The sequence below is a fragment of the Malania oleifera genome, chromosome 8 (genome assembly GCF_029873635.1).
Source record: "Malania oleifera isolate guangnan ecotype guangnan chromosome 8, ASM2987363v1, whole genome shotgun sequence".
NCBI classification, from domain to species: domain Eukaryota; kingdom Viridiplantae; phylum Streptophyta; class Magnoliopsida; order Santalales; family Ximeniaceae; genus Malania; species Malania oleifera.
Genome location: NC_080424.1, coordinates 832,740 through 976,918, shown reverse-complemented (window position 1 = coordinate 976,918; position 144,179 = coordinate 832,740). Strand labels below are relative to the sequence as shown.

Below are 144,179 nucleotides of genomic sequence, written 5' to 3'. Positions count from 1 at the left end.
AAATAGTAAGCGTTCGTCGACGAGGTTGCATTTTGGGCTTGTCGACGAGGGTGAGCTTCGTCAATGAGAAGATGCCAAGAGGCTATTTTTCTCAGCTCTAAATTTCGTCGATGAGGAATAGTATTCGTCGACGAATTTCCTTCTTGATCTCGTTCACGAAGTGATGTGGCTCTTCGACGAAGGCCAGTGTATAAATAGGCCTAAACCTCATTTTTTTTAGCCAGAAATTGAGCGAAAATTCCTCTCTCTCTCTCTCTCTCTCTCTCTCTCTCTCTCTCTCTCTCTCTCTCTCCTCACTTCGTCCTTCTTACCTTCTCTGTAACACCCCAACCTGGGTCTGCCAGGGAGCACTGCGTCTCTCCTCCTCCACCTGGACTAAACAACAAGCGGCGGATCTTATCGGACTAATGACTGACCCCACAAACCAACACGTGTCCTTTTCAGTGTGTTTTGTCCTCACTCACACACTTCCTGAGAAAACTTCTTAGGAGGTCACCCATCCCAAGATTGCTCCAAGCCAAACACGCTTAACTATGAAGTTTTTATGGGAAAGCTCCCGAAAAGAAAGGTGCACCTTGTTGATATGGGTAGTAACATCTAATCTTTTAAGTCTTTCATCTATGGGGTATCACATTCTCCCCCACTTATAGAACACAACGTCCTCGTTGCGAACCCACATTTCCAAACACAGGCGATGTGAATCTCATCACACTTCCGGTTGGGTGTTGGCTCTGATATCATTTGTAACGCCCCAACCCGGGTCTGCCAGGGAGCACTGCGTCTCTCCTCCTCCACCTAGACGAGACAACAGGGCGGCGGGCCTTATCGGACTAATGACTGGCCCCACATACCAACACGTGTCTTTTTCAGTGTATTTTTTCTTCACTTACACACTTCCTGATAAAACTTCCTAGGAAGTCACCCATCCCAATTGCTCCAAGGCAAGCACGCTTAACCGTGGAGTTCTTATGGGACGTGTTCCTAAAAAGAAAGGTGCACCTTGTTGATATGGGTAGTAACATCCAATGTGATACCCCATGGATGAAAGACTTAAAAGATTATATGTTACTACCCATATCAACAACGTGCACTTTTCTTTTCGGGAGCTTTCCCACAAGAACTTCATATTTAAGCGTGCTTGACTTGGAGCAATCTTGGGATGGGTGACCTCTTGGAAGTTTTCTCAGGAAGTGTATAAGTGAGGACAAAACACACTGAAAAGGACACTTGTTGATCTGTGGGGCCAGTCATTAGTCCGATAAGGCCCACCCCTTGTTGTCTGGTCCAGGTAGAGGAGGAGAGACGTAGTGCTCCCTGACAGACCCAGGTTGGGGAGTTACAAATGGTATCAGAGCCAACACCCAGCCGAAAGTGTGATGAGAATAACATCGCCTGGGTTTGGAAATGTGGGTTCGCAACGAGGACGTTGCGTTCTATAAGTGGGGGAGAATGTGATACCCCATGGATGAAAAGATTTAAAAAGATTAGATGTTACTACCCATATCAACAAGGTGCATCTTTCTTTTCAGGAGCCCTTCCCATAAGAACTCCACGGTTAAGCGTGCTTACCTTGGAGCAATATTAGGATGGGTGACCTCCTGGGAAGTTTTCTCAGGAAGTGTGTGAGTGAGGACAAAACACACTGAAAAGGACACACGTTGGTTTGTGGGGCTAGTCATTAGTCCGATAAGGTCCGCCCCCCTATTGTATTGTCCAGGTGGAGGAGGAGAGACATAGTGCTCCCTGGTAGACCCGGGTTGGGGCGTTGCATTCTCTCTAAGATCTCGGGCCGGATTCTCGCCTGTTCGACGATCTGAAGCCACCACGACGCTCTTGGGAAAGTTCTTTGCAAACCTACCGGAGTAGATCGTCGGTGGAGCTACTTTGGAATTCATCCCTGGTTTAAGGTAATACTTTTTATTCAAAATTTGGTCTTCCCATAGTTATAGGAGATGTTATTCACAGAAAAATACTGAAATTTTGCTCTGAAAAATGTTGATTTCAGGGTGTTGAACGGAAAACCCTGCGAGTGCAGGACAAGGATATTTTGGGGGTTTCTTTTAGGAATCAGGTAAGGGAATAAACTAAAACAGTCATTTTCCATGCAAATTATTATTATTTATAAGCAAATTAATTTTCAGGAAGCATGTATTATATATATATATATAGTAGATTGGTAAAAATGCATATTTAGGAAAATACTGTTATTATGTTGAAATGTATATATATTATGAAATGCCAGAAAATATGATTTTAGAATAGAATGTATGGTTTTATTTAGCATTGTGTGACATGAATATTATTTTACATGAAAAGTATTATGTTATGATAATTTTACGAATAAGGTATGTTTTCAGATATTATGAAATAATGTAGCACATTATGATTTCAAAATACATGATAAATGAATTATTTATTTAGAATGATAAGTATAAAATGTTTGGTGCAAGGCCGTGATTGATAGCCGGCGCAAGGCCGTGTATTATGTATGATTTCGGCGCAAGGTCATATTTATGAATGTTCGGCGCAAGGCCGCAGATATGAAAGAATTCGGTGCAAGGTTGTATGTACATATGTATGTATGTATGTTATTACAGAAAATGTTATCAATCTACTTATGTTAGACAAGTATATTATCATATATTATATGTTATCAAAACCCAAATGATAGTTCAATTTAGTTTCAGGAGCACGGTACCATAGCTATACAGATCAGATTATTATGTTCAGACTTATGCTAACCGCCCCTACAAGTAGAGGGGGTGGCAGATGGATAGTCTATGTGGCTTTCAGTGTAGAGTTGTAGACGTCCACTTGTTAGTCCGAACTAGGGTGTGGCGGGCCCATCGTACTTACAGATATTTTTGACTCGATAGTGGTCGGCCAGCTATTGTCGAGTCCCGCCTTCGGGCTGCACAACCCATCATGGGGGTTAATACATGTCATCAGCTAGCTATTCATCCTGCGTAAATTTTTAGTATTATTAGTTATACCAGACAGTTCATGGACAGTACGATTTATTAAAAATATGAAAGTATATGATTATGCAGTTATTAAATGATTAATGTTTTCTAGTATGCAAAATGTATTGTATATCTATATTAGCATTAAATATACATGTTACCATACAGTTGTATTTAGTTTATTTTCCCTTACTGAGAGGTGTCTCACCCCAGTTTAAATAATTTTCAGGAAACCCAGAAAGACCGGTGGAGTGAGGCCGCCGTCGAGTTAGTTGTACTACCCCGCTAGGAGGGTAAGTTTGAGCTAGGATCAGGAGATTTTGATGTGGGATCCTAGAGATATTTTTATATATTTTGGGGATTGTGTTTGAGTACAGTATTATTGTGAATTATAGTTAACTCTGGCATTATGTATTTCATGGTTTGATGGATGTGATTTATATTTACTGCTGCTTAGGTTTCCGCTGTGTATGTCAGGTGTACCCCATTACCCGCGAGTTCGGGTTCACTTTGTTGATTATGTTTAATTATATAGTAAAGTAAGCAGGTCGTTACACTATCGATCTCTTCCCATCTGGAAGCTTCACCAAATCCTAAGTTTGATTCTTATGTGGTGATTCTATCTCCTCAATCATCGCTCTCATCCACCTATCTTTCTCCTGGGCATGCACTGCCTCTTAAAATGTAGTTGGATCATTGCAACAAGTAAGAAAAGCATAGGATACTAACTCTTCAAATCCATACCTTGATGGAGGCCTGATAGTGCATCTGGATCTCCGTATAGGAATATCGTTGACTTGCTGGTTTCCCGAGCTAGAGCTCCTTGCAACCATAGGACCATGATCGTTTCTATTGCCTTGAGCTTCCAACTCCACCTGCACAACATGTTCATCATTGCCCCAGCTTTCTGGCTCCTATTTCTATTCATTAAACTTTGGAGTACGCTTCACCATAACCTTCTCTTCAAAGACTACATCCCTATCAATCACCACTTTGTTTGCCACTGGGTCTCATAGCTTGTACCCCTTTACACCTTCTAGATATCTCAAAAAGAGGCAATGATGAGACTTTGGGTCAAGCTTAGACCTCTCCTTACTAGACACGTGGACATAGGTTGGACACCCGAATGCCTTCAATCCGAAGTAGTCTACTGCATTTCCCATCCATATCTCTTCTGCCACTCTACCCTCTAATGATGCCCTTGGTGATTGGTTTATCAAAAAACAAGTCATCCTCATTGCCTCGGCCCATAATTTCTTTAGTAGCCCTACATTTAATCTAAGACACTGAGCCCTTTCATAAAGAGTCCGATTCATTTGTTCTGCCATACCATTTTACTGAGGTGTCCGGCAAACTGTAAAATTTCTCTTGATGCCCTGCTCCGCACAAAACTCCATAAACCGAGAATCAACGTACTCAATCCCATTATCCGACCTTAGGTATTTGATTCTCCTCCCTGTCAGGTTTTCCACTTCAACCTTCCAAATCTTAAACTTGGCAAACATACTTGATTTGTGATGTATGAAGTAAACCCAAACCTTCCGTGAGTAATCATCAATGAAACTCACATAATACTCATTTCTACCCTTTGATGCAACTATAACAGGGTCTCAAACATCTGAATGCACATAGTTAAGAATACCTTTCATCTTGTGAGTAGCTGATCTGAACTTTGCCTTGTTTTGTTTTCCAAGAACACAAATCCTATAAAATTCCAACTGATATGATTTCAAACCTTTAAAAAGTTTCCTCTTATGTAATTCTTTCATGTAGTGTTCCCCCATATGTCCAAGGCCCATATGCCACAAGACAGTCTCATCTGATTCAACATCCACGACTGTAACTCCACCTAAAATGGTAGTTCCCTGCAACGTGTAAATATTCTCATCCAGTTTCTGCCCTTTCATTAAAGTCAGATTGCCTTTTCATACTATCAAGACTCCACCTTTGGACGTGTAATTGAAGCCATTACAATCTAAAGTGTTAAGAGATATCAAACTCTTTCTCAACTCAGGTATATGTCTTACATTACACAACGTTCTTACAGCACCATCAAACATTTTTATCTTTACATTCCCTATGTCAACGATCTTGCAAGAAGCGTCATTACCCATAAGAACTGATCTAGAATTCACTAACCTATAAGTGTTGAACCACTCCTTGTTCGGAGTCATGTGATAAGAATATGCCGAGTCAAGTATCCAATAGTCTGTTAGATTATCTGACCCCGCTAAAACTAATAGAACATCACCATCTGCTGAATCTTCTTCTTGAACAACATTCACAGATTTTGAAATCCCTCCATGCTTTTCAGCATTTCCCTTCTTCCAATCTAGACACTTCGGTTTCACATGCCCCTTTTTACCGCATTTATAACATTGGATTTCCTTCTTCTTCTAGGATTGATTTCGGGATTTCTGACGAGACCCATTCTTAGACTTTCCTTTGTCTCACTTATTACTAACCTTTACCATAAGTCTTTCTCCTTCATCACATATCTTCAACTTTTGATGAAAATTTAACAAGGCATTTGTTACCACTTCTAGATTAAGAGTTTATTTTTCCCACCTAAGAGTGGTCACAATATTTTCATAGGTATGAGTCAAGGGCAAAGAGTTTAACAAGATCAAAGTTTTGTCATTCTCATCAAACTTAACATCAACTTTTTTCAAATCACTAATAATTTGATTGAAAGCATTGATGTATTGATCTAGATTTGATCCTTCCACCATATTAAGTCAATATAAATGCTGCTTAAGAAAAAATTTGTTATTGAGGGATTTAGACATGTACCGGTTTTCTAACTTTCGCCAGATTGCCGCTAGAGAATCTTCCTCCATCACCCGATAGAGAACTTTGTTGGCCAAACACAAGTGTATTGTAGATGCAGCCTTTGCTTTCAAATCTACCCATGTTGCCTCATCCATTTCTTCCAGTTGAGTATCAAGTAAAGTCTTAGCCATTCCTTGCTGCACAAGAATGTCCTTTACTCTCCTCTACCATAAACCAAAATTCCCGGTTCCATCAAATTTGACAACGTCAAATCTTACAGAATACAATCTCGATGCCATGATAACAATCTCTCTGATTCCAATTTGTTGTGATATGGATCAAATAACAAAGACGCACAGCAGAATAAATATAATAAGTAAATAATACAAGTAGATCAAAAAACAACAACATGATTTACATGGTTCGACAAAGTCAACATCTACGAAAGCAATGACATACAAATTTCACTATGAAAATCATAATGTACACAATACACTTCTCAAAATAATCACTCTCTCTCTCAATACATGCCCATAATGACATATAAAAAAGTCTCTCGAAGGTTTCCCTCTATTTACCCAAACAACCAACGTTCAAATTCAAAATTCAGAAAAACTGCTCGCAACCTAAAACCTCTCGTCGACGAGAACGGAATTCATCGATGAGACAAAGAACACAATTCGTCAACGAGAACAGACTTTCGTCGACGAGTCCAGAACTCTGAAATTTTCTTGCTCTCGATATTTTCTCTTCGACGATCTTAGGACGTTCGTCGACGAGTCTTTGCTGTCTTCTCATCGATGAACACAGTGTACTTGTTGACGAACTCCTACTGTGTTGCCCTTTCATGTTTTTCTTTTTTCTTTCTTTGCTTAAGAAAATCAAAGTATAAAAGCCACAATCAACAAGAATTAATCTAAATTTCACTTACACAAAATGTGATATACTAAAGTCAAGACCTTGTTTGTATCGACCAGAAAGACTAACATTGTACCATGGCATGCATTGAAAGTTTAATTAATATAAATCAATTTGATTCCATATTACTATGGAAAATGAACTTAGCCTACACTTCTTAACTAATTAAAATTTATTTCACATAAATATATAAGAGTTAACTTCATAAACATTCAAACCTTCAAACGTCACTAAAAGCCTCTTAAATATTTCTCTCTTCCATATATAATTTCAGTGTATAATTTCAGAAATAAGAGGTGATTGCTTATCAATCATTGATTCAAATATCAAAAATGAACTTTCCATTAATTTTTCCATCAAAACAAATACAATTTACTAATTTACTTTCCAACAATTTTTTTTTTTATAACCTGAGGACTCTAGTTATTATCGCACAACTTTAGATACTATGGTGTGACACCAAATCTGGAGGAGTGAAAGTCGTCTGCCTTTTGACACACTCCTGGTAATTCACCAACATAATACCTCAAGGGGGAATCGAATCCATGACTTTGAGATCACCAAAGTCACAAATCACTATTACTATTTACTTTCCAATTGTTAGAAAAGAATTAAATTGAAATGGGATGAAAAAGAAAATAGAAAAAAGAATCCATAAAAATTAATATAAAGAAAATTTTGGATGTTTTGTGAACAGGGGAGGAATCGCATATACCACAATTGATCTCGAGTCATAATTACAACATATAAATTTTCTATTTTCGTCGGATTGATGCTGCATAAGAGGTCCAAAAGGGATCGATGGTGGCTGAAGTTTTCACATTAATATAAAAAAAATATTATATTGTGGATCAAATTAAATTTTTAAGGGAAACAGACCTGCGGCTTCTGCCATGGATGCATGCATGTGCGTGGAGGTGGGGGAGTGTGGTTGGAATTAATTCACCCGCGCAGCCGCCACCCCAGTCAAATGAAGGCCCTCCACCTTACTTATTATGATACTTCTTAGTCTTTCTGAATACTATTGTTTAGAATTATCTATATATATATATATATATATATATATATATATATGTAACTAACTTTTTAAATTTTTAAATATTTCTTTAGAAACAATTTTGTCTTTCTTTTAAAACTCTTCGAACTAGAAAATGCTTTTTTTAAAAAAAAAAAATTTAATTGTTTTTTTCAAGTTCTTTAAATCTCTTGAAATTTAACAAAAAGATAATGACGTTCGCTGAGGTTTCAACCATTTCAAAGACCTTTTCCGAGGTTTCAAAAATCTCAAAAACCTTCCCTAAGTTTGTCAAAAAGATATAAACCTTCCCTTATATTTTGTAAAATGATAAATTGTTTTAGGGGAGATCTATATCTTTTTTACAATTCTTAGATAAGATTTGTGGTATTTTTGAAACTTCAGAGAAGGTTTGTGTCATTTTTTACAAATCTCAAGAGGATCCTTGAGATTTTTGGATCCTCAGGGGAAGTCTCTGTCTTTTTGCCAAACTTTAGAGGAGGTGAGTATGTTTTGCCTATTATAATAATCCAAAACAATAGAATAATACTTAATCAATGCAAGTTAAAAGCATATTATAAGCACAATTGATGCAGTATGTGGCACACATCGAGTGGAACACATGAACGTATAGAGAAAGCAAACTGAAGAATACTAGGCAACTGGCTTGAAGAAAATCGTCGACAATTTTCCATAGGTACATTGATGATTTCTTCCATAAGCCAACTAAGAGAGTTTGCCTAAAGAAAACAGTTGATAATTTTGTTCGGCATCAGTTTGAAATTTATTGTTTTATTCGCTAAGATACTAATGGGTTGGTTGCTCTCGCGGTACGATACAGGGGTATTTGAGGAATTTTTCTAATACCTCTACATGACTAGGGTTAGTATAAATACATATGATGTAACCCTACTTTTGATGAGATAGTGAAATTTAGCGCAACTCACTCCTGTGGATGTAGGCATTCAGCAGTTAAATCTGTGTGTTTTTCTTACTTTCTTTATCTCTATGCCTTCCGTATTATTCATTATAATAGTCGCACAATTCTTAACAATTGGTATCAGAGCACAAGTCACGATGTCTGGGATTTCTTATGCGAAGTTCGACATGGTCAAGTTCAAATAAATCTAGAAATTTCATATTATGGCAGATGAGGGTCAAGGGTTTGTTAGTGTAGTAGGGCATGGTGAAAGCGTTGTACGGAAAGCAGTTGGAAGGCATGGACGACAAAAAAAATGGAAGAAACTGGAAGTGAAGGCTGTGGCAACTATCAGACTTTGTCTGGCTTATGATGTGATACATCATGTCATGGATGAGGAATCACCAGCAGCAGTGTAACGACCTGCTTAATAAACTGATTTTTTTTTTTATATTATGATAATCTACATGCTCTGATACCATACTGGGAGTAAACCCAATCAATAACCTAAGCAGCGAGAAACATAAATCACATAGACATAACCATATGAAAATATATACACAATACAAAAACCAATACCACACAATACCAGAGTACTACATGTTTTCCAAAATATATACATACATCTGTTCCCAAAATACCCTTAATTAGTTAGGGTATACAAAAATACTCTCAAAATGTACTCACTCTCCACTGGTAGGGCAGTACAGAAGCCCCTCTATCTGTGAACCTAGTCTGCTCGCCTACCTGGATCACCTGAAAAATGTTTCAACACTGGGATGAGCCAACACTTAGTAAGAAGAATTATGCTATTATTAGTGTGTGACAAATGAGCTACTATATCATGAAAATCTATTTCCAAATAAACATGTATAACTGAGTATATGAATAAAGTACAAGTGATAAAATACGCCCCCCTTTCCATGTTGCTTAACATGACAATATCGTAGGTTACTAATTAAAATACTTCTATTATACATAGGTATATTTCCTGTTTCTGTAAATTTGTACATACGTAATAATAACTAAAAATGTTCCCTGTGGCTATCTGTTGTGCGGCCCATAAGCAGGATTTACCCTAACTGGCCAACTAGGAATCAATCACTATACTTCATCGGTCGATCTGCCCACCTCAACCCATATCTAGATGGGGAGTCTATCCTCTTCAAGGGCCTAGGTGATCGACCTTACCACGTATTATCTAAATAGGTGGTTGCACTCATAAAGTAACACAATATCTGTAGTAACGGTACCGTGCTCTGTAGCTGCAAGTCCAACAGGGTCTGATACTATATAATATATTTCTATATACAATTATCTGAATTACCATGATTCTGAAATAATTGTAATAACCACGATGTTGCATAACTATACTATAATTCATACGTCGTAATTTTGAGAATTGTATAATCATAACGCTAAAACTGCATAATCATAATACTGAAACTACATAATCATAATACTGATATTCGTGTAAGCATGGTACTGAGATTCGTAAAATCATAGTACTGAAATATCGTAAAATCAGAATACTGAAGTATCGTAGGATATATATATATATATATATATATATTCGTACTATATTCATATTCAAAAGCTACACGATACTATTATACATAATTTTCATCATTTAATAACTTGTATAATATTTAAAAAAATACCTAGCATAGCATATCTCCCTTACCTAACTACTAGAAAGCCCATATGGGATACTAGTCTAACACCCGCAGGGCCTCCTACACAACACCCTGAAACCAACATATGTCAGAACATAATATCAGTATTTCATCGCCTACATCATTTCTTATAACTACCATAAGACCAAAAATTGGCTAAAAGGTCCTACCCTGAATTTGGGATGAAACCCAACTCAATCCCACCAACGATCCGTCCTAGCAAACTTGAAGAGAATTTCGCCAAAAACGTCGTGGTGGCTTTAGATCGTCAATCTGGCATCTGGTGGGGTCGGAAATGAAGAGAGAAGTGAGAGGATACGTAGGAGAGAGAGAGCGGCGTGAGAAATGAATAAAAATCCGATTTTTAGCTATTTATAGGGCCAAATTCGTCGACGAGACACGTCACTTTGTCGATGAATCCTTCAGTAAATTTGTTGACGAAGCCCTGTATTCATAGACGAAATTCAGAGCAGCCTGATCCGTCTCTCGGTATTTTCTCGTCGATGAAACTCTGTATTCGTCGACGAATTTTCTTCTACACTCATCAACGAACCCTTTTATTCGTCGATGAGTCCTGGCAATTTCATAAAATTAAATTTTATCCCCAAAATGCAATTCCTTCTGTTTCTGTATCTATTTTCTTCCCTCTTATTATTATTAAAATGCTATTATTATTATTCGGGTCACTACAGGCAGTTTGGTTGAAACTGGAAAGTTGGTATATGTCCAAGTCGTTGACAAACAAACTTTATCTTTAGTAGAAACGGTATGGTCTTAAGATGTCATAGGGCTCAGATCTGAACTAGTACATCAATATGTTCAACCAAATCATCAGTGATTTGAAGCAAGTGATGTGAAATTTGAAGACAAAGACAAGGCGTTGATGTTACTGAATTCCCTACCTGCTTCTCCTACGTACGAAAATTTGTTTACAACTCTGATGTGGGGAAATGAAACTCTCGAATTGGAGGAGATCACAGGTGCTCTATTAGGTTTTCATTAGAGAAAGAAAGCCAGCGATGAGAATTTACAAGGTGCAGGGTTTGTGGTGAGGGGTAGATAGGAACAGGGGAGAAACAAGTCCCGAAGCGGATTGAGTAACAAAAAATATTGGTCTAAATCCAGAAAGTGGAAGGACATGCAGTGTTATAAGTGCAGGAAAAAGGGACACATAAAATGAGATTGTCTAGAGAAAAAGAGGGGGAATATAGAGAATAAAGAGGGTCCATCAAAGTCTGCGAATGTAGTGGAAGAAGAAGACTCAGAGAACGGAGACAGGGATATGTTTTCTGTTTCATCCAGTTCAGATCATCTCATAGATTATTGGATTCTGGATTCGGTATGCTCTTATCACATGATACCAAATAAAGATTGGTTTGACACTTACAGGTTAGTAAATTATGGTTATGTTTTGATAGGTAACGATGCATCATGCAAAGTTATTGGAATAGGGAATATTAGAAATAAAATGTTTGATGGCATTGTTAGAATGTTGTGTGATGTTAGACATATACCAGATTCAAGGAAAAATTTGATTTCATTGGGCACTTTATATTGTAATGGGTTTCATTACAAGTCTATAAGTGGAGTGATGAAGGTGAGTAAAGGTGTCTTAATAGTGATGAAGGGGCAGCAATTAGCAGGGAATATTTATACATTGCTAGGTACCACAGATGTAGGTGGAGTTGCAGCTACAGGGTCTGAGTCACATAGTATAGTCTTGTGGCATATGCAGTTAGGTCATATAGATGAGTGTGGGATGATGGAGTTTCATAAGATAAATCTTATAAATTGTGTCAAAACATGCAAGCTTAATTTTTGCAGGTATGTTCTTGGGAAACATATTTGGGTGCAGTTCAAGACAGTCACACACAAGACAAAGGGAATTTTTAACTATGTTCATATAGATTTTTGGGGGCCAGTAAGGGTAGCATCACGGGGAGGACATATGTATTTCGTGAGTTTTATTGATGACTACTCACGAAAGGTTTGGGTGTACTTCATGCGACACAAGTCAGAAACGTTTGCTGAGTTCAAGTTATGGAAAACTGAAGTAGAAAATCAGACAGTGAGGAAGATCAAATGCCTCAGGTCCAACAATGGTATTGAGTACACAAATTCAAAGTTCACGGAGTCATGTGAGCAGCATGGGATTAAGTGACACTTCACAGTATGCAAGACACCACAACAGAATGGTGTAGCATAAAGGATGAACAGAATAATAACTGAAAGAGTTCGGTGTATTAGTTGAATGCAGGGTCTGCGAAAAACTTCTAGGTAGAAGTAGTGAATACGACATGTTTCCTGATTAATAGGTTACCTAGTGCAACACTAAATGGGAAAGTAGAAGAGGAGGTGTGGAGAGGCATCGCAGTAGACTACTCTAGTTTGAGAGTATTTGGATGTCCAGAATACATGCATGTTTCTAGTGAGGAGAGATCAAAGTTTGATGCAAAGTTAAGACAGTGTATCTTTCTAGGGTATCAGAAAGGGGTGAAAGGCTTCAAGCTTTGGGATTTGAAGGCAAACAAGGTGGTGATTAGTAGAGATGTGGTTTTTCATGAGAAAGTTATGTTGCAGCATACATAGGAAGAAGAGAAACAAGTGCTAGAAAATTGCATCAACATTGAGCATGTGGTGCAGTTGGAGCTAGAGACCCATGGTAAAGAGGACAATGTTCAGAATGCAGGGAGTTCTAGCTCATGAGATCAACATCACAGTATAGCTATAGACGGGCCCAAACGCACTATCAAGCCACCCACTAGGTATGGTTTTGAAGATTTGATTTCTATGCACTCATTACTAGTAGTGGGGATCCTACTACTTTTCAAAAGGCAGTGCATAGCCAAGAGAAGAGTAGATGGATGGATGCTATGGTGGAGGAGATAGAGTCTCTGTAGAAGAACTAGACATGGGAGTTGCTGGAGCTTCTAGAGGGGAAGAGAGTGATAGGATGCAAATAAGTATATAAGAAGAAAGAAGCAGTATCAGAAAAAAAGGGAGAAAAATTCAAGGCTTGTCTAGTAGCAAAGGGTTACTTACAAAGGAAAGGGGTTGACTATGATGAGATCTTCTCTCCTATAGTTAGACACACTTCCATTAGGGTAGTGTTGGGTTTGATAGCGCATTTTGATATACATATGGAGCAGATGGATGTAAAGACAACTTTTTTCATGGTGATTTAGAGGAGCTGATTTACATGGCACAGCCAGAAGGGCTCAGTCAACCTGGTTAGAAACACATGGTCTAGAAATTGAGGAAATCACTTTACAGGCTGAAGCAGTCTCTGAGGTAGTGGTACAAGTGATTTGACTCCTACATGATCTGGATTGGTTATAGGAGCTATGAGTATGATTGTTGTGTTTATGTAAAGAGCCTTGATAATGATTCATTTATTTTTATGTTACTTTATGCGGATGATATGTTGATTGTTGTGAAAAGTATGAGTGAGGTTAACAAGTTGAAAACTTTGTTGAGCAAAGAATTTGACATGAAGGATTTGGGTGCGACCAAAAAGATTCTTGGGATGGAGATTCATAGGGACAGAGCTTCTAGGAGATTATGGTTATCTTAACGTAGCTATGTTGAGAGGGTGTTGGAGAGGTTCAACATGGATAATGCAAAACCAGTAAGTACACCTTTGGCGAATCATTTTGGATTATCTACCACCCAATGCCCGAAGACAGATGATGAAGTTCAAAATATGTCAAAGGTTCCATATGCTAGTGAAGTGGGGTGCTTGATGTATGTTATGGTTTGTACTAGACCGTATTTGGCACAAGATGTCAGTATGGTGAGCAAGTTTTTATCAAATTCGAGACGAAAATATTGGGATGTAGTCAAGTGAATTTTCAAATACTTGAGGGGTACTACAAATTATGTCATCATGTTTGATCCTTTAGTTGTGGGATATATGGATGCAGACTATGTAGGGGACTTGGATGACATGATGTTTACCACAGGTTAGTATTCACTCTTGTTAGGGGGGGGGGGGGGCTATTTGTTGGAGGTCCATGGTTCAGTCTCTAGTTGCAATATCTACCATTGAGTATATGGAAGTGGTGGGGGCCTATTTGTTGGAGGTCCATGGTTCAGTCTCTAGTTGCAATATCTACCATTGAGTATATGACAGTGGCTGAGGCTGCCATGGAAGCTTTGTGGCTTACAGGGTTGATCAAAGAGTTAGGTATTCAACAATGTGGAGTTCAACTGAATTGTGATAGTCATAGTGCTATTTATTTGGTAACGAACCATGTGTATCATGCAAGGATCAAGCACATAGATGTGAGGTTTCGTAGGATCATGAAATTGGTTTCTTCTTGTAAACTATTGCTTGAGAAAGTTCAAACTTCTGAGAATGTAGCAAACATGTTGACAAAGCCTATTACCACAGATAAGTTCAAGCACTGTTTGGACTTTATTAACGTCTCCAGATGCTAGACAAGAGGCGTTCTAACCTATTTGTCCCAAGTGGAGTTCTGAGTTATATTTTCTTTTTCTCCTAAAGGTTGTATATTCGTTAAGGTGGAGATTGTTGTAATATGTGACTCATATCAAGTGGAACACATGTATAGAGAAAGCGGGTAGAAGAAAACTAGGGAGTTGGCTTGAAGAAAACCGTCGACGGTTTTCTATAGGTACTTCAATGGTTTTTTTCAGGAGCCAACTAGGGAGCTGACCTAAAGAAAACCAAACTGTTGATGGTTTTGTTCAATATCAGTTTGAAAGTTATTATTTTATTGGCTGGGATGACTAATGGGTTGGGGGTACGGGGGCAATGCCCCCGCGGTACGGTATAGGGGTATTTGAGAAAATTTTCTAATATTTATGTACAATTAGGGTTAGTATAAATACATATGATGTAACCCTAATTTTGATGAGATAGTGAAATTCAGCCGCCACTCGCTTTTGTAGATGTAGGCATTCTGCTGAACTTCGTTAAATCCATGTGTGTGTGTGTGTGTGTGTTTTTTTTTTTTTTACTTTCTTTATCTCTGTATTTTTCATATTATTCATCATAATTGTCGTACGTTTATCAATAATAATTACGAAGAATGATGCATGTTTCGTTAAGTATAATTTTTTTTTTTCAAAAAAAAAAAGGACCGAAGTATGCATCACAAACAACACTATGTATTCTTAACTTGGCATGACATAAAAAATCATAATGTCACATAAATATCAAAGGGACGTCGTTTTAACGTATAGACAAAGAACATGTTAAAGATCTCAATTGCTGCAATAATTTTTTATACATAATAATATTATATTAATCTATCCTAATATTTTTTAGCATATTTGATTGCGAAAAAAAATTTTATTTTTATTTTTTATGGTTATTTTTAGTAATGACAACATTTTCAGATTATATATTTTCTAAATTCTTGTATAATTAAAATTTCTTAATTAGCAACTCATATTTAAAATTTTCATCACAAAATCAGATTTGGTTGACAATGTAACCATATATGGTATATTGATTCGATCATCTCCCAAACATCGATGATTTTAAATATAAAATAAATAGAGTCTCTCAAGGTATACTATCTTAGTTATAATTGGTATGTGCATATATACTAATAGAGATCCTGTGTTATGCAAAGGGTATGATTTCAAATTTCGATTTAAATAGAAATAGTAAAAATATAAAATATCAATTTTATATATTAAATCACAAAATTTGACCATATTATAGGATATAGGTTATAAAATCTTAAATGTTGAGCTATTTTTTCAAAATTAATTTTTAAAATTTGAAAATACTCTATAAATCTATAATTTAATAAATTGATTAATAATTTGAAGATAATTATGTAAAACTATTAATACTTTAAAATTGTATGATAATTTTTTAATTTAATTTTGTAGCAATATTGTTAAATTGACTGAAATTTTCTACAATTGTTAATTTCTTTTTTGTAATTGCTTTTATAAGTTTAGGTTATGATACTTATTGGATTTTTTATGTATTATGAAAGCAAAATTATTCATAGTTTTATTTTAGAACTACTCCATATAAAAGAATGAATATTTTAAAATCACATTATAATTAAATTTGTAGTTTGGTTTATCTAATATCTAATTATAATTAATTAAAATCGATGAATGTATTACTAATATATATTGATTTTAATAAGGAGTGAAAAAATATGAATAGTTTGTGCATGCCCTAATTATAAATATAAAAGTTTCTCTCCTATGCCCTATATATTAATAGGACTCCAAAAATCAATACATATTAGTAGTAAAATGTATATATTTTGATTACTTACGATTAGATATAGAGAAAACAAATTACAAAATACGCAAAATAGTAGTCCTATTATTTTATTCGAATAAGAAGTATTGAAAATAATAGAACATCCACAAAACAACTAATTAAATTAGAACATAATTAAATGGATCCAAATCCAAACAATTTTAAGGCTTAATTAACTATAACATGAGGTTGCAATGTGGATATATACATCGAGTATTAATTTGATGTCTTTGTTGTTAGAATAATTTAATCATTAAGTGTTTGAAAATTCTTTGAGTAGGGAAAACTAATTAATTACTTGTTTGTCACAAAGGAAAAGTTATAGAAAATATAATTTTAAAATTTGAAACCACCAATAAATTATAATTTAATAAGTTGATAGATTTTTTAAAACTGACTGATAATTAAAATTATTAGTATTTTGAAAATATAATATAAAATTGTAATTTAACTTTTGTGTTCAGCCAATGATGTTTAAATTAAAATTTTCTAAAACTATTAGTACTTGTTCTAGTCGATATTTACCATCATCATTTTATATTATCATATTGCTTATGGGAGTATTCACTATATTCATAAATAATAGTTAAATTTAGTAAATATTTAATCATGATTGAATTAAATTTATTTAATTAATAAGAGTAATTGAAGAAGAATTAAATGCATATAATGTTTGCGAATTTAAAAACTTAATTTGTGATTTATGAAACCTTAGCTATATCTATATGTATGTGACTTTCCTGTAACATGCAGTATTAACTTAACCACACATAGGGGAAGCTCATATATAATAATAGTAACGAAAATAGGTTAGTTGTCTCCATTCTCCCCTCAAACATATTGACCTCATGCAACTTCCATCTGGTCAATTAGGTATGATATGGAGGGGCTCTTACGGCGACAGAGAAAGCGACTTGGTTGACTCCACTTTTGTGTGATATCATTGAAATTGAGGGTTCAAGGGTGGGTGCATGCATATACATATAAAAAGTATATATTTGCTTAATTGAAACTTCGTACTAACCTTCCATAGTTTCGCTATCAGAATTGCAGCGGCTAGCTATTGCATTCATCCGTCGGCATGAAAAATGTGGAGACTGCGACACTTCAATATTAGTAATCCATCCATCCATCCATCCATCCTAGTGTTGGATGTGGCATGCCCAAGACAAGAATGTGCAGGGAAAATATACACACACATATATATATATATATATATGGACAAATAAAGTGTCATAAACATGTTACGTATCCTTCGATATCTAGATTTATATTTATATTAAAGTGAATAAATGATGTATATTGACCTAATTCTCTTAGTTGGTGGATAAAAAGGGACAATCGCCATTGCAATTGGTGAAGAAATAACAAAGTAAAATTATAAGTGTTAAAACTTGATATACATTATTAGCTCATAACCTAAAAGTTTAAACTTTTAAGTAAAGTGAAAATCTACTATGGCATCAGAGCTGATTATTAGGAAGTCTTGAGTTCTAGTCTTGTTGCCTGCGCTTACTGTGGTATTTAAAAAAAAATTATTCTGTTCTCTACCGCTTATAAAAAATGAAACCACTTATAAAGGAGCGTTTGTTGCAACATCTTTCAGCATTCCTGAAAATGTAATGCTCATGACATGTCACTTGCATGTTAATTTGTTTGGGCATGGTTAAAGTCCTATATGGCAAGCATCTTCACATTCCTCAAAATGAAATATTTTCACAAAATATAGACATCTCATCCCATCCTCTTTCATGTGTAGGTTTCATGAAAATTCTACTCTTTTGACCTAATTGTTGTTGTCATTTTGGAGAGTTAGACTATAATGCCCTTTGTATAAAACTCGAATTTGCACAGCGAAAGTCTAACACAACAATCAGTAAAGAACAAATACAGAATACAACCACAACAATCAAATGAAAAATAAGAACGACACAAGGAAATATGGGATTTGGCAATGCCTATATCCACGAGAGCAAATTATAGAGAAATATTACTATCGTGTGTCAAAGACACTTCCAATGTTATAAATACATCAAAATAAACATATATGTAAACACCACGAAGGCTTTCCCTCCAAACGCCCAACTAACTTAATATTCAATAAGCTCAGCAAGTTAGAGAGAGAAGCTCTCACCTCACTCTAGGGAGAGGCGCTTGCGGCTTGTGTGTGTGTGTCTTGGATCGTGATTGAGTCTTGGATTTGGTTGTGATTTCTGGATCGTGTGCTAACTGAAGGTTTCTGAGGGTATAAGCTGCTTCTATACAGATTGTGAAGGATTTTCGAGTGTTGGGGATTCAGGTTTGGGTTCCCACCCGATGTGATTTTGAATTGTTGGAACTTCTGGCAGAAATGGCTGGTTGTTCAAAATCATGGGTTCACATTGCTATGAAAAACAAAGAAGGGAGGAAAGAGATGATAGTAGATGCCCTGAAATTTATTGAAACCAAAGGTGGCTGCAGGGCTTAGTGGGAATCAAAGAAAGACTCGAAAATTATGGCGGAATATGAAAGGTTGGAGGAAGAAGCTGAGAAAAGGCTCCAGGAGTTGTGTGGGTCTCTTCCACCTACATCTCTCCTTGATATGCTTCAGAGCAGTAAAGAAATGCATGCATGCCCTCAGGGGGGCAGGAAACTCCTATTTTGTCTACTGGAAAGGCTCACTGCACTCCGATGGTGTTGAATGAGCGGATTATGGAGTCGCTGGGATTGGTGAGTAGTGAACAATCTGCGGAGAAAAACATGGATGATAATATTCCTAGAAAGAAAGAGCTTTGGGCTGATTTGGAGGAGTTGGAATCTGATAATGAAGCTATGAATGTCCCTATTGATCTAGAAATTGAGAAGGAGGAGGAAAATAATGAAATGAAGGGTCAGAAGGAGAGAATGATAGTTAGGAACAATAAAAGGGTCCCTTGGTCTGATCTTTTTGCGAATAATAGGAACCCTGGCTATTGTACTGCTATTCCAAATTTCCATTCTGATGGGGGAGGGGGTAGAGTAGAGATATCTGATCTTACAAAACCAGAAGACTCGTATGGAAAATGCTTGGTTGGTTATTTTGTTGGGAAAATTCTGTTGGGGTTTTACCGATCAATCAATTGATGAATAAGATGAGTAAACAAGCACACACACAAAATTGACACCGGAGTTACGTGGTTCGGCCAAATTCCGACCTACGTCCACGGGAGCGAGGGATTATTATTTACTGGGAAAATAAACAGAGAGGAGGAGGAGGATTCCCTCAGCACTCACTCAACTCTCTCTTATCTCTTACTGCACTGCACTCTGCACACTCTGCACTCTGATTTACAACACCACACACACATGTATATATACACACAAGCGGGAGCAAAAATTCAACAACGGGCGGCCGGAAATGTCAACATTTCCGGCAGAGCAGGTGGAGCTGGAAATGTTGACGGAGCAGGGCAGCCAGCGCCGTAGATGTTGAAGGAGAGCAGCAGCCTTCTGTTGACTGGGTATGGATCCATCAATTCTCCCCCTCCATACCCATAGGAGGAGAATAATATGTTAATCTTCAATTGACATCCATCCCAGCTATATCCCTACATAGCTGGAGCTTCTCATAGGTTACTCCCTTTGTTAACATATCTGCCGGATTTTCTTTAGTATGAATTTTGACTAACTTCAACAGTTGTTGTTCCATCACTTCGGATATCCAGTGATAGCGAATGTCAATGTGTTTTGTTCGGGAATGGTACATTGAATTCTTGCTCAAGTCCAGTGCACTCTGACTATCACAATGTACCTTGTATTCTTCCTGTTTGACACCTAACTCTTGAAGAAACCGCTTTAACCACAACATCTCCTTCCCAGCTTCCGCTGCGGCAATATATTCTGCTTCTGTTGTGGATAGGGCAACACACTTTTGCAATTTTGACTGCCATGATACAGCTCCCCCTGCAAAGGTGAACAAAAAACCTGATGTGGACTTTCTTCCATCAAGATCACCAGCCATGTCTGCATCAGTGTAACCCTCCAAGATTGGTTCAGCTTCCCCGAAACATAAGCACAATCCCGATGTACCTTTCAAGTACTTGAGAACCCATTTCACAGCTTCCCAATGGTCTTTCCCTGGATTGGAAAGAAACCTGCTCACAACACCTACAGCGTGGGCAATGTCTGGTCTCGTACATACCATTGCGTACATCAAGCTTCCAACTGCTGATGAGTATGGGACTATTGACATTTCTTCCCTTGATGAGTGAGACAACTTCTTGCTTAGCTTGAAATGATTAGCCAGTGGAGTACTTACTGGCTTGGCACTTTCCATGTTGAACTTTTTGATTACCCGTTCAATATACTTCTCCTGTGATAACCATAACTTTCTGGCTTTCCTGTCGCGACTGATCCTGATGCCTAGGATCTGCTGAGCTGGGCCTAAGTCCTTCATTTCAAAAGACTTAGACAACTCCATCTTTAACTTGTTGATCTTGCTTGTATCCTGACCAATGATCAACATGTCATCAACATAGAGTAATAGCATGACAAGACAACCATCCGGAAATATCTGAACATATGCACACTGATCTGCTGCAGTCCTCTTGTATCCGTGACTCACCATGAAAGAGTCAAATTTTCTATACCACTGTCTCGGTGCTTGCTTAAGACCGTAGAGACTTTTCTTCAACCTGCAGACTAGATGTTCTTTCCCTGGAACTTCAAATCCTTCTGGTTGCTCCATGTAGATGTCTTCTTCCAAGTCTCCATGTAAGAAGGCTGTCTTTACATCCATTTGTTCAAGCTCTAGATTCATCTTGGCTACTAATCCGAGTATGACTCGAATTGTTGTCATTTTCACTACTAGCGAAAATATCTCGTCAAAGTCAATACCTTTCTTCTGTTCGAAACCTTTGACGACCAATCTGGCTTTATGCGTCACAATTTTTCCACTGCCATCTTTCTTAAGCTTGAACACCCATTTGTTCCTTAGTGCTCTCTTCCCTTTGGGAAGTCTTACCAGCTCATACGTTTGATTCTTGTGTAAAGAATTCACCTCTGCTTTCATAGCTTCTATCCATTTGGCTTTGTCGGTATGAGACTGGACCTCTTGGAAACTTTCTGGCTCCCCCTCATCAGTGAGTAAAAGATATTCTGATTCTGGATATCTTCTCGACGGAATCAGAATACGACCTCTTTCAGATCTTCTGGGCTCAGCTTCTTCTGGAGGAGGATATACCTCATCATCTGACTGATGTGATGATTCTGCAATTTCTGGTGAAGGGGGTTGTTGCTCCCCCTGCTCAACACCTTCTACATCTGTTTCCAAAGGATCATCCTGCAATTCTCCATGGTTTGTGGGAGAATATGATGGTGTAGGATCTGTTACAATGACTGGAGCATTGGAACTAGGCTGGTTAGACTTTGTTTGTGGTTCAAAGTCCTCAAACACCTGGTTTTCATGGAAAACCACATCTCTCGATCTGATGACCTGCTTCCTCTCTGGATCCCATAATCTGTAGCCGAATTCACCATCTCCATAGCCAATAAAGATACATGGAATGGACTTCGCGTCGAGCTTTTGCCTCTGCTCATTAGATATATATGCAAAAGCTTTGCACCCAAACACTCTTAGATGAGTGTAAGAAACTTTTCTTCTGGTCCATTCTTTCTCTGGGATTCCAAAGTTAAGTGGTGCTGACGGTGATCTGTTAATAAGGTAACATGCGGCACGAATAGCTTCCCCCCAGAATGGCTTAGGTAATTTAGCCATACTAAGCATGCTTCTAACTCTCTCCATAATGGTCCGATTCATTCTCTCAGCTACACCATTATGTTGTGGGGTACGTGGGATCGTCTTTTCATGCCTAATACCACGTTCAGTACAGTATGCTCTGAACTCGTTGGAAGTATATTCGCCTCCATTGTCTGTCCGGAGGCACTTCAATTTCTTCCCTGTTTGCCTTTCCACCATAGCATGAAATTCCTTGAAATATTTAAAAACCTGGTCCTTTGTTTTCAGAAAATATACCCACACTTTCCTTGAAGCGTCATCAATAAAGGTAACAAAATACCTGTTGCCGCCAATTGATTCTACTTCAATGGGTCCGCATACATCAGAATGTACCAAACTCAATGGCTTTGACCTTCTCTTCATAGAGGAACTAAATGAAACTCTATGCTGTTTCCCAAATAAGCAGTGATCACATGGGTTTAAGGCAATACCTTTTGTGATTTTTATAAATGCCTTCTTCGCCAGTGTAAGGAGCCCTTTTTCTCCCACGTGTCCGAGTCTCTTGTGCCATAGATTTGGTGATGCTTCATCTTCCACTGTATTGATGGCATCAGTACAAATCTTCACCTGCGTTTTGTACAATGTGCAGCAAATGCGTCCTCGTGCTATTGTCAAATTACCTTTTGATAATTTCCAAGCACCTTTCCCAAAGTAGCTTTCGTAGCCCTGTTTATCAAGGGCTGCCCCAGAAATAAGGTTTAGCCGAAGGTCTGGGACATGTCGCACATCCTTTAGTGTTATGGTGCAACCAACATTGGTCACAATCTGCACATCTCCGATTCCCACGATCTGAGAAGAACTAGTGTTCCCCATCTTTACTGTACCAAAATCTCCAGATTTATACATCGTGAAGAATTCTTTGTGGGGAGTGGCATGGTAGGAGGCTGCTGTGTCTACCACCCATTCAGTGTCGTGGTTCCCAATATGATAGCATGCATCTTCATCAATTGAGAAAACTGATATATCTTGAGTTAAGGTGACCGAGTTCTCACCTTCTTCCTTCTTTTGTTGCTGGCGGCTTTGACCATGATCCCGTCGAAATTTTCGACAATCTTTCTTCATATGGCCTTCAATGCCACAATAGTAGCAAGAGATTTTCCCTCTTTGCCAATTTTTACCATCATTGAATCTGCTGCGATCCTGGGATCTTCCTCTAGATTTGCTTCTACCTCTGCCTCTACCTCGACTTCTGGTACTGGTACTTTCTTGAGGTCGGCCTCTGGTTTTAGTAACAAAGGCTTGTGACTGATCTGCACCTGTTTCTTTTCTCCTGGCCTCTTCGTTGAATAAGGCATCTTTTACCATCGCCATGGTAAGTTTGCCGTCAGGAGCTGAATTGCTGAGAGTAATGACCAATGTCTCCCAACTGTCTGGTAAGGAGCTAAGAAGCAGCAATGCTTCTGCTTCATCGCCAAGATCCATCTTCACAGATGAAAGCTGATTTACTAGGTTTTGGAACTCACTAGTATGCTCAGCTATAGAGGTCCCGCTTTTTAACTTCAGATTAACAAGCCGTCTCATTAACATGGCTTTGTTGCGAGCGGTCTTGGCCTGGTACATGTTTTCCAGCTTCTCCCAAAGACTATAAGCATCAGTCTCTTGTGCGACGTGATGATATACCTTGTGGTCAATCCATTGTCTGATTTGACCAATGGTCTTCCTATTCATTCTTCTCCAATCGTCATCTTTGATGGAATCTGGTTTCATACCTTTATAATCCAAAGGGTCTGCCAAATCCTTACAATTAAGGAGATCCTCCATCCGAGACCTCCACAGAGTGTAATTGGAGGCTGTGAGCTTGATCATAGTACCCGAGTCTGACTCCTCCATTGATTTTAAGCACTAACTTGCTTGTAGAGAAAAATTGGGGCAGAATCTTAAGAAACCGAATGTACGGTTGGGTCCGAAACGGTCGAAAACCCTGGAAATGGTTTAAGTTGTTCGAAAAACGGACCTGAAATGACCTTGAAAGGCCTGGTCAAACTTTGGTCAAAATTGGTCAACGCGGTCAACTATGCTGACGTGGCAGCGATGACGTGTCAGCTGACGCGGCGCTGACTCAGCTGCTGACATGGTGTTGACTGGGCTGCTGACTGGGCGCGGGTCCCGGATGACGTGGCTGCTGACGTGGTCGGCGACGTGGCGCTGACGCGTCAGGCTGACTAGACGCTGACGCGGCGCGGGTCCCGGCGACGTGGCGTCATCTTCAACCGTCCGCCGTCCGGCCGTGCTCTCACCGGCGCGTGGAGGGGCGTGGATTGGTCTGCCGAGGTATCGCCGGCGCGTGGAGGCGCGTGAGACCACTCCCGAGCTTCTGCCGGCGCGTGGAAGCGCGTGTGGGCGCGTGGAAACGTCCCCTGGACGTTGGAGGCGCGTGTAGGCGCGTGCGGCCTACTCTGATGCTCTTTGGAGCTCTGGTTGACACTGTTGGCTTCGTCTTGATGAGAGGAGTTCGGTGGTAGCCTCAAAATTAAATTTTGAGCTACTGGACAGAGGCTCAAAAACTGGGAATTTTCTCCGATCTGGAATTCTACTCCAACAATACGCTCTGATACCACTTTGTTGGGGTTTTACCGATCAATCAATTGATGAATAAGATGAGTAAACAAGCACACACACAAAATTGACACCGGAGTTACGTGGTTCGGCCAAATTCCGGCCTACGTCCACGGGAGCGAGGGATTATTATTTACTGGGAAAATAAACAGAGAGGAGGAGGAGGATTCCCTCAGCACTCACTCAACTCTCTCTTATCTCTTACTGCACTGCACTCTGCACACTCTGCACTCTGATTTACAACACCACACACACATGTATATATACACACAAGCGGGAGCAAAAATTCAACAACGGGCGGCCGGAAATGTCAACATTTCCGGCAGAGCAGGTGGAGCTGGAAATGTTGACGGAGCAGGGCAGCCGGCGCCGTAGATGTTGAAGGAGAGCAGCAGCCTTCTGTTGACTGAGTATGGATCCATCAAATTCCTAGAAGGGCAGAGATTAATGCTGTGGTTAACTCTTGGAAATCTAAGGTCACTTACATTAGGCACGAAGATGGCTGGGTGATTTTTCAAATTCTTGATTGAGGATGAACTTGATGCTGTTCTGCAGAAGGCTCCCTATGCCATTCGTGGCTGTACTCTATTTATGAAGAAGATGCCTAAGTAGTTCCAATTTGGATTTGAGCACAGGACAATTTTACCAGTGTGGGTGGAGTTGAAGAATCTCCCTTTAGAGATGTGGAACACCATGGCCCTGGGGAAGATTTGCTTTGAACTAGGAAGGCCGTTATGTGCTGATAAGCTTACTATTATGAAGGCCAGAATCTCCTATGCTCGTGAGCTAGTAGAGATGGATGTCGCAAAAGAGATAAAAAAATCAGTTAAGGTTCTCCTTCCGGATGATGAAGTAATGGATTAGGAGGTTGTATACGAAAATTTGCCATGGTTCTGCACCTTCTGTAATCATATTGGCCATACTGTCAACTTTTGTAGCCTCAGAAAAGGAAAAGTTGTTGATTCTAAAGTTGGAGAAATTCAGAGATCTGCTGCAGTGCCTATTGAGATAATGGGTAATGTGAAAGAGAAAAATCTGGTGATTGGTGAAATGGCAAAAGACAATGTTGATTTATCTGATCAAAGGTGGTCTTCTGGAGTTGCTGAGGATCCTATTTGTCACTTCCATGAGCCCTCCAACTGCAGGCCTATGGGGTTAATGAAGTCTATGCATTCTGTTCAACAAAGTAACAAGGTGTGTGATCTATTCCCAGAAACAGCGTATGAATGTCTTCACAACAATCTGGGTGTGGCTGATGGTTTGGAATTAAAGATGAAGAAGATGGATAATAGTAAATCCAATGGAAAGAAACAGGAGTGTATTAAGAATATCCTATGTGGTGTAGAGAAAAAATAATGAGGCAGTGGTTGGTCATTCCCAAGAGTACCCAAAAATGATGAATGGGGGATTAACGGATATTTCTATTTGAATTCCTGATCCTTGTCAAGAAATGTCCCAGCAGATTGTTGGTACCCTAAAAGCTGTAAGGTGTGGCAAGGGTGATCTATCCTGTCAAGTCAGTAAAGGTGGGAATGAGGGATTAAGTAATGGAAAGTCCAAGAAATCTAGAAAAAAAAGGAGGTGGTCAGACACAAACAATCAAGAAAGGAGGGCCAGGTCCCTCTCAAGCCAAATGAAGGTTGCCATATGGAATATCAGGGGTCTAAATAGGCCCCTGAAGCAAAATGGGATCGAGAATCTCATCAGAATAAATAAAATCGATATGATGGGAATTTTGGAAACAAAGATGTCAAAGCAAAAACTGGAGATAATGATGGAAAAGAAGTTTAGTAAATGGGAACAAGTTAACAACTTTGAGAGACATCATGATGGAAGAATTGTTGTTTTGTGGAACCCCTCCCAGGTGGACTTGTAGGTTCACCATATGAGTGCTCAGGTTGTTCACTGTTAGGTGAAGTGTAGGGTAACAGCAAATGAGTTGTTAATTAGCTTCGTATATGGCCTTAACTCCCTTGTGGGGAGAAGAGTGCTGTGGGAAGATATCATACAAACAAGCAACTCGGATCCTGGAGCTTGGTTACTTTTAGGGGATTTCAATAGTGTGATGAGCAATGATGAAAAATGAAATGGAGTGCCTGTTTCAGAATATGAAGTGAAAGATATAAGTGATTGCTTTAATGTTGTAGGGTTATCAGATGCTAACTCCTCGGGTTGCCACCTTACATGGACAAATGGCTCTGTATGGTGTAAGCTTGATAGAGTTATGATTAACCAAGACTAGTTCCTTACAAACTAGATGGTGCATGCTAATTTCCAATTTCCAGGTAGTATCTCTGACCACTCTGTTGCTCTAGTTTCTCTGTTCTCTGAATAGGAGTTGGGCAGACCTCCTTTTAAATTTTTCAATATGTGGGCCATGCACCCTGAATTTCAGGACAAGGTTAGGGTATGCTGGCTGAAGGAATTTGAGGGGAGTAGTTAGTTCTGCCTCACTAGAAAATTACAGTCCCTTAAGAAGCCTTTATGTGCGCTTAATGCCTTGCACTTCTCCCATATATCATCTCGTGCATAGAAAGCTTGTGATGACCTCTTGGAGGCCCAAGAGATGTTACATGAAGCCCCTGACTGTGAAGAATTGAAAAATGAGCTGAGAACCAAAAGGGACAAAGCAGAGAAATTGGGGGAGGCTAATAGATTATTCCTTTCACAGATGGCTAAGAGCAAATATTTAAAATCCAGTGACAGAGGTTCCTCCTTCTTTCATGCATTATTGAAAAGAAACAAAAGCAGGAATCACATCACGTCTATTATAAAACATAATGGAGAAAGAACTAAATCCTATGATGAGGTGGCAAATGAGTTTGTTTCCTACTTTTATCAATTGCTGGGTACTGAAAATGAATGTACAAGAATTGATATACAGGTAATCAAAAGAGGTCCGGTTCTTAGCAATTCCAGAAAAAACAATATGATCTTGGCCCTTTCTGATGAGGAAATTAAAGAGGCTTTGTTTGGGATTGGTGAGGATAAATCTCCAGGGTCTGATGGGTTCTTATCGGAGTTCTTCATTAAGGCTTGGAACATTGTAGGGCCTGATTTTGCTAATGCTGTCAGGGAATTTTTACTGAATGGAAGACTTTTGAAGCAGTTAAACCACACTTGCATTGCCTTGATCCCTAAACTCAACCATGCGAATTCTGTAAGTGATTTCAGACCTATCTCTTGCTGCAATGTCATCTATAAGGTTATCTCGAATTCTGTAAGTGATGTCATCTATAATAGTGGGTGCACCACTATTACTTTAAGGAAAAAGAGATCTGGGATGTCTCTCCAAACAAAGGAGATTCATTCCTCTTCAAGAAGATAATGGAGTTGAAAAACCAAATTGTGCTGAAAGCTGGGAGCATTGATCGAGCTATTGATTTGATGAACAAATGGGGAAATAATGCAAAAAAAATCTATGAGTTTTGGAGGGAAAAAAACCATAGAGTTCCATGGGTGAAAGGGGTGTGATTCTATGGGAGCTTACCAAACATGCCTTTTGTCTTTGGTTTGGAGTAAAGGAAACTACCTACTTGTGATAGACTTCCAGTGGAAGGAATTGAGCAGAGTTGTGTGTTTTGTAAGGAAGAGTTAGAAACATAGGATCACTTGTTCTTCAAATGTAAATTTTTGGAAGAAGTGTGGAGAGAAATAAGGCGATCTATGTCTACCATTAAGGCTGCCACCAAATGGATCCATAAAGAAGTGAAAGGTAATGGTATCCATGCGGCAGGAAAAAGAATTGCTCTTACTACAACGGTGTACTTTATATGACACTTTAGGAATAGATATAGATTTGAAAATCAGCTAATCTCCCCTATAGATTTAGTAATTGTGATAAAAAAATATGTCTATAGGGCTGTTTTTGATAAATTTGATATGTATCTTGTATGATTTGCTTGGAGTGTTGTGCTTGGTTTGATTTTGGTAGCTACAAAGGATTGGCCATGATTGGTCTCCGGGTATGCCTGAGTTATGATGTATTTTGTTTGGCCTGGGAATGCCTAGTGTATTTGTAAGTATTCTTTTGATCAATATATTTTACCCCATTTTGATAAAAAAAAAAAAAAAAAACTTAATATTTACATTCAAAATTCAAAAATCTACGATGGGTTCCTGAGCCAAACCGTTGACAGTTTGAGATACCGAGAGCAAACCGTCTCAGCAACATTTAGTCAGTCGTCAACGATTCCTTTAATGGAAAGATACCAAACATTTTGAGAATTCAGCCAAACCATTGAGGATAAGAGCAAACCATCGACTGTTTCTCCTAGCAAGCCAATTTTACTATGTTTTTATCCTTATGTATGTCATCCATTCAAAGATATGACCACAAAACACAATAATATCCACCTTGGCGAATATGTGTTCCTTAGAAGAAACCGAAAACATAACTCGTTGTTCCACCTTGACCTTCGAACATTAGGTTGGGTCTGTCTCCTTTCTAGCACTTGGAGACATGAAGCAAGTCCTAGCAATGCTTGAATTTTTCAATAGTAACCGGCTTTGTTAAGATGTTCGCTGTGATGTGTGAACTTTCTCGAGTAAGTGTTCACCTGAAGAGATCAACTCGCGAACCCTGTGGAACCTTACATCACTATGCTTGGTTCTAGCACGGTACACTTGATTCTTTGCCAAATAGATGACACTTTGACTATCACAACGTAACACAACTCCACCTTGTTGTATACCCAACTCCTTGACTAGACTGATAAGCCATAAGGCTTCTTTTGCAATTTCGGCAACTGCCATATATTCAAACTCAGTTGTGGAGAATGCCACGAAGGATTGTACCATGGACCTCCAATAGATGGGTCCTCCTACAAGGGTGAATACATAATATGTTGTAGACCTTCTGTCATCCATGTCCCTTGTATAATCAGCATCAACAAAGCTCACAACTGATGGACTACTCTGTTGCTTGCCGAACATAATGCCATAACTAGAAGTACCCTGTAAGTATATGAAAATCCATTTGACGGCTTCCCAATGTTGTCTAATCGGCTTAGAGAGAATGTTGTGTTTTGTGGCTCATATGTTTAAGTGGATGACATACACAAGGAAGAAAAGCATAGTAAGATCATCATGCTGCAGGAAACCATCGACGATTTGCTCAAACTGTTGACGGTTTGTGTGACGCCCCAATTTTCGTACAATTTTTTTATAATAATAAATAATTTACACGTCATCGAAAACATCCACAAATCAGCCACGTCAACAACCCTACTACCATTTATTACAACCTAATAACGGAAGACAGTATATTTATATCATCTAAAATACAATACCCAGAGTATCTACATACACATATATACATCATCATCACAAACTCAAAACAACCCAACTCTAGGGAAATTACACATCCCCTAATCCAAAAACTCACCCTGTGTGTCAGGGTCCCAGCTCCCTATGATCACGGAGCTCTATCATCTAGTCTATCCCTGTTGCTTGAAAAATTTAGATAATTTGGGTGAGACACATCTCAGTAAGAGAGAATAAATTATTTACAGTCTGTGGCCATATGAGTTCAGTTATAACATGCTTTATTTTTTTCAAAACAACATTTCATCTGAGAAAATACACTGATATTCACATTCTCATAATCATATAGATATACAACACAAGCTTTTATAAGATTTAAAATCATTTCTCAAGTTTATTCATTTCCAACACACATAATTACCTGCGAAGTTCCTAAGAACAGGGAAGATTGCCCGCCCATACAGGTAGCTTCCTTCTATCCTGACACGTTATGCTGCCAGGAATGACCACATCTGATACCTATCAGGGCACTCACCTTACTCAGTAAACCCTCAGGCGGAGAGTTTCACTTCACCTCAATTCTTTATTTTATAAAACACACTTTTTCATTTTTCATAATCATTTCCCATTTTAACTCATTACATATCTATGTATACATAAATTCACATTTATGTACTTTACATAATACATTAGATCACATAATTCCAATTCTCAACACATTCACGATTTCCATGCTGAGCATACCTCCCCAACGGTATCAGTAGGAATCTCACAACACAATTTCCATACTGAGCATACCTCCCCAACGACATTAGTAGGAACTTCACAACACAATTTCCATACTGAGCATACCTTCCCAACGACATCAGTAGGAACTTCACACACACACACAATATCCCTACTGAGCATACCTCCCCAATGACATCAGTAGGAACTTCACACACACACACACAGTCTCCATACTGAGCATACCTCCCCAACGACATCAGTAGGAACTTCACACACACACACACAGTCTCCATAGTGAGCATACCTCCCCAACGACATCAGTAGGAATTTCACACACGCACACACACACACAGTCTCCATAGTGAGCATACCTCCCCAACGACATCAGTAGGAAAGGAATACCACCCACCTGCAACTATTATGCGGTATTGGCATATCATCAACCATATTTCAGTATATCTCAATTCAATTTAATATAAATATTCTCATCATTTTCTGTGCACATTTCATCATCTCATAATAATATATATCATATTTCACATATTTCCACATTTCCCAAAATACTCATATCAGTAATTTGTACAAACTCATTTTTCATACAAATAATTTCTACTCACATATAAATATCACATCAATCATTCTCATTTTAATATTTTCTCAGAAAATACACATCATTATATTTCACATTTTTCAACACATGTCATGTGCCACACAATTTTCATCTAATACTCATAATATGTTAATTTCACACTGCAAAACATTACAATTTAATATTACTCAAATGCCACACAATTTATCTAATATTTATATCATAATAATTTTTAGGCAAAATACCATATGTTCATTTTCACATATTTATTCACACAGTAATTCTAAAAATACTGTTATAATTTATTCTCCTTACCTAACTTACTGAGAGTCTCGTTAGGACCCAAATCCTACGCCCTTGGCGCCCAAAATTCAAATCCTGCAATTTGCATTTTTCCTATATTAATTAACCTATTTCCTCAAAATAATACCCATCTAACCTTCCCTAAGCTCCATATACTTCAAATTAACATTTAAATTAATATTTAACACCCTCACTTAATTTTTTGAATTTTGCCTGCAGGTCCCAAAATTACACCCGCGGCGCTCACCCGGCCCTAAATTCCAAAAATTCTACTTCAACTCCAAATGCTCAACATTTTAGTATTTCTAAATTATTCATAATTAATTAAAAATAAGCCTCTTAATAACCCTTGTACCCCAAATTTGGGGTTTTGCCCACGACGACCCCACGAGAATTTCGTCCCGCTAGACTTGTAGAGAATCATCCCTAGATTCTCGTGGTGGTGTCCATTCATCAATCAGACTTATAATTTGCAAGAAATTAAAGAAAAAAGGAAATTGGTTTACCCCAGGAGATACGTCTATGTCGTTTTTACAACCGATCCGCTTCGATAGAAATGACAGCAGCGGAGAATGAAGCTCAACGGTATCTTCTGATTTTCGATCGAGCGAAAATCCGTCATGAAACTGAGGAGAAAGGGAGAGAAAACGAGAGGAGTGAGAGAGTACAGTGGGGGGGGGGGGGCTGCTCTGCATAGAGAAATCCTCTCTCGATCTCTCTCTTTCTTTTCCTTTTTGAAATCCTCCTTAGCTTTTAGGAGGATTGATAATAATAATAATAATAAAATAATAATAATAATAATAATAATAATAATAATAATATAATATTTTATTAATAAAAATAAAAATAAATTTTAATTATTTTTTAATTTTTTTTCCTTTTCTTTTTTTTATAAAAATCCGATTAATTAATTATTTTTTATTTTTTTTTTGGAATCACTCCACTAATCTTCTATATCCTTTTTTGGGGTTATTACATTCTTCTCTCCTTATACAAATTTCATTCTCGAAATTTGCTAGTCATCACATTTTCATTATTAAAGAGAAACACCCCAATTTTATTAATTACCCTCACTTATGGCGGAAGAATACCGTCGTTACAAAGAGGGTTATGGGAGATTACAAACTTGACTTGCTCAACTCTAAGCTCCACTGAATAAGTGTGGATATCTCTGGTGCATCTGATCCTCTAGTTCTCAGGAAACCTCCTCAATAGCATGATTGTGCCACAAAACTTTCACCAGTGGAATCTTCTTCGTGCGTAGCTCCTGTTCCTTCTAGTCAAGAATCTACACTGGCCCCTTGCAGACTCTTCCAAAAATGAGATGTGAACCGTGGGTCTCTGTCTGAAACTATGGACACTGGGACGCCATAAAGTCTAACTATCTCCTAGATATATAACTCAGCTAATCTGTCCAGGGAGTAACTAACTCTGATCGAAAAAAAGTGGGCAGTCTTTGTTAGTCGATCCACCACTACCCAGATAACGTCCTATCTATGCAATGCCGGCGACAATCCTATGACGAAATCCATCGCTATATGCTACCATTTCCACTCAGGATTGTGGAGTGGCTGCAATGTAACCGACTTTGTTAAGATGTTTGCTGTTATGTGTGAACTTTCTTGAGTAAGTGTTCACCTGAAGAGATCAACTCACGAACCTTGTGGAACCTTACATCAATATGCTTGGTTCTAGCATGGTACACTTGATTCTTTGTCAAATAAATGACACTCTGACTATCACAACGTAACACAACTCCACCTTTTTATATACCCAGCTCCTTGACTAGACCGATAAGCCATAAGGCTTCTTTTGCAACTTTGGCAACTGTCATATATTCAAACTCAGTTGTGGAGAATGCCACCAAGGATTGTACCATGGACCTCCAACAGATGGGTCCTCCTACAAAGGTGAATACATAACATGTTGTAGACCTTCTGTCATCCATATCCCTTGTATAATCAGCATCAACAAAGCTCACAATTGATGGACTACTCTGTTACTTGCCGAACATGATGCCATAACTAGAAGTACCCCGTAAATATATGAAAATCCATTTGACGACTTCCCATTGTTGTCTAATCGGCTTAAAAAGAATGTTGTGTTTTGTGGCTCATATGTTTGAGTGGATGACATACACAAGGAAGAAAAGCATAGTAAGATCATCTTGCTAGAGGAAACCGAAAAGCATAGTAAGATCATCATGCTGGAGGAAACCGTCGACAGTTTGCTCAAACTGTTGACGGTTTGGCTAGAACCCAGAATGGCATGCTCTCAGTATCTTTCTATAGGAGGAATCGTCGACGGTTGTTTGAATGTTGCTGAGACGGTTTGCTTTTGGTATCTCAAACTATCGACGGTTTAGCTCGGGAACCCAGTACAAATTTTTAAAATTTGAATGTGAACATTAAGTTGGTTGGGTGCTTGGATGGAATGCCTCCATAGTGTTTATATACACACCAATTTGGGTTTATTTGCATTATAAGAAAAGTACTATAAGTGTCTTTGACACAAGATAGTAAAAGTTCTTTGCTGATTGCTCCCATGTGTTGATAATTCCACTTGTGAGTTTGTCCCACATTGAAAAATTAAGCGGATGATAAGTGCTTATATACAAGGTTGGGCCCAAGACCCAATAAACTTAAACTTTTGGGTCAAGTTGGTGCTCACCTGTGTATCAAGCCCACCCATTGACTCCTTCAGTGCTAATAAGTGGTACTAGAGCCGACGATTTGTAATTGTGGGCAAGCGATATCGTAAAAGTTGAGACATGAAGCTAATTTTCCTGACGTGCTAACAGTTGGAGGACCAAGCGTGTGACCACCAATAAGGGTCATCTAGGCTTGGAAGATGGATCTAAATAGGGTCAAGACGTGGGAGGTAGGATTGGTTTGGAGGCACGTGGAATGCAATTCGAGATACGTAAGGCGTGGTGGTAAGGCCCACTTGAGCAACTATTGGAGAATTGGGTTTACTCAGACAAAGGAGACATTTTCCGTTCAAGGGCGAGCAGTTGGAACTCACAAGTGAGGGGGGAGATTGTTGAGAATTTCACTTGTGAGTTTGTCTCATACTAGAAAAATTGAGGGAATGATGGGTGCTTATATACAAGGTTGCACCAAAAACCTAATAGGCTTAAGCTTTGGGGTCAAGTTGGTGCTCACCTATGTATCAAGCCCACCCATAGACTCCTCCGGTGCTAATATCATGGATGTAGGTATTGCCGAACTACGTAATTCCTTGTATTGTTCTTGTTTTCATTTGATTGTTGTGATTGTGTTCTATATATTTTTTCTTTACTGATTGTCTTGTTAGACTTCTATTATGCAAATTCGTGTGTTTTATACAACAAATTGGTATAAAAGTTTTGTTGTTATGGAATTGGTTACTTCGTCTGCGGAATTTTACGTTGTCAAATTTGATGGAACCAATAACTTCGATTTATGGCATAAAAGGGTGAAGGATTTGTGTAGAGACTCGAAAAAATAGAAGTAATAAAAATAATAAAGAAAAGGGAAAAAGTGGTTTGGTGTAGACCAGACTGTCGAGGGTTTTGTGGAGTTTAGGAAAATCATCGACGGTTTTGAGTTACCGAAGGTCAGTAAAGGTAAAAACGATAAAAATGGGTTGGTAAAAAACCAAACCGTCGACGGTTTCTGTAAAGACCTGAAGAATTATAGTAATTAAATAATAAGAGAAAAGAGAGAAAAGGAAAATTTCAAGAGGGACTCAACAGGGTCTCATCGATGAACGTAGAGCGCTTGTCAACGAGAAGCCTTCTTGGGCTCGTCGACATGGACTCGTGTCTCATCGATGAGAACTTACCGAGAGGGGTTTAGTAAGGCATGAAGCTTGTCAACGAGAATTACAAGTTCGTCGACGAATTCCCTTCATGGACTCGTCGACGAGGTGACGTGTCTCGTGGACGAATCCGCATTTTATAAATATGCTTAACTAGGATTTTAGCGAGATTTTTCATGCAACAATCATCTCTCTCTCTCTCTCTCTCTCTCTCTCTTTCTCTAAAATCGTCTCCTCTACCTTCTCTCTAGATTTTTGGCTTCGTTCTTCGCCGGTTCGACGATCGGAAGCCGTCACGTTAGTTCTGGGAAGATTCTTTTCAAGTTTACTGGAGTAGATTGTTGGTTAGGCCAACTTGGGCACCATCCCAAAACCAAGGTAAGTTGATTATTTGGGTATTTTTAGTATTACCAAGTTTATTTGAGCCTAGATTTTGTATGGTATGAGGATATACTGGAGTTTTATGAAGTAACAATGGGGTGTTGTATTTTTAGGATTAGGGTATTTTTGGGACCCTGCAGGTGTGGGTTGAGGACACCAGCGGGTATCTTTTTAGGAGCTTAGGGTGTTGAAAATTATGAATGCCGCATGCGTGAGATTATTAAATAATATCTAGAACTAGATAGTCAGGTAAGAGGAATATATGTTATGCCAACTTTATTAGACATTTTACCAGTATAACATAGTATTTGATCAGAGCATGAAAATTATACAGCTTACGGAATATATTTATATGAAATTTTATTTAGTTGTGTGGAATGAGAATTACTTAAATATTATTCATTATTCAAACAGAGTACATAATTATGCTTATATATAGTTTTTACAGAAATATGTTATACAATTTTACAGAAACATGATTATATAGCCTACAGAGTTATGAAACATAACTTATACAATTTTATATACAAAACTATGGCTATACAGAATTATATAGAAATACATTTTGACAAGTGGATGGAAAGGGGTCATGGACTAGGTGGCTACACATGCAATCTTCGTGACTGTGTGGGAGCCTCGGCGAGAGTACATCATACCCAGAGTAGCGAAAGACGGTCCGATGCGTCTGGATGACCCACACTTTACTTGGTATAGGTCCATCACACGCCGCTTCGTCGACGGGACAACTGCTGTATATTTGAGCCTTGTAAGAAGACTTTAACCCACACTTCCTTTTGTTGTGTGTACATTACAATCTACATGGGTTAACCAATTTTTTTTTTCGTATCATGCATACTGACATACTATATGAGGCAGATCAGATCTCGCTAGATCCCGCTATCCACCGATTGATGAGTGCTACATTGGACCTTGTCCATGAGGACGACCGACGGATACCAACTGCTTGAGCTGATGTACCTGCACAAGGAGGTTGACCAGCTCCGGTACAAGGAGGACGACATGCCTCCTCTAGTTGTCCAGTGAGTCTCATCTCCTAGCCATCGGTTGTACAGGCGGAGTACGTGTTTGGTCTGTTAGCACCATATGCGCCTTCCAGTGCAGCTGATATTGCGGGACCGTCCAATAGATAGGCAGACGCCCCATCTGACTCTGCTTTCACCCGATCAATGTCATTTTTATTAGACGACATTTTCGGTGGGGAGGAGGTAGATGCACTCGCTATGCCGCCTCGTTCTCGTCTAGAGACATCATATTAGTTCTCTCCGCGTGCGCTTGGCATGGATGATAATTACGTAGTACCTCTTAGCGGATATGATCCACATACAAAACGACCACGGGACAGGACACCTGATGTAGATGACTAGCAGGGAGAGGGCAGACGCAGACGGTAGCCACCACAAACCCGGAGACGACCTCGCTATGGCATTGAGTAGTATAGTATTATTTTCATTTCATTTGTATATCATTGATTATTTTCCTTTCATTTGTATAACATTGATTATTTTCATTTCATTTGTATAATATCGTTGTATTATTTATGTATAATTGGGAATGTTTATTCATTTTCCCCAACATGTATATGTGAATAAAAGTTGTGCAATTATCATCGTTGTCCTAAAATAAAAATTTGCACTTCATTTTTTGAAAATCCAAATTATGCTGGTGTTGGATACCTAATTCTATAAATACTCTTTGAATGCATGTTGGAGTAAATTTTTTTATGCATGACCCTAATTAAAAACTCTACAACAATGATTGTATATGATTATCATCATGCATGATAACAATTGAGTTTGAAAATCTTGTCTGTTTTAAAAAAAATAAATAAATTTTTAACGATTAGAAATAAACAAAGTACATAAATGAGCAAGAAGTTAATGAAAAGTTTTCTTGTTCATACAAGTGTTTTAAAATCTAGTGAAGGAGTGACTCAAGCAAAGAGTAATTTATATACTTGTACTAATGATTAAGAAACATATTTGGGTTCCTTTTTTACAAATACTATCTAAATGAACGTAGTCAATTTTTATATTTTTTTACAAAACCATTGCTCGAACAATATTCATTTGGAACTATGGAAATATAACATAAATGAATCGTGTGTTGCACCTATTATTAAATATTTTTTCTTATTTTAATGATGATATCAACAATGATCATGGAAATGCGTAGATTTTCATAAATTTTGAACAAATGGTCAATTTATGCTATATAATCAAATAAATAAATTCTATTACAGTACATTTTAAATAAAGTGCATTTAAGGACTCCCAAAAAAATAATAAGTCAGCTATTTATTTATTTTTATTGGGTATAAAAGTATGCATTTTTAATTTATATATATATATATATATACGCGTAGCAAATCTCGCAGCACCAAGCTGCGAGATTTCATTGAGCAAGTGTTCGACGCGTGGTAAATTTCGCAATACCAAGTTGTGAGATTTGTTTAAATCTAGGAAGTTGTGAGATTTGATTGATGAGGGATTTTAGGTTTTTGACGCATTAGATTGGGGAAGTTTTTCTCAAATAGAGTATTATTTAATATTTTATTTTAAATTAATAATAAAACAGAAAAAAACTCTTGAGATGAGAGATTCACATGGATGCTTGCGTGGGAAGTTAGTTCTCCTCTGCCATTCACTGCATCGCTTGAGGGCTCACGCGCAAGGCACGCGTGAAGACAAGCTGCATCTTCATCTTCCTCGACAGCCTTCTCCACGTCACAGCACCTATTGCTTGTCCGCAACACCTTCTCCACGTCGTACCACATCGTAGCCTTCTCGATGGCTTCCAGTTCTAGTGCTATAATTTTAAAATTTCATCTCTGTTAAATGGTTAACCCCTGTTTTTTTGTTTTCCTGGATCCATTGTCGAGCGTTGCCTCGCCGATAACCACCTCAGCCGGGAGGCACTATAAAAAAACTGGCTTTTAGTGACGAAAGTATTAGTGATGGTTTTAAAACTGTTACTAATAGTGTTGTATTAGTGACGGTTTTTAAAATTATCACTAATACTTTCGTCACTACAAACAGCACGGGAAACAATTTTTGCGCAAAATTTTTTTCAAGAAAATATTAGCGATGATTTTAGGGTATTAATGACGGATTAAATTCGTCACTAAAAGTCACTTATTAGTGACGATTAAGTAACCGTCACTACTAGTATTTATGAATAAATAAAAATAATTTAGTTAACAATGTTAGTGACGGATTGGGAGATTCGTCACTAATAATAGGGTATCAGTGACGGTTTTAAAACCGTCACTAATAATATTTTTATTTAAAAAATATAAAGATAATTTAGTTAAGGGTATTAGTGATGGTTTTGAAACCGTCACTAATAGCGTTTTTATTTAAAAAATATAAAAAATAATTTAGTTAAGGGTATTAGTGACGGTTTTGAAACCGTCACTAATAGTATTTTAATTTAAAAAATATAAAAATAATTTAGTTAAGGGTAGTAGTGACGGAATAGGAAATTCGTCACTAATAATAGAGTATTAGTGACGGTTTCAAAACCGTCACTAATAGTGTTTTTATTTAAAAAATATGAAAATAATTTAATTAAAGGTATTAGTGACGGTTTTAAAACCGTCACTAATAGTGTTTTTATTTAAAAAATATAAAAATAATTTAGTTAAGAATATTAGTGATAGTTTGAAACCGTCACTAATCATGTTTTAATCTTAAAAATATAAAAATAATTTAGTTAAGGATATTAATGACGGATTAGGAGATTCGTCACTAATAATAGAGTATTAGTGACGATTTCAAAACCGTCACTAATAGAGTTTTTATTTAAAAAATATGAAAATAATTTAGTTAAGGGTATTAGTAACGATTTTGAAATCATCACTAATAATGTTTTTATTTAAAAAATATAAAAGTAATTTAGTTAAAGTTATTAGTGATGATTTTAAAATCGTCACTAATAGTTTTTTAATTTAAAAAATATAAAAATAATTTAATCAAAGATATTAATAACGGATTGGAAGGATGGTCGTCACTAGTAATTGAGTATTAGCAATGATTTTAAAACCATTACTAATACTTTGCCAAAAGTTAAATTCATCTCCGCGCGCACGCCCTCCTTTCCCAATCTCCCTTTTACCCTCCTTTCCCTCCCCTCTTCTTTTGCTGTCCGATGCTACTGATCGCAGTTCTCGCCATTGGACAATCGGAAGCGAGGTAGATCCGGCCATTGGAGCACGACTTGACATACCAGAACGAGCCGTCCACCAGCCAAGAGTCACCGGAGGTGGCGTCATTCTTCGACGGCAACTTCTCCTCTTCGCCGTCGTCGAGCGTACCATTGCCGGAGGCGAAGAACATTAGTGATCTAGCCTGGTGGGGAGGCGCCGCCAACAACCGGGTATATCTATCTGGTGCAACTGCGGATGTATTTCTGTGGAGGAACAAGAAGATTTCAGGAGGAGTGCTGGGCGTGGCTACTGTGATTTGGGTTTTGTTTGAATTGCTTGAATACCACCTTCTGACTCTGATTTGCCATTGCTTGATACTTTCTCATGCTTTGTTGTTCTTGTAGTCCAATGCTACTACCTTTATCAACAAGTAAGTTGTCATTGACATGGTTGCCCAAGTTGTCTACTTCAATGTTATATTTTTAAGTTGCTTCTCACCTTACTTGGTTCCACCTTAGGTCTCCCCCGCACATTCCTGAAGTTTATATTCCAGAGGGTCCAGTCCTTCAGTTTGCCAATGCACTAAGGATTGAAATCAATCAAGCTTTTGCTTGTTTACGGGACATTGCATCAGGAAAAGATCTGAAGAAATTTCTTGTTGTATGTTGAGTGCTTCGTTTCACTTTGAATTTAACGTCAGTGTTTTTTTTTTCACTTTGCTGTGCTTTTTTTTTTTCTTGTTGTTTTTGGAGTTTTGTGCGCATTGTTTTTGCCACGTTTTGCTGTGCTATATTTTGTTTTTCTGATAAATCATTTAGTCTTTGCAATTACTCAAACCCAGTTACTAAATTTAGTATGTTTTACATGTCCAAGATATACTTTTGTCTTGCATATTTATTATATTCATGTTATATTCCATCAATTTTTTTTAAGGTTTAAGGAGCTAATAAATTCTTGCTGGCATTCTGTTCTATATCAGTCGGAAATTTTGGGCAAATGTTATTTTGAAAAATTCCTTTTATTGACAATTTTTATCCATTAGGTTTCCTCATTTATTTTTTATTTTATTTTGTTTATAAAGTAAATAAATTTAGTTGAATTAAGTGCTTTAAGAATTGAGTGTTCTAGATTATGTTGTTGGTGTAGGTACTACAGCAGTAGCTGCTCCTGTGTTTATAAATACATTCTTTTTTTTTTTTTTTTTTGAATATCGCCGGGTGTCCACAACCGTCAACGACGTCCGTTTTACGGTCCGCCGCACCGGTCATTACTAATCCCACGCCTCGTGGATCCGGCCTCACATCACCACGAGGAAGGTAAACCAGGAGCCCAGGGGAGGAATCGAACCCGGGTGGCGCAAAGGCTGACCTCGTGAGAGGCACACCCGGTTATTCTCCTGTGTTTGCTTGTCTGCATCTTTCTGTTCAGGCTATACTATAATGCAGATTATTCATAAACACGATTTACTCCAAAAGAGTAACTTTAATTTTTTTGTTTATAGTTTTGATCTTGTGTTTATTGTCCAAATATTTTGCACAGAAGAGAAAGTTATCTGACATGTTAGGATCTCAATGGAGTAAAGAAGAAATTAAGCATTTCTATGAAGCTTACAAGAAGTACGGAAGAGAGTGGAAGAAGGTAACTAGCCATTCTTTCCCACTGTGCGCTTTTAAATAGCATTAGAACTACGGCCCTTCCAATTTCAAATGAGGTTTTAAATTTATTTCCTTTGTAAATGTCAAAACACTACTGGAGGAATTAATTTGTAGCTTCGTAGCCCCTTCCAGACCTCAATGAAAAGGAAAAGAATATGAGAGTTGACAAAACAATTCCCCCTAGAAGCAAACTGTATCTCTGTTCTATCTTCCCCATTCTAAGGATCTTTTTTCTACTTTGTAGCCTTCATTTTAATTTTTTTTTGGATAGCAAAAGAAAATTTTCTGAGAAGAGATGCAAACAAAGGAGGACAAGACATCCTCAAAACTAAGTAAAAAAGGCAGCTTTTTCAGAAAGTCTTTTCCCTCATAATGGAACACTTTAGATTCTCCAACTCTAAACTCTTTTTCTTCTTACTCTTGCCCCAATCCAATGTTATTTCCTGACATTTGGTAGCTGTCAAACTCAATACCTTCTTATCCAAAAGCTCTTGCACTTCATTATCCTCATCATTCATCTCCACTTTAGGTGAAATGTGTTGGGAAAATAAACCCCCCCCCCCCCCCTTCCCCTTGGCAAATGCACTTTATTGCTTCCTTAGCACCTGATCACTAGCAAAATTTAAACTAATATCTTCATTACTAAATAGTGGAACTCCAAACTCCTGAGAATTGGGTTCATGTAAACATGTGATTTGCAATGTCCATATTGAGCACAAATTTAAATAAGGTGTCGTCGCTATCATTGTTACTGTATTTGCAACACATTGCCCTTTTTTGGCTCCTTCCCAAAAAACTGAAAATGTTCGTTTGAAAGAATCCTTAGAAGAAATATGGTGCATTATATCTTCAACCCTTTGCATCCCTAGATTAAAAGAATAGAGAAAATTAATACTAGGTACATGATATGATATCCAGTTTTATTCTCACGATGGGTTCGGTCTGTTTGTTTCATCTCAGCATTAAGGTGTCAAAAAAATTAAAAATAAAGTATGCAAATACTTTAAATGAAAGGAAAAAACACTCTCTCTGTGATACATGAACTCTAAACTCAACATTTTTTCAGAAAAAAAAAGAAGGTAAAATCTGAAATATTATTGGTTGTTTCACCATTTTTGTCACATTATTTATTTTTCTGATTGACATTATTAGTATTTGATTTATGCTTCATTTTATGTTTACTTTCTTCTTTCTCAAAAGAAATGGTTTGTGTTTGACTCTGAAAAAAATTCAGAAACAGGATTCAACTTGTTTAAGTAAGGTCATATCAATTGTTTTTTTGATTGGTCACATTAGTTGTTGATTTATGATGCATTTGTTTTTATTTCCTCCTTTCTAGAAAGGAAATGTTTTGAGTTCTCTCTGAAAAGAAATTCTGAAGTTGGGTTCAACTTATTTAAGATTCAAGTTGAACTTTGGAATAATATTGTTCGCACAAATATGTAGTCTATTTAGTCCATTTAAAACTGAAGGATTTATAGTGTTGAGAAGGAATAAGTAAGAATTTAACTTAAATTATCACATTTCAGTGTTATTGAGCGTTTTGCTTGAAAGTAGCTTTTATTGCTATTTCTAACATAATTTTTTTTGTTTGAGGGTTTAATACAAAATTTTGTTTTGACACTCCATATGTTCAATTCGTCATTGCTGTCAGGCCCCTGGCAGGCAGCAGCTCCGCTCCCCTATTCCAACTTTTTTGTTGATTCTGAGGAGAGGCGCATTGATCGTTATAACTGTTTTTACTTGTGCATAGTATTACTATCAACCCTACCTCTAATAACTTATGTGTGTGTGAGTGTGTGTGTGTGCGCGCGTATAAATATATATTTTCGACAATTCTTCTTATTCTTCTAGGATGTGAACCTTAAAGGCAAATGGAAGAAAATAATAAAGCATAATTAGAGCAAACAAAAACTGGTAGATAATTTTAGGTTGTTGCATGTCTTATAATCTAAATGACATCTATATGATACAAAAATATTATGAATTGCATGCTTTTGTGACTTGCAGGTTTGGGAAATGTTCTATTTATAGACAACATGTGCCGAAATTTTGTTGACTTTTTTCCAAAATAATCAGTCATATACCATATGCTTATATGGTTATAGTGTGCTGAATGTTAAAACATTTTTGAAAGAATGAGTGAACTTCAAATGAACTTTGAACTTATCTCTAAATTTACTTTTACATATGTTAAGTGAAAATTCTATCAATCATCGACTCATTTGCATTATTTGATTATTATAGTTGTTTTAGAGTCCTATGGAAGTCATGTAAACCATAAACATCACATTCTATTTTTGCATGAACATGTTACATTATTTAATGCTTATTATATGAAACTCTTGTGCACTTGTAAAATTTATTATTGCTGCCAAAATTTTTCAAAAAGCGTATACTAATTTTTTTAACTTTCTTAATTTATAGGGTTTGCAACCTTCACAACTTTAGCACGATGCCATGCACTACAGATGCAGCTTTTGACTTTTTTTGTTATCTGAATAGTTGAAATTTTTGTATTTGAATTTGAATTTAAATTTAAATTTAAATTTAAATTTGTATAATGTATTTGTATTTAAATTTAATTTTGTATAATATATTTGTAGTTGAATTTAAATTTGTATAATATATTTGTATTATACTTTAAATTTGAATTTGAAGTAGAATTTTGAATAATTTATGAATTTTTTAGCAATTATGGTTTAATGTTACGTATACGAAAATGTAATTACAGATTTTTACAAGAATTAATAATTAAAAAAAATTAATTTAAAATTATTAGTGACAATTTTAAAATCGTCACTACTAATTGTCCAATTTAAGTATTAGTGAAGGTTTCAAAACCGTCACTAATAATTACCTTTTTTAAAGAGTTTTAGTGAAAGTTTTCAAACTGTCACTATGGTATTAGTGAAGGTTTTTAAACTGTCACTATGGTATTAGTGAAGGTTTTCAAACCGTCACTAATAATATAGTATTAGTAACAGTTTTATAGTATTAGTGACGATTTGAAAATCGTCACTAATAGTTGCCTGTGAGTAACAGTGACGATTTTCAAACCGTCACTAATAATAGAGTATTAGTGACGAATTTAAAACCGTCACTAATATTATGGCTTTAGTGATGATTTTTGATCGAGCCGAGGTAAAATTTATAGTGACGGGCTTAAGTTTTTTAGTGACGGTTTTAATCTGTCTCTAGTATTAGTGATGGTTTGAAAAATTCGTCACTAATAAGCATTAGTAACGGCAGATATAGCGACTAATTTCAAAACCGTCACTAAAAACCTTATTTTTTTGTAGCGAGGGATGCCAGATTTTTAGAGAAATTGCTGTGCAGCTTGTGAAATCCTGGGTTTTTGAGAATATGTCTATGTGTTTCCACTTCTATATCCACCCTGTAGCAGATATCAGATATCAGATATCCAGATCAGTTATGAATATGAACTTAGGGACTTCTCTCACTCCTTTGATTTTGATTCTAATGTCTTCTCCCAACCAGTCCAAATTATTAAAACCAACTAATTTTCCCCTGCAAATTAGAGCAAGTGCCTTAAGAATGGCTCGACTGCACAAATGATGGGGAACGTAAAGCCAGTTGCATTGCCTCTAGTCCGTGGGTTTATGTCGCAGTGCTACGGGATTCCATCTACTGAGTGTTAACCATTCTGAATTCTGAACTCCATGCAGCTTCCGTCATCTCCTTGCTTCCAAAGACGAAAAGAACCTGATCAAATTCCAATCTTCTAACTTCAAAATTCCCCTTAATATTCCAAATACTTCTACGTTGATTTCTGATATCACTAATGTCTCCGGGAACTCGTCAAAGTTTCCGATGAGGCAGCCACTTAGAAAATTAATTCTCTCCTCTATTCTTTTCTTATCTGCCTCAAGAAGACTCCGGTGTCTATGAAGGAGATTTTACATTCTCCTTCCGTAGGAAAATTACTCCCTAACAAAGCTTGTTTGTAAGACTTATCCGACACCGCGACCTTTGAAAATCCTGTGTTCTATGATGCTTGGGAGAAACTACTGTGTGGTGCTGCAAGTCCCTCATCTTGAACCTTCTAATCTCATTCCTCAATCTACTGCATGCAACCATTTGATGGTCCATTTTAAGGTTGATGAAGAACTCCCCTTTGTTGAGAAATTCTTCTTTGAGCCTTACAGAGGGATAGCCGTATTTCCTGAGGAAATAACGCCGGTACGCTCTATTTTTCCATTTTCCTTGTGCTATCTCCTTTCCTTTGTCTCCTTCTCTAGCTATTTCTTCCAAACTATTGAGTTGCCAGGGTATCACTTGAATATGGATAAGTATAAATCTTTCAAACTCTCTGCCTTTAGCTGTGATGACTAGAAAATCATCCCCAGATCTGTTGCATGGTCTCATTTCTATCGAACAGTTCCCAAACTGCAGCCCTCTCCTGCAACCATCTATTTGATCCACTCCTTTCTCTCTAACGTTTTGGTAACTGTTTTTCTTTTAAATTCTCTTCGGAGGTGATGTCTTAATGGACAGTTGAGATGGAGGTTATGATGGTGGCAGCAGGTGGTCGGAGATGATGGTGTTTTTGGAGGTGTGAGATGGTGGCTTAGTGATGGTCGGAGGTGATAGTGGTTATGGTGGTGGTGGCAGATAGTCGGAGGTGATGATTGTTATGGTGGTCGAAGGTGGTGATGGCTTAACAATGGTCGGAGGTGATGGTGGTTATGGTGGTGGTGGCAGATGGTCGAATATGCAAATGATTATGGTGGTGGTGGAAAGTAGTCGGAGGTGATGGTGTTTATGGTGGTGGTGGCAAGTGGTCGAAGATGCAGGTGATTATGGTGGTGGTGGCAGGTAGTCGAAGGTGACTGGGAAAGAAATTCATTATCTATGTGGGCATCTCAACCCAATCTTATCTATCCTATAAGCCTGTCTAAATTTCATTTTTGTTTGCAAGGAGGTAAAAAACTTATTGGGCAATTATAATAAACGTGCACAACCCTCTCCCTTTGTTTGGGTTAATTAGATAGGAGTGTTGCAATGTCCTTCCTACTTGATCTCACCTGCCTAAGCTCTCTTCTAACTAGCACGGTGTCTTATTTTGTAGCATGACATATATATTAAAGGTAACAATTGGATTGCAGGCAAAATTAAACCTCCAAAAATTAATAGAACAATGTTTAGTATCTTTCTTTCGAATTTTTTTTTTGGTTATATATAATATGTGAAATTTTCATTTCATTCTCGTGTACAAAACAAATCATAGACTAGGAGGGAGTAAGAATGAAAATGATTAAATTGAGATTTGTAATATTCCACCTAGCTGCTATCTCCATTCCAACATATGCATCCAAATGTGGCCTAAGCTACACAATTAGCTACTTGGGCTAACATTCTAATTCATTAATATATATCCCTCAATGCACATGAATGAATGTAGGTCTAAGTTCGATGCAAGCAGTATTCATGCATGCATTCCCGCTCGCCAAAAAAATCAGAACGACATTTTTTGTGTTCTTTAATCACATATACAAGCCCTGTTTTTCTTTTGATAGCCATGGTTGTGTTGAGTGCAAGAGAGAGGGGAAAAAAAATCAAATATATATATAAAAAAAAATTTCAAAATGACATCTTTGGTGATTTTCATAGTTTTAATTCCTAATCAAAGCTAAACACACACATATATGCATGTTTTATCGTTAAATTGTTTTCAACACACACACACACACATATATATTAACCTTTAAAACAAAGGATCACAGTTTGAACTCTTTCCAGGAAAACCGGGCAATAAACTAGCAGGATCATGATGATCAAAGCATTAGAATGATACGAAAAATAGTCTCTAATTTTACTTAAGCATAGCAGTAAGTAGTGCAGCCATTCTCAAACCAACATGGATTGGAGAATGCTCTAGCTAGGCATCAATATCCCCAGTTACAATCCAAGCCATAGTCTTAATACATAGAGAGTATATCAATGTTTCAAAGTAAAAGTTGGAGAGAGAGAGAGAGAGAGAGAGAGAGAGAGAGAGAAGAGAAGAGAAGAGGAGAGAAAGAGAGAGATCAATGAAGATGAGGATGACCTAAGTCCTAACCATGGTTGAGGAGTTAAGAGAAGAACCCAAGAGACCCAAAATATCTCCCTAGGGTTCAGATGCATTGGAGCTCCACAGCCATTAATGGAGCTCCCAAGATGGTGAAATATGCTAAGAAGTTACATGCAGAAAAGAGAAAAAAAAAAAAGAAAAAAAAAACACTATCCCTCCCTACCCTATGTGTAATGAGACTTAGCCAAAACTCCTGCAGTTGAGACATAATTAACGAATGTACAGGGAAAAAAAAAATACAAACAAAGAACAAAAGGGGTTAGTGTGATTGTCTCTCCCCTTACCCTAAGGGAAGCAGTTGGTTGATTAGACAGAAAATGTGAGATAGGTTAAAAAGTAAAGTTGGTAATGATTTAAAGGGACATTACTTCTCATCCTAGATTTAAAACCTTAATAAAAACTAGAACTCATGTTACCCCAAAAAGAAAACCACTAGGGCATCCCATGCCCTTGATTTCCTAAAACTGAACTGCCTCTAGATTTAAAGGCATGCAATTAATTACCTAAAGTTGGAGGGATTAGCAGTACAAAGACAAGTATTCAAGGTGAGGGGACTTGCTAATTGTGTTGTTTGAATTTATACATTGTTTGCAAGTCGTGTTATGGGAATTTTCTTGCTTACAATTAGCCTTTTTCTAGGCTAAAAGCAAATGTTTTTTTTTTCTTCTCCTTTAGCCTTTCCTGGGCTAAGGTGAACTGTTCCCAACTTAGCTAATGACAAATAGCTTTAAGTTGGTGATGATCATTAGATGATGAGATGATACAGATGATGCATGCTTTGGCTCTCTTGAAGGAACCCTTTTTTCCCAAGAGATGCATTAATTAATAATGCAATGGGGAGAATATATGCATGGATGGTTCTCCACACAGTTGGGAGTGGAGATCATTTGAGCCCCTATGGGGGGCCACCATGCCCAAACGCATGCCAAGCATGTGCTTGGGCTTATGTGTTAGAGAGAGAGAGAGAGAGAGAGAGAAGAAAGAGAGAGAGACAGAACCATGGTTAGGCCAAAGGGTGTTCAGACTTGATGAGAGGGATTGCTGATGATGAGAGAGTGGATGGTGGGCAGCTTACGATGATGAATCTTCTAACGATGAGGTATCGGAGCATGAATGGCCATGGTCACGCCTGTGGCACGGCAAAACACACTGTCAAAGATATTAGTACATCTGACCCAGATTAGATTTCAACATATAAAAATCGCATCGATGAAAAAAAAAATAAAACAGACTTTAAGTATTGGAAGTTAGGCAGAGTCATTTATCCAATATGGGTGATTGCCGCCACTATATACCATGGAAAATTCTCGACTATATTTATCAGATATAGATAAGTTCTACATATTTGAAATTTTTATGTTTGTTTAAAATTTTTTAGAAAACTAAGTTTATATTTTGAACTACCAAAGAGAGAACCCTATGCACTTATGAAAAGAGTAATAGGAAAAAAGTATATATTTAGAAATAAAATTACAAAAACTGACTATATAGTCAAACGTGGGATGGTTGTTTTCTGCTTGATCACAAAATATTTTAAGAGAGATGCATATATCATGTAGTGTTGAAATTGAGTTGTCGAACATGCAAACAACAACTGAGGATGTATGATTAAGAGATATATAAGATGATTTAAAAATTTTCATAGCAAAAAAAAAAAAAAAAACAAATTGTGTTTACTTTTTTCAAAAATTTGTAGTGAAATAATTATTATAATTATTGTATATTATATGCCTGTTTGTTGCAAAATGAAAGCATTAAAATATTTTTCTCAAAACTTATTTATTTGTTTATGATTACTCAAGTGTTTTGGCTAAATTGATGTTGTTATAATGTTTATACCTGGAGATTTGTCTGATAAAGTTAACTAATTAGCTAAGAGAAATATGTGTAGGAAAACGTACAATACAATCTCTCTTCAATTAGTGTCCATTTTCTATTTTCTATTTTCTATAATACATATATAAATATTAATTGAAATATAAATTGATGATGTTATAATGATTATACCATTTTTTTTACTATATAACTTTATAGTTCTAGTAACTCTTTCTTTAGTATCTAATCTTAAATATCTTAAGATATTTTTATTCTAGGTCGATTTAAATCTCGGTTTAAAAAAAAATTAGTATTAGTTGATCATGCTTTATCCAACAATTCATATATGATGGAGTTGAGAATAATGATAAAGACAAAAAGAGAAATAAAAAAATAAATATTATTTGATCATATGAAAAAATTAAATGTATATAAATGTGGACAAATACCTGATTGCAAGGGAGGAGTTGGAGCAAGAGACATAGGAGCATGAGCATAGTGTTGGGGGTATGCCCCGCCAGTAGTTGAATTAATGGCGGTGGAGTACTGAAAGAGGTGGTGGTGGTGATGGTGGTGAGGGTAGTGGACTCCGTAGCTCTGCCCGCTGGCGGCAGTGTAGCTGCCCGCTCCGGCGCTGCCCTCCCCAAACTGTATATACGGGTAGAAGGCGGCAGCTGTTGCACCGCTCATCATCCCCCCGGCTCCGCCGGCCCCGTACACGGGATATTGGGCGTTAGATCCTCCATATACACTGTAGTAGCTCTGGACAAAGACAAATACACAAACGATATTAACCCCAAAGACGTCGTCAATTAATTAATTTTTCACTTTTAACATTCCTCCCCCCGCCCTCCCCCTCTTTTTCAATTAATTAATCATCGTTTATGAAATATTTAAAAAGTACAATTATTCTCTTACATTAAATGTTACTGATTTAAGCTTCCATTTTTAATATTTGAATAAGGACTAAAAAAAATATTCATATAAGGGCATATTATTATTATTATTATTATTATTATTATTATTATTATTATAAATAAATAAAAATTATTATTTTATGCAATTTTAAAAATTTCAAATAATAATTTTAGATTCAAAGAATGAAAATTTCATTAGTGGGAGGAAAGTTTTTTTTAAAAAAATTATTTTTTTATATGACAACTTTTAAAGTTCAAATCAACCAAATACTTTACATAAAAGAAGAAATCAACTTCATAAATAAAACTAAAACAATACATTAAGATTAACAAATGGTAAGAGGGTTGATCATAGAAGATATCAAATCTAAGGACAAGATTTTTCAATCTTTGGAATTCCATAAATTAACCTCATGTTGGGGGACCATAAATTCAAATTTTAGACTTGAACTTATTCAAATTTAAAGAAAAAATAATATTAAATTTTATTTAGATTTAAACAAATTTAAATCATGAAATATAAATTTTATGCTCCTCGCATAAGCATATGCTCCCAAATATATAAGATCTCTCTTGAGATTTAGCAAAAATACATCAACATTCAATTTCAAAAAATTTTGACAAAAAAGATAAATCAAGTAAAGGGTATGAGTGATCAAAAATTAAATGTCCAAAAGTTTGACAATTTATAAATTTGAAAAAAAAAGTTCACTTCTTTTTATCAAATTACAAGCAAAAACTTGTGAGACTTTAAAAAATTTAGGAAGGTCATGATTGTTTTGCCCTTTATAAAAGGATAAATAATCAGTAAAACATCCTGTCGTATTTCTTAAACATCCACATATATTTTAAAACTTTTTACTAGCATGTATTTGATGACCCCAAATACGCTCATTCAATTACATGGTCAATGTTCCATGGAGACATAATCATCTCTATGGAGGTCTGACGATTGAATCCAGAGAGAGGCAAAAAAGATCATAGGATGGAGATGAACTACCCTATAGACACGTAGCGCATTAATAAATATTTCAAGCGGCATCTTGAATTTTTCTGCTGCTGTCGTGTGCAATTGCTAATTTTTCAAGGGTCTCGATTAGTTTAAATAATTTGAAGCATATAAATTGTAATAGAATTTTATTGTAAAAACTAATTTTCATTATTTATTTCAAGTTTTTATTGAATCGTACAAAATTATTCACTAACATTTATTTATTTATTTTTTATTCTTTCACAATGTTCTCATTGACGTAATAAAACTAAAAAATAAGGTAATTTTTTTTAAAAACCTAGAGTTACAAAATAAAATATAGATTTCATAATTAAACAAGTCATTCATATCCCAATTGCTTATGGTAGGAAAAAAAAAAAACTCTTAAAATCCATTAATAATTAAAAATATACCATTCTTGAGATCCACAATTTTTTATAGCTATGGGAAAAAAAGTTTTTTTAAAAAAAAGAACAGAAAGAAAATCCATCATTTAAAATTTTTACATTTTACTTATAAATTGACTTATCACAAAAAGAATAACGGATTTAAAATTTGATGACAATTACATATGCATCTATTAAGTTTAGTTTGATCCCTTTGTAACTTTCTTTATTAAAAAAACAGTTTAAAAAGGAAACGATAAAAACGAATTTATTAATATTATTTTAAAAATGTTTGACCATTAATGAAAAAGGAGCCAGTAAAAAGAAAAAAATTATTTTGACCATTTAATAAAAAAATTATAAGGTGCCTAAAATTATTTAAAATGACTAAAATGGATAAATCCTTTTAAAAAATATAATTAATGCTTTAATAGTTTTGTAATATTTGAAAAAAATTAAAAATAACAATGAAGTAGAAACTCTGTTTTGGAGAAAAAGAAATTAAATTTTAGTTTTTTCAGAAAGTTGAAGTCTGTAAATTTTTAAAAGTTCTTTAAAAATATTAAAAGCTAGAAAAACTGATTACTGAACACGTTAAATCCAACTTTTCCCTTTGAAAGGAGAAGTTGGGGCCAGTAAAAAAATTCACCCTACTTCCATTTTCACCCAAAATTCTTATTTTGGACAAAAAATGAGCGTCTTTAATTCACGCGCAACTCAGTGGCTGAGATGCTTCGTGTGCCTTGATGACCTTTAACAGGTTAGATTAATTTTTGTGATAAACTTCAATTATGTTGGGTTGAACTTTAAATTTAGATTGGGGCAGATTTAGATAAATTTTAATATAATTTTATATTATATTTAATTTAAATTTAAATTAAGGTAAGACTAGTGCATTTCTTTTTGGCTACTTTTGAATCAAATGAAATTAAATTGAGGTTACTTTTGTCAGAAATTAGAAAATATTGTTAAAAGGCGTTAACTAAATAATGAGTAATATTATTTAAGGGCCAATTAATTTCAGTCAATAATTAATTATTACTTTTGTCAAGAAGTTAGTTCTAAATCATGTGGCCAACCACATGAATCATAAAGAATAAAAATTAATCATTATCAACTTTTTTTTTTTTTACTAAGGGCAATTTGGGTATTTTATTGAAAAAGAATGCCTTGTACGTGATCCAACAGGCCTTCAAAAATAAGTCTAAAAGAAGGTAAAAGGTCCTTGTCTCTTTTAAAGTTTTGCTTTGTGAAGGAATCCTAAGTTGATGAATTGTAGTGCAAAAAAAGCAACAAAATAAAATAAAAAGGAGGAATTTGTACAAACCGCAGGGTAGGCACTGTAGTCTGGCGAGTATGGGGAGTACCTGAAATTTGAATCAAGACAATGAGGACAAAGCAATATTAGACGTGTATGGTTGAAGCTTTTGGTGTGCGTACAGATAAATATATTAAATTAAAAAAGTTTTAGTTAATTTTTTCCCATCTATAAAGAAACTATATAATAATTAATTAAAGCAAAGTTTAAGCTCTTACTCTCCCAAATCCCTAGTACCACTCATGAGGCTTGAGTTTCCTATTACTAAAGAAATTTGATTTTAATCACCGATGATTTCCCATGCAGAATCATTTCATTTTGCATATTAATTAATCTTATATAAGAGCTAGATGAGCAACGCTTTATTCATTAGTTTTTCAACTTTGTATATATAAGGACTGAAAATTATTAAAAAGAATTTTTTAGCTCTTTCATACAAATGTTAAAAAAAAATTAAAAAAAATAATATAATAATTTTATAATTATTATTTTAAAAATTAAAAAAAAAAATCACTTTGGAAGAGGTCGTATTAGGTGTGTTGTTTCGCTATATATATATATATATATATATATATATATATATATACACACACATTTTGAAAGCCTATTAAGTTTTTTTCTTTAATTTTAATCTATGTACGTGTTACAACTTGGTTCTACGTACTCATTGGATTTCAAAGTTTCAAACTCCCACCAACTCCGATAATATAATATATTATATACATGGTGGAATTTGTTTCCTTGAATGAATGAGCATACATATGTGTTAAGCTTTAACACTAGTGATCTTACAAGGTAATAATGCCTTATCTTGAAAGTTGAAACACAATCAAATTTCGAAAACTAGAAGGAAAAAAAATTACATGAGCTGTAGAAAATGGAAAATCAGAGTGTGCAGCAGGAATTAAAACGCATCGATAAGCCTCATATCAATTAAGGATGTTAACTAGAAATGATTGATAAGTTAATAGTGACTCGCATGGATATTTCAATTTAATTTGTATAAAGTGTGTGTGAGAGAGAAAGAGAGATCTGACTCACGCATGCATGAATGGGTGTGGGTAATAAAACTAAATGGGAAACATGGATGCGTGGGAAGCACGTTGAGGATCACGTGATGAAGGGAGCAGGAGTGACGGGTGGGTTAGTGTGGATTTATCTTCATGCTCTTGCAATATTAATATTGTACCGTTAAAAAGGGCAAAAAGAAAGCATGTTCTCATAAACAGATAAAGGTAATCAGGGTCTGTTTGAATGCATGTGCAAGAGAGAGAGAGAGAGAGAGAGAGAGAGATAGAGATGCATGTGGTGGGAAGTGATTGAATGGAAGGGCGTCCATGGTAGTTTAATTTGGAGGGTGGTGAGGCTGTGCATGAGTTGGCAATACACATGCAGCTTCCCATATACATGTGTGTGTACAGATATATACTTTAAAAACAAAAAAGAAGAAGGAAGAAGAAGATAATATATGTATATAAATGCAAAATGTATAATTACTGTTATATATACCCGTAGAGGTTGTAAGGTATCCCTTGCTGGATGGCATAATGAGGGAAGGTTGCAGCTGCTGCTGCTGAAGGAAAAGCAGCTCCCACTGCTCCTTGAAACCCAGCTGTCGTCTGAAAAGATCCCCCCATTACCCTAAAGTTCCTTGCCCCTCCTCCTCCTCCTCCTACGATTACATTTGTATCAATATTTATTCCACACATTAATTCATATATGTATGCATACATATCTCCCATATATATATATATATATGTATATATATATATATTAACAATTAAATTAATCATATGTACCATATGTACACGTTTGAAATTTTTTCAATAAAATTTCCTTAATAATTCCTTCTAAAAACCGAGAGAGGGAGAGAGAGTCTAGCTAGTTGACATACATGCATGAACTACACTTGTAGCTAGCCAGCTTAATTAACTTTGTGATGGTGGATTGCTCAGAAAATAATTAAACGTGTATGCATGTCCATTTGTTCTCTGTATTTTTCAAATATATATATATATATATATATATATTTGTTAATATATTAATTAATTACAGTGTGGGAAAACATTATGGCCCACGACCACTACAAAAGAAGAGGCATTTCCTACAGGGAGGAAAGAATTGGTTTCATGCTTTTGGAAAAGCCAGCCTAGCTAGCTAGCTTGTATCCATTTTTACATCCTTATTTGGACTACTCATGTACATGATTAATCCAAACACACCACATGTACCCATATACACTTTCCAGTTTCCATTATTGGCTGAATATTCGGGCTGTATTTGAATGGGAATATATCCAGGGAATGTAATGTGAATATATAATGGCATTCACACAATTTCATTCATTCATATATATTTAAGATCAGTCAGGAATATCCAAAAAATTATTACCCTGGATCGATGATACATTGAATATTACTGACATTAACACGAAATTAAGCATCATCGCTACAGTGACATATATGTAGAAAACATGAAAGAAGATTTCAATAAAACTCCCCCAGATCTAGCTATATAGGTAGCTGAATTGATTGATTGATTGATAGTGATGTCAGTTAATCGGTAGTTGATACCGATACCTTTATTAAGATCTAACTAATCGATATATGATGTATATACAATAAATCATTAGATGAAATGAAGTTACGACAAGATGAAAGGATTAATTAATTGACGCAGAAAGATCGAAAGAGTACCGCATGAATTTAAATGTCTGTGTGTGTGTGTGTGTGTGTATGATTGTGTGAGATAAATATACCGTATGATATGTGTGTGTGTGTGTGTGTGTGTGCGTGTATACACAAATATGTATATATACCGGCATGTTTAGGGGTAGAAGGTTTAGATCTTTGACTTTGAGCACCCAGCGAAGCAAGATTGCAGTTCGCCCTCCTCCCATCGATCACCGGCGCTGCATCCACGCAAGCTCTCATCGCCGCTTCCGGTTCACGAAATGTCACCTATATGCATATATTTACAATTTTTTTCCCGAAAAAAAAGAAAAATGACAATCAAACAAATAAAAAAAGACACATTAGGTAGCTAGTAGATCTTAATTTCAATACATGCTTCAATTTCAATACATGCTTCAACATCGATCGTATTTCTGATGAATTTTACATATGATAATAATAATTAAGATTCAAACAACAAGTACTCACAAATCCATAGCCTTTGGATCTGCCTGTGGACTTGTCGGTGATGACGACGGCCTCCAATATGTCTCCAAACTGCTCAAAGTACTTCTTCATAGTCTCTTTCTGCGTCTCCCACGCCAAACCCCCTACAAACACCTTCGTGTACGTCGTATCCCCAAATTGTCCTCCACCTCCACCTCCACCTCCACTTCCTCCTATATTTCCCCCCGGAGCCGCAGCCGCCGGAGTGGTCCCCGCCGCCGCCGCCGCCGTCACCGTCGTCATCATCTTGATCTCAATATACAACTATACTCACTTCGCGCACTAAATTAATCAAATATATACCTACGAATACGATCGATCTCTCAAGATATGTATATATCTAGCTACTTAGGTCGTAATATCTCTTTCTCCTCCTCCTCCTCCTCCAAATCAAGTGAAGTGATCAGCAGAAATTAGCCAGTACTCCTAGAAACAGATCGATCTTACAGAATCGAAGAAGACGAGTCGAGAAAACACACAGATCACTGAGATTTTGCAGATTTAGTGGTGAAACTGGTGATACGATCAGAAGATTAGGTCAGAGATGAGGAGGAAGGATGAAGGAGGGAAAAAAAGAAGAATGGGAGGGAAGAGAAAGCAAAAGGCTCTACTGTGAAGAAGGAAAAAAAAAATAGAAGGAGAGAAGAGGAAAGACTCTCTCATAATACGGACATGAATTATATAGCCGCAGAAGCGCCCACCACCACACTCTCTCCCCTTGGGCGTGTACTTCACCCTCCTTTGGCAGGCTGTGATTCCGTCCCGTCACAGATCCACGGCGTGCGGTGAGAGTGGGACTGGTGGGGGGCTTCGTATTATTATGTCCCTCACAGCTGTACCTTGATTTTTATTTTTTGCATTTTTAAAGGGGGCAGCCCTCACAAATGCGGCCGAGATTTTTTGTTATTTACGGAACCTGCCATTGAGCAGGTCAACGGTCAACCATCCTAGTGGGGATATACTAAAGGAGGGGGATGTGTGTTAATTACAAATGCCTGTGATTAACTAGGCAAGTATACTAAAGAGAGAGAGGGACGAATCAAAATCACAGTTCTCTCCTACATTACATTATGTGTCTTCAACTACATGGCATGGTTGTCACCCCAACAATTTACCTTCACTCCATATTTTAAATTTATTTTCCTTAAAACAAACAATTATGTAACTTTTTTAATATAAAAATTCTAAAGAGTATGGATTAAGACTTACTTACATTTTGTATCTTTTTTAAATGATAATTGGGGACTATATATTCGATATGATTAATTTTTTCTTTTTTTATATCTTATAATTCTATTTTTTGTTGTTCTAAGTTGAATAACTGGTTCGCATTTTAAAATTTTGTTTAAATCATTAGGAGTTAATCAAAGTTTATTCGGCTTTTATATCTTTTACAAATGCTCTAAAAGCGTAAATTTAGGATACATATTTAAACTAATCAATATAGTGTATAGGTCAAAAAGAAAATATAGCAATTCAATTAATTAACTTTTAAAAAATGTATAAATTTAATTTTATACTTTGTTTAATCAAACTTTCATTTATTTATTTAGTTAACACAAATCCTAGTAATATACATTGCATATTCAATATTCATGTCATGTTCTTAACTCCTAATAATATATATATATATATCATGTGATTTGAGTCAATTGAGAAAAATGTACCATGCTAGTATGTGGCTTATTCAACCAAGAGCCATATCTATTTACCACATTTTTTTGGGGGGGCGGGGGGAGCCAAAAACAAAATTAAAGTATGAAAAACGAAGACAAACATTACATGTTGGATCAGTAGTTTTGAAATTATTAACTTTAAAACTATAAGTGAAGAGAACAATGACATGTGTAGCACTGAATCAATACCGTGCTATATGAAATAAAAAGATTTTTTTTATTTGGTAGGAAGGTAAGAAATTAGTTTCATATATTGTCAATGAGGAAATATAATAGTGCATGTTGAAGTATTCCATCTTATATTGAGAATATGGAATTAAAAAGGAAAAAAGAAAGACTTAAAGCATAAAGAAAGAGAGAAGAGAAGAGTTAGTTAGCAGAGACTTGTTAAAGAATTAGTTAGAAGAGTTAGTTATTAGTTTACTTTGTTATTTTGATGTATTATAAATAGATCTCAAGTCTGATTGTAATTTCATTCATTCAATCACAATTCAGCATTGTTGTTTGCCATCTCTGTCTTTGTTTTCTCCACTAAATTCAAATTCTCAACATGGTATCAGAGCAATTGCACAAGAAGTAGCAGCAGCAGTAGCATCTTCCTAAATTCTTGAAAATGAGTTCTGGAAATTCTCTTGTCAACCCTTCAGATGACTCATCGAGTCCATAGTATCTACATCCAAGTGACAATTCTGGTACTTTGCTAGTATCAGAAATCTTCAATGGAGAGAATTATCTTGCATGGAGTCGATCGATAATCATTGCATTGACAGTCAAGAACAAGGTACAATTCATAAATGGTTTGATTGCTTCTCCTCTTTCTGATCAATTTGTCAAACACACAGCATGGTTAAAGGCAAATAATCTGGTTCTTTCTTGGTTAATGAATTCTATTTCAAAAGAAATAAGAAATAGCTTTTTATTTGTGGTTTCTACTGTTGATCTTTGGAACGAACTCAAAGCTAAATATCTCATAAGTGATGGACCAAAGGTTTTCCATCTTGAAAAATCTTTGAGTTGCATCAGTCAGGGTGCTCTTCTGTTCTCGAGTATTTCAGTACCTTCAAGACTCTTTGGGACGAGTACATTAGCTATAAGCCATTTCCAACATGCACATGTGGACAAATGGCAACATGTACCTGCGAACTTTTTAATTTTCTACAAATCAGACAGCAATCTGATTATGTACTTAAATTCTTGGTGGGGTTAAATAATTCTTATGCCTTTGTAAGAAGCCAATTGCTACTACTGGTTCCTTTACCAAGCATGTCCAAAGTTTTTTCTCTATTGCTTCAAGAAGAAAGCCAGAGGCCGCTTACAAATTCTTCTACATATAATGAGACTCATGCTTTGATGGCAAAGCAATTTAATCAGCAGAATTACCAGCCAAAATCTTTCAAAGGCAAACTAAAGATTTCTACCCTACACTGTACTCATTGTGGTTATAATGGTCACATAGTGGATAAATGTTTTCAACTTCATGGTTATCCCCCTAGCAGGAATAGACCAAAAGGAAGAAGAAATGAGGTTTCTGCTCATGTTGCCAGTACAACTCCAGAAGTCGACAATCAAAATAGTAATAAGCAACAAAAGTATTGTTTCACTCCAGAGGGATTTAATAAACTAATGGCACTTGCCAATTCAGCACAACCCAATTCTTCTAACCAGAATACTGTCCAACCAGCTGTTAATCTTGTCACCACTTCTCAATTTTCTGGTAAAGTGCAATCTACACACCATCTTTCTTTTCTTGTAATTCTGTTGCTTCTAAGCCAAATCCTAGTCTATCTTGGCTTCTTGACACAAGTGCAACAGATCATATGATCTGCTCACCACTTTTATATCATTTTATACCTAAACCAATTAATGCATCCATAAACCTTCCTAATGGTACTACAGTTTCAACTACTCGTATTGGTACTATATGTCTCTCGGACTCCTTTTTTTTTACATAATGTCTTGTGTGTTCCTCATTTTTATTTTAATCTACTTTCTATTTCTAAACTCACTAAACAAACTAATCTTTTTCTTACCTTTATTGCTTATCATTGTCTTTTATAGGATGAGCCAATGAAGAAGATGATTGGGATTGCTTTTGAGAAAGAAAGACTTTACCATCTAACTCAAGCTTCTTCAAAAGCTAAATCCTGCAATTCTTTTCAGTTTAATTCTATACCTTTTGCTTTATCTTCTACTCACAAGCCATTAGATATATGGCATTGTAGATTAGGACATGTATCTAGTTCAAGATTTCATTCTCTCAAACATATTGATTCTGCTATCACTTTTGATTGTACAAATGTTTATGACATATGTCCTTTAGCAAAGTAAAGAAGGCTTCCTTTTCCTGTATCACAAAGTAGTTTGAATAAAAGTTTCGATTTGATCCATTGTGATATATGGGGTCCTTTTGGCACTACTTCTTACTCTAGTTTTCGATATTTTTTAACTATAGTCGATGACTTCACAAGGTGTACTTGGGTATACATGTTTAAAGCTAAATCAAAAGTACCATCTTTAATCAAAACTTTCTGTAAAATGATAGCAAATCAGTTTTCTTCTTCTATCAAAGCTATACGATCTGACAATGGATCAGAATTTTTACTTACAAAATTTTATCAAGCTGTGTAGAAACTCCACAACAAAATATAGTGGCAACGACAAGGGTGAATAGTTTTTTTGTAGAAATTATGGTTTCGTTGCAAATTGTGTTATGACCGGGTGTCCAAGGGTGTGTGTATAAGCATGTGTTTTGTACATACATGCATTTTTTATTTGTCGTTGTGAGTTTATAAGTTTGAAAGAAATAGAACGAAGTGATGTAATTTAACAATTATTATAAAGTTGACCGTGTGCTACATGCTAAACCAAGACTCTCTCTCTCTCTCTCTCTCTCTCTCTCTCTCTCTCTCTCTCTCTCTCTCTCTCTCTCTCTCTCTCTCTCTCCATTTATGATTCCAAACAGAGCTTTAAAAATGTGTTAAAATAAAATAAAATAAAATAAGGGAATTAATTAATTTTTGGAATTGTTGTTAAGATAAATTCTAATTATATATATATATATATATATATATATATATATAATCTTCTCCTATAATTATGAGTCCATTATATAATTAATATCATTTATCTAATTAGCCAGCAAATATATTAAATCTCATTAATATCGTCATTTATCTCCATAATTATCTGACTAAATTAATTATTTAATTAATATTGTTAGATTACCATTTTACCTAAAAACTTAATATTTTTTGAAAATATCACGGCGAGCAACAAGACTAGAACCAATGACCTCCTGATAGCATGACTCTGACACCATGCTATATTATCACTTTACCTAAAATCTTAATGTATATCAAACTTTAACACTCCCCTGCACGTGCTGTCCGATAGCATGTGGAGGGATAAACACACAATAAATAACACTTATGATAGGGAATACAATAATTTTTTTTAAATATCAATGCGGGCAACAAGATGAGAACGCATGACCTCCTAGAAATCGGTTGTGATATCATGTTAGACTATCACTTTAACTGAAATTTTAAGTTATTAGGTTGTGGGGCAACGAGTTTTACCATGACAAGGAACACAAATTCTTTTTATGCAGTGAATTTATATGTGTATTTGTTATTCATTATTCCATATTTTTAATTTGTTCTTTGTTTTCTTGATTCTGATCTAATTTCTTCAAACATATTATATATTAATACTTAGAATTAAGAACACTGTTGATATAATTTCCTGTAATAAAAGAACTAGCTGCCACTCTGGCTCCAGCTAGCAAGAGTACCCACAGGCCACAAGGCCGCAAAGAATCATGACAATATCTGTCTTCTAAAGTTAATTTTTTCCTTGAATTGAAATATTTCCTTTTATAAAAAATTATTTGCGACTTTGCTTCTATATAATTCGAATTTTAAAATTTTTAAATAAAAAATTTACTATATAGATTTGTTATACCTCATTTGATCTCCTTATTCTTAAAACATTTCCCCAAAAATAATTCATTTCCCCAAAAATAATTGCAAAGAGGAGAAAGATATGTCATATCTTTTATTACTTTTCCATGAAATGAAATATCTCATCTTTATGTCTGTGCATATCTTGATGTATGAAATATAATTAGATATATTTTGAATGAGCAGTCTTAGCTTAGATAAGTAAGGTCCTATTTATTGTAATTTAATAATTTTTAGGATAAAAAGCACTGTCTCATTGAGGTTTCGTAAAAAGACAGAAACTTTTTTTTTTTAAGTTTAAAAAATATCACAAATCTCTCATGAGATTTCAAAAATGTCACAGACCTCTCTTAAAGTTTCCCAAAAAGACGCATATCTCTCTTTAAAATAAACTACCTTTTTACAAAATATAAGGACATGTTTGTATTTTATTTTTTTTTAATCAAATCTCCTGAGATTTTGAAACCTTAAGAAAGGTCCTTGAGATTTTTGAAATCTTAAAAAAGGTCCTTGAGATTTTGAAACGTCAGGAGAAATCTCTATATTTTTATCAAACCTCAAGAGAAGTCAATGTCTTTATCCTACTTTTTAAAAAAAATGCTAGTTGATTAATGAACAAATCTTATTTGCTAAACTCTTCAATTGGCATTGAATTACTTCCAATTGCACAGAAGATCTTTTAATTACTAATTTGCTAAGATGTCCTTCCTTTTGGCCATTTTATAAATTAGGTTAGGGTAGGCTAAGGGTTTATTCTTTGCTTGTATCTAGCACAAATTAAGTGCACAAACACATAATAGTTTATGTGCTACTGGATCAATCAATTTTCTTCCTTCATTTAAATATTTACAGCATCTTACAAAAATATAAGATAAGACTGCTTATTATATAGGTCTACTATGGTTCGCTTCTTTTTCGAACCCTGCAGACACGGGAGCTTTATGCACCGGACTGTCTTTTTTATTTATAAATTAATCCACTTATATTGAAACTATAGTTCGTATTTCTAACACTGAGCATAGTATTTATGACTTTATGCTTAATTTTATCAAATGCCTAATAAATAAGAGAGTGAGGGTCATGGATGATCACATTTGTATATTTCAAAAATTAAATAAATTTTAATAATCTGTGAATAAAATAAAGAAATTTTAAAATGGAGGGAACCAAATCTGAGGGTGGCGTGGGATGGCTAGGGTTAGACTTTAGAGTGCAAATCTGATATAAAATAAAATAATAAAATAAAATAATAAAAAGAAACAGCATACCTAGCCTCTTCATAATTACTACGGCCTGTGCCCTGTGGGAATAGTTAAGAATTTTAAATTTGCAGAGCATTCAAGATAAGGTCTCTCTTTTTATTTCAGGCGCTTCAACTCATAATGCACCCTCATATCATATGTCATATTCTTTAATATATTTTTCTTAGGATAAATTAAGCTCCGTCGTAATGATCGATATTGAGTGGAACATATGCATAAAGAAAGCAAATTAATATAAAAAAAAAACAAAAAAACAAAACGATAGCATTAGCCTTTTGGACTTGTAATTTATTATTATTTTTATTGGGACGATTAATGAACATATGCACAAAGAAAACAAGTTGATACAAAAAATGGAACAGAACGATAACATTAGCTTTTTGGGCTTATAATTTATTATTTTGTTGGTTGGGACGATTAATGGATTGAGGGTGTGGAGGCAAATGCCCCATGGTACGGTATAAGGATATTTGAGGAATTTTTCTAATACCTCTATACTTTTAGCCTTAGTATAAATACATATGATGTAGTCCTACTTTGATATATTGAAATTCAATTGCTCGTTTGTTCCTGTGGATGTAGGCATACTGCCGAACCGCGTTAAATATGTGTTTTTTTGTTACTTTATTTATCTTTTTGTTTTTATATACTATTCATCATAATTGCTGCACGTTACACAACAACACATTGTTTGGAAGTACGATTTTCGAATCGTAGATTTGAATTTGAGTGAATTTAAATAAATTTTTATTTAATTTTATATTATTTTTTACCCAAATTCAATACAAATTCAAATATAAAATCTCTCTAAACATAAGGTAAGATTTCTTAATTAAACATATGTATGAATTGAACTACTAGTTGAGTGCATTTGAGCTATTAATTTTGTTAATTTTGTTAAGCAAATTGAACAATTAGGTTAAATCTAATTTGTATAATACCAAAATTTAGAAATTGAGTGAAATAAAAATTATATAGGAATATAATATTTTTTTAAAATTTTTTACCTATTTAATTTTTTTTAAAATTTCATCAAACATGTAATAAAATAGGAATATATAATGTTACAAAGAAAGTTGGGAACAATTATTTCATATATGTGACATGTCACAAATTCCTTAAAATTTTTAAATTTGTATTTGCTTTATGACGCGAAGGCATCTTCTTTTATAAGCTAATAAATCCTTATATTATAATTGTTTTATTCTTAAGAATTTTCATCTTATGGACCAATGTAATCTTAGTGTTATCATTTTTGTAAACGTCTTTGTTGTGCAATATCTACCATGTGGAGCCTCCTACTATGCACAGTCAATGAATAGGTCAACAAGCCAAGAATGGAAGAGCATAACTAGCCTAACTAGGAGTGTGCATGGTTCGGCTAATTGAATCATTACCGTCAAATCATTAACCGAATCAAAATTTTGGTTCATTTGAAAATGTAAATCAAAACTAAACCATTTAAAACAGTTAACCAATTTTTAGACCAATATCTAAGTATAATTTAAGATTTTAAATAATATTTTTCTTTCATAATAATCAACATGTAAATTTAAAATATTTAAAATAAAATTTAAGCACGAATATTATATTAATACAACTTTTTAAATTTAAATTATTAAAACTTTATATGGTATTATAGATAATATGTATTTTATATGTATATTTATAGTATATCGGTTTGGTTTGGTTAATTGTGGTTATTGAATGGTTTGAACTGAAATCAAACTGATAATGAAAAAAGATTAAGAACTCTGAAGCAAATTGAATCAGAAAAATAATTAATCGATTTTTTGGTTCAGTTTGATTCGATTTTGTGATTTGGTTCAGTTGTTCAGTTTTTCTTGTTCACCCCTACTCCAAACCACAATCATAGAGAATAAAACCTCAATTCATTAACAATGTAACGAATTTGCTACTAGATTTTAGTTGAAGTGACAAACACATAATTTGAGAGTTTTACAAATGACCTATTCTTTTTTTGCTATAAAATTTTAAATTGATCAAACCTAATTGTTCAGATTCGATTGAAAAAGAAAAAAAATACTTGAAAAGGAAAAAATAATAATCTGAGATTTACTTTTACCTTGTATATAGTACTTATTTTAAATATAGTAATTTTTTTTAAACTATTCGACCAACCGGATACTAATACCATTTCTCGGCATTACGACTGCATCTCTTCTTTCCTTAGTGCACATAAAATGCACTAATAATATTCTATGAAAAAAATAAAAATAATTATAATTATAATTAATAAATTAATAATGGATGTTGGAATTATATATATATATATATATATATATATATATATGTGGACTAATAAAATATATAAAGATGGAGATGGAGTGGATTAATTAAGCTTAATTAGTGGATAAAAAGAATAGAGGGGAAAAAAAAAAAAAAAGGGAAGTGGAGAGAATGAAGAATGAAAAGGCTTGAAGAGAAAAATTAATTAGAGAGTAGTGGTAGTAATGAGGAAGGGAGGAAGGAATTAAGAGAGATAATCATGGTGTTGGGTTTGGGATAAAAATATTCCAATTAATAATTCCCTTTTAATTACTGTTCATAATTAATTAATTAATTAACGATAGCTAGCTAGGTCGACTGTTTAATTAAATTGTGTTATTATTAAATAAGAATGAACAAAGAAAGAAATAAGAGAAAGAAGGAAAGGAGTGGGCATTTAGAGAGAGAGAGAGAGAGAGCTAGCTGTCTCCAATTAGGTAGCTTTGTGTTGGGTTTGACTGGGGAAAGAGAAAGAGGAGGCACATTCTCTGGGCCTGTGGTGTTACCAGAAGCAGCAGAAGCAGAGCAGCACACATGCATATGCCTATCCATGCATGCCTGCCCCTCTGCCCCTCCACTCTCCCACCTCATCACTTCACCTCCCACCTTTTCTTTTCTTTTCTTTTCTTTTATTTACTATTTTCTCCTCCCTTCATTAATTTTCCCCTTCACTTATTGTGTGGACCAAACACCTCTCTCTCTCTCTCTCTCTCTCTGACACACACACACACACACACACACACTTTTTGGATATAAAGCTCAATTATATTGGTTTTGATTTTCAAAGAAGAATAACAAGATCCAATGAGAATAAGAAGAATTAAGATATTAATTAGTGAAACTTTTCCTCCCCTGAAACTATTTTTCATTTGAGATAATATCTTAATATTTAAGTAGAAAATCATAAATGAATAGGCTCATTATCCCGCGTCATTAGTGTGTTGTCCAAACAAGGTGTGAGGTCCAATAGAATTTTTAGCTTGCTTAAAGTGGTAATCTAACATGGTGTCATAATCGATTTCTAGGAAATCGTGGCTTTTAGTCTTATTGTCCGTGTTTATTTTATGATATTTACAAAAAAAAATATTATGTTCCTTATCATGGGTGTTATTTATCATGTGATTATCTTTCTAACTACTGTCGGACTGCACGTGCAAAAGAGTGTTAAAGCCTATAATAAACAGTACAATTGTAGATATTGCACATGTATTTGTAGATATTCACTCTTTATTTCACTGCCAAGTGACCAAATTAGAGGAGACATCAATTTCTAACCTCTTGTCATTTGCCAAAAACATACAAATTTTTTTTGATATTTCAAAAATTCTACAATCCTATAAGCATTTGATCTAAGGAACGCTCATACCTAATTAGTTCAACCGTGAAATAATAAAAAGGGTGCGTCAAAATAAAAATCAACCATTTTACCTTTTTATATATTTGACATAATTACATATATTTTACACAAAGAAAAAAACCTAATTAGGCCTTCTTAGCCTACTACAGCTCTCTTCCTCCCTATGTCAAAATGTGTATAACACATAATAAAATCCTATGTGGTTGTAGTTCTTCTATGATACATAAAAATAATTCAATGAAAGTGTGACTTTTTCACTAAAAGAAATGTCCTAGCTAGTGTTTACCATTATCAATGTGAATTTTTCAAGAGTAGAGGTCAATATATTTATTGTCAAGAAAATTCAAGAGAGGTCAAAGCATTTTGACTAATTATTTAGAACAAAAAGCTTCAAGTAAATTTCACTTTATCCCTCTAAAGCTTGAATCATTTTCATTTTTCTTCTTAGCCACTCTCATCATGATGTCCATGCCAAGTTTTAATTGCATACTAAAGGTTAATTTGATGGTTTAAAAGGCAGTCAGCCTGACTTCACCCCCTCAAAGTTTGAAGGCTTTTTTTATTGTCTCTTAACATGATACAATAATACTATATCTAATTCTCAAAATAGAATGGGGGGAGAATGAAATATTTATTGTATTGGGCATAATATTTTAGCGAAAAAAAGAAAAAGATCTAGTCTAAAACCAAACTATCGTGCAAAAATTAGCATTATTCTAAGCAATAGGGAATATTTTAAGAATAAAGATTCCCTTGGCAAGATTTAGAAAGACATTTTGTTACCATTCTAACTATGTTAGTTGGAATGAGACACATTTTTACAAAGTCGTTTACCTTAAAAAGAAAGTAAAGAGGAATCCATGATAGAAGCAAAACATTTTCGAATGCAAATTCACATGCTAGAAAATCATGCAGTGTACGAATACAGTGAGAACTCATAGCTGACCAAACATTTTGCTTTGTTAAAATTAAGAACATGCCATGAAAGACCAAAGAAAGAAGTGGTATATAATTTGGCAAGTTCTCCACAAATATGTCCATTGGCTTAAATACAGGAACAGCCCCTTCATTCACAATTTCAGGGGGCAAGCAACTTGCAAGTTTCTTCTCTTCACATTTTCCTTTTAGACTATGGGGTTTTAGCATGATCCTCCCAAGCAACAGAAGAGAAGGACCAGACTGAACAAAACCATGAACCCCTCGAACAAAAAGATGCAATCTAAACTGATCAGAACGGATGCCTCAAATCATATCCTCATGGTAAAGATGAAGCCCAAGCCCGAAACGGGCGCAGGCTCGGCGAAATGCCATTGCTTCTGCCTTTTGCACGGGATCTCCATAACCCTTGTCATCCATTGAAGCAGTCCCGGTAGACTCTCTATACATCTGATGCAAATTTTTATTCAATAATAATAATAATAATAATAAGGGAAGAAATAAAGAAACAAAAGGAATTCAAGTTAGCTCTTGCATTGTTTTTTCCCCATTCGTAACGAAAATAGCCAACTAAATGCCTAGCATTGATCTTCAAAAAGTGTTAAAAAATATGCTCTTTTTATTTATTTATTGTGGCTTTTATCACAGCTGTTGAATCGTCTCTAAATCCAACGGCTATGTGGGGTCATATATATATATATATATGTTTGTAAGCAATGGGAAAAAAGTGTATTGTTTATCATTTTGTGCAAGGAGAGCTAGAGGGGTCTCTCTCTAGGAAAATTTCTTTTCTACACTGGTTTGACAAGTGAAGGGGTGTATAAGAGATCTGGAATCGGGGAGAATCTGATCAAATCTTGTACTACCATCGTTTCATAGTGGATTTTTCTCCAGGTACACGCTCCGTGGATGTAGGCAATCTTGCCGAACCACGTAAAATCTCTCGTCTACATTTTTTCTGTAAATGTTCTTTGTGCTATTTATTTTATTGATCGGAAGATTAAAATCGCTGCACGTCAACAAGTGGTATCAGAGTACGATTTCGATTGGGTGCAGATCTGATAGATCGGATCGAAAGAAATTTTTTGGATAGTTTTTTTTGCGGGAGTGCTCAAGATCAAAGCGGTTCGTTCAGATCAGATTGAGGTACGCAGATTCAGATCAGGTGCCGGAAAATTATTCCGGAATTTTTCAATTGAAAAATCGGATTGAAGTACGCAGATTCAGTTTAGGTACCAGAAAATTATTTCAAATTTTTTTCAATTGAAGGATGATCATTTTTCAATTGAAGGTGTGAACAAAAAAATTCGGAAAGAAAAAAAAAATTTCAGGGATGAAGAACATGATGAACAGTGCTAAAATTGGGTGACAAACCCGAATTTAGAATCGGGTCGGGCACGAAACGCAAAGGGTTGACACGCAGAGGCTAGGTTGCGGGTCGGATTCAAGCGGAACTCGCCGAGTCAAGGCGCGAGTCAGCATTTGGGTCGGCTATAACACGTGCAGGTCGCACGTGAAGTGGATCAGGGATCCGGGTCGAGCAAAACGGGTCGGGTAGAGGCGCAAATCCTCCCCGTGACCAAGTTCGAGGTGGAACCCTTTAATGGAAAAATAATTTCAGTTTGTGGCAAAACACTGTGAAGGATGTGTTGGTTCAATGGGGATTGATTAAGGCAATGTATGAGAAAGACAAAAAGTCAGAGACCATGTCAGATGATTAGTAGGAGGAGTTAGAAATGAAAACGGTAAGTACCATTCGCTTAAGTTTAACTCCAGAAATTAAATACAGTGTGTTGAATGAAACATCACCAGCTGAGTTTTGGAAAAAATTGGAGAATATTTATATGTCCAAGTCCTTAGTTAATAAACTGTATTTGAAGAAACAATTGTATTAGTTGAGGATGACTGAGGGCACAGAAGTCAGAGACCACCTAAATTATTTTAATAAAATAATCATGCAGTTGCTGAGTATTGAGGTAAAAATAGAAGAGGAAGATAAAACACTGATTCTGTTATATTCACTTCCCAGTTCACTTGATACTTTGAAAACTACACTACTGCTAGGTAAGGAGACTCTTACAGTTGATGAGGTGACTACTGTCATTCTGGAGAGTGAGAATTTTCACAAACCAGATTATCCAGGACATGGAGAAGGGTTGGTGGCTAAGGGTGAGTCTAGCCAACAGCGGGACAGAAGTTCTAGCAGGGGTAATTGGAATCGAGGGAAATCTCGATCCAAGTCCAGGGATAAGAATGGGAACTGGAGGAGTGGTTGTCTTTATTGTGGGAAAGAAGGGCATATGAAGAAGGACTGTCTAAGGAGGACAAGAGATTTAGAGGAAAAGAACAGGAAGAAGACTAAGCAGGCTACTGTAGTGGAGAGCAATTCATCAATTTTTGATGGGAATCTTTTGGTTGTTACTACAGATTCCAGTTACTTAGCCGATACTTGGACTTTAGATTCAGCGTGCTTACATCATATGTGTCCATACATGGACTGGTTTGACTCCTATGAACCAATCTCTGGAGGGACGGTGTTAATGGATAATAATGCTTCTTATGGTATTCTTGGTATTGGAACGGTCAGAATTAGGATGTTTGATGGTGTGGTTAGAACCATCAGGAATGTGAGGCATGTTCTAGATCTGAAAAAGAATCTGATTTCCTTGGGATCTTTGGATAGTAATGGTTTCTCTTTTACAACTAGGGATGGTGTGCTGAAAGTGGCTAGAGGTTCACTAGTAGTAATTAAGGGTCATCAGAGGAACAATTTGTACACTCTGGTGGGTAGCACAATGACAGGTGGAGCTGCAGCTAGTACTTCTTTAGATACAAATATAAATGATACTACTCTGTGGCATATAAGGCTGGGTCACATGAGTGAGCGTGGTTTGCAGGAGCTGCACAGGCAAAACTTACTGGGAAGTAATTCTTGTTGTAAGCTTAAGTTCTGTAAATACCGTTTGTTTGGTAAACAGCGCAGGACGAGTTCCAGAACAAGAAAACATATGAGCAAGGAGGTTCTGGAGTACATTCATTCAAATGTATGGGGTCTAGTATAGGTACAGTCTCACAGTGGTGCAATTTATTGTCTCATTTATTGATGACTTATCCAGGAAAGTCTGGGTGTATTTTCTAAAGCACAAGAGTGAGATATTCAGTAAGTTTAGGGAATGAAAAACTTAGATAGAGAAATAAACAGGGAAACAAGTGAAGTTTCTGACATCTGACAATGGACTGGAGTACAAAAATAGTCAATTAATTGACTTCTGTAAGGAAGAGGGGATCACTAGGCACTATATAGTTCCACATGAGCCACAGCAGAATGGGGTGGCTAAAATGATGAACTGAACATTACTAGAGAGGGCAAGATATATGAGGATTCAGGCTAATCTGCCTAAGTCATTCTGGGCAGAAGCAGTGAGTATGGCATGCTACCTGGTAAACAGGTCTCCTTCTGTAGCTATTGACGCAAAGATTCCTGAGGAGGTATAGACAAGTAAGCCAGTAGATTACTCTGTGCTGCGAATATTTGGTTGTCCATCGTATGTGCATATGCAGGAACAGGAAAGATCAAAGTTGGACTCTAAGTCCAAACCATGCGTATTTCTTGGTTTCCAAGAAGGAGTGAAGGGATACCAGTTGTGGGACCCTATGGCACGGAAGGTGGTCATTAGCAGGGATGTGGTCTTCGATGAGGAAACCATGTTAAAGGAGAATGCTGATAAGAAGGTGGAGTCTGATTCAGCAAGAGTACCCATTCAGGTGGAACTGGATAGTATTCAGAATTCAGGTATGGGTAATACTCATACTATTGTTGTTGATTCTGTTGCATAGGATACAGTGAGACAGGCTACAGTTCCTCAAGAAATTTCTCAGACAGGTGATAGACATGAGCTTATAGGGCTAACCACAGACAGAGAAAGGAGGAATGTTAAGCCTACAGTCAGGTATGAGTTTGAGGACTTAGTTGCATTTGTTCTGATTACTAGTAGTAGAGATCCTTCTGATTTTCAGGAAGCAGTTCAGAGTTCTGAACGAGATAATTGACTTGGAGCCATGGTTGAGGAGATGGAGTCTCTTCATAAGAATAACACTTGGGTGTTGGTTCAGAAGCCCAAGGATAGGAAGCTGATTGGTTGTAAGTGGGTTTTCAGATAGAAAGAACCTACTTCAGAATCAGAAGGGATAAAATATAAGGTCAGGTTAGTAACAAAAAGATACAAACAGGAAGAAAGTATAGATTATAATGAAATCTTTTCTCCAGTTGTTAAGCATGCTTCTATTAGATCCTTGTTAGCATTGGTTGCCATGCATGATTTAGATCTGAAACAGATGGATGTAAAGACAGTTTTCCTTCATGGTGAGTTGAAAGAAGATATCTTTATGGAGCAACCGGAGGGGTTCGTGGAACAAGATAAAAAACACCTAGTATGTAAGTTGAATAGGTCTCTTTATGGTTTAAAACAATCCCCTAGGCAATGGTATAAAAGGTTTGATTCTCATATGTTGAGGAATGGGTATGTTAGATGCAGTTATGACAGTTATGTTTACTTCAGATTGCTTAACAATGGTGTACATGTGATCCTTATGCTATATGTGGATGACATGTTGATTGCCTCTAACAGTACTGATGAGTTGAATGTGTTGAAAGTCAAGTTACAGGATAATTTTGAGATGAAAGATCTTGGTGCAGCTAAAAAGATCCTTGGCATGGAAATCATGAGGGATAGACAACAAAAAAAGTTATGGTTGTCACAGGGTAAGTATATTGAGAAGGTGTTGGAAATGTTTAATATGGATAAGGCTAAACCGGTAAGTACACCTCTAGCTGCTCATTTTCAGTTGTCTGCTAAACTGTGTATTTCTATTGATGAGGATAAGTTGGATATGGCTAGTGTGCCTTATGCCAGTGCAGTAGGGAGTCTGATGTATGTTATGGTATGTTGTAGACCAAACTTGTCATATGTAGTTAGTTTGGTAAGCAAATATATGTCTAATCCAGGTAGAATGCATTGGAATGCAATGAAATGAATTTTCAAATATTTGCGTGGCACTTCTGATTATGGTATCTTGTTTAAAAGTATTGATGATTGTAATGTTCAGGGTTATGTGAACTCCAATTATACAGGTGATTTGGATAAAAGAAGGTCTACTTCTTACTTAATTTTTACCATGGCTGGTGGTTCCATTAGTTGGAAGACTATGTTACAACCTACTACAACTTTGTCTACTACAGAAGCTAAATACATAGCTTTGACAGAGGCATGTAAGGAGGCTTTGTGGTTAACTGGACTGATTCAAGAATTTGGTGTTATGCAGAATAGGTTACACGTATTATGCGATAGTTAGAGTGCGATCCACTTGGCAAGGAATCAGGTCTACCACTCTCGCACGAAGCATATTGACACGTGGTACCATGCAGCTAGAGGTTGGGTTGAAAGTGGTAAGTTCCAGTTATTGAAAATCCACACAGATAGAAATGCTGCAGATATGCTCACAAAACCTGTTACATTAGCTAAATTCAAGCACTGTCTAGACTTAGTTAATGTAGTCTCTTGTTGATTATTGACAGAGCATCCCAAAGCGTGAGGATGGAATGTTGTGCTTGACTGTGATTAAAAGTCAAGGTGGAGATTGTTAAAAAAATATGTTTTTATTTATTTATTTATTGTGACTTTTATCACAGCCATTGGATCGTCTCTAAATCCAATGGTTGTGTGGTGTCATATATATGTTTGTAAGTCATGAGAAAAAGAGTGTATTACTTGTCATTTTGTGTAAGGAGAACTAGAGGAGGCTTTCTCTCTAAAAAGATTTTTTTTGCTTCACTGGTTTGACAGGTGAAGGGGTGTACAGGGGATTTGGAATCGGGAAGAGTCTGATAAGATCTTATACTGTCAGCGTTTCATAGTGGATTTTTCTCTAGATGCACGCTCCGTGGACGTAGACAATCTTGTCGAACCATGTAAAATCTCTCGTCTATATTTTTTTTTGTGAATGTTCTTTGTGCTATTTATTTTGTTGATCGGAAGATTAAAATCGTTGTGCGTCAACAAGAAAGAAATATCTATAAATTATAGAGAAATGATACGACAAAAACAAAAACAATGGCTTCCTCCACTTTAAGCTTCAAATCAACTAAGCAGAAAAGAAACATGCATAAGTAGATAAACTGTTTTTCCAACACCATCCCGAGAGAAAAAACAAGGACAATTTGAACTATCTATGCTCAAAGTACTGGATCAAAATGCGTACACATGATCATCAGTAGTATCAATTTCTGTAGAAATGCCATACTTACGCCAAAAAAAAAAATATTCCTGAGCAAGATGCGGAACTGCCCTATTTAGCAACAATTGTTAAACTAATAGGGTCTAGAGGACCTCCACTGCAACCTTCCTGAAATGCCTTCTGTCATTCTTGCCCTTTTTTGTTTAAACTATTCCCACCAATCCATTTGTTAACTCAGCCAGTAAACCACTCTCATGACGAACTCTCTCTGGTTCCATTTAATTTTTGAAAGGCATCACTCCATTTTATCATTAATTCATTTATGTATTCATAATTTTCAACCATTAAAAGACCTTCATCCAGCTCCTCCCGCCATTAGAAATCCTTCCTCCACTACAGGTATGTTTCAGGCTCCATGCAATCAATCTACATTTTTTTTCTCTTTTGATAAATAATTTTATTAGAAGGAAAAATACACAACAGAATAATAAAAAAGAAAAAAGAAGAGAAAAAAAAACAGGGAGAATAAGAAATCCACCCATTACATCAATAGAAACTAGTTACAAAGACCACAGCAAAAACTTTGATGACCAATTCAATGTAGTAGAGCCAACCAATCCTGCTATAGGTCTTCCAGAAAATATATATATATATATATATATATATATATATGATGAAAAATTCCATTTGCCAACACCCACAGCAACGCAAGATAAACCATTCTACTCCAAAGCAAATTGTTAGCAGTAGCCAACCTTCGAATATTCTGGTTATCCTCTCCAACCAAACACACCAAATAATAGCCATAACAGTGATGCAGGGGCAACATCAAGGTTCTGCAGCCATGGAGAAATTAGAAGAGAAGCGGAGGGGAGGGGAGAGAGGAGATACGAGGGGGAAAACTCATGTTTACTTCAATTCAAATTCATCAACTGCTGCCCACAACATGGCTTTCACACACTATTTATAAGAAAGCCTCTTCACATGAAATTACACATAAACCCCTAAAACTACATTACATTACAAATATACCCCTACTTTACACAAATATTACAAACAACCCCGAAATACACATGATTCTATACTAATTAATACTGAACACATGTAGTAAACTACTAACTTAACCCCACAATTCCTTAACCCTACTCTTCTTAATTTTTTTCCAGCAAGGATCTTCCAAAGGTCGGTCTTGTCCTACATCACAGTGCATCGCCATAAACATGTCCTATCATTTCCTTTGCCAAAACAAGTAAGTGTAATAGTACAAAAGACCTTCAACGTGGATGGACAAAACCAAGTTTTCACCAAAAATACCAAATAGTTTATTCCAAATAGGCAACATGAAAGGATAAAGAAGAAACAGGTGTACGCAAGTCTCTCCGCTCTTCAGACAAAGGACACATACGTCAGGTGACGGACCTTTTAGGCTTTCTCTTCCAAAGTAAATCACTGGTATTAATTTTTTCAAGTATCGCAGTCCAAATAAAAGCTTTTATCTTTGAGGGAGCTTTACCTTTCCAAATCAAAGGATACAAAGCAAAAGGATCCGCAGTAGAATCACAAAAGCCAATTGGGAAAATTGCAATGCATGAGCAGAAATTTTCATGCAGAAGTTGTCCACTCGATCCAGTTCCAGCCATGTTCACCAGAGGATGATTTAGTGGTTCTTTCATTGCGAAGGACAGCAAACTATGGAACTCCCGACCTATGTTTCAACAAGAGTCCCTTGGACACTCATAGCAGATCCACCTATGTACATCACAGGATGATTTAGCGGTTCCTTCATTGCAAAGGGCAGCAGACTATGCAACTCCAAAGTCCCCAACTAGGTTTCAATGTGAATCTCCTTGGACACTTGTAGCAGATCCAGCTATTTGCATCACAGGATAATTTAGTGGTTCCTTCATAGCATAAAGCAAGGGGCTATGGAACCCCCAACCTTCTCTGGCTTCTCATTCAACAGCTTGCACCACCAGGATAATCATATGATTCATATCCTTCACATGAAGAATTCCAACATACAAGACAAACATAGTTTGATTTAAAAAACAAGGAAATCAAGTTCCATGTTATGGGCTCTTCTTTTTCCCCAGAAAATGAAAATTGATCAGCCTCTTCTCAAGCTCCAAACCGCATACTACACCAAGCGTACAACCTGAAACCTAACATCAACCCCACCCTCCATTGACCTTTGGCCACAGCGATCATCTCCTGGTGCCAAAATCCCCAACTAAACTTCTGTGACAACCACCTGTGAACTCCTTCAACCAAGACACCACATAATAGCACTGTCAGTCTTCAGATCAAACTCAACTCAGCCATGACTCCAAAAGAACCTCATTGCCACTACTGCAAAACCATAATTACCATTTCTTGCAATTCCCTATCATGTTTCCAGATCCAACATCTCTCTCACACAGGCCATCACCAATGGGAGTCACCAACAGTCAATCACCAAGAATTCATACGCCCCATACCATATCATGCAAGTATTCTTCGGCTCATCACCATCTACTATCCTCACTTGATAGTAGCCTAACCGCAACTCAAGTTTAAGGAAGTACTTGGCATGACTTAGCTGCTCAACAATCAGCGGAATGGGATACCTGCTGCGCACAATCACACACATTCGCATGCTCCCATCATGATTCCACCAAACATTGTTTTGGAAGGATGTATATACCCTGCTTAAAATAACTCATCAAGTTGCTTCATCGACTCTACTAACTCTAAAGGCCATGCATCCTAAATCCTTCTCCAAGTTTAAGTTGAGTCTTTGCACTTCCCTTTATGAGACAAAGTTATGGGTAAGCCCGATATCCACCATAGCATTGGTGCTCTTCCCATTGATCCGCTGATCCACAAAAATTAACCCTTCAGCCTAGTAAATTTTGGTTCCTTCATTTGCCTCTCCAGTGCATTGAGTAACTGCACTGCACCCATCCTCAGGATTGCCTCCTCATCCTCATCCTCGTCCTGTTCTTGTCTCCCCTTCGCCATTGAAGCTTGCAAGGTATTGAGTAATAATTTATGAAGGCTATCAACAACTTTGTGAGGGCCTCTACATAAGAAGCACACTAACTTACCCTTACCATTGAACGTGTTGAAAGACCAAGATGACAAAGCTTTCATTGAATTTTATGCCTTGGTGTCAACTCCCACACTTTTGGGTTTCCCTTCTTGAAAGACTTCTTGTTATTTCAACCCAACAAGTCACTCTCCATGAACATGGTTACACTCTTTCCTACGAAGTTAGTCAAGCATTGTGCGGCAATTTGTGAAGTAGACAAGTCTTGAACTCTTTGTTGATCAAGTTCATCCCTTGCTCACAGTTTCAATCCTTCAAAGGAATACAAAAACTTGTCTTTAGCAGAGAATTGCTTCACATACTCTCTTATTGTACAAACGTGCTTAAGATCTCGCAGTTTGTGCCCAATATTGTACTACATTTTAGGAAAGAATTGGGCCTTAGCTCCCTCTTCACGTCTGCCCAACTATTAGTTACTCATTGTCTGTACTAAATCTCATTAATTTGGTATGCAACCACAGCTGCTTAGCATCACCACTCAAGTAAATAGCCGCTATGGATACTTTCACCTTCTTCAAGTTGGTCCTCACTGTACAGAAGTATTGCTCCATGTCAAATAAAAAGTTCTCCAACTCATTAGCATCATGGACACCCCCCACACTCTGGGTTCTAGCACCTTGTTCTTCCATACTCTACCCTTGTAGAATTAGTATTCCTAATAGGATGAACCATCAAGTTCACTTTGGTAGTAAGCTCACCCATCTAGATTTTTAGAGCTACTATTGTAGCATGGGAGTCTTCTAACAACTCATCAATGGAACCCGTTCTTGTTTTTGAGATCCCTCCAATACATCAACACATTTCACAAATCAGGCCATCTACATAGCTTCACTATTAGTCTTAGTCCGTGCCTCAAGTGCATCAATTCTCTTGATATTAGTGCGCAACATGGTTCTCTCACCAATGTTTCACACTATCCCACATCACCAAGGCAATTGAATCACGATAAAATTAACCTAGCTCTAATACTAACATTTATGGGTCGAACTCGCCACGCCTTGTGAAGGGTTGTGCAACACTAAATGTAGCACTCTTGTTATCTAATCTATTTGGAGGGGCACCGTAGTATTAACTACAAGAACAAATTCGCAACCATCGAATACAAAATTAAGCGAAAGTAGTAAACAAGCATGTAAGTAAACATGAGTCACGCAATAAACCGTAAGCAACATAAATTTATTAATCACACCTCCATAAGGCAACCAGTGTTTTTGGTTTTTTTTTTTTTTTTGGGGGGGGGGGGGGGGGGGGGGGGAGGGGCACATTTACAATAGCTAGTGAGTTTTAAAATGATTCATGAATACTCACCCTCCCTTAAAGAGCTTTCTATGCAAGCAAGCATAATGTCCTAAACAAGCTTGGTTCATGACACTAGATTACACCCTCATCTCTTAGCGACGGCAGTAGCTTGCTGTTTTAAGGGTATTTCTCAAGGTTACCACCTTTGATCTTGTGACTGAGGTAGCCTTCTCTTTCAAGGGCATTTATGAGGGTTACCACCTCCAATCTTGTGACTGAGATTACCTGCTTTGCTACTTGTGCTAATTTTGGCCTTTGGTATTTAGGTCATTTTGCCAGTCTTGTGACTAAAGCAACCTTCTCTTTCAAGGGCATTTCCGAGGTTAACACCTCTAGTCTTGTGATTGAGGTGGCCTATTTTACTACTTGTGTTAATTCTGGCCTATGGTACTTCAGTTATTTTGCCAAATGAGCCTATTTGGCCTTCCATATTTTTGTACTTGGTCACTCTATCAAGTGGGCCATTTTAACCCCAATATTTCATTAAGCTTGTTTTGATGATAACAAAACTATTGTGGACTAATGGCTTTGTGCTTGAGTTGTGTTCTACAAGATTAAAGTCATTAAAGTTGAAGAATTGAAAGAAGTTTTTGAAAACTTTAATTGATTCATTTGTATGTTTATTCTCTCAAATGTAATGTACTTTATATTATAAAATTATAAGAAAATATAAGGTACAACACAATTGGGCCTAAATCGGCTAAGTAGAACAAAAAATAGACTAAACCCCGACCTTTTTCCAAGGGGTGGTCAACCAGCCTAGGCAGAGGCCAAAGGTGGTCAACCGACCCTTGAAGATGGTCAAGTGATCTAAAAAGTTTTGCCTGCAACGGTCTTCTTCTTAATGGCTAGTAAGTCGTCAACCAGTTTGTAAGCCAAAAAGGCTCCAACGAGCAGAAAATGGCTGGTTTTCATTAAAACTCCATATATATGCCCTCCTAAGCCTGGAGAACGAGAAAAAGCTATCCATACTGAATATCTAAGTCTTTTTGCTTTCATCATCTCTTAATCTCTCTTTGTGCTTTCCTTAGCTCATCTTTAAGAGAAAAAACTCTTGAGCCATCTTTCGTTTATTCCTCTAGAGATTATTTTTGTGAGCTCAAATTGTAAATCTTCCTTGAGAAGAATTTTCTTTTGTAAGCTTAGTTGTTTCAGTTGCCTTGTCTCCATAGAAAACAAGGATTGTAATTTGATTTCCTTAGTCTCTAAAAAACAAAGGGTCTATTGGTTTCCTTGGTCTCCATTAAAACAAGGAGAGTTAGTGAAATCTCATATTGGTATGCCTTGAAAGAGTGGACATAGGGCGGATGCCAAAGCACTATAAAAGGGTTTGTAAATCTCACTTCCTTTCTCTTTGATTTAAGTGCTTTTACATTTGTGTATTTGTTTGGTTGGTTTAATTGCTTTAAATTTTTATATCAAGCACTTCAATTTTATTAAACTCAATCTACCACCCCCCCCCCCCAATCCCTCTTGGGTTCCCACTTGGGCCATTAGGCCTATCTAACTTTTTATACCTAGTCATTCTGCCAACCTGTGCCTTTTTGGCCTTCTATACTTTTGTACTTAGTCATTCTACCAAGTGGCCTCTTTGGCATGTTGTACCTACCTATATTTGGTCTAGAGGCAAAATTGATCAACTGCAAGGAGTCATTGTCAATAAAAAAGGAGAGATTTGGATTATCACTATGAAATAATGTGTAATTCCAAGAGAATTAAGATGAGAGACGAAGGGGTTGTAACCCTCATATAAAAACCATAACTCCTCAATCAATAGCGCATTAAAACCAAGGGAAACTTTGACTTGAGCATCAGAAAAGACCCTGGAGGCCACTTGGGGTCTCCCAAGCTCCTTTTTTTCCATTAGTGAAAGGTGATCCCCGTGGTGGGCTCAATTTTTTGTGTCAACCAATCTCATTCCTCCAAATAGTGATAGTGGATATTTTGAGTTAATTTTTCTCAACATGATTCTTGAGAAGTTGCTTGGTAGCAAAATAACCCAGATGGAAGGAGCATCCAATGAAGTTTATATATTCCATTAATCAAATAAAAGCTCAAAACAACGTTTGGAGAATGAAATTGAGAACTGCTCATAAGTTTAAAATGGGTTCAAATTCTCAAGCACAAGTCTAACTTTAGTTCTACAGAAGAAAAGAAGAGAGAGTTCAAGCCCAAAGAAAAGAACATATACGAAATATTTTCCCTATTGGCTTCCCACTAGGCACCAACTAAGCTCCAAGTCTATTAGGTGGCCTTTGGTAATTGGGAGTCAACTGTAGGAATCAAAATCGGAATGGTTGATTCCCATTCCTAACGTTTGTTTTACGGTAATCTCATTCTAATTCCCATTGCATACAGGGGATTCCACATATTTTTATTCCGGACTCTTACTCCTGAATCAAATTTTGATCCCTAAAAAACACAATATATATTATAATATGATTATTCATATTAATATAATATAGTGTCAAAGTATTGTGTGAATGGCTGAATGGTTTGGCCTTGAGTTCTGTATATTATATATAGACATTACAAGAATGCTATACAAGGAAAGTAAATAAGTTCTAGCATGATTCTAGCCCTATACATGTAAACTATAATTTGTCAAGCCCTATACATGTAAACTATAATCTATCAAAATATATGCCAACTGTACAGAACAATGAATAGAAAAACAAGAAAATAATTGTGGGCTGAAATAAGGAAAGAAATATTTTGTTGTTTGCTGTTCCGTTGACAGCCCCACTCAAATTGATGCGGGTTGATCAACAAGCATCAATTTGCTACGTAGGAAGCATGTTGATGACGAGTGAGAGCCTTGGTGAAGATATCAGCAATTTGTAATTCAGTGAAAATATGTGGAAGAGTGATAACACGAGCTTCAAATGCTTCATGAATAGAATGACAATCGACTTCAATATGCTTCGTGCGCTCATGATAGACAGGATTGGCCGTGATCTAGATAGCACTCGTATTATCGGCATGTAGAGGTGCAAGATCGGTCTCAGAAAGATCTAGCTCAGCAAGCAAACCTCAAAACCAAATAATTTCAGAACAAGCAAGAGACATTGCCCAGTATTCAGATTCTGTCGATGATCTAGAAACTCTGTCTTGCTTTTTACTCTTCTAAGAGATCAATGCATCACCTAAGAACACACACCAACCAGTGATGGAGCGACGTGCATCCGCAGAAACAGCCCAATCAGCATCGCTATAAGCAGCAAGGTTAGTAGAATTGCCTATAGGGAAGAATAAACCACAGGCAAAAGTGCCCTGAACATAGCGTATAATCCTATGGATAGCAGCCAAATGAGGATGACGAGGAGTCTGAAGAAACTGATTGACTTGCTATACAACAAAGGAAATGTCCGATCTAGTAATGGTGAGATAAACAAGACTACCCACCAACTTCCGGTATAAACTGGGATCAGCAAGTAAGTCACCCTCCTCTTTGCAAAGCTTCACATTTAATTCCATGGGGGTATCAACAGAAGTACCCTCCTGAAGGCTAGTTGTAGCCACCAAGTCACTAGCATACTTATGTTAATCGAGTGAAATACCAAAGGGACTACGATGCACATCAAGACCAAGAAAATATGTGAGAGACCCAAGATCTCTCATATGAAAGTGTCGGGGATGTGGCTCATATTCAAAGCGGATCACATGTACTGGAGAAAGCTACATGATGTGAGGGACAAAGGGAGAGAAGCAACGTGCAGCCACAGAGGGCAAACCGTCTACGGTTTGGTGTGTAACCGTTGACGGTTTCAGGCAGTAGTTGAAAAGAGTTTTCTTCTACTCCAAATTGGTCAAACAGTCAATGGTTTCTGTTGGCGCAGATCACGTATTTTCAAATTGGGGGCTTGTATATTGGGCTTTTCTAGAGGATTTTCCTCTAAAGGATTGCTACAGATGTAGTTAAGCTATACTAGAACACTTCTATACACATTAGATGTTATATAAACATCATTATGTAACCCTATTGGGGTGAGCTTTGACATTGATCATAGTGAAACTGAGGTTGCTGCTCCTGTGGACGTAGGCTATTGCCGAACCACATAAATCTTGTGCGTTCTAGTTGTGTTTTTTATTCTTCTTATTATTGTTTGATTGCTTCTTGAGTATATTTCATCATTGAGTGATTGCATTCGTGGTTGTTGATTGTTTCATGTTTGATTGTGTGCTTCCACTGCGCGTGTTCAAGTTGAACAAACATCAACAAGTGGTATCAGAGCTATTGGTTCTACAATGTCCGGGGTCTCTTCAATTAAGTTCGATGTGAATAAGTTCGATGGAACTGGTAATTTCGGGCTTTGGCAACAAACAGTGAAGGACTTGCTAGTGCAACAAGGGATGGTGAGGGCATTACATGGAAAGAAACCGAACGACATAAACCACGCAGGTTCGAAGGAGCTTGAAACAAAGGCAGTTTCCACGATCAGGTTATGTCTAACCGATGACGTGTTGTATCACGTCATGGATGAGGACTCGCCGGCGGTAGTTTGGTTGAAATTGGAGCGCCGAAACATGTCTAAGGCGATTACGAACAAGTTGTATCTCAAGCAAAAACTTTATTGGCTTAAGATGACGAAGGGTTTGGACTTGACTCAAAACATCAAAACATTCAATCAGATCATTAGTGATCTGAGGCAAGTTGATGTGAAGTTAGAGGAGGAGGACAAAGCGTTGATGTTGCTGAATTCCCTACCTACGTCGCCTACGTATGAGAATCTAGTTAGGACACTAACTTGGGGGAAAGAAATCCTGAATTTGGAGGACATCACAAGTGCATTGTTGGGGTTCCATCAAATGAAGAAGGCCATCGATGAGGGTTCACATGGTGAAGGGCTCATGGAGAAAGGTAATCAAGATCGTGGGAAAGACAAGTCCTAGAGTGGAACGAGTGGTAATAAAACTCAGTCTAGGAGGAAGAAGGATGTTCGTTGTTTTAAAAGTGGGAAAATGAGGGCACATAAAATCGGAATGTCCAGAGTGAAAGAAAAGGAAGGCAAAAGCTCAAGAGGGTTCGTCAAAATCCTTGAATGTAGTTGAAAAAGGGGACTCAAGGAGTAATGATGGTGAGATGCTTACTGTTTCATCTAGTTTAGAAAGCCTCACGTGTTCTTGGATCTTAAACTCGAGATGTTCTTTTCAAATGACGCCTAACAAATTCTGGTTCACCATTTATAGATTGGTGAGTCCTGATTCCATTCTGATGGGAAACAATGAGGTTTGCAAAGTTATCATAATGGGGGATATCAGGATCAAGATGTATGGTGGTGTGGTAAGGACGTTGTGCAGGGTGAGGCATGTACCCAATCTACGGAAGAACAAGATATCATTGGGTGCTTTGGATTGTAACGGGTATAGCTACAAGTCCAAAGGCGGGACGATGATGGTGTGTGATGGCATATTGATGGTGATGAAGGAATAGAAGATAGCAGTGAATCTCTATGCACTGCAAGGTAACACAGTTGTAGGTGGAGCTACAACTGAGAGTTCTGAGTCAGGGAATAATGTAAGCACACACAAAACAGTGGGTATTCTTAATTGCATTGGTGTGGATGTTTGGGGACCCATGAGGGCAGCATCACAGGTTGGACATGGATATTTCGTGAGGTTATCACGAAAGGTCTGAGGGTATCTCATGCGGCACAAGTTGGAATTGTTTGCAGGTGTAACTTGTGGCTGAGGTGGAGTACCAAACCAGGAGAGAGTTCCTCAGGTCAGATATTGGTGCTGAGTACGCTAGTGTTCAAGGAGTTTTGTGAACAAGGCATGGTGTATGTAGAGCTTGCAAGGGACTTCTTGGTGAAGTCAACAAGTATGGCGTGTTTCTCGGTTAATCAATCGCCAAAGGAATCATTAAATGGGAGAGTTGCAGGAGAAGCTTGGACTAGTTATGCAGTAGACTTTGGAGGTCCAGCTATGCACGTTTCAAGTGAGGTAGGATCTAGGCTTAGTGTTTTGTCCAGACAATGCATCTTTCTTGTATATAAGAAAGATAGGTTCAAGCTGGGTGATCCAATGGCAAACAGGGTGGCGAGTGGTGGAGACATGATTTCAGGTGTTAAAATAATGGGACAACATACTCAGGTAGATGAAGTTAAATGGGTGCCAAAAAGCTGCAATAATAGTAGCATGTTGTGCAAGTGGAGTTGGAGACTTGAGGTAGAAGTTCCAGGAGTTCTAACTTAAGAGACTTGCAGTATCACAGGATAAACTAGAGCAGAATGGAGATTGTGATGCAGGTGGAGCTTCAGACTCAGGCCTAATAATTGGAAGTTCGGGGTACAGTCTCAGAATGCGCTGGTTACAACTGGATCGGAGTTCTTGGCAGAGGCTGAGGCTGCCAAAGCAGCATTGTGGTTCGAAGGATCGTTCAAGAAGTTGGGTAATAGCTAGGTGAAGTTCCTGTTACCACAGTCAAGTTCAAGCGTGGCTTGGACTTGGTTTACATCTCCAGGTGTTAGAGGGGAGGCAGGTCTCGATCTACAGGCCCAGGTGAAGCAACAGTTATGCTTTCAGATTTCCAAGGTGGTGAATATTCGCCAAAGTGAAGATTGTTGGGGATGTGGCTCATATTCAGAGCAGATCACATGTACCAGAGAAAGCTACGGGACGCAAGGGACAAAGGGAGAGAAACAACGTGCAGCCACAGAGGGCAAACCATCTACGGTTTGGTGTGTAACCGTCGACGATTTCAAGTAGTAGCTACAAAGAGTTTTCTTCTACTCCAAACCATCACCAAACTGTCGATGGTTTCCATCAGCGCAAATCACATATTTTCAAATCGGGGGCTTGTAGATTGAACTTATCTGGAGGATTTTCCTCCAAGGAATAACTACAGATGTAGTTTAGTTGTACCATAACACTTATGTACGCATTAGATGTTATATAAACATCATTATGTAACCCTATTAGAGGGAGCTTTGACATTGATCATAGTGAAACCGAGGTTGCTGCTCCCATGGACGTAGGCTATTGCAGAACCACGTAAATCTTGTGCGTTCTAGTTGTGTTTTTTATTCTTCTTATTATTATTTGATTGCTTCTTGAGTATATTTCATCATCGAGTGATTGCATTAGTGATTGTTGATTGTTTCGTGTTTGATTGTGTGCTACCGCTACGCGTGTTCAAGTTGAACGAACATTAACAGAAAGGACTCTGAGAGATGAGTCTTGAGTTGAGCAAGTAAAGCAAAATCAGAACTAGTAATCACAATATCATCAACATAAATCAAAAGAACAACAATACCTGTGTCTGATTTCCGAAGAAATGATGAAGTGTCATACTTGCTCTGCTTGAATGAAAATTGTAATAAAGTGGTGTGGAATTTATCAAACCAAACTCTAAGAGCTTGTTTCAGACCATAAATAGAGCAACCAAGCTTACACACATATGAAGTCGAAGAGGGAAACAAGCCCAGGGGTGGCTTCATATAAATACACTCTTTAAGATCCCCATGAAGAAAAGCATTCTTGACAACCATTTGATGCAGTGGCCAATTACTGGAAGCAGCAATAGCCAGAATCGTACGAACATTAGTCATCTTAGCCATAAGAGCAAAGCTCTCTTCATAATTGACACCATATTCTTGATTATTCCCAAGTGCAACAAGGCGAACTTTGTAACGATCCAGACTTCCATCAAATCGGACCTTGACTGAGTAAACCCAATTACAACCCAGAGGAACAATGGTGGGAGGACAAGGCTCAATGTCCCAAGTGTGACTAGCCTCTAGAGCGGCAATTTCTTCCTACATAGCTTGTCGCCAACAATCATGGTTGGCAACACGTGAGTAGGATGTGGGAATATCTAAATTGGACAATAAAGCAGTAAGAACTGAAACAAAATTGCCAAAACTGGAAAAGGGAAACCCATACCTATCCGAGGGTACAGACACTCAAGGAGAGCGACGTACCAAAAGCTCTAGAGGTGCTACAAATGATTGAAACTGGAGCGGGGTAGGATCAGATATTAGATGAGCCATCGGAAGAGACTGTGGGCGGAAGCATCGTGTATACACAATACCTGGTTTAAAACGAGAACTGACTTGATGAGGATCCGAGAACTGCTCCTCAAAGGAGGGGAGAAACACAATAGAAGAGGAACGTACAGGGGACACAGGAAAGAAATGTTGATTTTCAAATAAAGTAACATTCCTAGAAATGTGTGTACGATGTAATACAGGATCATAGCAAACAAATTCCTTTTGACACACATTATATCCCAAGAATGCACATCGAACATATTGAGCAAATAATTTATGTCGCTCATTAGGAGGTAAATGAACAAAACATACACAACTAAAGGTACGGAGGTTATCGTAACTAGGTTGCTTAGTAAATAGGGAGACTACATGAGGAGGACTTGAGAAGGTAAACGATTAATCAAGTAGCAATTTTCAAAGCCTCAATCCAAAACAATGATGGAACAAAGGATTCCATCAAGAGAGTACGTACCACATCTAAGAGATGACGATTTTTGCGTTCGGCTACTCCATTCTGTTGAGTAGCGGGACATGAACGTTGATGGATAATACCTTTAGAAGCCAAAAATGCCTGAAACTCGGTAGACAAATATTCACCACCGGAATCTGTGCGTAATGTCTTAATAGAAGTAGAAAATTGATTGTTAGTGAAAGTACGAAAAACCTCAGATTTAGAGTGAAGAAAGTAGACCCAAGTAAATCAGCCATGATCATCAATAAAAGTCACATAGTATTTAATTTTTTCATGTGAACTAACCGGGGAAGGTCCCCAAACATCACTATGGATAAGATCAAAGCACTAAGAAGCTTTACTAGCATGTAAAGGGAAGGGAAGAGTTTTGCTTTTACCAAGTTTCCAACAAGCACACTCGAGATAAAGAAAAACGTTTTTTATTACCAAGTAAACCGGAGTTCAATACATGAGATAAGATATGAGTATTGGGATGGCCTAACCGATGATGCCACACCATACTATGGAGAAAGTGCTGGAACAGACAAAAGTAGTGGAAACAAGTGCCCCACTTTAGGTCCTTTCACGATCGACTCCCCCATTACCTAGTCCTACACAACACAACCATCGCCAAAAAAATTAACAGCACAATTGTTATCAACTAATTGACCAACAGAAATAAGATTCGTGGAAAGCTGAGGAGCAAGAAACACATCAGTGAACGTAGAAGATGCATCTTCGACGGCAGCTATTGGCAAAAGAACTACCATTGGCAATCTGAATAGCAGATTGACCATCATAGGGCCGAACATGACACAGAGTAGTGGGATTATTCGTCATGTGATTAGAAGCACCCATGTCCACATACAAGAGTCTAGTAGAATTGTTAGCTTGGAGCCCTATTGCTGATAATGCTGAAATTAGCATCTGTTGCACCATTTCGGGTGTGCAGTAATTCGCTATAGGAGGTGTAGGAACAAAGGAGTCACCTGAAGAAGAGATAGAGGCTGCAAAAGTTGTTGTGGGGGGTACAATAACAGAAGCCTGAAATGCCTGGGCCTGACGATTATGCGGGCAGATAAGACAACCTTTGATAATGTGACCCTTCTTCTTGCAATAAGATCAGTATTTCTTGGAACAATTAGCAGCGATATGCCCAAATTCTTTGCAACAAAAACACTGCAAGGTGCTAGAATGTGCAGGCGATCCCCGTCGTTGAGCAGCATAAACCACAGGGACGGACCCTGAACTACCGTGAGATTGTGTCAAAGTAACTTGAGTACTAAGCCATTGTTCTTCACGAAGTAACTCACCAAAACAAACATCAATAGAAGGAACAAGAGAGTGATTCAGCAGAGAAGAGCGAACAAATTCATACTCGGGGCAGAGTTTCATAAGAATCTAATCACGACGACTAGGCTCATGAAGACGTTGAATAATGCGAATAGAGGCAACAGGAACATCCACGGTAACCAGATCAGAATATTCGTTCCAAAGAGTTAGAAACGCCGAATAATAGTCTTGGATGGAGCGATTGTCATGTTGAAACATGGCAATTGCATGCTCTAACTGAAAACAACGAGCACCGTTATCTTGATGATATATTGTTTTTAAATAAGTCCACATGGATTGAGCGGTGCAATAAGGTCGCAAGTTGGGGACAATATGTGGCTCAACCGAGCCAAGACATAATCCGAGCATTAAGCACAGCCCATGAAGGACAAGCCGCTGAATCCTTGGCATCAAGCACAGCCCAAGAAGGACAAGTTGTGGAATCCTTGGATTTATCAGGATTGGGTGCACAATCTGTGCCATCAATATGACCCCAAAGATCTTTTCCCTTCAGGAAAAGTTCAAATTGAAAAGCCCATGTAGAATAATTGTTGCCCGTAAACTTAGCACACACAAGTGCGAAGTCCATGCTAAAGAAAGGAGAAAATCGAGAAGCCCAAAAAAAACAAACTGTGCCAAAAGAAAAATACTACCAGAAAATCGAGAGCCCAAAACTAAATCAACATAGGTACAAAAAAAAAAGATCAACCTGCCAGCACTAAAAAAGAAATCTTGAACCAAGAAACATGTTGTGCTAAGAATCACAAGGACAGAGAAGCACCAGAAACAACAACAGAAAGAACCAAGAACAGCCTGCCTGCACTAAAAAATAAATCTTGAACCAAGAAACATGCTGTGCCGAGAATCACAAGGTCAGAGAAGCAACAGGAAACAGCAACAGAAAGCTGTTCCGATCGACCTGCTTGCACTAAAATAAATTGCAAACCAAGAAACCTGCTGTGCCTAGAATCACAAGGACAAAGAAGCACCGGAATAGCAACAGAAAGCTGTTCCGACAGCCACTTTGTCACAGAAATACTGAAAAAATAGAGAACCAAAAAATTCCAGAAGAGGATAGACCCATGACAGCCACAGAAGCGAGAGACACCTCCAAAACAAAACAAAGAAGACAAAAAAAAAATCAAGAGAAAAAAAATTAGGAGTCGGCAAGCTCTGATACCATGTCAAAGTATTGTGTAAATGGCCAAATGGTTTGGCCTTGAGTTCTGTATATTATATATAGACTTTACAAGAATGTTATACATGGAAAGTAAATAAGTTCCAACATGATTCTAACCCTATACACGTAAACTATAATCTGTCAAGCCCTATGTAAACTATAATCTGTCAAAATATATGCTAACTGTACAAAATAATGAATGGAAAAATAAGGAAATAATTGTGGGCTGAAATAAGGAAAGAAATCTTTAGCTATTTGCTGTTCCATTGACATAGTACATACTACATAAATTTAAAAAATAATATTAATATTATGATAAATCAATTGGGTTTTATGCCTGGGAGATCTACCACAAAAGCTATTTATCTTTTAAGAAGATTAATGGAAAAGTTTAGGGAAAAGAAGAGGGACTTGCATATGATATTTATTGACCTTGAGAAAGCATATGATAGGATACCTAGGGAAGTTCTATGGTGGGTTTTAGAAAAAAAGGGTGTATGTTGTAGGTATACCGATGTCATTAAGGATATGTACGATGGAGTAATAACTAGTGTAAGGACTATAAATGGAGAAACTAGAGAATTTCCAATTACCATAGGAATACATCAAGGATCTGCTTTGAGTCCTTATCTTTTTGCTTTAGTGATGGACCAATTGACTAGGAGTATTCAAAAGAAGGTTTCATGGTGTATGTTGTTTACAGATGATATTGTATTAATTGACGAAACTAGGGACGGAGTAGAGGCTGAGTTAAAATTATGAAGAGAAACTTTGGAATCTAGAGGCTTTAGGATAAGTAGAAATAAAACAAAATATATGAAATGTAATTTTAGTAATGATAGGAGGAATATTGGAGACAAAGTTAAACTTGATGATGAAGAAATAAATAGCACTTGTAGATTTCAATACCTTGGGTCCATTATGCAAGCTGAAGGAGAAATTGAAGATGATGTAATGCATAGAATTAAAGCAGGTTGGGTAAAATAGAGAAGTGCTTCAAGTGTGTTATGTGATCTTAGAACACCCTTAAAATTGAAAGGGAAGTTTTATAGGACAGCTATAAGACCGGCTATGCTATATGGATTGGAATGTTGGGCGACGAAAAAACATAATATCCAAAAAATAAAAGTTACCGAGATAAGAATGCTTAGATGGATGAGTGGTATAACATTGAAAGATAAATTAAGGAATGAACATATTCATGGTAAGTTAGGTGTAGCTCCTATAGAAAATAAGATAAGGGAGGGACAACTCAAATGGTATGAACACTTGCAATGTAGGCCACATAGTGCACCTGTGAGGAAGAGTGACTTAGTTACTGTAGAGGGCAGTGGAAGAGGTAAGGGTACACATAAAATAACTTTGGAAGAGATAGTGAGTAAGGATTTAATATCCTTGAATCTATCAAAAGAAATGGTCCATGATCGCATAAATTGGTGAAAAATTATTCATATAGCCGCCCCACTTAGTGGGACTAAGGCTTGGTTTTGTTGTTGTTGTTGTTGTATATCATTATTAATATTTAAAATATTATAATATATTTTAATATAAATGATAAATCATCGTTATTAATATTTTTATTATATATAATAATGTTACAACATATAAAAATTAATAAGACAATATTAAATGTTAAATATTATGATATACTTGTGATATGATTATTGATTTATTATATTATTATTTTCAATCTTAAAAATAAATAAAATCAAATTAAATATTTATTATCATCAATTATAATATATAATAAAAATTTTAATAATGATATAGTATAGAAATATATATAATACTATTGTATATTACATATAAGCAAGCACATAAATATAATAATGTAATATTATATATAATATAATAAGATATATACTACATAAATATAAAAAATAAATATAATATGATATAATATAATATAATATAAATATAGTACATAAATCTAAAAAATGATATTAATATTACAACAACAACAACAAGTCTTAAGTCCTACTAGGTGGGATTGGCTACATGAATTATTTTCCACCAATTCACTCGATCAAAAACGTTTTCCACTATTAGATTAAGTACTGTTAAATCCTTCCTCACTACCTCATTCCAAGTTATTTTACACCCACCCCTACTCCTTTCCATGCTAGAAACAATAACAAACTCACTCCTCCTCATAGGTGCTCTACTAGGCCTACGTTTCAAATACCCAAACCATCTAAGTTGCCCCTCCCTTATCTCATTTTTCAGTTGGTGTTATGCATAAATTATTATGTATATACTTATTTCTTACTTCATCTTTTAATATTAAACCACTCATCCACCTTAATATTCACATCTCAACAACTTTTATCCTTTGTACATGTTTCTTAGTTGCCTAAAAATTCTTAACCATAAAGCATAGCTATAGCTATCTTATAAAACTTCTTTTTTAATTTTAAGGGTATTCTACTATCACACAACACACCTAACACACTTCTCCATTTTACTCAACCTATTTTAATTCTATGTACTATATCTTCAATTTCCCTCTCAACTTGCATAATAGATCCAAGATATCTAAATCTATCAGTGCTATTAATCTCTTGATTATCAAGTTTAATCTTCTCTTTATTTCTACTCCTTACATTACTGAAATTACATTTTTATTCCTACTTATCCCAAACCCTTTAGACTCTAATGTGGCGCTCCAAAGTTCTAGCTTAGATTCCACTCTGCTCCTACAATCATCAATGAACACGATATCATCTACAAACAACATACGCCAAGGATCTCATTTTGGATATTTTTAGTTAGTTCATCAATTACTTAAGTAAAAAGATTAGGACTCAAAGTAGAACCGTGATGTACACCTACTGCAATTGGAAAATCTCTAAATTCTCCTCCTACAATCCTAATGCTAGTCACTATTCCATCATATATATCCTTAATGACCTCTGTGTATCTACTGCACACTCCCTTCCTTTCTAAGATCCACCAAAGAACTTCCCTAGGTACTATATCATAGGCCTTCTCTAAACTAATAAAAACCATATGCAAATCTCTTTTTTTTCCCTAAACTTTTCCATTAAACTTCTTAAAAGATAAATAGCTGATGTTGTTGATCTTCCAGGCATAAAACCAAATTGATTTTCCGAAATATTCATTTCTAATCTCATTCCATGTTCAATTACTCTTTCCCATAATTTCATTATATGACTCATAATCTTAATTTCACAACAGTTATTACAGATTTGAATATCGCCTTGTTTTTGTACGAAGATACTAAAATTTTTTTCCTCCATTCTTCTAGCATTTTCTTATTTTTTATAATAGTGTTGAATAGATTTGTTAACCAAATAATTCCTTTGTCCCCTAAACATTTCCAAACTTCAATTGGTATTTTATCTAGTCCTATAGATTTCCCACTTTTACACTTTCTTAATGCCATCTTAACCTCAAGGACTCTAATTTTGCGAGTAAATATCCTATTTTTAGTCTTCTCCTCATTTGTCACTTTCAAGTTCAATCTTTCATTTTGGTTTTCATTAAACAACTTATCAAAGTGTCTCAATTAGGGGTGAGCAAACGGTCGGTTCGGCCAAATTCGGGTAATTAACCGAATTAACCAAAAATTTTGGTTAAATAATGCCGTTAACCGAACCGACCGAATTTCTGAATCCCACCAAACCGAACCCGACCAAATTGCCAATTCGGGTAATTCGGTTAACTGATTTTAACCGAATTTAATTTTAATTTTGTTAAGCTTAACTTAATCTCAAAATTTTAATTTTGTTAAGTTGAACTTAATCTCAAAATTTTGGTAAGCATGGGCCTCCTAGGATCTGTTAGCATTTATTTGAATTGACTCAAATAGAGGCCCATTGAATTCCTTGCCCACCAAAAGCAGAGTGCTTAGCCCAAGCGCATTGCTGGTCCGTTGGACTCAAAGAATGAGCCCAATGGCCCAATAGAAATTTACTTCAACCGAGCACTGAGTCAGCTACTGAGTCAGAAGCTGGTGCCCACCAAGGAACCCAACCAGCTCCGGCAAGGCTACTGCCTACCACAACCTCCAGTACTTCATGGAGGACAACTGGAAGCGTCGAGCGCGTGTGGGTGATCAGGATCCTGCTGTGGCTCGCCATCTGCGACTCTGCGCCGCCCTCTTCACCTAGAAGTTCATCCAGTACAAGCACCGGGCGGTGTTCGACGTCATGGGCAACAACGTCACCACTGCCAAGGGCGCCGCCGAGACTCTCAAGTTCAACATGGCCCTCATCCTCCTCAGTCCTCCCCGTCTACCGGAACACCATCACTTTCCGCCGCAGCCGCACCAAGCTCAACGTCGTCATCCCCTTCATCGTCGTCCCCTTCATAATTTATACTTAAGATTTAATTAATTAATAAATCTAGTTAATCGGTTAACCAAATTATTTTTTGCTGTTAACCAAACCAAAACCGATTAACCGAAATTATTATAAATCCCAACCGAACCAACCGAATCGCATTTTTTACCCGAACCGAACCGTCCAATTTTGGCCGGTTAATTCGGTTTTCACCGAATTATGCTCACCCCTAGTCTCAACCACTTCTCTTTTATGTCTTCTTCTTTAATTAAGACATTATCATTCTCGTCCTTCATGCATTTTACATCACCTAAATATTTGCATTTTCTTTCTCTAGCTCTAGCAAGTTTATAAATGTTTTTTTCTCCTTCTTTTGTATCTAGTTTAGTATATAAAGTATCATAAGCTCTATATTTAGCTTCACTAATAGTCTTTTTTGTATTTTTTCTTGCTTCTTTATATTTTTCAAGATTTTCTATATTTCAACAATTTTGTCAAATTTTATACCAATTTCTTTATTACCCGAGTATCTTCCTTTGGATTCGCCTAAAACTTCTCTTGCTATCCATACCAGTATTTTAAAAGGCGAAGGCGTAAGGCAAGGCATTTTACCCTCCTTAAGGCAAGGGGTAAGCCTCAAGGCGTTGAGGCGTAAGCATTTTGGGAATGTATTTTTTAAAATAATTAATAAATAAAATCAATTTATATATAGTAACAAAATGAGAAAAATTTTAGAATAAAGGAGAAAAAAATAAAAATATAATTTTTAAATATTATATAAGCCAATTTTAGATAACAAACACAAATAATACATATTCAAAAATAAGCTTGAGCCACATGACCAAAAGAACAGAAAAAGCCAAATTAAAGCATCATCCACTAATTTCTAAGAATATAAAACTAAATGAACAAAGTTCAGAGGCAGATCAAATTGGATGCATCCACAACTCATCGGAGAGAGACTAGAAGCTTGGAGGAATCGTCGGACAAGGAGAAGGAGCTGGAGGAAAGCTACGGAAGTTTAGTTGACTCGTCGGAGAAGACTAGAGGCTTCGTCGAGAGGAATCGTTGATAGAGGAGAAGACTGGAGGCTTCGAAGAGAGAGCAGAGGCTATCATCGAGGAGAAGACTCGCTGGAGGCTTCGTTGAGGCTTTGCCAAGGCTTCGTTTAAAGAGCAAAAGAGAAGAAGCTTTGTGGGAGAGAGGGAGGAAAGGGTTTTAGATGCATTTGGGTTCTCTCTTTTTTAATTTATGTTTTACAACAAGAAGCCCAAAAGGCGTACGCATTGACATTTGAAGCGTAAAAATGCAACCCTTTACATCTGAGGCGTACGCCTTCTTTCCTGAGGCGTACGCCTTTTTGGAATTATGCATTTCCTTTAGATGCATTTGGGTTCTCTCTTTTTTAATTTATGTTTTACAACAAGAAGCCCAAAAGGCGTACGCATTGACATTTGAAGCGTAAAAATGCAACCCTTTACATCTGAGGCGTACGCCTTCTTTCCTGAGGCGTACGCCTTTTTGGAATTATGCATTTCGACTTGCGCCTTAGGGCGTTTTAGGCCCAAATTGCCTCAAGGCGCACCTCAATAACACCTTTTAAAACACTGATCCTTACGATAATTTGCCATTTTATTCCAAACAGTATTTGCATCAACCTTATCCCCCACATTTTATCTTTGAATTTTACTATATTATATCCCTTCAAGTTCCACCAGTTCTCTTGTATTGATTTATGCTACTCCTTCTCTTCCAATTTTTAATATGTATATCTAATACTAAGACTCTATGCTAAATAGCCAAACTTTCACCTGGAATAACTTCACAATCCTTACAAGATAGATGACCCCCGTTTTTAGTAAGGAAGAAATCTATTTGGCTTTTATTATGCCCATTCTTGAATGTTATTAAGTGTTCTTCTCTTTTTATAAAGCAAGTATTCAATATAATCAATCATAAGACATGAAAAAATCAAAGATTGTATTATTGGCCTCATTAGTATCTCCATATCCATGACCTCCATGTATCCTCCTATATCTTATATTAACCTTTCCATAGTGACCATTCAAATCAGCTTCTATGAATGTCTTTTCAGCCATTGGTATCTCTTATACAATACTATCCATATCTTCCCAAAATTGTCTTTTAAGATTTTCTGCTAAGACTTTTTGGGGAGCATATGTACTAATGACCTTCACTATCTCCTTGTCTAAAGCTATCCTGATTTTAATGATCTTATCCCCTATTCTTTTAACACCTACTACATTATCTTAGATCTTCGTCTACAATAATACACATCTCATTTTTATGTTTCTCTTTACTAGTGTACTACAGTTTAAATCTGGATTTTTCAATTTCTATAGCTTTCTCTCCTACCCATTTCATCTCTTTAAGACAAATTAAGTTAATTTTCCTTCTACACATTATTTCCACTATTTCCATACCTTTTCACTTAGGAGTCCCTATATTCCAAGTCGCTAATCTAATCTTATTTTCTTGTGCTAACCTATTAACCCTTTCCCTTTTATACTAACTCAATCTATTCCCTTAACCGAAGTGAATTTGGTAAGATTTCATGATAATAAAATTTGACAAAGTTTCACGCTAGATATCAGTTACCTAACACAACTCTACTCCTGTATCCTCTGCCACGGGAAATTTGATGCTAATGAAATCAATCAAAGAATAATTAAGCAACAAGGGATTGCAAGAATTCTTCGATCTAAATTCAAGATTCAAATTCAAGAATATTGAAGAAACTAGATTCCTCAACCCATAAAATCTTTGTTGCTTCTATTAATCTCTCAATCCATTGCATGCCACATTTGAATATGAATCCTATGAAACAAATTCGAATGAACTTGAATCCAAACAATGGCAGATGAATAAAAGAATATTGTATATGCAACAGTATAACCTGAAGAATCTAAAAAAGACCCATGTCTCAGAATCTAAGAGAATCTTTACAGTAGGCTGATCTTTCCTATTGCTACCATTAGCCATAAGCACCCCACCTAGGGGTCCGCGAAGACAAATAAAGAGATCAAGAAGATGCTAAAACTCATATCAAATTTCAGGATTTGGAACTCCTGACAGGATAATAGAACCGACATGGGAAAGAAATTCAAGAAAAGCAAACACAACAACATGAAAAACGAAAGCTCCAAAAGCTGGAGGATCGCAAAACGGCAGCAACAAACCAAGACCAATTGAGAAAACAGAAAGATTCTTCAAGAAGGAAAAACCGAATTTTTGCTATAAATTTCAAAATATTGAACATGTTTCTCAATCTAACTGCTGGCAGAGTTATCCATCCTCCAAAAAGGCTAAATTTTTTTTCCCTTCCAAGATCCTGCAAAACAGGTCCAAATATCACCAAGCAAAATTAAAATACCATGAAAATTTTCCAATTTCTCGTGTCTGTACTTTTCTTGCAATTCTTGAAGTATTAGAAGAACGTAGGAAAATCTTTTAAATGTTCTTTGCTGGTGTATGAGCGCATTGGCTGCTGGAAAATTGAGATGATGTATTGTAATGAAGCACACGGTTGTGTACTCTATCTGCACAGAAGCACTGTCGGCAGTTGGCCAAACCAGCCATTGGAAAACTAGACACCGGCACTACCATTGGAACGCATAGAGAGAGAGAGAGAGAGGAGACCCAAAACCTGACACCGGCACTAATAGTTTTGAAAAAATCAAATAGAAAAATAAGGGAGAGAAAGGGAAGGGACGAGAGGGGAAGAAGAAGAAGCAAGTTCAAGTCAACAAAAAATATAAAAAACTAGTACACATGAACTATTCTAAACTATAATAGCCAAAAAACAATTCAAGAGATAAAAAAAAAAATATATCAGATTAACCATGTTAATATTGTAACATCATTAAATATAATATATAATAATATTTTCAATATGAAATATTTTAACCATTATTATTAATATTTATGTTATATATAATAATATTATAACACATAAAAAGTGATATTGCAGGCGATGTGGCTCATATTCCGAGTGGAACGCATGCACTGAGAAAGCTATGTGAAGCGAGGAGCAAAAGCAAGAGAAAAGGCTGCATGAAGAGGGATAACTGTCGTCAGTTTCAGGCAAAATGCAGAGACTAGTTCTCGGCTTCAAACTGTCGACGGGTTGGCCTAAACCGTCGACAGTTTTAGTCGGCGCACGCCACGTAATTCAAATCGGGAGACCAGTTGATTGGGGAGATCAGAGATTTTTCCTCCGATGATCGCTACAGGGATGGTTTAGATAGGATCTAAGGTTCTTGAATGCTTTGGATAATCAATGTTTTGTAACCCTAATGTAAGTTGGACATTATTGATAATGAAAATCAGAGTTGCTGCTCTCATGGACATAGGAAAATTGTCGAACCATGTAAGTCTTGTGTCTTTTGATTGTTACTTTCGTTCTTCTCATTACTAAGTGTTTGCTTCTTTAGTATTGTTCATCATTAAGTGATTGCACTGGTTGTTTGTTTGATTCGTGAGTGTGTGAAAGGGCTTCTGCTGCGCATCCGCAAACAACAAGTGGTATCAGAGCCAAGTTCACAATGGCTGGGATTTCTTCTGCGAGGTTCAAGATTGATAAGTTCGATGGAACAAGGAACTTTGGGCTTTGGCAAAGGGGGGTGAAGGACTTGCTAGTGCAACAAGGGATGGTGAAGGGTTTATACGGAAAGAAGCCGGAAGGAATGGACGACACAAGTTAGAAGGAGCTAGAAGCAAAGGTTGTGTCCACTATCAGGTTATGTATGGCCAATGACGTGTTGTATCACGTCATGGATGAGGAATCGCCGACAGTAGTTTGGCTGAAATTGGAGCGCCAGTACATGTCCAAGTTATTGACGAACAAGTTGTATCTTAAGCAAAAACTATATTGGCTTAAGTTGGCAGAGGGTTCAAACTTGACATGGCACATCAACACATTTAATCGGATCATTAGTGATCTGGGGCGAGTTGATGTGAAGTTCAAGGAAGAGAACAACGCGTTGATGCTGCTGAATTCCCTACCTACGGCGCCTACATACAAAAATCTGGTTACAACGCTGACTTAAGGAAAAGAAATCCTAGAGTTGGAGGACATCACGAGTACATTGCTGGGATTCCATAAGAGGAAGAAGGCTAGCGATGAGAGTTTACATGGTGAAGGACTCGTGGCGAAGGGCAATTAGGATCGTGGGAGAGGCAAGTCCTTGAGCGATTCAAGTGGTAATAAAACTCAATTGCAGTCCAAGAGAAGGAAGGACGTTCGCTATTTCAAGTGCGGAAAACTAGGGCACATAAAATCGGAATGTCCGGAGTGGGAGAAAGGAAAAGCAAAAACTCAAGAGGGTTCATCAAAATCTGCTAATGTAGTAGAAGAAGGGGACTCGGGGAGTAGAAATTGTGAGATGTTTTCTGTTTCATTAGGTTCAAAATGCCTCACGAATTCTTGGATCCTAGACTCGGGATGTTCTTTTCACATGACGCCCAACAAAGCCTGGTTCACCTCTTACAGAATGGTGAGTTCTGATTCCGTTTTGATGGAAAACAGTGCAGTCTGCAAAGTTGTCAGAATGGGGGATATCAGGATCAAGATGTATGATAGTGTGATAAGGACGTTATGTGGGATAAGGCACGTATATGATCTACAAAAGAATGTAATTTTGTTGGGTACTTTGGATTGTAACGGGTATAGTTCCAAGTCTAAAGGCAGGACGATGATGGTTGTCACGGTCCGCCTTTTTCACACCGTTGTGAAGGGCCGTGCGGCGCTAGCTAAAGCACTCTTGCTTAACTAGCCAGCCTTTTGTTTACCAACATTCATCCACAAAACACTTTCATTAACATTCAATCAGATAGCAGCGGAAATAATAATCAATTCATGAAAGCCGTGGCAACCAAGCAGTAAATATTGAAGCAAACGTAATTCATTAACAAATCCTCCGTTGACATGTTGTACTTAGCGAGGGAGGCAAGTAGGCTAAGCACGTTGACAATTGCTAGTGAGTTTTACAATGATTGATGAACACTCACCCTCCCCTAAGGAGCTTTCTAGGCCATTCTCACTCTAGCACTAGGAAACATCAAAGTGACCGAGGAGTCATACTGCCTTATTTGGCTTACAATGAAATAAATACTAGAAAATAACCCTACACTAGTATTTACATGATGGAAACCCATCCCAAACACACGAGATAAGCGATCATAGGCAAGCATAATGCCCTGAACAAGCTTAGCCCGTGACATTCTCCCCCACTTATGCGGTCGACGTCCTCGTAGACTTTTGGCGATAGGTACACTTCAAATTTGTCCACGAATGGCTTCAAATCTTCCGCAGAAATCCAGCTGATTTCTTTATCATCAAGGCACTTCCACTTCACTAGGAACTTCTGCCGCTTCTTCCTTGAGGATAGGAACTTTCTGTCTGCAAGGATCTCTTCAACATCATGTCTGTCAAGTTGCACTGTCTTCAACTCTGCGCTGTTTGACTGACTTCTGCTCAGGTCGTTGGTGTTGGCGTTGAATGGCTTGAAGCAATTGACATGAAATTGCGGTCTTCTCTCATGATCTGCCCACTTCTTCATCTGCTTAGAAGCTTTCTCCAGATAGGCTTGGGCAAACTCTGCATTCTTTCTCCCTTCACTGGTGAAGATGTATGCCTTAGGACTCTTTCGTCTGTACGGCTCGCCCACTGTGTGAGGTAACAGCGGCAGCTGGCCTGTAACAAGCTCAAAAGGGCTCTTGTTGGTTATTGAGCGCCTTTGGGCGTTGTCACAGAATGGAGCCACATCAAGTAGTTGCACGCCATTCTTCTGGTTGTCATTGACACAATGGCGCAAGTACTCATCTAGTAGCTCTCTGAATCTCTTCATCTGTTCGTCTGTCTGTCGATGATAACTCGAAGAGATGTCAAGGTGTGACCTGAATATCCTGAAAAACTCTGTCAAGAAGTTGTCAGTGAACATTAAATCTTGGTCACAAATAATAACTTGGGGAAAACCCCAATTTCTCACAATGGTCACAAGGAACAATTGTGTCGTCCCCTCTGCCGAACAGTACTTTGGTGCGACCATGAAAGTGCCATACTTCTTCCGCTCCCCCTTGTCTTGTTGGCAAGTGAGACAAGTTTTGATATAATCAACCACATCATCCCGCGTGTGCGGCCAATAATACCTCCCCAGTAGTCCGATTATTGGAGTCATTCTCCGCGAATACCCCTCAATGAACTTCCTGCAGCATTTAGTAAGGCCAAGAAAGGAACGCAACTCCTTCACTGTTGTGGGGATCTTCCGTTCTTGAATCATCCTTACCTTCTCCATACCCTTCCGGATACGACCTTGTTCAACGACTTGACCAAGGAATTTGTTGCTCCGCCGAGCGAAAGAGAAATTCTCCTTCTTCAAATTCAGACTGTTTCCCTTCAGCCTGTCGAACACCTTCCATAGATGCTCTTCATGTTTCCCCTGAAACAACACCGATACTCCCAACGGTGTTTTGGAAGGGCGAACACATCCCACTTCCACTTCATCAAACTGTTTCCCCAACTCTACTATCTCAAGAGGCACAATCCAACATGGGCCTTTAGAAGGTGGTTTCACTCTTGATAACAACTCGATCTCTTGCTCCACAGTCCGTCGTGAAGGCAAATTTAGAGGCAGCTTATCCGGCAACACCTCCTTATACTCATCCAACACCGCTTGGATGGTCGTAGGCTCCAGCTCTTGGCCTACTTCTTTGTCTACCACCACTGTGGCTAGACGTGTCTGCTCACCCTTACCTAATCCTTCATTGAGTTGTATGGCTGAAAGGGACTTCCTTTCGTCTCCTTTTGTTGCAACGACTTGCACCATGCACGAGTGATCTCCCATCAGACACAGGGAACTAGCCGAAGGCATCAGCACTGCCCTCGTCCCCATTAGGAACTCCATTCCTAGAATGACTGGATAGTCATCCAATGGCACCACTGTGAAATTCGCATGACCTTCCCACTGTCCAAGCTTTATAGCCACTTGCTTGGCTACTCCCAGAGTAGGCTGGGCTACAGAGTTAACTGCTTTCACGCATCCTGTATCCTTCTCTAAGGATAAGTTGAGTCTTCCTGCTTCCAACTGCGAAACAAAATTATGAGTAGCTCCCGTATCCACCATAGCGCGAGTACTCTTCCCATTTATCCTCAAGTCCACAAACATTAACCCTTTTGCTCGTGTAACTTTCGGTGATTTTGTCTGCTTTTTCAATGCGTTCACCAACCGCACTGAACCCACCCTCGGGGCGTCATCCTCTTCCCCATCGTCTTCCACTGCCTGTTCTACAATGGAGGCCTGTAAGGCATTAAGTGATGCTTTGTGAGGGCACTCAAAAACTCTATGAGGACCTCGACACAAGAAACACTCAATTTTACTCTTCCCCTTTCCATTGGGTGTGTTGAACCCTTGAGACGACGAAGCTTCCTGTGAGGTTGATGATTTAGAGTCGGCTCCCCCACTCTTGGGTTTGCCATTCTTGAAAGACTTTCCACTGTTTCCCTCTCCGCCAAACCGTTTGGACGAAGCGGTCTCATCACCAGCGTAGTCTGTCAAGCGCTCTGCAGCCGCTTGTGCAGTTGACAAGTCTTGAACCCTTTGCCTATGAAGTTCAGTTCTTGCCCACGGTTTCATCCCCTCTAGAAAATAGAACAACTTGTCCTTCTCCGACATATCCCGAATATCCAACATTAAAGCAGAAAATTGTTTCACATATTCACTGATTGACCCCGTATGCTTGAGATCTCTCAGTTTTCTCCTTGCATTATACTCAACGTTCTCAGGAAAGAATTGGGCCTTGAGCTCTCTCCTCAAGTCTGCCCAACTATCAATCACACAGTTTCCATTTTCAATTTCTCTATACTTGGTACGCCACCACAGTTTGGCATCACCAACCAAGTACATGGTCGCAGTATCCACCTTTGCCTGTTCTGAGGCCATCCTCACAACGCGAAAGTACTGCTCCACATCAAACAAGAAGTTCTCTAACTCCTTGGCATCTCGGGCACCCCCATACGTCCTGGGTTCTGGCACCTTGGTTTTGCTAACTCCCGGAGTGTTGGAGTTCCCCATAGCAAGAACCATCACATTTACCTTTGCATCCAGATCTGCCATCCGGGCTTGCAAAGTTTCCACAGTGTGGCGAAAGTCCTCTGACATGTCGCCTATCAAACCTGCTTGATGTTTCTGTGATCCCCTCACTTCATCAACAAGTTCTTTCATCTGGGCCACCTCCGCGGCCATAGTGTTGGTTGACTCTTCAACCTGTGCTTCCAGCACGCTGATCCTCTCAGCATTGTTTGGTGCCATGGTCACTTACCAAAGCTTTCCAAACCCAACAACGAAGGTAATCGAATTCACGTAGCAACTCAACCTTGGGCTCTCACCAAGTGTCACCGACTTGGGCTTTGATACCAAATGTCACGGTCCGCCTTTTTCACACCGTTGTGAAGGGCCGTGCGGCGCTAGCTAAAGCACTCTTGCTTAACTAGCCAGCCTTTTGTTTACCAACATTCATCCACAAAGCACTTTCATTAACATTCAATCAGATAGCAGCGGAAATAATAATCAATTCATGAAAGCCGTGGCAACCAAGCAGTAAATATTGAAGCAAACGTAATTCATTAACAAATCCTCCGTTGACATGTTGTACTTAGCGAGGGAGGCAAGTAGGCTAAGCACGTTGACAATTGCTAGTGAGTTTTACAATGATTGATGAACACTCACCCTCCCCTAAGGAGCTTTCTAGGCCATTCTCACTCTAGCACTAGGAAACATCAAAGTGACCGAGGAGTCATACTGCCTTATTTGGCTTACAATGAAATAAATACTAGAAAATAACCCTACACTAGTATTTACATGATGGAAACCCATCCCAAACACACGAGATAAGCGGTCATAGGCAAGCATAATGCCCTGAACAAGCTTAGCCCGTGACAATGGTCTATGAAGGCGTCTTGATGGTGATGAAGGGACAAAAGATAGCAGGGAATCTCTATATACTGCAGGGCAACACAGTTGTAGGTGGAGCTACAGCTAAGAATTTTGAGTCAGATAATACCGTTTTGTATAATATAACCACACACAAAACAGTAGGTATTCTTAACTACATTATTATGGATGTTTGGGGACTGGTGAGGGCAGCATCACGGGTTGGACATGGGTACTTCGTGAGGTTATCACACTGGTGTTCAAAGAGTTTTGTGAGCAAGGCATGGTGTATGCAGGGCTTGCAAGGAACTTCTTGGCAAAGTCAACGAGTATGGTGGGTTATTTGGTTCATCCATCGCCAAAGGTATCACTAGATGGGAGAGTTGTAGGAGAGGATTGGACAGTTTATGCGATAAACTTATCTCGTTTGAGAGAGTTTGGAAGTCCAACCATGCATATTTCTAGTGAGGTGGGATCTAGACTTGGTGTTATTTCCGCACGGTACATCTTTCTGGGGTATAAGAAAGATGGGATCAAACTAGATGATCCAATGGCAAACAAGGTTGTGATCGGTGGAGAAATGGTTTTAGGTGTTAAACCCATGGGACAGCGTACTCAAGTAGATGAAGAGAAACGGGTGCCAGAAAGCTGCAGTAACAACAAGCATGTTGTGTAGGTGGAGTTGGAGACTTAGGACAGAAATGCAAGGAGTTCTACCTCAAGAGACTTGCAGTATCACAAAATAAATTGGAGCAGAAAGGAGATTGTGATGCAGGTGGAGTTACAGACTCAGGGTAGAGATGACGTTGGTCATAATGTAGGGAGTTTAGACTCAGGAGACCAGTAGGATCACAATGGGCTCAGAGGCACTATTACGCTACCGCCTAGGTATAAAGATCTGATGTCTCATACAACCATTACTACTAGAAAGGATCCTACTACCTTTCAAGAGACAGTGCACGGCCAAGAGAAGGGTAGGTGGACAAGTGTCATGGTAAAGGACATGGAGTTACTGTATAAGAATCAGACGTGAGGGTTGGTGGAGCTCCCAGAGGGGGAGAGGGAGATAGGATGAAAGTGGGCCATTATTCTATTGTTTTATGTGAGTGACATGCATATTGCTGGAAAGGTTCCGACCGAGGTAAATCAGTCGGGGACTCTGTTGAGAAAGGAAGTTGACATGAAAGTTTTGGGTGCTGCCAAAAGTATTCTTGGGTTGGAAATTCGCAAGGATAAAGCTACAGGGAGATTGGGATTATCTTAGGGTGGTTGTGTGGACAAAACTACATGGAGATTGTGATTATTCCGGGGTGATTTTGTGGATCAGATGTTGAAGAGGTTTAGCATGGTTAATGTTAAACCGGTCACCGGTACACCGTTAGCGAATCTAAGTAAACAGTCTACTGCTTAGTACTCAAGGACGAACAGTGATGTTTGGGACATGTCAAAGATTTCCTACGCCAATGCTGTGGGGGTGCTTTGGCAGAAAACAGAGTGATCTGTCAGTTGTGAGGCTCGTGAATGCAAACTTCACATGGGACTTGGAAGATAGGAGGCCTACAACGAGATGTGTTGGGGGAAGGCCTAATTGTTGGAAGTCCAGGGTATAGTCTCAAGTTACCCTAGTTACAACTGGATTGGAATACTTGGCACTGGCTGAGGCTGCCAAGGTAGCTTTTTGGTTTAGAGGATCGTTCAAGGAGCTAGGTGTTCAACTAGGTGGATTTCATGTTACCATGGACAAGTTCAAGCATTGCTTGGACTTGATCAATGTCCCTAGGTGCTAGACAGGAGATGAATACAATCTAACGTCTTGGGTGGAGCAGCGGTTATGCTTTCAGATTTCCTAAGTGGTGAATATTCGCCAAGGTGGAGGTTGTTAGGGATGTGGCTCATATTCTGAGTGGAACCCATATATCAGAAAAGTTACGTGAAGCGAGGAGCAAGAGCAAGAGAGAAGGCTGCAGAAAGAGGGATAACTGTCGACGGTTTTAGTCGACGCACGTCACGTAATTCAAATCGGGATGCCAGTTGATTGGGTAGATCGAAGATTTTTCCTCCGAGGATCGCTACAGGGATGGTTTAGATAGGATCCGATGCTTAGGATTCATATATAATCAATGTTTTGTAACTCTAATGTAAGCTGAACATTATTGATAACGAAAATCAAAGTTGCTACTCCCGTTGACGTAGGCAAATTGTTGAACCACATAAATCTTGTGTCTTTTGATTGTTGTTTTCGTTATTCTCATTACTAAGTGTTTGCTTCTTTAGTATTGTTCATCATTGAGTGATTGCACTGGTTGTTTTTTTGATTCGTGAGTGTGTGAAAGGGCTTTCGTTGCACATCCGCAAACAACAAAATAGTATTAAATTATAGAATACTATGATATAATTGTGGTTATTATTATGCATAACTTTAAAATAAAATAAAACATCATTAATAAAAATATATAATGATAAATTTTAATAACAATATAATACATAAAAAAAATAAAATACTATTGTGCAATAAAAAATAATATTATGGTGGTCCTTTTATTATATTATTATTTTATATTAAATAATAAATTATGTTATATTGTTATAATACATGAAATTTTTATTTACATTTAATAAATTACATATTATAAAATAACACTTATAAATTATACGATAAAATATAATATTAATAATATAGTTAAAAATAATAATAATAATAATAATAATAATAATAATAAACATGCAAAGTATAATCAAGTAAATAATTATCAAAATGAATTTTTTGTAAAAAAGTATTTATTATAGGTTAGTAAAATAATAGAATGTAAAAATTACATATTTATGATGTTATTATTCCAAATTAAATTAAATGAATAAGTTTTTTATGCTATAATGACATAATTGATAAATTAGACTCATTTCCGATTCCTATGTTCATATATACCAAACACTATAATACAAATTCAATTCTGATTCCTTATCGAACCAAACATATTCAATAACAACTGTGAACCAAACGTTACCTTAAATGAAACAAGAAACACAAGGCCAGCTCTTTTGAAAAGTCATTCAGGCTTGTCCCATGGTTAATCAAGCTAAAATTTTAAGCTTCTCTGGTATGTGCTAAACAAAAATTGTTTTAGCATGGGTAATGGGTAATATTGTTAGGAGCCAAACTTAAACAAAAAATGTTTTGCATGGATAATATTGTCAGGATTTGCCACATGATTTAAAAAATTAATGCCACTGACAATGGTATTAGGTCTTTATCCTTTTCAAGGAAGTCATTTGAATGACTTTCTATTTTTCTTCTAGAATAAGATTTCTAGAACTACAATGAAGATTGGAATGAAAATAAAAAACTATAAGGAATAAGGTACGTTTTCGTTTCTCACAAATGTTAATTACCAAACAGTTGAGTCCATGTCTCTCATCACCCGAGAGAAATCGATTAGCTAGCATAATCATTTTTGCACCTTTCAAAAAGTGCATGTGAATCCACTAACAAAAAATCATTTCCACGGGAAACTCATCAATGAAACAGGATTTCAAAACCTGCCTCCCATATATACATATCTAAATCCAAAGCAAACAATACCTAGAATCCAATGCTTGTAGTATACATAATATTATAGGACTTTCACAATGCAATGCTCCACATAATCGTATCAACTCCTACGTCACTACTTAAAACTTATGGGCATACCAACTAAGCCAAGTGTAACAGTCTCAGCCCAACTATGATGAAATATTGTCCTCTTTGGCCCACTAGCCTTGCGATTTCATCCTATAAAAGGCGCCTAATAATTGGATCCTGAACCATCATTATAATCCCAAGATCTTCCTAATACATGTCCGATGTCAGACCCACTCACCCATCCAATCTCTAACGCTCTAATCAAAGTGGCCCACATCCCTATGTGGGACTACACCTTTGTGTAGAATCCACCCAAATGACAGTACAGGCAACTCTGACGATCTCTACCCAACTCCGATGAGATATTGTTTACCTTTTTCCACTAGCCTTACAATTCTATCATATAAAAAGGTGTCTCACGTAGTTGACGCCTAAACAATCCTTACAAACTTCAGATCTCCCTAGTATACATCCAATGTTGGATCATGACACCAAGCTGATTAAACCAACCAACAACAACGGTGGCCCAATATAGGCACACGCATGCACAAAGTTAAAATTACACCCAACCCCAAACCCCATCCACACACATACACAAAAAAAGCGGGGAGATTCAAATACGTATCATTTATTACAATTTAATATATTGCAATTTGTGCAATACAAGTGTATATTTTGTTCAATAAAACAAATCAATTTCCATAGATCAAATTAACTAGCAACTAAAATATTATTTGACATACTTATGAAAATAGTATAAACAAAAAAAAAAAAAAAACAAAAAAACCAAAAAATCATTGGTAACAGATAATATAAAATCAAGCATAAGTTATATATGTACAAACAAGCTAGATAAAATCATATACCTTATGCGAAAAAATTTAGTCTTACACTCTTCAATAAATATTTATAGCATCCATGTTTTAGAAAGCCAATTGATAGATTAGGTACTCCATTTGTTCCCATCATGCATATCATATAACAAATTAATCAAATATTCATAATTGGCCAATAAATAAACAAACATCTCGTTTTATACCTACGCACGACTACAATGTAAAAGTAAGTATAAAGGAAATCAATCAAATTAAGTTCAATTCTCTCTCAAGGTTTTATTTTCATATCAAGGCAATTGCTTGCAAGTCATTTCAAATAACAAATTAATCAAATATTCATAATTGGCCAATACATAAACACGCATCTCGTTTTATACCTATGCACTATTACAATGTAAAAGTATAAAGGAAATCAACCAAATTAAGTTCAATTCTCTCTCAAGGATTTATTTTCATATCAAGGCAATTGCTTGCAAGTCATTTTTCTTCATTATGCTTCAGTAAACAATACAAAGGAATACGGACATGCAGTAGGGTTAAATACAATTTAGGGCAAAAGATATTGACCTCCCCCAAGGTTTGGCAAAAAGACACTGACCTCCCCTGAGGTTTCAAAATTTTCAGGTTCCTACCCTAAGGTTTCAAGAATTCCACAAACCTCTCTTGAGATTTTCTAAAAAAACATAAACCTCTTTTGTATTTTACAAAAAGGAAAAACTTTTAAGGTGTGTAAGTGTCCCAAAAATCAAATTTTTAAGAGGTTTGTGTCACTTCTAAAACCTCTGAGGAGATCAATGAAATTTTTGAAACCTTAGGGAACATCCCTATCTTTTTGCCAAACCTCAAGGGAGGTCACTATCTTTTGCCCTACAATTAATAGCAATAGCTAATTTACCTTGACTAGTTTTTCTAAACAAATTTAAAAGCATCATTATAATATCATCGACATTCAGTGAGTCATCTCAGAACCAAGGTAGTTTCCAAACCAAAAGAAGTATCGTGCCTTGAGAATACATGTGCATATATTTATGGACATACAATGAATCAAAGCAAGAAAATATTACCTCTGCATCAATCCCATAGAGTGTTACACGATAAACAACAGATACAGACTTGTTGTCAGCAGAATAAGTAATGCTTCGAACCTCACCAGACCATTCTATGACAAGTGGAAAACATATATATATTTATATTGAGAGATAAAGATTTGAAATGTCAATTAAATCCATAATTAGTATCAATCTAGATGGTAAGATGAAGGTTCTTCCACATACCTGGAGCATGTAAGTTCATAATCCTATTCACAATATGCCTGCAAAGATTATATGATGATGAGTAAATATAGAATCAGCCATTGCCTTCAATAATACCAAAAAATTAAGCTTAAATCTTACATTTCCTTGAACTAAGGCTAAACATAGACATTAACAAAACAAACTTTCTTGAGCTTAATACCACCCAAAACAACTAGAACTTGCAAAGGAGGGAGAGGGGAATCACTAAGGCTGAAGGAAAAAAATATTATGAAGGAGAATGTAATATAACCAAAACCTGTCCTGGAAGCAGGGATAGTCTCAAACCTTCCATATCATATCACCACTAAGATATACTTAAGATGGAACATTCATATCTTGATTTTTCTTGATTCTTAATTTCTGCAAGCCATTAATTTTAGGGATTTGATTGATGATTTTTAAGTATTCTAATAGCTAAAATTAAATCTTGGTGGGTTACTATTTATGTTAGGATTAATTTTAGGCTTACTTTTAGCCATAATTGTACCCTTATTTCAAGGGTTTTGAGGGCTAGAAATAACCTCTAAGGCTGCTGAATGTAGACTCTCAGCCTCCACGGCTAAGGGGTGTGGTTAATGACGATTCAGACGAGGATGTGGAGCAAATTTCCAAGAAAGATTCAAGGACCCAACAAATGAGTTGAAGATTGTTTGGAAGAATATTTGGGATGTACATACAAAGGAAAACGAAATTGAAAGAAAAATAAGACATGTCAAATATTCTAAATATCTTTCTGGTGTCCGAAAGATTGCAAACTCGGCCAACAAACTTGAGACAAGTTTTCTTCAAGTGAAGGGATCTAATGTAGGACGATATAAATAGACAATTAAAATCATACCTTGATTTTTATTGATTTTATTTAATTTTTGTAGACATTAATAATACAGATTTTGATTTTTTATGATTATTAGGTATTTTAAGCGTTTGAATAGCTAAAATTAAGTCTTGGATCTTGGGGAGTTTCTATGTATGTTAGGATTAATGATAGGCTTAATTATAGTTGTAAATAATTTGTTATTATAATTGCAGGCTTAGTTTTAGTTGTAACTATAATTGTAGGCTTAATTTTAGAGTTTAGAGGGCTGTAGATAGCCCAGTAAGCCCTTTCGCCATAGACACCATTTTTTATGAATAAAAAGTTCTATTTTCCTTCTATCTTTGTTTACAAGAAAACCCTAGATTTGATCAAAGCAGGGTTAACCACTCTAGAATTACTGCCTGAAAACATCCTATGTCAATGAAGTAGTGACACAACCTGGTAAAAGGTTCTAGTTCTAGGAGGTCCTATGTTCAAGTCTTCCTATATATGTTTTCCGCAGTTGAATTGCGTGCACTTTCTTTTGTTTGTGTTCATGCACCTGTTCTGTTTGTGTTTGTGCACTTGCTCAAGTTCATTTTGGTTGCTTCTCACACACAAGATAGGGTCATACACAAGAGGGAGAGTGATGCATAGCTTAACATACCTTGTTGGCCTACCACCTAAAGCAAGTCAAAATAGAAAAAGTCACATAGGGTTTAGGGGCAATCAAACTCAAACTTTAGACTTCACCACGTCAAGGTGACACTCCACCACTAAGTTACATCCCTCCCTGCCCCCAAACAGAGGGTGTGTACCAAATCAACATTATTGGGCCATTTTTTGGGTTGTGTAGAAACAAGATTCAAGACTACTGGTCTAGGTTAACAGCTAGTTCCATAGGTATCATTATTACCAAGTAGTTTAAGCTTTTACCTAAAGAGACAGCATACTGCATTGCATTGATAAGACCAGCAAACACGAGAAATTTTAAAATGTGACATAATTTAAGAAACAAGAACAGAAAATTTGTACATGCTTATTTGGTAGCCTATGGCAAAGAATCGGAAATGGTGCTGCAAATTGCACAATGCTGGTTGATTAAAGCTCATAGGGTTAAATCCAAAACAGCATGTCATATCAACAATAGCACTCAAGAGGATAAATATTCCACTACATATTAAAGGGAAGAGAATATAGGTCTACATTTGACACGTCATTGGTTGATAGGACGCCTTCGCCAAACTCATGAAACCAAAATATTTTAAAGACATTTCCCCCTGAAGGTTTTGATGAGTTGTCAAAAATGTTTCCATGAAAATTATTTCAAGGTAGTCCAACAATGTTTCGAAAGAGAAAGTCTCAGTGTTTTTGTTAGGAAATTACATTTACCAGGGAATGTATTTGACAGAGAATCCATCTTCAGTGCGGAGTCGGATGAGGGAATCGGGGACTTTCTTGTTGAGTTCTTTGAGGATTTCAGAGAGAGGGCGGGAGATTCCGGAGGTGGGAACGACGCCGTCTTCGGCAGCGGCAGCCTCAGTTTGATCTGGAACAACCGCTCTTTCTGCTCCCTCTTTCTCTCTCACATCGAAACTGAAGGAGGAAGAAGAAGAAGAAGAAGAAGAAGAGGCTTTAGCGTAGGATCGGTGAGAAGTCCTGGAGACGAGTTTCATGCAGGAGGAAGAACATTTCCTCATCAAACACGAAGAAGCCATTTTCCAGAAGCAAAAAAGCAAGCTACCTCTCTTCTTCTTCTTCTTCTTCTCTGTGTGTCGGAACTCGGAAGAACAGCAGTTACTAAATCCTAAAACCCCGATTTTTGGGGCTGGGTTTTGGACATTCTTTTTTTTTTTTCCCGGTACGGAGCTGGGGTGGAATCCTCCGTGTCACCGAATGCTACAACTGAAACGGGCCCCACGACTCAAGTGGGACCCACATTTTTTTTTTTTTGCCTTTTATGCCCTTGCTACGTGGCACATTCTAACATGAATTTTGAATTTTATATTTAAATTTATGTAAATTTAAATAAAATTTATTATATTTTATAAAAATTTGCATAAATCCAAATTTAGGGCTTAAAATTAAAATTTCCAAATAAAAGAAACTAATAATTGTATAAATTTTCTAACACGTCCTTTATTTTTTTTTCTCTATACAAATGTTGGTAAATTACAAGATAGGATACAAAATGTCACATCAGCTGTGATTTTTTCTTTGTGGTGAGAGTAGCAAGATGCTAAAAAAGAATTTTATATTTTAATAATTCTTTACACAATTAAATTTTATTTTAAAAACTATTTTTCATTGCTACACAGAACTTTAAGAGCTATTTAATTGTGAAAAAAAATAATTTCATTCCAAATTCTTCAAAAAAATTACTAAAAAATTGATAATTTGAGAAATAATAAAAAAAAATTTTGTTTTTATGATTATTAAATTAAGAATGAGAAAAATTTTCTACAAAAATGAACATGGCTTTGATATTCTTAATTTTTTTCTTTTTATGGGTGTTACTGCCCTTTCTATGTGGAGGAAGCACCTTCACACTGCAGGATCTCCCAGAAGCACACCTCAATTGAAGAAGTCACATGACTCACATCCATAGGGGAACCAATTTGCCTTAAACAATGGAGTCGAGAAGAAGTTGTTTCCAACATCAACCAGAGAAACCCCAAACACAAACATGCAGGATCAGAGGTGAGCAAAATGTTTTCACATTTTATTAAACCATCATTAGTATAGTGTTTTGATGTTTATCATTGAGCAGGGATCTTCAAGTACAACAATTACACCATATGGGCAATATCTTAAACTGCATATGCAGTCTTCCAAGAACAAAATTGGCTAACCAATATCACTGGTGCCTATCCCTGCTGTGATGTTCGGCTTCTTTTCTCCTCAATGCCCGACCGAGAAAATCTGTGTCTTAGGACTTGGAGAACCTCTTCTATCTTTACATCTTTGAGTGACAGCAAAACCATGGCATGATACAGCACATCTGCCATCTCTGATGCTGTTCGGGACTTATCCTCGTTGTCCTCCAGTGTTCGGCATAACTCATCTGCCTCTTCCCTGCAAAAGATGGAGGGGTCAGCCTTCTCCAAACATTGAATTGATCATGCTGACAGTCACCAAACCATACAGCAGCAAACTCTTAACTATGTTTCTTAACTTCACCCACATTTAAGGGGAAGAGGAATGATGATGAAACATGTCCATTAAAAATCAATTTCACAAGCATTCTGTTTGGGAACTTGGAATTCAAATTTGTGTGAATTTAGATACAATGCAGTACAAAAGTGTATTGAGTTTTGTTCAAATCAACACATCCAAATCAAAGGCCAAAACCCATACCCCCAAATAATACCTAAATGCAAATACACAACTTAACAATATAATACCGGATTTTTGAGCACAGCATCTTGTCATCAAGCAACAATCGTTTGGTCCACGAAGGTTTTTCAACTTGCGTTGATGCTAGTTCTGCCTTCCGCTGAGAGATTGTAGACTCTAACGAGTACAGAGTTGTTAATGCCAACCTGTTTTCATCAACCTGCAGCAAACAATCCACATCAAAACTCACATTTAAGATCCACTCATAGTTTTCATCATGAAGGGTGCATTCCTCATAAAGAGTCGAAGAAAAGGCAAAGACTGAACCTGGGGTTGTTTTAAGGAATCGAGGACCGATGAATAATAGCAGGTTTCTGACCCTGTGTGACAAGTAGGCCCATCAGGCTTCCCGAGGTATATTATCTGAAACAGGACTGGGTAAAGTTATTCAGACTGGACCAAGCAGGAGCTAAAAATTCAAAATAAAATTCGTCATACATACAGAGTCACGATCACAATCAAGAAAGACGTCATGAATGTTGATAAAATTCATGGAAGTTTCTCCCTTTGTCCACAACGTTGATCGTGACCGGCTGAAGAATGTAGCCTTTCTTGAGGAAATGGTTGCCACTAGTGCATCCGGGTTTACAAAGCCTTGCATTAGGATGGCACCCGTGTCAACGTTCTGAGCTATTGCCACTGCCAAACCTTTGTCATCCCATTTTACACAGTCTAACAGTGTCTCAACCTAAAATTTACCATGTCAGATCCTTTTACTCATTCGGCAAAGCCAAACCCAAGACATTGAGAAAGCAAATAATTCAACTTTTTGGGGTTGAAAAATATAAATAGCCTCAATTTAGCATGATGTACAAGCTGTGCACTGCAACCGCGATAGCCTTCGGTATATAAATCATTAAAGTCAACTAAAAGAAAAAAAAAAAAAAAAAACTGTAAGACATTGAAAAAGCAAATAATTTTCAGTTTTTTGGGGTTGAAAAATATAAATAGCCTCAGCTTAGCATGGTGTAGAAGCCGTGCACTGCAACCGAGATAGCCTTGGGCATATAAATCATTAAAGTCAACTAAAAGCAAACTTGTATGAGATGAAGACCACACTGGTAAAACATAAACCATCCTAATGGTTTATCATTCCAAATCAAGATGCTGAAATCAAATAAAGTATTTTACAATATCAAAAATAAGAATTAAAAAAAGCTTAAATGAACAAGCATACAAGTTTTTTTAGGAACAAAAAAAAAGGAGAGACGGCAAGCAAAGAAAACATATAATTTGTATAATAATGGCTTCGGTGAAGAAGACAAAAAATTGGTTTTGTATGAAGGAAATGAGCTAATGCATGAAGAAAATAGAATTTTTGCAGCTGCTACTAGAAAGGAAAAATCAAAAGCATAAAAGTTGCCAAAATGTAGTTCCTAAACAAGATGTTTACTCTGATGTCAGAATATATTGAATTAAGAGATATAGAGTCCAGATAAAGCTCACAGAATCACCAAACACTGATTACTGGGCAACGATGAACACCTTCGATAGATGCCAAACATCAAGACAGGAAACCCACCTGGAATGCTTTGCTTCTCTTTTGTATCTTTCCCATACAATTGCATAATGCTGACAGACCATCCAAATTTCTTATTCAGGAAACAAGAACAGAGCAAATAGAGGGCAAAACAGCTAGCTGCCAGCATGAAGGAAATAGGATATTGGGAATTGCTACAAGGAAGGAAAAACAGGAAGAAAAAAATGCAACTTTCAGAGTGTGATTCCTAAGAGACCTTTTCTCTGTAGAGTATATACTGAATTAATGAGATATGGGGTCCAGATGTAGCTCACAGAATCACCAAATACTGATTAGTGGGCAACAATGAACACCTTCAAGAGATATCAAACACCGAGACAGGAAACCTGTCCTCAATGCTTCTCTTCTCTTTCTTCTCTTTGCCAGACAAAACAGTTCCTACCACTGTGTCAGTAGGGACCTGACAATGTCTGGTTCAACCTGAAAGGGGATAGTGATTTTTTTTTTAAATCATATCATAATGACTACCATCCAACAAATTAATTCAGAACATGAAGATCGAGCACATAGAGTGCAAAAAAGTTCAACAGAAGTTAGTTACATGCATGAATGAAATTGGATATTAAAGATTGGTACTAGAGGGGGAAAAACAAAAGGGAAAAAAATACAATGACCAAAGTGTAGTTCCCAAAAGGGATGTTTTCTCTGATTTCTAAAAATATATTGAATTGATGAGTATGGAGTCCAGATGTAGGATGTAGCTCATAAAATCGCCAAATACTGATTACTGGGCAACGATGAACACCTTCAAGAGTTATTGAACATGGAGATAGGAAATTCATCTTCATGCATTATTTCTCTTTCTTCCCTTTGCCAAACAAGTAACAATCCCTACCAATGTGTTAGTAGAGACCTGACAATGTCTGGTGCAACCTTAAAGTGGACAATGAAGTTTTTTAAAAAATCATATCATACTTGCAAACCATCCCAAACTTCTCATTCAGAATACACTGATCAAGCAAATCGAGTGCAAAAAAGAGCACCCAGTAAAACATACTCAAGAATGATTAACAATATATTACTATGATTCGAGCAAAAGAAGACAGACCAGCTAATTCTCAAAAAAAAAAGTTTGTAACATACTAACGCGGAAAAAGAAGATATATTAAAATTTTAGATATGCTATATGTAACTGTAGCTAATAAAACAACAATGTGATGTAAAAGGGAATGAGGTAAAATAAGGTCTACTGCCTTAAACAGTAACACTTCCTCAAAACAGAATGAGTTGTAGAGTCCAGATGTAGCCCAAGTAATCATTAATGCCAATTATCGAGCAATGATGGACACCTTCAAAAGAAATCAAGCAAAGAGATGGGAATCCCATCTTCAATGCTTTATTTCTGTTTCTTTGCTTTGCCAGACAAGTAACAGTCCCTACCATTATGCCAGTGGCAGACACCTGACTAAGTCTGGTAGTACCATATAGAAATTGAGATAATAAACAATATAATTGTAAAAGAAAAAAGGTTATGGCTGAAAAACCATGCCAATTATAAAAGACAAGATGCAAAGACCAGGCATCAATTGTTTTGCATCAGAAGGTCGCTGTTTTGTGGGATAAATAGAACGGATGGGGAAAAAAAATTTGGATGGAAGAAAACACAGTTGATGTAAATGATGCCTCCTGCAGTAAAAAATGGCAAAAAAAAAACCTGAACCACTTCATTTTCCATAAGCCCGTTACATCCATGAAGGAGATCCATTATCGGTGATTGTCACTAACAAGAGCAAGCATTCAATTTACACTGAGCAGAGGTGGAAGTAGGAGTGGTGGGGAAACAAAATCCAATATTGGAAAGAAATATGTATAGAACAATAAAACACAAATTAACATATAATATTTTTATCAAAAATATCTCTGAATCCATAAAATAAATTAATATAGCCTACATATTCACATAACGATGACTAAAAAAGTTGTAAAATCATGTTGTAATTCCATCACTATTTAATCCGAGGAATTGAGCAAATAGACTACCAAAAGTCCTAGGAAATTTATAAATGAAATCGAGCAAGGTTCTATCCTAATTGGAAAAAGGTTCTATCACTATTTTGTGCATGAAGTGTCAAGTTCATATTCTGAGACAGAATCATCAACCTACAGAGGTTTTAGTAACTAAGATGCAATGTCAAAAAGGTTGAGAGGGATAAAGCTTAAAATCTTAATATAGATATTTTCTCCAATACAGGGTATATTCAATAGATCTAGCTTACGCAATCATTAAATTTTGATTATTAGCAATTCTATGAACATAGATATCCCAAAAAGCTTCATATTGCTGTTAAGGTGCCAATATCACTTGAGGCACTGGGCACTTGCTCGAATAAATAATACACTGCTTAATAACATAATCGTAGGCTCTGTTATTTTAAAGAAAGGGGGTCTGAAACCAGTGTAACAAACTTTCTCAAACAGAGAATGATGACTATCTGACTGCAGTTGAGGATCAGAGGGCAGAAATAGGAAACAAAGTTAAAGTCTGCGGGAAAGAAAGAAAGAAAGGAGTTGTGCATCCTGTTATTTAAAAAAAAAAAAAATTGTCTGAAACAGTATAAGAAGCTTTCTGAAACACAGCAAGCAAATTCTGGAACAAAGCAAACAAAAAGCTGGACCCAAAATTTTCTTTTAAAAAGGTGATAGCTTACAGAAAGAGAGAGAATAGAAAATAACAAACTGCCACTTTCCAGTTGCTTTCTGCTGCTCTCAGTTGTCTTCTTCATCTTTTGCTTCTATTTTATTTTTTCATTTCTTTTGCATTGAAGAATGGCGAATGCAGCAGCTTTTTTAATTCTTCATAGAAACATGCTTATTTTGATCCATAGCAGAAGCAGTGCCCTAAATGCATCTTTAAAGCTGCCGACTTTTTTTCTTTTTTAGAGGAAGTTATGCAACTAGCCGACTTTGAAATGAATGTAATAGGGAAAATAATGTAAGATTGCAGAATATAATAACAATTAAAGCAAGCCCCTGAAAGCCTTGTGCCAGGACTCAGCCGAGTGCCTAGGCAGTGCCTGATCAAAATGGCTTCACCTCGCGTGAGCACCTACAGGAAACAGCACCTAGGCAAGGGCTTTTGGAGACACTTCCAGAAGCACAAAACATACAAGAACCTTAGACAAGAGGAGATCTTACACATTAAAGATCCCAATGTGGTCAAGTAATGACCCCTACTGCATCCCAACCACCCAGAGAAGCATAATTATCTTTCCATCCCAAATACAACCAAATGAAATAATAAGCTATCATAATACATTGAGAAAGAAAATTTTCTGGAGCTATTGGCCTCTACTGATATTGGCAGAAGAAATAAGAAACCAGGTTGTATCCAAATGCTTAAGTTATCCCATGGAACAAACCTAATTGGTTTTTCTACCTAGAGATTTAGAAGGGCACCCTTTTGATTCAAAAATAAATGCACAACTGAGAATAAACTATTACTCAACACTGTATCATCTCTAAGTGAAGATGAACTGTACAAAGCTCTAAAAGTACAAAACAAGAAAATATAGTGTTGTCCTGAAGACTTCTCCAATAAACAACAAAAACTGCACAAGAAAAAACAAAAGATTTTCTGCTTTCTGGAAAACATACAATCTATTTTCTGCACTATCATTGTCGGAACTTGGGATCATGAAAGCAAGAGCCACAAGGATGCCTTGTGCACCACAAAAGGGAAAGAGTTAGGACGAGGCCCCTAAGTGAGGATAGCAATTATCTGGTGCCTGATAGGAGGCAGGACAGAAAGATACGAAAGAATGGCAACTCAGAACATGGGAAAATTTTAAATAGGAGAGATACAGGAACATTAGGAGAGATGAGTAGATGAGTTGAAATTTCCCAGGAGTCAAATACAATCATATTAGTGGTCATGTCAAATGCCGATAATGTGGTCATAGTACTATAATAAATGGAAACTTCATTTGGTCTGAGCAAATGCCCAGTAACAATGCCATCGCCATTGGGCAAATCATTCTTTTTGCACCACTCTGAAAAAATGCAACTCTAATCGTAGACTTTAACCCATATTCACCATTGTCATGCTATGATTGTGACACTGAGCATAAAGCATACACCCAATTGCGCCCCCTGGCAACTTCCCTGCTAGGCAACATTGCAGCTCTTACCTAACTGTTAAATGCAACATAGCCACCTTACCTACTGCTACGACATACCGAGTGGTCCTAACCTTACCAAACACTTTGAGCATCCACAACAAGGATGGCTACTCAAAAAGAAAATAGATCAATGCACAGAAAAAATACTACTAAAATAACAACTGATAAAAGCTAAGGCTTTCATTAAAAGTACCTTTGATTCAAGGAAAAGATCCTTCTCTAAATTCTTGGCAGAAACAAAAGCTAGATGTCTGCTCTTCTTTTGATTGCCTCTACCAGGCTCACAAATAGAAAGGAAGAGACGACCTCCAGATGAAATTCTGGAAGATTGAAGACACTGGAAACAAGAAACTGCCATTGAAGAAACAAATCCAAACACCCTAAGTCCTTCTCAGCAATATCAAGTCATCCTGCAAATGAAAATGCGAGATTAAATCAATCTACCAGAACGCAGTAGTTCATATCATGTACAAACTTGGAAATCCTTGAGATTATCCACAAACAATCAATTCTTCTCGTTATTTCTTTTCTTATTACTATTATTAAAAAAAAATTCCAATAGTTGATAGTAGTGGAGATTTTGTATTTTTGATTTGTAGACTTAGTTTATGCATTTTTTGTTCTTGTGTTTTTCATTTGCAGTTTTTAGTATATACAAAATTTTTCAAAAAGTACTGTTGTATGGTTTTTAAAATTTTAGTCTAGCTTGGAATTCACATTTGTATGCTTAATTTTTTTTCTTAATGCAATTTATTGTGTGTGCGGTTTCTACTAGTTGTAAGGCGTGATTTAGAAAATTGTCCATGTGAAATAAATTTGAAAAAAAAAAAATGCAAACGTGTACTTCGCTTGTGTAACACAAATTCTTTATACACACAGCCGGTCCCAAACTCAGGTAAAGGAGCAGGGTTGCGTTAGGTAACTGACAGCCAGTGAAAAACTTTGTCAGATCTTATTATCATGAATTCTTACCAAATTCACTTAGGTCAAGGGAATCTAGGTCAATATGAAAGGAAGAGGATAAATAAGTTAGCGCAAGAAACTAAGATTAGATTAGCAACTTGGAATATAGGAACTCTTAGGAGAAAAAGTATGGAAATAGTGGAAATAATATTTAGGAGGAAAATTAACATAATCTGCCTTCAAGAGACGAAGTGAGTAGGAGAGAAAGCTAGAGAAATTAAAAAATCAGGATTTAAACTTTGGTACACTTTTATAGAGAAACATAAAAACGGGGTGGATATTATTGTAGACAAAAATCTACAAGATAGTGTAGTAAATGTTAAAAGAATAAGGAACAGGATCATTAAAATCAGGATAGTTTTAGGCTTGGAGACTATGAATGTCATTAGTGCGCATGCTACCCAAATAGGATTAGCAGAAAATATAAAAAGATAATTTTAGGAAGATATGGATAGTAATTTACAAGGGATACCAATAACTAAAAAGACATTCATAGGAGCTAATTTGAATGGTCACATTGGAAAGGATAATATAGGATATGAGAGGATATGTGGAGGCCATGGATATGGAGATAAAATAAGGCCAGTGATACAATCTTAGATTTTTTCATGTCTTATGATTTGATTATATTGAATACTTGCTTTATAAAAAGATAACATTTATTAACCTTCAAAAGTGGGCATAATAAAAGTTCAATAGATTTCTTCTTAACTAAGAACAGGAATCGTCTATATTGTAAGGATTATAAAGTTATTCCAGGTGAAAGTTTGACTACGCAACATAGAGTTTAAGTATTAGATATACATATTAAAAAATAGATGAGAAGGAGTAGCATATATTAACGCAAGAGAACTAGATGGTGGAACTTGAACGGAGATAATATAGTAAAATTTAAAGATGACATGAACAAAGGGTGTGATTGGACAGTAGGGAATAAGGTTGATGCAAATATTATTTGGAATAGAATGACAAATTCGATCGTAAGGATAGCAAAAGAGGTTTAAGGCAATTCCAAAGGAAGATACTCGGGTAGTAAAGAAAGTTGGAGGCGGGATCAAGAAGTTCAGTAAGCCGTTAAGACAAAAAGAAATTCGTATAAAATATAACAAAATTGTAAAAATATAGAAAATCTTGAAAAATATAAAGAAGCAAGAAAAAATGCGAAAAAAAAATTACTAGTGAAGCTAAACATAGAGTTTGTTTATATACTAAACTAGATACAAAAGATGGAGAAAAAGACGTTTATAAACTTGCTAGAGAGAGAGAGAAAATGCAAAGATTTAGGTGATGTAAAATGCGTAAAGGGCGAAAATGATAATGTCTTAATTAGAGAATAAGACATAAAGAGAGGTGGCGGAGATACTTTGATAAGTTTTTTTAATGAAAACCAATGTCAAATGAGGAGAAAACTAAAAATAACAGATTTATTCATAAAATTAGAGACCTTGAAGTTGAGATGGCATTAAAAAAGATGAAAAGTGAGAAATCTATAGAACAAGATTTTAGGGGATAAAAGAATTGTTTGGTTAACTAATCTATTCAACACTATTATAAAAACCAAGAAAATGCCAGAAGAATGGAGGAAAAGTACATTAGTATTTGTACACAAAAACAAAGGTGATATTCAAAACTATAATAACTATCGTGGAATTAAAATTATAAGTCATACGATGAAATTATGGGAAAGGGTAATTGAACATAGAATAAGATCATAAACGAAGATCTCAAAAAATCAATTTGATTTTATGCCTGGGAGATCAACAACAAAAGTTATTTATCTTTTAAGATGGAAAAGTTTAGGTAAAAGAAAAGGAACTTACATATGATTTTTATTGACCTATAGAAAGCTTATGATAAAGTATCTAGGGAAGTTCTTTGGTGGGTCTTAAAAAAGAAAGGAGTTTGTAGTAGATATACGGAGGTCACTAAGGATATGTACGATAGAGTAACGAGTCTAATGACTAGCATTAGGACTAACTAAGAATATCCAAAATGAGATCCCTTGGAGTATGTTGTTTTCAGATGATATCCTGTTTATTGATAATAGTAGGAGCAGAGTAAAATATAAGCTAGAACTTTGGAGAGCCACATTAGAGTCTAAAGGGTCCGAGATAAGAAGGAATAAGACAAAATATATAATATACAATTTTAGTAATGTAAGGAGTAGCAATAAGGAGAAGATTAAACTTGATAATCAAGAGATTAATAACATTGATAGATTTAGATATCTTGGATCTATTATGCAAGCTGAAAGGGAAACTGAAGAAGATGTAGTACATAGAATTAAAACAAGCTAGGTAAAATGGAGGAATGCATCAGGTGTGTTGTGTGATCGTAGAATACCCTTAAAATTAAAAGAAAAGTTTTATTAGATGGCTATAAGGTCAGCTATGATTTATCGTTCAAAATGTTGGGTAACTAAGAAACAATGTGTACAAAAAATAAAGTTGTTGAGATGCAAATATTAAGGTGGATGAGTGGTTTAACATTAAAAGATAAAGTAAGAAATGAACATATACGTAATAATTTAGGCATAGCACCAGTTGAAAATAAGATAAGGAAGGGGCGGCTTAGATGGTTTGGGCATTTGAAACGTAGGCCTAGTAGAGTTGTTGAATACTGTAAAAAGGAGATAAAAGATCTATTGGACAAAAGATTAATAAGGAAAAGAAAATCTCCTTGGAGTTGTTCTGCCCTTTTATGTACAAAATCAGGCTGAAATAGAAAGAGGAGCTCCTAATAAAACAAAGCTTTGTAATAGATTAGGTATACCTAATAAAAAATATTTACTAAATAGATTATGTAGAGCTTCAATATTTTCAAAATTCGATATGAAGTCAGGATTTTGGCAAATACAAATTACTGAAGAAGATAAATACAAGACAGCATTTATTGTCCCATTTGGTCATTTCGAATGGAATGTAATGCCTTTTGGATTAAAGAATGCTCCATCAGAATTTCAAAATATTATAAATGAGATTTTTAATCCTTATACAAAATTTACAATCGTATACATTGACGATGTCCTTGTATACTCTGAATCAATAGAACAACACTTCAAGCATCTTAACTTTTTTCTTGAAATTATCAAAAGAAATGGTCTTGTTGTTTCTCAACCAAAGAACAAACCATTTCAAGCTAATGTCAGATTTTTAAGTCATAATATTTATCAAAATACTATTACCCCAATTCAAAAATCATTAGATTTTGCAAACAAATTTCCAAATGAAATAAAAGATAAAAATCAACTTCAAAGATTTTTAGGCTGTTTAAATTACGTGACAGATTTTATACCAAACATCAGAATAATATTCAAGCCATTATTCAAAAGATTAAAAAAGAATCCACTTGCGTGGTCAGAAGAACATACTCAAACAGTAATCAAAGTCAAATCTTTAGTCAAAACCTTACCCTGCCTTAGTCTTCCAAATCCCAAGGCCTTTATGATTGTAGAAACAGATGCCTCCAATGAAGGATTTGGAGGTATTCTCAAGCAATGGTTAGGATCAAAAGAAACCCTAGTCAGATTCCATCCAGGAGCCTGGTCGGGTCCTCAAGTCAATTATTCAACAGTCAAAAAAGAAATCTTATCAATTGTTTTATGCATTCAAAAATTTCAAGATGATTTATTTAACAAGGATTTTTTACTTAAGAGTTGATTGTAAGAGTACAAAAGATATTTTGGAAAAAGATGTTAAAAATCTTGTTTCAAAACAAATCTTTGTCAGATGGCAAGCAATTCTTTCAGTTTTCGATTTTCAAATTGAATTTATTAAAGGTATTTCAAATTCTATACCAGATTTTCTTACAAGGGATTTTTTACAAGGGAAAAATGCCCAGACAAACAACCCGTGACAACTATTCAAAAGCCACCTCATCAAAAGATGACCCTGTATAAAATAGGTTTTCACCTCTCATAAGACCTCCTTATGTTCAAACCCCCTCTTTCAAAGAAATCATGGAAGGCCAACAGAGTTCTTCCTCCTTACAACAGAAGACTGCAAAAGGGTACGTTACAAAAGATATCTTCGAAGATCTGTTTCCCATTAAACCTGAATGGGATTTGTCTCCCCCTTTTGAAGTTATCAAAAACTATTTCTTTAGAAGATGCCCTTTTGACACTCCTGATCCTCTAAAGGATAGGAAATTTAACAAATTAATCTTGATTGAAACAAATTTCATCTTTATAGATCATAATTATGATTTTCAAAAGTGAATTTTTCAAAAATTAATATTTTGAAGTTTATTACTCCTTCTGAGTGGGGTCCACACCCACGCGTCTCAAGAAGGTTTAGAAGAGTTTTTTGTCCTCAGACCTATGATTATAAAGATTACATCAATGTCTGGCTTAATACAATGTTTGTCAGAAACTTCACCCATTCTTGGTTCATACATTTTGATAAAAAAATTCTGAAAAGTTATCCAAAATGGCTTTTTTCGTGGTTCAAGTTATTCGGTCCTGAAATCTACATTTTTCCAGAAACAATTCAAAATGATTTTGAATTATTTCAAAAGAATTTTCATCCTCCTCAGGACCAATCTGATCCTTCCTTCAAGCTCCTACTGTTTTGTTCTTATTTCATGATCACATGGATCTTTTGTTGGGACTACATTATTGTTCCTCCAAAAGAAAGTACAATTTGTTTTTCAAAAACTATTCGAAGGGTTTACAAAGTTAGATGGTGGGATAAATTCACCATGCCAGAAGGCAAGGTCAGAGCTTGGCTAGCACAAGCTTCCTGTCTGAATTCTCCTGCTATTCCTCAAGGATCTTTTCCAAAAGCAAAAGATAAGAAGAAAGTCTTCGAGGAAGAAGACACTATTTCAATAAGCTCAAAAAGATCAAAGTCCAACAGTATGAAGAATAAGTTGATCAAAATGATTGCCCAGTTAGAATCATCTGATTTTGATTCAATTGTACCAGATTCTCCCAAATTTGTTGATTTAAATCTTTTAGGATCAAATATCGAGAACTGGTATGATTTCATTCGTAAGGACAATCAAGCGACTGAGAAAAATTCAAAATCAAAAGATCAAAAGTCCAAGAGAAAGTGATTTCTTCAAGACTCCGTCATCATCTACTTTTCAAAAGAAGACAATGACTCTTCAACTCATTGTCTCCTATTATCAAAAGAAGACAAACGTCCTCATCTTCATCAAATTTATTTGTCAAAAAATGCGGCCTCAATTGTCAAAAGTTGCGGTCCCCTCCATCATTATTCAAAGACTTTTTTCAAAAGCAGATTCCAACTATCTGCCGTCTGGTTCAGCTTGTATTTTATATTGTAAATTATGAGAGGGTTAGGTGTGTGATTTTACACCTGTCCACCACTTTGGGCCAGGGTTGTATTTTCAAATGTGTCTATAAATTATTATTTTTGTTTAAAGTCTATGAATTATTTAAAGGTGGTGGGTTCCCACACAAATACATTCGTCCATGTATTGTCACCTTTAAGTCTATTGTCTTGTTGCGTCGACTCGTCAGTCCTGTAAGAATCCTATGATGACTTTAGTGGTCGATGGGGCCCAATGTGTACCCGCACTAATTCACCCCAGATTCCAAATTGCTTGAATTCCGAGCCTCCGAGTCATTCAAGCAAACCAGCAGATGAAGCTAACAAATTCAAACAATTTCTGTTGCAGAGGATCAACCATTAAGGTTGCAATTGTAGAGCATAATTATGAAATAAAGAAAAGAATTAAAATAAACCAACTTGTATTGAATATTAAAAACTTACTTAAGTTTTATTGATTGATTATTTACATGACAAAAACCTTATGGACGAAGTATGAGAGAGAGGGAGAGGGAGAGGGAGAGAGAGAGAGTTGGGTGGAGCTCGAAGACTTAGGTTTTCTCTAATAGAAACCCCCAACTTGGTGCAAGTTGCAAATGAAAGAAAGACTCTTATTTATAGACTTTGAGGCTCGAACTTCAAACAATTTGGAATCCGGGGTGAATTAGTGCGGGTACACATTGGGCCCCATCGACCACTAAAGTCTTCACAGGATTCTTACAGGACTGACGAGCCGACGCAACAAGACAATAGACTTTACTTAAAGGTGACAGCACATGGACGGCTGCATTTGTATAGGAACCCACCACCTTTAAATAATTCACAGACTTTAAACAAAAATAATAATTTACAGACACATTTTAAAATACAACCCTGACCCCAAGTGGTGGACAGGTGTGAAATCACACACCTAACCCTCTCATAATTTACAATATAAAATACAAGCTGAGCCAGACGGCAGACAGCTGGAATCTGCTTTGAAAAAAGTCTTTAATGATGGAGGGGACCACAACTTTTGATAATTGAGGCCGCATTTTTTGACAAATAAATCTGATGAAGATGAGGACGTTTGTCTTCTTTTGATAATAGGAGACAATGAGTTGAAGAGTCATTGTCTTCTTTTGAAAAGTAGATGATGACGGAGTCTTGAAGAAATCACTTTCTCTTGGACTTTTGATCTTTTGATTTTGAATTCTTCTCGGTCGCTTGATTGTCCTTACAAATGAAATCATACCAGTTCTCGATATTTGATCCTAAAAGATTTAAATCAACAAATTTGGGAGAATCTGGTACAATTGAATCAAAATCAGATGATTCTAACTGGGCAATCATTTTGATCAACTTATTCTTCATACTGTTGGACTTTGATCTTTTTGAGCTTATTGAAATAGTGTCTTCTTCCTCGAAGACTTTCTTCTTATCTTTTGCTTTTGGAAAAGATCCTTGAGGAATAGCAGGAGAATTCAGACAGGAAGCTTGTGCTAGCCAAGCTCTGACCTTGCCTTCTGGCATGGTGAATTTATCCCACCATCTAACTTTGTAAACCCTTCGAATAGTTTTTGAAAAAAAAATTATACTTTCTTTTGGAGGAACAATAATGTAGTCCCAACAAAAGATCCATGTGATCATGAAATAAGAACGAAACAGTAGGAGCTTGAAGGAAGGATCAGACTGGTCCCGAGGAGGATGAAAATTCTTTTGAAATAATTCAAAATCATTTTGAATTGTTTCTGGAAAAATGTAGATTTCAGGACCGAAAAACTTGAACCACGATAAAAGCCATTTTGGATAACTTTTCAGAATTTTTTTATCAAAATGTATGAACCAAGAATGGGTGAAGTTTCTAACAAACATTGTATTAAGCCAGACATTGATGTAATCTTTACAATCATAGGTTTGAGGACAAAAAACTCCTCTAAACCTTCTTGAGACGCGTGGGTGCTGACCCCACTCAGAAGGAGTAATAAACTTCAAAATTTTAATTTTTGAAAAATTCACTTTTGATGAGGTGGCTTTTGATGAGGTGACTTTTGAATAGTTGTCACGGGTTGTTTGCGTGGGCATTTTTCCCCTTGGGATTTGGAAGACTAAGGCAGGGTAAGGTTTTGACTAAAGATTTGACTTTGATTACCGTTTGAGTATGTTCTTCTGACCACGCAAGTGGATTCTTTTTTAATCTTTTGAATAATGGCTTGAGTATTATTCTGATGTTTGGTATAAAATCTGCCACGTAATTTAAACAGCCTAAAAATCTTTGAAGTTGATTTTTATCTTTTATTTCATTTGGAAATTTGTTTGCAAAATCTAATGATCTTTGAATTTGGGTAATAGTATTTTGATAAATATTATGACCTAAAAATCTGACATTAGCTTGAAATGGTTTGATCTTTGGTTGAGAAACAAGAAGACCATTTCTTTTGATAATTTCAAGAAAAATGTTAAGATGCTTGAAGTGTTGTGCTATTGATTTAGAGTATACAAGGACATCGTCAATGTATACGATTGTAAATTTTGTATAAGGATTTGCTGTCTTGTATTTATCTTCTTCAGTAATTTGTATTTGCCAAAATCCTGACTTCATATCGAATTTTGAAAATATTGAAGCTCTACATAATCTATTTAGTAAATCTTTTTTATTAGGTATACCTAATCCATTGCAAAGCTTTGTTTAAGGGTTTATAGTTTATTACCAATCTAGGAGCTCCTCTTTCTATTTCAGCCTGATTTTGTACATAAAAGGCTGAACAACTCCAAGGAGATTTACTTTTCCTTATTAATCTTTTGTCCAATAAATCTTTTATCTCCTTTTTACAATATTCAAGTAATTCATGATTCATTTGTATTGGTCTAGTTTTAGTAGATATTTTGCCTTCTGTAAAATTCTTTTCATATGGTAACTTTACCATATGCTTTTTTCTTGACCAAAATGCATTAGATAGATTTGAACAAACTTCTATTTTCTAATTTTTCCCTAAACTGTTCGATTTTACTTTTGATTTCTGGAGTTTGAATTCTTTCTTCAATTTTTTTATGATATATTTCTCTTGATAATTGTTTTATATGTTTTCTTTTTTGTTTTTTTTAAATTTACCCTTTTGATTGCTAAATCTTTTAGTGTATTAGCTTCTTTTTCTTTCATCTTATCAATAAATTCAAACATAATTTCTTGTCCTCCAATTTGAGTAAATATTCCTTTTTCATTTACTTGAATGGATAAATCATAGTAAAAAATGGTGTTCCTAGTATGATATCTTGTTGTATATATTTGACAAGTATAAAAGTTGTTTTTAAACATATTTCTTTATTGCAAATATAAACATCTGAAATTTTGTAGCTTATGCTCAGTCTTGCATCATTTGCACCATATGATTGCGTATTTGTTTTTTCATAATATTGAGTTGGTATTAACCCTTCTCGAACACAATTCATATCAGCACTTGTGTCTAATAAAGCACAGGCTACTAATACAAATGTCTTATTAATAACAATGTTTACTTCTATGTACCACTTATGTATATTTACCTTTGACGAATAACCTAGGAAAATTTCTCTTTCATAATCTGGTTGAACGTAAAAATCTTCATCTTCATCTTCTGATCCTATTAATTCAACTTTTGCTTTACCTTTTTCTAATGTATTGACTTTCATTTGTAATCTATGCATTGCAATTTTAATCTTATTAATTTCTTCTTTTGTATTATTTACTTCTCTTTGTAAATCTTGAATAGTGGGTTGATTGTTTTAATTATTATCTAATGATTCTTTATCACTATATCTTTTGATTATCTTGGTAAGATCATAACCTTGTTTGAAATTAGGTTTCTTTTCTTCAATTAATCTTTCTTTTAATTTTGTCAAATATTTATTCCTAATCTTTGCATCCTCAATATGTTCAATCATTTCAAGCATATCCTCACTTTCTTTTGTAATCACACTAATATTTTTTGAACGTTTATCGCAAAAACAAAACCCAATTTCTTCATTACAGTCTTCTGTATCTGATGAAGATTTTGAGTAATTTGATGAAGTTTCTTGAACATTATGAATAATTTCTTCCGATTCAGAAGACAATTCGACTGATTCGGATTCTGACGAGCTGCTTATGATTAACGAAATCATATTTCTTTTGAGTTCTTCTCCACAATTTAATTCCTTTATTTCTTGTTTAACCCTACAATTTTTTGCATGATGTCCTTTTTTACCACATTTATAACAAGTTATTTCTTTTTTATATCTTGTCTTTCCTTTTGAAGGTTTAGAAAAACTTGAATATTTTTTCTTTTTCTTTTTATAATAATCATAATTTTTATAATATTTTTTAGATGATCTCTTATGAAACTTTTTATGATGCTTATGTCCTTTTGATGGAGCTTGAATTTTTTCATACCCGTACTGAGTACAAAATCACCTAACTCACCTTTGTTCTTTTTAAATTCATTTTTCATTTGAGATTGGATCTTTAGTTCATTACAAAGTCTTAATCCTTCATGATTAATGACATTAAAAATTTGACCATACATAATCCTTTCATAATTTGTTTCTAAGGTATCTTTAAGTCTATCTCGAACTCTTTGAGCAAATAATTTTGGTAGACCTCCAATAAATTTTTCTTTCCAAAAACCACTTCTTCCATTTGGCCAACTCATAACCTTTGCAAGAAAAATATCTTTGTACCATGAGAAATCTGATAGTTTTGGACAAGTTAGATTGACTAATATGACATTATTTTTTTCAATTACTTCATTTGGTTCTCCTATGAAGGCTTTTAATATTGTCCATAATAATGCTGAAACAGCATCAGTGCATCACTAACTTGAGTTTGTTGCCCATTTTCTTCTTTAATTTTTACTGCATCATAAATTCTATTCTTTCTTCTTGAGTGAGATAATTATCCCACCAACTTCTCAGTGATCCATTAAATCCTTGAACTAATAATCCTACTACTGTGGGTTCTTGCATTCTCTCGTTATTAAGTTCATAGGCAGTGGCTGCCAGAGTCATCTATTGAATTAATTTAACAACTTGATAATCAGTGAAACCATCAAGATTCCACTCATGTAAACTCGTCTTTCATAGGTTCATCTTCAAATAATAGGCTTGGAAATGTTGGTCTTTTATAATAAGTTCTTGCACTTTTGTTCTTCCAAGAGTTATTGTTTATCTTATTGATTTCATAATTTTCTTCTCTAAATTATGAATAGCTTCTTCTTTGGTTAAGACATTTAAATTACACTTCTTAAACATTTCTTCAATCTTTCCCATAATTTTCTCTTCTTTAGATTCAAATTTAAAATTAATTTCTGGCATTGAAAAAGGTTTGAATAAAGGTTCTTGTTTGATAACTTTACTTGATTCCCCTTTTTCGTAAATACAATTAGTTTTAACTTCTAATTTTCCTTCCAAAATATTTTCTATTCTTGTTGTTTGATTTGCAAGTGATTGCAGCATTTGATTGGCATAATTATTTTGACTTACTAATTGATCAAATTCATTATTGGTATTTTTAACTTCTTTAAAAGGTGATGCAATAACTTCTGTTCCCTTATATGGAATTTTGAAAGAATCTTTTGGCGGATGTGTCGAAGATACGTAATTATTATCTAATAATTTCCACATATTTTGGTTCAAACTTTTCACTTATAGTTAATAAATTTTTTCTTTGACTTTCTTCTTTTAAAGCTTCTCTTTGTTCTTCATCTAAAGCTTGAGACATTGTTGGCAAATCTAATTCTTCAAAATAATAACCTGAGGAACTTCTGGTTCAAAATTAATTCTTTTAAGTTTGTAATACCTATTACGTTCAGTATAAACACTTGAAATACTTTTTATACCTAAATTTTCTGTTATATTTGATCTTGAAGATTGACCTACACTTCTGCTTCTTGTTAATAAAGATTGAAAATTTATTTTGACATTACCAGTTTGATCTTGAATAATGCTTGTAGCAATTGTCTTTTGAATTGATTGAATCTTTTCATCATTATTTTCATTAAGATTGTCAAAGACCCATTCTCCCCCAAGTTTGAATCTCATGCCAAAGAAGTATCTTTGGTTGAGATACTAACGAGGTACGCTCATTATTAGCTTGTAATAATAATGTTGATCCTTTTGGACTTTCTTTGTTAGCATTTGGAAAAACTGTTGAAGTTGTTAATTTATAATAAACTCTATAAATCATTTCAAGATTTGAAGATCTATTATCCATATTATAATTTTTTGTTTGAATATCTAATGTTAAAAGTTCATATATTGATTCATCATAGAGGTTTGCCCTAATATTTGGATAACATTCAAAATAAATTGGACCTTCAGCTATGTTTGATTCTAGCATTCCTAATAAGGAATCATTGAATTCATGATGTCTGGCGTCTCTAAGTAAGACACAGACTGGCTTATTAAGACCGGCTCTTGTGAGAGGAAATAGTCCTACTTGGACCATTCCAATATGAATCCTATCATATTTTGATCTAAAGGCTTCTAAATCTTCTAAATTCAAAAGTCTCTTTTGCTGTCTAGCTTCATTTGTTACTAATGATACAGATTTATTAACAATTTTGACCAAGTAATCTTCATTAATTTCTATTGAACCATTTTGTTTAATTATTTGAGCTTCTGATCTGGTCATTTTCCAGATTTCTTTTGGATCTTGTTTAGGTAAATCTTTACCATTCCAATTGGCTAATCTTTTTTCAATCTTTCCTAATGAAATTTGAATTTCTTTCTTATCTGATCTTTTACTTGATGAAGATTCTTTTTGTTCCATTTTTACTTCTTTTAAAAACTTTCATGTTTTCTTGATATTTTGAACCAACCTATCCATAATCTTTCTAAATTTTTCCTATTCTTGCAGGTTTTAATCTTCCTAATCGAGACCACCCTACAGGTTCTCCTGGCTTAACGAGACCAACGAAAATCCGATGGTCAGCCCATTAAGCCAGGAGAGCGTGTAGGGTGGTCCCAGTGGTGGTCCCGATTAGAAAGATTGAACACAATTCATATCAATACCTGTGTCTAATAAAGCACGGGCTACTAATACAAATGTCTTATTAATAACAATTTTTACTTCTGTGTACCACTTATGTTTATTTACCTTTGACAAATAACCTAGGAAAATTTCTTTTTCATAATCTGGTTGAACGTAAAAATCTTCATCTTCATCTTCTGATCCTATTAATTCAACTTTTGCTTTACCTTTTTCTAATGTATTGACTTTCATTCATAATCTATGCATTGCAGTTTTAATCTTATTAATTTCTTCTTTTGTATTATTTACTTCTCTTTGTAAATCTTGAATAGTGGGTTGATTGTTTTAATTATTATCTAATGATTCTTTATCACTATATCTTTTGATTATCTTGGTAAGATCATAACCTTGTTTGAAATTAGGTTTCTTTTCTTCAATTAATCTTTCTTTTAATTTTGTCAAATATTTATTCCTAATCTTTGCATCCTCAATATGTTCAATCATTTCAAGCATATCCTCACTTTCTTTTGTAATCACACTTATATTTTTTGAACATTTATCGCAAAAACAAAACCCAATTTCTTCATTACATTCTTCTATATCATGAAGATTTTGAGTAATTTGATGAAGTTTCTTGAACATTATGAATAATTTCTTCCAATTCAAAAGACAATTTGACAGATTCGGATTCAGATGAGCTGCTTATGATTAACGAAATCATTTTTCTTTTGAGTTCTTCTCCACAATTTAATTCCTTTATTTCTTGTTTAACCCTACAATTTTTTGCATAATGTCCTTTTTTACCACATTTATAACAAGTTATTTCTTTTTTATATCTTGTCTTTCCTTTTGAAGGTTTAGAAAAAACTTGAATATATCCTCTTTTTTTTTTTTATAATAATCTTTATCATAATTTTTATAATATTTTTTAGATGATCTCTTATGAAACGTTTTATGATGCTTATGTCCTTTTGATGGAGCTTGAAATTTTTCATACCCATACTAAGTACAAAAATCACCTAACTCACCAAGAAAAATGATTTCGTTAGTCATAAGCAACTCGTCAGAATCCAAATCGGTCAAATTGTCTTCTGAATCAAAAGGAATTATTCATAATGTTCAAGAAACTTCATCAAATTACTCAAAATCTTCATCAGATACAAAAGAATGTAATGAAGAAATTGGGTTTTGTTTTTGCGATAAATGTTCAAAAAATATAAATGTGATTACAAAAGAAAGTGAGGATATGCTTGAAATGATTGAACATATTGAGGATGCAAAGATTAGGAATAAATATTTGACAAAATTAAAAGAAAGATTAATTGAAGAAAAGAAACCTAATTTCAAAAAAGGTTATGATCTTACCAAGATAATCAAAAGATATAGTGATAAAGAATCATTAGATAATAATAAAAACAATCAACCCACTATTCAAGATTTACAAAGAGAAGTAAATAATACAAAAGAAGAAATTAATAAGATTAAAACTGCAATGCATAGATAACAAATGAAAGTCAATACATTAGAAAAAGGTAAAGCAAAAGTTGAATTAACAGGATCAGAAAATGAAGATGAACATTTTTACGTTCAACCAGATTATGAAAAAGAAATTTTCCTAGGTTATTTGTCAAAGGTAAATATACATAAATGGTACACAGAACTAAAAATTGTTATTAATAAGACATTTGTATTAGTAGCCCGTGCTTTATTAGACATAGGTGCTGATATAAATTGTGTTCAAGAAGGATTAATACCAACTCAATATTATGAAAAAACAAATACTCAATTATATGGTGCAAATGATGCAAGACTGAGCATAAGCTACAAAATTTCAGATGTTCATATTTGCAATAAAGAAATATGTTTAAAAACAACTTTTATACTTGTCAAAAATATATACAACAAGAAATCATACTAGGAACACCATTTTTTACTATGATTTATCCATTTCAAGTAAATGAAAAAGGAATATTTACTCAAATTGGAGAACAAGAAATTATGTTTGAATTTATTGATAAGATGAAAGAAAAAGAAGTCAATACACTAAAAGATTTAGCAATCAAAAGGGTAAATTTAAAAAAAACAAAAAAGAAAACATATAAAACAATTATCAAGAGAAATGTATCATAAAAAAATTGAAGAAAAAATTCAAACTCCAGAAATCAAAAGTAAAATTAAACAGTTTAAAGAAAAATTAGAAAAAGAAATTTGTTCAAATCTATCTAATGCATTTTGGTCAAGAAAAAAGCATATGATAAAGTTACCATATGAAAAGAATTTTACAGAAGACAAAATACCTACTAAAGCTAGACCAATACAAATGAATCATGAGTTACTTGAATACTGTAAAAAGGAGATAAAAGATTTATTGGACAAAAGATTAATAAGGAAAAGTAAATCTCCTTGGAGTTGTTCTGCCTTTTATGTACAAAATCAGGCTGAAAGAATAGGAAAGTGTGTAGGGTGGTCAGCCCGTTAAGCCAATGAAAATCCGATGGTCATATAATTTCTTGAACTTCAAAAGATACCCATTACCCAAATAAAATTCTTGTTTTATGCATCTAACACAAGGTTGGCTATATATTCATATAATTTGAACAAGTCAATTAATACTTAATCCAGCGGCTAACATATTTTAAAAATGGAAAATCCCATTTAAGGGAAAAAAATATTTTTTCCCTAAAACAGAATGTAAGCAGAAAGGATCCCAAAATGGGTATACATGGCCTATGAAAAAGTCCTTCAAAAAATAATTTAAAATGTCATCCAAATAAAGTCTCATCCAACCTCCAACAAAATGAAATTCATGAGTATATAGGACCCATCAATGAGTCCTAAATGCATCCAAACAAAACAGCATCAAACAAAACAATATCTGGATGCCATCGAACAAAAACAAAAAAGATTCAAACATCCAAATACTATGCAAAAAAGTATATTTATAAAGTCTCTAAACACCCAATTAGCGTTTGACAAAATAATATCCAAATCAATCCCAAAAAATGAATGAATATATAGGAAGACTACTAAGAGTCATCCAAACAAAATCACTGTAATATAAGACCAACTTCCATCCAACCATTACCAAGTGCCAACTAATAGCAACAGCAACAAATATTTGCTGCTATTTGAGGGCTTAATATCATGATTATTGGTTAACATCACTGAGGAATAGTGAGCAAAAATGAGGATGGGAATTCATGGTGAAAAAATAAATTGTAATCATGTAAGGCTATTTGAGTGTTATCCCAGCTTCAGGGATAATTCCATTTTAAATTTAAAAAACATACAGTAAGCTGGGATGATTTGTCAAAATCCATTGCAAAGGGTAACAATAACAAGGTCCAAATGAATAATTTGTGTGTATATAAGATCGTCCAAAAATCTATTCGAAATAACAAAGGAAGAAAAGTATTGTTAAAATTGATAGAACAATCCAAATAAATTTAATTTCCACCACAGGCTTCTATATACCATAAACTCATGAAATCAATCTTTTGAAACAGCATAATACCCTTCAAGCCAGGCAACTAATCCCTCCAATTTCCCAGTTCAAAATCAATCATGCTGGGTTACAACCTCCTCAATATCAAGGCTCAAGAGTGAATCAGCATACATCACAAGTTTGTGGTGGTCTAGTGAAATAAGAGAAAGAAAGACGAGTTGGCAGCTTCATGGGAGAGATGAGTTAGATCAATTGGGAGAAAGACCATGGTAACGTATCCCAAAGCCCCAGCACTTATATTATATTTAGCTGGTGGAATGGGATTGACACATAAATGAAATCAAGTTTGGAACGGAAGCAAGACAAGAGGAATCATTGTAAGAATGTGATTACTGCATTCTATTATGCAGGTGGAATGGCTTCTGCAATCAAAATTTATAATCCTTATCAACACTTGGCTTCCTAGATTTATGACTGGACTATTGTAGTGTAAGGTAATGAAAAATATTGTTTTTGAAAAATATCCCTGAGGCAAAATTACATACTTTCGCATGCTTTCAAGCATAGGTTTCAATTAGGCCCCATTTTTTTTAGTATTGCCAAAAACCATTAGAAATATGGCAAGGATCTAAAAATTAAACTCAACATTCTGTCATTTCAAGTTTGCAATAGCAAACACAATATAACCCTGTCATAAGTATTTAACTTGTTAAGTAGTTAATTTGAATGACACCAAAAGAAATATTACACCTGTCATGTATGAAAAGAAGAGTACTGTAAATAAGAACTAGAAAGAAATAAAGAAAGAATCAAATATCTCCATAACCACAATATGGCAAGCTATCATTTGTGCAATAAAGTATACAACACGCAGTCACAAAAATATATGAATTAGGAAAAATGCTGTCAAACAAAAAAAAAAATGCCCATAAAAATTTCTACGCAGTAATATCAGAAGCCTACAAAATCCGAAATGATGGAAGAGGGAAAATGTAGGTTAAAAGCCTCATAAGAATCAGGAAAATGGCAACATAAATCAGAGGAAAGAGTCCATAAAATGAAGAAAATCGAGTGTTCTCCCAAATGAACACGCTGGATGGGCTACAGAAGAGGAAGATCAAGTTCATGTTCTTAAGTAATATGGCATACGACAGCACATTCTACTCCGTCCAAGCATAAACACGTAACGGATCGCTTAGTGCGAAGGGGAAAACTAGAGCGTTTAAGAACAAGAAAAAAGGAGGGGGAGAGAGAGAGAAGAAGACAGGAAGGGACTTCAAAAACTCACCTGATGAACGTATCCTGTCGATCGACGGCAAGGTGGTCGGTTGGATATCAGCAGCACACTTCTGCTCGCTGCTAAGACGACTTGATCCACAAAATAAGAAAAGGAGGAGGAGGAGGAGCAGCAGTAGCAGTAGGAGTAGGGCTGCAATGGATCAAACAAGATGAAGATTTCCGGAAGATTTTAAACCCACTAACCTACTTATTTCGAGATTTATTTTCCACTAATAGATTTTTACTCTATGACCAAATTTATTAACATCAGCTAAAGAAGTTAATCTATTAATCTATTATACCCATATGGAATTTATCAATTTCTCCTCACAACAACAATTTAATCTTCAAATTAGTACCTTTTTTCGGCATTGTTTCAAAAGGTTAGCGATGGCTTTTTGTTAGCCTAGCCTCTTGTGCCTTTAGTAGAGATTGAGGGTCCACTAGGCACTGCAGATTGAATTTTCAAAATCCAAGCCTCTAAATTCTTCAAAATCGATGATGGTTTAGAGTTGAGGCCTAAAAAGAAATCTTCTCAAAGATAAATGTCAAAAAATTTTCTGAAAAAGTCGATGAAGACTCCAATTTTTGCTAGGCCTAAGGCTTCCAAGGTTTTCAAAATTGATTATCTTTCTAGTATTGTAATAATGTTCCACACAATTTAGCCTACACTTTTCCAAATATAAATCTAATTAAGAATTTTCTGTAATAATACAATATTGGTTTTCATAAAATTCAAATTCCTCACATATGTTTGAATAGAAAAATAAATAATATAAATGTAGCAGCTAAGAATGATATATAAAATAAAAAAATAAATTAGAAAATATGAGTGAACTTACCGAAAGCTCATCTCTAATGAGATTGTCCCCACTACCAAGACCCCTAGTAGATGGACCACTAGATTCCATAGAAGATTTTGATTTGTTTGTATATTTTTGAAAAGAGAGTACAACTTCTAACGGGGGTGATTTAACTTTTGCCGAGAAGTAGAGTGTTTTGTGATTTAACTTATTTCCAGATCCTTAAACAGATTCTAAGATAAATATAAATCTCCTTTGGTTTTCGGAAACAATCACAAAAACTGAGCCTGCTTTTTCTTTACAACAATCAGAACAACAACAAAACTAAAACCTCCTTATTTCACTTTGTGTGTGTGTGTGTGTTTGCACGCGCGCGCCAAGCCTGACCAAGAAATAATCTCTCCACCGAACAACAACCAGCAAACCACAAGATTTACAGCAATATACAGTAATAAACTATAAACATGCAAGATCAAACACAAGAACACATTTACGTGGTTCGGCCCAAAAATTGGCCTACATCCACGGTATGAACCCACCTCATATCAACTTTATTAAATGATGGGATTACAACTTATACAATACAAATCTCACCTTTCGGTCTTACTGATCTCCTCCAAGAATCATCCCAAGAAGCATCCCAAGAACCCTAACCCTCTTCTCCAAAGAGCTTTTGGCTTCCCCCTCTTGTTTCTCCTGATTCTCCCGAAATCCCACCCCCCCCCCCTCCCCACCAGAAATTCACCCTATGTTTTTTTTTTCCCCTCTTGGTTGAAGTTTCTAGAACCAACACTGCAGGTTGTATTTTATAAATAAAATACAAGTGACTAAAAATTACACAAATGCACTTAAATGAAAATAGACTTGCAGCCGTTGAAATTTCTAGCACATCAACGGTCCAAATTTGTCTAGATTGGAAGTTTGACACTCTGCAAAGATTCTCCACCTTGGCAAGCTTGTAATCCTTACTCTTCCCTTGCTTCTCCTATGGTTGTTCCTGCAAAACAAACACTATCAATTTCCTAGGTTAATCAAGTTTGAACAATGTTCAAACTTGGATTTTGGTACTACCTTAGTCATCATATCAGAGGGATTATCCTCTGTTGGAATTTTCCTTGCTTCTATTTCTCCACTAGAAATAATATCCCTCACAAAATGTAGCCTAACATCTATATGTTTGGACCTATCATGATAAACATGATTCTTAGCCAAATGAATAGTATTTTGATTGTCACAATAAACTATGACAGCTCCACTATACATTCCTAATTCTAGACACAGTCTTTTTATCCATATAGCCTCCTTAAAGGCTTTAGTCATGGCTATATATTCAGCCTCCGTGGTAGACAAAGCTACCACCGACTGCATGTGTGATTTCCAACTAACAGCACTAACCAAAAAAGAAAAGACCATACCAGAAAAAGACTTCTTGGTATCTAGATTTCCAACATAGTCAGAATCTACATATCCTTTTAACCCTATTTCACAATGCATATCCCTTTTTTCAAATATTAACCCTTGTTGTTTTGTTCCAGACAAGTATTGAAAAATTTGTTTCAAAACATGCCAATATGGTTTTCCAGGTTTGCCCATAAATTTGCTCACTTGACTTACAACATAAGATAGATCAAGTCTAGAACATACCATAACATACTTTACACTACCAACCATACTAGCATAAGGTATTCTATTTATAAATAGTGACTCATTTTCAGTTTCAAGATACTGTTTCCTAAACAATTTAACATGTTGTGCAACAGGAACAGAAGAAGGTTTAACATGGCTCATTCCAAATCTTTTTAACACCTTTGAAATATAAGACTTTTGAGACAAGTAGTGTGATACCCCGTGGAAGAAAGTCTTAAAAAGATTTGATGTTACTACTCATATCAATAAGGTGCACCTTTCGTTTCGGGAGCCTTCCCATAAGAACTCCACAGTTAAGCGTGCTTGGCTTGGAGTACTCATGGGATGGGTGACTTTTTGGGAAGTTTTCTCAGGAAGTGTGTGAGTGAAAACAAAACACACTGAAAAGGACACATGTTGGTCTGTGGAGCCAGTCATTAGTTCGATAAGGTCCGCCCCCTTGTTGTTTGATATAAGTGGAGGAGGAGAGACGTAGTACTCCCTGGCAAACCCAACCGTAAGTGTGATGAGATTCACATCACTTGGTTTTGAAAATGTGGGTTCGCAATGAGGACGTTGCGTTCTATAAATGGGGGAAAATGTGATACCCTGTGGAAGAAAAGCTTAAAAATATTTGATGTTACTACCCATATCAACAAGGTGCACCTTTCTTTTCAGAAGTCTTCCCATAAGAACTCCACGGTAAAGTGTGCTTGGCTTGGAGTAATCTTGGGATGGGTGACCTTTTGGGAAGTTTTCTTGGGAAGTGTGCGAGTGAGAACAAAACACACTGAAAAGGACACGTGTTGGTCTGTGAGGCCAGTCATTAGTCCGATAAGGCCCGCCCTCTTGTTGTTTGGTCCAGGTGGAGGAGGAGGAGGAGAGACATAGTGCTCCCTGGCAGACCCAGGTTGGGGAATTACAAGTAAAGAAGATTTTTATCCCTTGCTCTAGTTATTTCCATGCCAAGTATTCTTTTAGCAGGGCCTAAGTCTTTCATTTCAAATTCAGATTTAAGCATGCATTTAACTTGATTTAACATATCCGAGTCTCCACAAGCAATTAACATGTCATCAACATATAATAACAAATATATGTGACATTCATCACATGATTTATAATAGACACAACTATCATAATTGCTTCTACAGAAATCATTTTGGATCATGTAGGAATCAAATCTTTATACCATTGTCTAGGTGATTGTTTCAGCCCATATAAAGATTTCTTTAATAAACATACATGATTTTTATTCATTTCTGTATCAAAGCCCTCAGGAGGTTACATATAAACTGTTTCTTCTAAATTACCATGCAAGAAAGTAGTTTTAACATCAAGTTGTTCCAAATGCAAGTCATTTACAGCCACAAAAGATAATAGAATTCTAATTGAACTATGCCTCACAACAAGGGAAAATATTTCATTATAATTTACCCATTCCTTTTGTGTAAATCCCTTAGCCACTAACTTAGCTTTATACCTAGGTGGTTCAATTCCAGGAATTTTCTCTTTCCTCTTAAAGATCCACTTGGATCCTATGAGTTTCTGCTTTTCTGGTCTAGGCACTATCACCCATGTCTTATTCTTGTTTAAAGACTACATTTCTTCTTGCAACAGAAAGAGCAAAAAATTGTCATATCAGCTTCCCCATACCTTTGATGAGGTCCTATAACCCTCCTCTCCCTATCCTTTGCTAGAAGGTAGGTTTTACTTGATCCAATGATTTCTATTTCTGAGTTTTGCACCTTAAAATCTGCAACATCTGTTTTTGGACAGCTGTGAGAAGTGGAGGGTTGCTCCACCTCAAACTACAGGTCACTGGTATCAGACTAGTGTAAACTGCAGGGTACTTATATACATGGTTGGGCCCAAGACTTAAAAGGCTTAAACTTTTGGGTCAAATTGGTGTTGTGGTAACCCAAAAAAAAATTAAGATTAATTATTTAAACATTGTTAAATTAAATAAATAAATAATTGAATTGATTAATTAACTAATTAAAATAATATATGTAATGATTAAAGTAATACATAATATAAGTTTTATATATATATATATATATATATATATGTAAGTAATATAGTATATTATATTAATGGAAGAAGCTTCAGGATAGATTTTTTTTGCTTTGATCTTGAAATCCAGAGACTTTCACAGGATTTCACATTTGGACGGTTCTCTTTCTCTCCTTTTTCTCTGCGCCTCTCAATTTCTCTCAGGCTCTCTCATATTCACTCTCTCTCTCTCTCTCCTCCGTTTCTTTTTCTCTCTCTCCTCAATTTTTCGGCAAATATTTGGCCGATCGAAAATCGAAAAATACCACTTGACTCCATTCTTCGCCACCGACATTTCTACCGAAGTGGATTTGTCATAAGAGCAACATAAACATATCTCCTAGGATAAGGTAAATTATCACTCTTACCTCAATTTTTCCTAAATTTTAAGCCAAATTGACAATCGGATACCACCACGAGAATCTAGGAATGATTCACTACAAGTCTAGCAGAGCGGATTTCTCGTGGGGTTGTTGTAGGCATAGCCCCAAAATTAGGATAAATGAGTTATTTAGAAATTAATTGTTATTTAATTATTATAAATTAGGCAAGGTTAAAATTATATTTTATTGGGTTTGATTTGATTGAATTAGGTTTCGGGTGAATGCCGCAAGTATAATTTTGGGAACCCTGTAGGCGTGGTTCAGGAAATCAGGTAAGGGGAAATAAAATTATATCAGTATTTTATGAAGGTGAATTAGTTATTTACGAGCATATGAAATTTATTATTTATCTATATGATTTTCAGAACAGCCTGATTACTGGAAAAATAATGATTTTGTTTAAGGTTATATTTGGGATAATTGCTTATGACATTAAATTTGTGTGGCATGAAAACAATTTTTTCCTAATAAATTGAATATAATTTACTAGGGTATTTGGGCTTGCATATGGGGATGTTTGTAATAATTATGGCATGATGAATGAATTGTTATGTTTGACTCCTGTGTGCAAATGTATTGATTTGTTGGGATACTGTGTGGGAAATGTATTGATCTGTTAGATTCCTGTGTGGAAATGCATTGATGCGTCTGTGTGAATTAACTAGTGTGGTTATTCGTATGCATCTCAATATAACGTTGGCATGAGGAGGTTGTTATATTGTCTAAAAACAAATCATGATATGACGTTGGCAAGTCGAGGAGATCGTCATATTGTCGTTTATATAGGGTAGGATATTGGCAGGTCGAGGAGCTTGTTCTACTGATGTACTACGGGTAGGTCATGGGGATTGGATACCGGTGAATAGTGGTACCTATATGGGCCACGTGTCGCGGAAGCCAGAGTGGTGCCTGTGTGGGCCACATTATATTCTATGTGGATAATGGCATCTGTGTGGGCCATGTTATGTATCTTGTGTGGATGGTGGCGCCTGTGTGGGCCATGTTATGTACCTTGTGTGGGTAGTGGTGCTTGTGTGGGTCACGTGTAGATAAGAAGTACGTAGGTGCCTATATGGGCCACATACTGATATGTACGCAGTTACTCTATGTGGGCCACGTACTGAGGACATTGGAAGATAAAGTATAAGTTGCATGATTCCTGTGTGGATGTGTTGTGCGCATGTGAATTTAATTATAGCATAATAATAATGATATAGCATATTGTGAATGCATGTGTGTGCATACGGTGAGGTAAACATACCGTCGGGGGCTTGCCGAGAAAGGCAAGTACTCTGATAGGTAATTTCTGGGTATCAGTGTAAAGGGTGCTACTTGTATGGGCGGGTAAACATCCCGATCCTCAGAAACCTTCGCCTTTAAAATAATAAAGATGTGTATACTGATGGCAAGGAAATTCTCCACCTGAGGGCTTACTGACTAAGGTGAGTGCTCTAGTAAGTATCTTTTAGGTACCAAAGTAGAGGGAAGCTGCTTGTATGGCCGGGTAATCTTCCCTATCCTCGGGGGCTTTCACCTGCATAAAAATTATGTACTTGTGCATATTGGATGGGTGTATGATATTAGATTTTAGCAATGTTATTAATGATACGTTTTCTCAGTTGTTATTGATGTTATATGAGAAACAATTTATTTTGATATATAAATATTAAAACTCATTTGTCACACACTGTTATAATTTATTCCACCCTTATTGAGAAGTGTCTCACTCTAATGGATTAATAACTTTTCAGGTTCCTCTGGAGATCGGGCTTGAAGGCCTAGGCTGAGACTATTTTTGGTGGTTTCTTTTTGGGGTATTATGAGATACTGGTATATATACAGATATATTTGTACTGGGTTCTGTTTTAAATGCTGGTTGTGGATACGAATATCTGGATGTTGTAAAGTTCATTTTTGGGTTGTCATATAGAACTTTAGTATTTATTGAGGTTATTTATTTATATTTCACTGCGTGCATGTTAATTATGGTGTCAGATACAGGTGATTGGAACACGTGGCACTCGGACCCCACTTGG

The 144,179-nt window shown here is 36.2% G+C and overlaps 3 protein-coding genes and 1 pseudogene across 5 annotated transcripts; 1 reads left to right on the top strand and 3 right to left on the bottom strand.

The window, feature by feature from the left end:
• Positions 1 to 37,278: 37,278 nt before the first annotated feature.
• Positions 37,279 to 44,396, top strand: LOC131161754 (reticulon-like protein B1; annotated as a pseudogene).
• Positions 44,397 to 47,533: 3,137 nt separating this feature from the next.
• On the bottom strand, positions 47,534 to 57,076 carry LOC131162097 (uncharacterized). 2 transcript variants are annotated; one of them, XM_058118253.1, is made up of 6 exons: positions 56,404 to 57,076; positions 56,061 to 56,202; positions 54,752 to 54,914; positions 53,252 to 53,291; positions 50,080 to 50,392; positions 47,534 to 48,964 (listed from the first exon to the last, which is right to left on the bottom strand). In XM_058118253.1, exons 1-6 carry the CDS (start codon positions 56,665 to 56,667, stop codon positions 48,939 to 48,941), a joined length of 948 nt encoding a protein of 315 aa, XP_057974236.1. In that variant the 5' UTR covers positions 56,668 to 57,076; the 3' UTR covers positions 47,534 to 48,938. The 2 variants fall into 2 exon arrangements, with proteins under 2 accessions (XP_057974236.1, XP_057974235.1); XM_058118252.1 differs by having other exon boundaries at positions 47,534 to 48,944.
• A 10,757-nt stretch (positions 57,077 to 67,833) lies between these two features.
• On the bottom strand, positions 67,834 to 112,092 carry LOC131161619 (DNA repair RAD52-like protein 1, mitochondrial). Its single transcript, XM_058117498.1, has 4 exons — positions 111,674 to 112,092; positions 109,465 to 109,502; positions 109,255 to 109,349; positions 67,834 to 68,353 (listed from the first exon to the last, which is right to left on the bottom strand). Exons 1-4 carry the CDS (start codon positions 111,997 to 111,999, stop codon positions 68,210 to 68,212), a joined length of 603 nt encoding a protein of 200 aa, XP_057973481.1. The 5' UTR covers positions 112,000 to 112,092; the 3' UTR covers positions 67,834 to 68,209.
• An 890-nt stretch (positions 112,093 to 112,982) lies between these two features.
• LOC131161618 (histidine biosynthesis bifunctional protein hisIE, chloroplastic) lies at positions 112,983 to 137,749 on the bottom strand. 2 transcript variants are annotated; one of them, XM_058117496.1, is made up of 6 exons: positions 137,639 to 137,749; positions 119,529 to 119,745; positions 114,120 to 114,365; positions 113,945 to 114,040; positions 113,686 to 113,837; positions 112,983 to 113,356 (listed from the first exon to the last, which is right to left on the bottom strand). In XM_058117496.1, the coding sequence occupies exons 2-6, from the start codon at positions 119,691 to 119,693 to the stop codon at positions 113,149 to 113,151; spliced, it is 867 nt and encodes a 288-aa protein (XP_057973479.1). In that variant the 5' UTR covers positions 119,694 to 119,745; positions 137,639 to 137,749; the 3' UTR covers positions 112,983 to 113,148. The 2 variants fall into 2 exon arrangements, with proteins under 2 accessions (XP_057973479.1, XP_057973480.1); XM_058117497.1 differs by lacking the exons at positions 119,529 to 119,745; positions 137,639 to 137,749 and adding an exon at positions 137,290 to 137,457.
• Between the last annotated feature and the right edge of the window lie 6,430 nt (positions 137,750 to 144,179).

Bases quoted from the DNA above. Each gene is read 5' to 3' on its own strand.
- LOC131161619 (XM_058117498.1), bottom strand. From the start codon at position 111,999: ATGGCTTCTTCGTGTTTGATGAGGAAATGTTCTTCCTCCTGCATGAAA. The intron at 109,503-111,673 runs GTAAATGTAATT...TAATCTTTGCAG, and splicing joins TCTGTCAAATACATTCCCTG to GCATATTGTGAATAGGATTA. The intron at 109,350-109,464 runs GTATGTGGAAGA...CACTTGTCATAG, and splicing joins TATGAACTTACATGCTCCAG to AATGGTCTGGTGAGGTTCGA.
- LOC131162097 (XM_058118252.1), bottom strand. From the start codon at position 56,667: ATGATGACGACGGTGACGGCGGCGGCGGCGGCGGGGACCACTCCGGCG. The intron at 54,915-56,060 runs GTATATATACAT...ATGTAATCGTAG, and splicing joins TTCTACCCCTAAACATGCCG to GAGGAGGAGGAGGAGGGGCA. The intron at 53,292-54,751 runs GTATATATAACA...TTCAAATTTCAG, and splicing joins ATACCTTACAACCTCTACGG to GTACTCCCCATACTCGCCAG.
- LOC131161618 (XM_058117496.1), bottom strand. From the start codon at position 119,693: ATGGCAGTTTCTTGTTTCCAGTGTCTTCAATCTTCCAGAATTTCATCT. The intron at 114,041-114,119 runs GTATGTATGACG...GTCCTGTTTCAG, and splicing joins TTGATTGTGATCGTGACTCT to ATAATATACCTCGGGAAGCC. The intron at 113,838-113,944 runs GTTCAGTCTTTG...TGTTTGCTGCAG, and splicing joins ATTCCTTAAAACAACCCCAG to GTTGATGAAAACAGGTTGGC.